At 41.9% G+C, this 144179-nt stretch overlaps 1 non-coding gene and 2 pseudogenes across 1 annotated transcript; 1 reads left to right on the plus strand and 2 right to left on the minus strand.

Annotated features, from left to right (window-relative positions):
* Nucleotides 1–14527: 14527 nt before the first annotated feature.
* LOC140690475 (DNA primase large subunit-like) lies at nt 14528–110485 on the plus strand (annotated as a pseudogene).
* LOC116278509 (U6 spliceosomal RNA) lies at nt 41103–41202 on the minus strand (annotated as a pseudogene).
* TRNAT-AGU (transfer RNA threonine (anticodon AGU)) lies at nt 69430–69502 on the minus strand. Its single transcript has one exon. It is a non-coding gene; the product is annotated as a tRNA-Thr (tRNA).
* Nucleotides 110486–144179: the final 33694 nt, after the last annotated feature.

Consider the following 144179-nt stretch of genomic DNA (forward strand, 5'->3'; position numbering starts at 1 on the left):
TTCAAATGAGTAAGATAAAACTCCCCAAGAACTAAGTGAAATGAAACTAGTCCATCTAGTCGAGAGAGAGTTCACAGTAATGATTACAAAGATGATCAAAGAACTTGGGAGGGGAAAGGATACACAGAGCTAGAGGTTAGAATTTTTTAACAAAGAAAATATAAAGAACAACCAAACAGATGTAGAATACAATAATTGAAATGAAAAATACACTGGAAAGAATCAATAGTAGATCAGTGAGCTGGGAGACTGAGTAGTGGAAGTCACTGCCACTGCACAGAAAAAAGAATGAAAAGAAATGCGGACAGTCTGAGAGAACTCTGGGACAACATTAAGTGCACTAATATTCACATTATAGAGGTGGTGGAGAAGAGAGATAAAAGGACCTGAGGAAATATTTGAAGAGGCGATAGCTGAAACCTTCCCTAATCTGGGAAAGGAAACAGTTACCCAAGTCCAGGAAGCACAGAGTGCCTCATACAAGAGTAACCCAAAGAGGAATATGCCAAGACACACTGTAATCAAAATGACAAAAGTTAAATATAAAGAGAGAATGCTAAAAGCAGCAAGGGAGAAACAACAAGTAACACACAAGGGAACTCGCATAAGACCATTAGCTGATTTTTCAGCAAGAACTCCACAGCCCTTGAGGGAGTGGCATGATGTATGTAAAGTGATGAAAGGGAAAAACCTGCAACCAAGACTACTCCACCCAGTGAGGCTCTTACTCAGATTTGATGGAGAAATCAAAAGCTTTACAGACAAGCAAAAGCCAAAGGAATTCAGCATCACCAAACCAGCTTTACAGTGAATGTTAAAGGTACTTCCCTGGGTGGAAAAGGAAAGGCCACAACTAGAAACAAGAAAATTACAAAATGAAAAACTCACCAGGAAAGGTAAACATACAGTAAAAGTAGGAAAACATCCACACATAAAGCTAGAAGGGAGATTAAAAGACAGAAGTAGTAGAATCATCTGTTTCCACCATAAACAGTTAAGGGCTACACAGAACAACTGGATGTAAAATATGAGATCAAAAACAGTAATCATGAGGGGAGGAGAGTGCACACACAATTTTTAAAATGCAGTTGAAATCAAGAGATCAGCAACTTAAAACAATCATGAGTATATAGACTGCCATACAGAAACCTCAAGGCAAACCAAAAATCTATAATAGATGGACACACAAAAGAGAAAAAGGAATCCAAACAAAACATTAAAGATAGTCACCAAATTACAAGAGAAGAGAACAAAAGAAAAAAGTTGGAAGAGGACCTACAAAAACAAATCCAAAACAGTTAAAGAAATGGCAGTATGAACATACATATTGATAATTACTTTAAGTGTAAATGAACTAAATGCTCCAACCAGAAGACACAGACTTGGCTGAATGTGTATGTGCTGTCTGTAAGAGACCCACCTCAGAGGTAGAGACATACACAGACTGAAACTGAGGGGATGGAAAGAGATACTCCATACAAATGGAAGTCAAAAGAAAGCTGGAGTAACAATACTTGTATCAGAGAAAATAGACTTTCAAATAAAGAATCTGTTAGAAGAGACATAGAAGGACACTACATAATGATCGAGGGATTGATCCAAGATACAGCAATTGTAAATATATATGCACCCAAAATAGGAGCACCTCAATCTATGAGGCAAATATTAACAGATGTAACAGGAGAAACTGACAATGACACAGTAATAGTAGAGGACTTTAACACCCTGCTTACATTGATGGACAGATCTGAGAATGACTGACTGGTTTTACAGCTTTATTTCTAAGGTCCAGATAGTTCTCCCTGGGTGTTTAACTGGCAGTTCAAACTTAACATGACACAACTGAACCCTGACCTTTCCTTCCTGCTTTGCTGTGCCCTGTCCTCGTGAATAGCATCTCTCTCTCTCTCCTGCACATGGGCCGGCACCTCTTTCTTTGACTCCCAGCTAGAATATTGGAAAGTCACAGTTTGCCATTGCAAACAGGTGTCCAGTTCCCTGAATTCCTCTGTTGCCTGGGCTTTTACAATGGGTCTTTAATGAAAAAAGTTTGCGGAGTACTTTTACATAATGTTAACATCACTTAAAAAAAATTTAAACTCAGTGGAGAGTTAAGACAAATATATGTGTTTTTCATTAGTTGATTTTTAAATTTTATCAGCTGTGTGGTGGTTCGTGTGTCAGCACTGCTGAAGCATCTTGTTGGCAGGAGTGATTTCAGTTCATGCTGCCAGTCATTTGCACTTGAGTGAAATGAGCAAACTGAGGGGGAATGTGAGTCAGGCACAAATAGAATAGAACCAAATCCAGCTTTGCATTTGGCGAGCTGTGCTTTGGCCAGGGGGGTGGGTCTTGTGGCTGCGCATTGTATTGGAGAAAGTGAACTAGAACTAAGAAACGTAAGATGCAAATCTCTCCTTCGCTCCAGTTTGAAAACTGTTGATGATTCTTTCATTGTAGGAAAATGCATTTTTACTTAAGGATTGGCTGCTTCAAAATAGTGCTGCTCTAGGCCCTTCTGTGTGTGGTGAGGTCTTTGGGACCGCCATTGCCTATGGGTTTTTGTTCCCTTTCCCTTTTCCTGAGATACGTAGTAAAACATGCAGATGTCAGATATAAAGGATGGCCGTTGCTCAGACTTGTCCTTTGCTTGTCTGGTTATCCATCAAACACTTGCAGCCTGATTGTGCCAGAAAGTATGAAATAATGTCTTTGGAAGGCTATCGGTCAAATGTATGTCAAGGTCTTTTAAAAGTCTCAGCTAGCTCTTCTGATATCAAAGGATGTTTTACAAATGTGATATGCTAAAATGATTACTCTTAGGAAACGTATCTTTAAACATGCTTACATTATCCCTATCTTAATTTCGTTTCTTGGTGCTTTGAGGCAGATTAAGGGGCCCTGTGTCACAGTATGTCACAGCGATCTGGAATCCATGCCCTAGGCAGCTTGCAGGAAGGTATTAACAAGGGTCCATTCTGTCACTCAAGTGCCAGCTCGTAATTTTGGGGCTGTCAGAACAATAGGCAGTTGTTATAATAGCCACATTATTTTTTTTTTTTGAAAACTTCCAGCTAAGCAAGCAGGTCAGGATTCTTCCAGTTTTCAGACAAGCATCTCTTCTTTACCACAGAGTCTAGTTATTGTCTCTGGCTTTACAGAAGAAGGTCATAACCGGGGGCAAAATAAGGAATAAGAAAATTTTTACCTTTCTTAGGAAAATGGAATTTTATATGCAACTTTCATTTACTGGTGATATAAATTAATTATGACCTGCTTTATAGTTTTATATTAATAAATGAAATTCAGGGGTTTGGTTTGGTGTTTTTAAGGGGATTGCATGCTATTTGAAACTTCTCTGAGTTTAGAAATGAGAAGACATCAGGGACCCAAGTTGCTGCCTGCAATAATTCCTAATTTGGGGTGCAAAAAAGGAAGAAAGGAAAGGGAATTTGTGAAATTCTCCTGTGTTGGTTGAAATACTTCACACACACATCTATTTCATTTTCTGTCATACTTCTTCATTTGTATTAAATGAGTTTTGTCTCCAAATTTATGATGAATTAAAGCTTGTTTAAAAATCATCTTCTCTGATGTTGGAGCATTGAGGTGAAGAGTCCAGTTGGCATTCTTTAAGTGTCCTTATCACAAAAAGAGATTATACTTCTGTTTCATTTCATAATTGATGGTGGTTATTGATTTTTGTGTCCTAGTGATGGAAAGTATTTTTTTCTGTTCTGATTTGTTTTAAATATAGTAATCAGAAATTTTGCAGTTAATCACAAGGCTCTAGTCATTGTAGGCAAAACATGCCTCTGTGGGCATAACTGATAGCTGGTCAAATATTTTAAGAAGCTCCTTGCAGAAGGGCTTAAATATAGAACTTCTTAAGTAGAGGAACACAATTATATAATAGTCCTTTTTTTGGTATATATCTATATATTTTATTGAAGTATAGTCAGTTTACAATGTTGTATCAATTTCTGGTGTCATGTGTGAACATACATATATTCATTTTCATATTCTTTTTCACCATAAGTTACTACAAGATGTTGAATAGAGTTTCCTGTGCTATACAGTATAAACTTGTTTTTCACCTATTTTATATATAGTAGTGTCTGCAAATCTCCAACTCCCAATTTATCCCTTCCCACCCTCTTCCCCTCTGATAGCCGTAAGTTCGTTTTCTATGTCTGTGAGTCTCCTTCTATGTCTATGAATCTGTGAGTCTTTTAGATTTCTCATATAGATGATGTCATATGATATTTTCTTTCTCTTTCTGGCTTTCTTTATTTAGAATAGATGATAATCTCCAGGCCCATCCATGTTGCTGCAAATGACATTATTTTATTAGTTTTTATGGCTGAAGAGTATTCCATTGTATAAAGATACCACATCTTTATCCAGTCATTTGTTGATGGACATTTAGGTTGTTTCCATGGCGTGGCTATTGTAAATAGTGTTGCTATGAACATTGGGGTGCAGGTGTCTTTTTTTTTTAACATTTTTTATTGATTTATAATCATTTTACAATGTTGTGTCAAATTCCAGTGTTCAGCACAATTTTTCAGTCATTCATGGACATATACACACTCATTGTCACATTTTTTTCTCTGTGATTTATCATAACATTTTGTGTATATTTCCCTGTGCTATACAGTGTAATCTTGTTTATCTATTCTACAATTTTGAAATCCCAGTCTATCAGGTGTCTTTTTGAATTAAGTTTCCCTCCAGATATATGCCCGGAAGTGGGATTGCTGGGTCATATGGTAAGTCTATTCCTAGTCTTTTGAGGAATCTCCACACTGTTTTCCATAATGGCTACATGAAACTACATTCTCATCAGCAGTGTAGGAGGGTTCCCTGTTCTCCACAGCCCTTCAAGTATTTATCGTTTGTGGACTTTTGAATGATGGCCATTCTGGTGTGAGGTGATACCTCACTGTAGTTTTGATTTGCACTTATCTGGTAATTAGTGATATGAGCATTTTTTCATGTGCCTATTGGCCACTTGTATGTCTTCCTTGGAGAATTGCTTGTTTAGGTCTTCTGCCCATTTTTGAATTGGATTTTTTTTTCTTATTAAGTTCTATGAGCTGCTTATATATTCTGGAAATTATGTCCTTTTTGTCTTACTTATTTTTAAAGGAAAACCATTTCATTTCTCTCATGAATGGAGCAGATAGCTTAAATTTCACCTAAATTGAGTGACTCCAAAAATAGTGCAAAATCTGATTATTTCAGGTTAGAGGAAAAAGCTGCAAATGAGGTACAGAGGCCCGTGGGGCTGTTTTACACTCAACTGTAAACATTTGCTGCAGCTACAAGAGCAAGGTCTCTGCAGGAAGAAGCGAGGGAGCCCAGAGACGGCAGGGAGGCTGAGTCACAAGACAGGGCTGAAGTACTCAGTGACCGAGTGCTCTCTGCAGCATCTGGAAACACAAACACGAGAGGATGTCGTTAGCCATCTGGGGCTGCCATTGCGGAATGAGACGTTTGGATCAGTGATTTAACGTTAAGCTGTGGAGGGAAATGGGGTTGTTTTTGATCACCTCAGGTCCTCCAAGTCTTCAGGTGCCTCCCCAAGGACCGTGTTCCATCACCCAGTGCAGCACTGTCACTGCGGCTCCAGTCACAGTCCTTGTCCACCCCTTCACTCCAGTCCTGCTGGCTCTGTCTCCACTTGCGTGCGTCCGTTAAGACCAGATCAAGGGGAAAAGAGTCCTTGTATAAAGATAAAAGTACCTATGTTTTGCGTATCTCTTCACTTTGGTAGTTAAATATAACTGTGGATCCTTTGACATTAATTTCAGATTATTTAATAAATTAACTTGAGCCTGTAAGTGCAGGACAGGTTGTTTAATTTGGTGATTACTGCATTAGAAGTGGTACACCATTTGGTAGTATTTAGGAAAGAGGTAAGATCGCCAATTTAACAGGCAGCTTATGTCTGACATTTATAGCAGGAAGTAGACTCAGTGGGAAGTTAAAGAATGGTGGACTCGACTATTTAAAGAAGATAAAGCACATGGCTTGGGAAGGTCACTCTTCTGTCTGGGCAGACTTAAGCATTTTCTAGAAGCCCATAGACACATCTGGCAGCTCCAGTGAGTAGAGTAGAATTTATGTGCATATGTAGGAAACTTTATGAGAAACTTCCACATAATAAGGTTCTATTGAAGAGTCATGCTTACAACAAGCAGTAAAGGAATAGTTTTATTCTGTAAAACCCAGAGAAGTATATTTCTTACATTAAATAAGAAATTGACCAGTGTAAATTTCAGTAAAGATGGTAGAGGTGCTTTGGGAGACAAAAATGGTGAACAAAATACGATAATAATGAAGGAGGAATGTTAGAACTTCAGTTATGGCCTCATAAGTTTATGAAATGAATGAGAAACCTAGGAATTTAAATGATGTTTAGAGTCTTTGCATATAAAGATATGTGGCTAAAACAGATGTCAGTCTGGCTCTCTGTAATTGTGATAGGTGTATGAAATGACATGGGACGTGGCCAGTGAAATGTAGCAGGAGCCAGTGTCACCTCAGCCAGCCCCCTATTCCCAGATGTACCACCGGAGATGCTTCCAGGGGGCTGTAAGGGGTGGAAGTGCTGGCATGTGTTTTCCTAAAGCTGCAAGATGGCCAGATATAAGGGACTCAATGTACCAGGGAATATGCAAAGTGTACATAGCAGAACAGTGGTATAATAGTGTTTTACTTAATGGTAAAATAATTAGACATTATTTTTATAGTAAACCCAAGAAGGACATGTTCTAGAATCAAAATGCAAGTTTTGGCTACATGTTTAAGATAAGTACACAAGACTAAAAGTTTAGGGCATAAAGGTCACCTGTTCACTGGTGCCTTGGGCTGAAGGCTGTGAAACCCCGGGGTTCCTTGTGGGTAATCTCACTTTTAGAGTATATTGTGCAGACTGGAGTCTGTGTAGAACTCCTAGTGGGACTTTCTGCGTGTAGTAAAACCATGAGGAATGCTGGCTGTGTCCCTGCCACTCTCATTCCTGCTCCTTCAGAGCAGTCCTTTAAGAGGAGAGGGGAGGGTACAGCTCAAGTGGTAGAGCGTATACTTAGCATGCACAAGGTCCTGGGTTCAATCCCCAGCACCTCCTCTAAAAATAAATTAATAAACCTAATTACCTACACCCCCAAAAACCAAACAAGCAAAACTAAGGGGACAAACAAAAAGGTGACAATTCAGTCTCTTGGGTGCCAATGGGAAAAACAATATATGTTGAATTACACTTGCCAGATCTCTGTTTCACTGGTGAGAAGTCTCACTGTGAAACTCTTTTCTGTAGTAACTTGAAAATTGGGTTCTCAAATTATCAGATATTCTAGAAGTAAAATGATTTTATGGGTGTTTTACTTGAAGGGAGAAAATTCAGCGATCCATGCACGTTTATCACCACGTGTCTCAGAACACCTCTTTTTCTTGCTCGAGCAATTGTGTTCCATGTTTAAATGATGTAGAATCAGGAAGCTGCTTTGGTTAGCCTTTGCATAACAAGCTGCTTTTCACACCATAGGTTTCATGATCAAAATTCAGCACTGGGATATCTGCTTGCACTATTCCTGGATTTACTCTCATTTCTTCATGTCATCCAGACCCCTGAACTGAAAATATCTGGTTAACGCCGCACAGTTTAATATTCTTTGGAAATTAAACTACTTGGGCATGTTTAGATCTCAGATGGAATCTATGCATTTTGCTTGTCAATGTGGTTGGTTGGTTTTTAGAGCCTCTGTATTGAAAGTCGTGTTTGCAGCCAGCTGATAGAGAAATTTCCATGTGCTGAAACATCGTACCGATGAAACCTCTTCTGGGGTGAAGTTCAAGTGAGATGAAGATGATGTGTATGAACCCAAGGAAAATCAGGAAGGACTGTGGGCATCTGAGCTCAAGGCCGTGGACTGGGGATGAGCATCTCAGCCGGCCCAGGGGTGCAGGAACCCCGGGGACAAGTTGGGTTCCAGGACCTGGAGGAATATAATGTGGATCCTCACAGCCTGGGGTTGCAACTGGGATTCGTTGCTATGATGAGAAAATGTATTCAAAATGACTCAGGATTTTCTGTTGTTAAAGTCAATGAAGTTAAAAGTGCAGCTGCCTGTAAAAAAGTTCATTTTACTTGACATCTGCTTTTGTCTCAGGAATAAGGAGATAGTTCTGTTGAACAACCTGTTCTCTCTAGAGATGTTTCTTTTTGTTACTATGAGGTCTCTGTTTAAATTGTTGCCTTTCAGTTTCACAGATGATTTTCTCAACCTATGAATTGCGTGTCTCTTAGAACACACACACCAGCACAGTCCATGTGTCTTCAGTTCTGTAGAAAAGGGTTGCTGGGTGTTGAGTTGCCATTCCTGGGGAGACATGAAGTGCAAGTAGGAGCCATCTCAGCTCTTATGTGAAGTGTGGAGAATGTAAAGACATTTTAGAAAAGCGTTCTCCATTTGTTTTTCATTAAAAAAAAAGCCAAAACACTTATTCGAAATGTGGCATCTGTACAAAAGCCTACACACAGATGTTTGCAGCAGCTTTATTCATAATTGCCAAAAATTTGGAAGCAACCAAGATGCCCCTCACTTGGTGAGCAGAAAAATAAAGCATGGTCCATCCAGATGACAGAGTTCTAAAAGGAAATGAGCTATTGAGCCACAGAAAGACACTGAGCCAAAGAAGTCAATCTAAAAAGGCTACATACTGTGCGATTCCAACTACATGACATTCTGGAAAAGGCAAAACTATGGAGACAGTGAAAAGATACTGGTTACCAGGAATTAGAGGGGAGGAAAGGTTGACTGAGTGGAGCTCAGAGGGGTTTTAGGGCAGTGAGACTATTCTGTATGACACTGCAGTGGTGGGTAAGTGTCATTAAATGTTTGTCTAAACCCACAGAATTAATGTACAGTAGCAAAAGTGAATCCTGTGAAACCTTATTGTAAACTCTGGACGGTGGTGACAATGATGTGTCAGTGGAGGTTCATCAGTTGTAATAAATGTACCACTTTCATGGGGGTAACAGGGCAGGCTATGCATGTGTGGGGCAGGGTGTGTATGGGAAATCATGTGCATTCCTCTCAATTTTGCTGTGAACGTAAAACTACACTAAAAAAAATTCTTTGCAAAAACAAAACAAAACAAAAACAAAAAACCCAAGCCTGGACAAAAACTACCTGCCTTTGGTATTTTGGTTATTTGTAAATCATGCGATGCCGCCACCCTCACACCCCTGGAAGGGTGCTTAGTCTGCTTCTCCGTGTAGAACAAGGTTGTATGGAGGAAAGTTCTACCGTGTGCTAATAACCTAGCTTGGATTTCTTTTAAGGTACAGCTTGGATATTACTGCACATTGTCATTCCTCTGGAGATTGTAAGGAAGCTGGGGTGAGTGGTAGAGGGCCAAATCACCGGAGAACAAAATTGAGCAGTATTTTCCAAGTGAGCATTGTTTTCCTGTCATTTTTATGTGTTTTAATTTAGCCAGTGTTGGGTGAGTAGTTCAGAGAGAAGGGATTTATTATTTTAAAGTAAAGCCACCCTCTTGCTCTTCATTTTCAACTGATTGTCACCTTTGTTTTCCAGATGAGTGTTGAGTCTTGAAAAACCACGTTCTGTGCTCACTTACAGAGTTTAACTCCTTGTCTCTGCTCATTCCCTCCCTTCGTGCCCATCCTCTGAATAAGGAAACCGTGAACTTTTTTTCTTTCCCTAGGCCCTTTTCCGAAATTATTCTCAGGAGTAACTGACCGGCAGTAGTCTGCTCTGGGATTTGCAGAGCAACAATCAGCCTCACTGCTGGCGGCCAAGTGCTTTCACCCCGGGAACATGCCTTTTAGAGGTGTTCCCTGTGTGCAACGAAAGAGTTAAATGCAGGTTAAATCTCTCTTCCTCATCCTTCTCTTGTCTCTGTCTCTGTCTCTCTCACAAATCTGTAATTGCATAAAATCATTACTGTAGGACGTCTATTCTCTCGCTCCCGCTGGGGGAGCACAGACCTGGCGGGTGTCTCTGATTTCCCGTCCGAATCCAGAGCGGAGGTTGTAATCAGTCCTCTCTCCAGGGTGGGCCTTGAACACATGCTCTGACAAACCACTGCCAGTGCATGGCAAGCGGACATCCCTGCTTTACACATGATCCCTAGGACCCCCCAGGTGGTCCATGGCTTCCTTGCTGCTTACCTACTGATAATGCCTGAATCTAAACCTTCATTTAGCTCCATACCCTCCCCCAAGCTTGAGATCCAGGTATCTTCAGTTCCATCTTGGTTATTCAAAAGCACCTCAAAGTCAGCATGCCTGGAACTAGTCATTTTCTTTCCTCTCCCCAGCCTCCTCTTCCTGTCACCACTGTATTGCAGTTACTGAAACAATCTACTCACCCGGATGTCCTCTGTAGCTTCTCCTTCTGTTTTAGGCATGAAGTTATGTAGAGGGTACCACCTTCTTATTTCCTACTTCACGTCTTCCTTTCTGTTGCTGCTGCCTTGTTCTGCCCCTTGGATCCCTGGGTCATCCTCCTCCAACACTCCTCTCACTGTCGAAAATCCATCAGCCCCCCTCACCTCCTCCCCTGAACTACTTCAGACACAAATATACACGAGGTAATACCACATACGCCCATGTACTCACCTCCAGGAACTTGATTCTAAAAATTATTTTCTCCATGCCAGTCTAGTTTAAATGGGACGTCTGAGAATTTGTTTTCCATGTTTGTCTTCCTCTTTTTTTTGAATTGAAGTATAGTCGGTTACAGTGTGTCAGTTTCTGCTGTACAGCATCATGTCCCACTCACGCACATACATGCATAAGTTCGTTTTCATATTCTTTTTCATTAAAGGTTACTACAAGATACTGCATATACTTTCCTGTGCTATACAGAAAAAATTTGTTTTTTAATCTATTTTTATATAGTTAGGTTAAAAGTTTATAGAAGGTTAAACTTTATGGTGTATGCCTTACTCTTGAAAAGATGTGAGAATTCAGCCTGCTCTTTCACCAGGCTTTCCCATCCTGGAGGAGATTCATCTTCTAATTGCTGTTTGGATTTCACTGTTTTTGCAACTATAGATCCTTTTAGGGTAGGAGTATTCTGAGATAAATATTTTGGACTCCTTTTCAAAATAACTTACCTACCAGAAACTGCAACCCATAGTATAGGGAGTAAGCAAAAATATCTCGAAAGGTATTTACCATAGTGCGTTAATTTCAGCATCATTATGTACACGACACAGGATGTTTCTCTACATCTCAGTGAGTCTTGTTGGAGTGGAGTCACGTTTACAACGTCTGTTCCTTGTCAGTAAATTTTTTTTAATAAACTTTTAAAATTATTATTTTTATTTGTTTATTTTGGGGGGTGATGATTAGGTTCATTTATTTTTTTAATGGAGCTACTGGAAATTGAACCCAGGACCCTGTGCATGCTAAGCACACACTCTACCACTGAGCTTTATATACCCTCCCCCTCAGGGAAAATTTTTTTGGTCAGTGTTCACTGTAAAGACTTTGAACTTTGATGTATGTTTTAAATTTTTAGTGATATTGGAAAAATATTTAGTTGATATTTCTGCTTTATTTGTAGCTATTAGTTAATGAAAAGAAACCCCACAAAAAACCCCCAAAAGACATAGAGTAGAAGGAGGGAACTATGACATGATTGCTTTTGCGCAGTGCCTGGTAGAGTGCATTGGCTGCTTGAGTTTTGCTCCGTTAGTTTTGGGCTACTTGTTTCCTTTAACTAGAGACCACAGTTTCCACTCTGTTGAGGGGTGGGGCATTTGCCCCCCTTTAAAGGGAGGACTTGAGATACTCAATTCAGTTAGAAGTGGAAAGATGCATGTGGCCTCGTTGATAGGTCACAGTTACACATGTAAACTTGAGGGATGCAAGACCAAAAGGGCCAGTATCTCAGGCAGACTCTTCTAAACCCATGCTGCTATTGGAAGTATTGAGAGAGGGGAAGCTTTCATTCCCTCTGCAGTATTTATTGAGTGCCTGCTGCATGCCCTACCACATGCTGTTCTAAGCAGTAGGGGGAAGGTGTTGGGCACAGCAGAAAAAGTTCCTGCCCTGATGGAACTTACATTTTCATGGGGAGAGAAAGACAGAACACAAGTGAGTGAACCAGTTACTTAATATGACTTTAGAAAGTGATGAATGTTGAGAGATACCTGTGGGGAGGGGCTGCTCTGCCAGGGGTGGTTAGGGAAGGCCTCTGGGAGGGGGTTACATTTGAGCCAAATCACAAACGATATAAAGGAAGCTTCAGTGCAAAATTTGGGAATTTTCACGCCTGAGCTGAGCCTCTATGCGGCTCACATGCACAGTGTGGGGCGGCGGGGCAGGCGCGCTGTCCCGGGTCCTGACCTCAGCGGCTCACGCGGGCTCTTGGGATGCCAGCCCCTAGTGCTTAGGCCTGGAGGATGCTTTCCTTCGGGCAGAGTGACAAGTTGGACCTGACACCTCCAGACTTGCTGTCATCTCTCTTATGCCTTTGAATCTATGTGGTGTTTATTGTCATTAAAAGGAGAATTACTAGTCGGCAAAGTGCAGTATTAATTTTTGTACCCAAATGTGTGGCAAAATGCAAGATTTACTCAATGATAGTAATCTTTGAAATGAGATTTATTTAAGAATCAGTGGTCTGTAATATTTGCCTAAAAATGGCACAAACCTTGCATTGTTTAATTCAGTGTGCTAGATTAAATTCTTAATAATGAAAAGAGATCTTAACAGGTCACCTTTGGCACGAGAGAGGTATAGCTCAGTGGTAAAGTGTGTGCTTAGCATGCACGAGGTCCTGGGTTCAATCCCCAGTGCCTGTGTTAAAAATAAATAATTATGTTTTTATTTATTTTCTTTTATTTATCTCGCCCCAGAAAAAGAGGTTACCTCTGACCTCTCAGCAATGAGAAGTAAGGTGCGTGCCAGGACAACTTTCATAATGGTTTCCATGAAGCAGCCCTAACTCAGACACCCCACTGAAGTCTTTGCAGATGTGACATATGATAGATCTTCTCTTTCATATTTGTTTATTTATGTGTCAAGGACAGTGTTGTACTTTTTAGCAAAACAAACAACTATGACATATTTGGAAATCAAAGTCTATTTAAACTAGACAAACACTCATTTCAGGTTGTAGAGGAAAGTCTTTAATGCTGAACATTTGCTATGATTGTATATTGCCTTCTTGGAAGACTGACAGTTGTGACTTATTAGTTTTGATTTAGATTCAGTTTTACTCAAAGCAGAAATCTGAAAAGCTTTAAGGATGAAATGTAGCTGTACATATGCTTTTGTTTTCATCAGTTAATGGAATTATGCAGTTGTGAGTTTTTAGATTTGTTGCACATTCAGTAAATTTTTATTAAACATCTGTTATGTTGGGAATGTTAAGGAATGCAGTGCCCCTCCTAGTCCGGTGGATGTAGTACTAGCTCCCTGGGCTCAGAGAAAATTCCAGAAGAAATGATGGAGCCAGCAGTCCCTAAAGTGAAGTTTGCATTCTGTCAGCAAAAGGTTAGCAGATGGCTTTGCCACTTTGCAGAACTTTGAAGTGGCTCGGTTGCCTCATCCCCTTTGCTGTGAAGAGACATGTACTCTTTTTGAAAATGCTATTTGTTTTACAAGTTGAAAGCAGAACCTTTGGAAAACTCCAAATCTTCCTCGAAATAATTATACTCAGAACCTTGACTGTTGTTTTAGGAATTATTCTTCTCAGTTACTCAAACTTGAAAAGAAGTCATCGGGGTGGGGAGGGGTGGGGACAGAATCAAATCGTTGAGTGTAGGTGTACCAGGAACTAAAGCCCTGATCTGCTCCTGTGTGTCTGGTGGGGTTGGCCCAGCTGCCTCTTCAGTTATCCTGTGCTGGATTCCAGCACCCTGGTCCAAGAGAAGTGTTTTTTTTTTTTTTAAATTGAAGTATAGTCAGTTACAGTGTCAATTTCTGGTGTACAGCATCATGTTTAGTCACACATATAAATACATATATTCATTTTCATCTTCTTTTTTATTGTAGGTTACTACAAGATATTGAATGTAGTTCCCTGTGCTATCCAGAAAAAATTTTAAATCTGTTATTATATATAATGATTAACATTGCAAGTCTTCAAACTCCCAAGTTTATCCCTTCCCACCCCCTTTCACCTTGTAACCGTAAGATTGTTTACTATGTTAGTGAGTCTGTTTTGTTTCGTAGAGTTCATTAGTGTCCTCTTTTTTCTTCCTTCCTCCCTTCCTTCCTTCTTCCCTTCTTTCCTGCCTTCCCTCCCTCCCTCCTTTCTTTCTTTTCTTCTTTTTCTTTCTTTCCACATATGAGTGATCTCATATGGTATTTTTCTTTCCAAGAGGAGGATTTTAAGAAGCTGTTAGATGAAAGGATTGGTGGGATAACGTTAGCCTGAGGGAATCTTAAGTGGCTTTAACTAGGGGAGTGGGTAACTTTTATCCTTAAAATCTGACTCTGGTCTTGGTTTAGAGAATAATTAGGGAAGAGGCAGGAATGGAGGTGGACAGTACAGTGACCAGAGATGCTGTGTTTGCAGTTCAGGATGAAGGGAATGAGGGCTGGGTTTGAGAAGGGGGTGTAGTTGAGGATTTCCTGTGTGGGATGAAGAGACGTTGAGAAATATTTTGCTGTCACCGAGGTGTTTTTGTTGGCTTGCTTTCATTTTGAAAACATGGGTTGATGACAAATCACGCCATACAGATTGACAGACGCAGCAGAAAAAGACTAGTTTGTTTGCTCCATCTGTTTTCAGAAAATTGACGTTTGAAATATCTAGATAAATGATTTTAATTTTTTAGAGCATAGCTTTGGTTCTGAGCTATGAAATCTGTTTAACAATGAAAATGAAATTTTGTAAAGGGATTTGAATTAGCAGATATGGGGTTTATTATAGTAATTTGTTTATAAAATCTTGATGACATTTTATATGTCATGAAATACTAAACAACGTTTCTTAGGGATACTGAGAATCTTTTGAGCTAAATTTGCAGCAGACTGTCTCACTTTATTGTACTTTAAGTTAATAACTGTTCATATGTTTTGACTCACAAAATTGAGAATGTTTCTCCATTATTATTTGATATGATTTAATAAAAATGACTTAATATTTGGCATTTTGGTCCATGTTTTTTCATAAATATTACTTTTATTAGATGCTTTAAAAGTGATAGCTTGGCACAATATTGTAAACTGACTAATTCAATAAAAAAAGTGATAGCTTTATTTGCATGATGTTGAAACTTAGGTTTGATGAGTTAATTGATGAATTACTTTTAATTGACAGGATAATTAAAGAGACAGGATACCCTATACAAAAGCAAAGGATATCCTTCAGTTTGCTTTTTGTCTTGAGGAGTTTCTCTTTTGTGAATTGCCAGATGATTTACTAGCAGAATATAAGAACCATATATTTGACACAATTGAAACTAGAAGAAATCTATCATTAACTTTTGGTGTTTTATTTAGGTTACTTCAAACTGTCTAATTACTTGGAATGAATGTTTCTAATTTCTTTGGTTCAAATTCTTATAGTGTAAAAGAGCTTTCTCAGGAAAAGAGAAATATAGAGCTACATATACATATAATTGATATTATTGCAGTAAAGTGTATCAGAGGCTGGCATTTCTCCGATATACTGTCAACCTGACCCACAGTATTTAGGAATAAGACCCTGGTCTAACATTTTGTTTCCTAGACTAGTTGGGGGTCATATTTGAATATTAAATACTTTGAGTTGCCTTGGTGTGTTTATAAGATATTCTTGGTTTCTTATGGTAACTTGGTTGTCAAAATGAGGGAACACACGTCTGTGTGCGTATGTGTGTGTGTGTGTGTGTGTGTGTGTATACACTTATGCCATTTTCACAGTAATTTCATGATAAATGAAAGTCTCTCTCCCCAGTTTCTTCGTCACCCCTGGATTCAGTGCTACAAGATTGGTTGCTATAAACTTAGAAGTTTTTCAATCTTTATTTGCAAAGATAATTATTTTCATGACTAGAAGCTTTTTCATGAGCTCACGTGGATACTCCCCCCTTATTTATTTGTTTTTCATCCTTTTCCCTCTAAACTTAGTGGCATGCTTTACAAACCTTGTCTTAGATTCAAAAAAAAAAAAAAAAAACCAGCATCCTTCCATTTCAGGCACGCCCTCCCCTCCTGCTCGCCCCGTCCCCATTTTATGTAGTATTCACACGTGCTCAAGATTTGACCTTGGCTGTTCTTCCTAACCCTCCTCTCTGCTTTCAGTTAACAGCCAGGTCCTTGCCGGCTGTGCAGTCGGATGAGAGACTCCAGCCGCAGCTCAACCACCTCAGGTAAAACCAAGGCTCAGCCCCGTCATGCTGGTAAACCCCCCTGCATTACAGTGGTTCAGGTAGACTGATGTGCTTATTAAAACTCCTCCAATTTCTAAAAACTTTACAGAGTTTTTCTTTGCTTTAATTCTGTGATTTCAGTTTGAGTTCTTAGTGCGATACGCTTGTTACTCTTGACTTTATGGTACTACAGAAAGCTCTTTCAATTCAATAAAAGTGTGTAGCGCTGGTTGATAAGCTGAAGTTAAAATGAGGAGCAATGGCTGAACACAGAAAGATCTCGAAGGAATGACCTATTTACTTAACCACGAGGCTAAGGCCAACTTTGGGAACCCGCACGTATTTTATTGGTGGTAGTAGAAATAAGTTGTATTTGTTTTCTAAATACAAAAATAATATATCCTTATTATTTAAAAAAGCAAACTTAGAAAATACAGGAAAGGGAGATGGAAAACCTTTCATCCTACTCAGAAATACTTCTTTCCTATGTGCTGTTCTAAAACTCAGTGTTGAAATTATGCTTTTACATAGTTGGCTATCTGTTATTTCAAAATAAACATTATAAGACTTCTGTTATAAAAATCTCTCTAAAAACATAATTTTTAGTGACTACATGGTATTTTCTTATAAGATGTTTTCTTAATATGATATTTTCTTATATGACTATCCTGTGGTGCATTTATCTCCCTTTGGGGAGCATCTAGACCATTTCTTATTCTTTTCACTAGTGTGAAAAATGCTGTATTTTTTATCATTTCCTTAGCAGAGGTTTTCAGAAATGGAATCACTTTGTCAAAGCATATGAACCATTTTTAAAGATTTAAATATTTTTTTTTCCAAAAACGTTACTCTACTCATACTTTCATATTGTACCAGATCCCCCATGTTACTGTACCATGAACAAGACGGGGCAGCCAGAACGTTGCTGATTTGATAGGTTTATCATAGAGATATTGTTGGTGCCATGTACATTGCACTGATTATTATTAAGAATGATTTGAAAACACCTTATTATCCGTTCTTATTTTGTGATGGGATTAGCTATCTGTATTGTTGTCCATTTACTGACAGCATCTCTTGATTTTATTTGATCGTGTATACTTTAGACATAAAGGATAGTAACTCTTGGTTGTATTTGATAGATTTTTCTTTCCTGAAAGGTTTTTGATAATGCTGCATCATCCAGCATACCTCCATTTTCAAGTTTTATGTAGCCAAGCACCATTACTGTTTTCCTTTATGGTTTCTTTTTATTCTTTTAAAACTCTGAATACTACTTCTCATTTGGAAGTCAGGGGAGACCTGAATCTCTCACATCCTCTAGTGGCCTTCGTTCCCCGCCTCCCTGCTCCCTCTTCTCCTCCTCCTCTCCTGTACCCCTCCTTTCCTTCCCAGAGGGGTATTCCCCCCTCAACCCCTCCTGGCCTTGTTTTGTTGGGTAGGAGGCGGGGTCCAGATTAACACTTCCTGAGGGACTGAGTTAACATAAATACTCAACCTACTTGTTGAATTTCTGAGAGCTTCGTATTCATGAGTCCTATACCTGACCTGAGACTCTCTCTCCAGCAGCCTCTTACCTGTGCCTGACTTGCCCTCTCTGAAATTTCTCACTCCCTGCTGGAGCGATTCTCTTATTCCTCAGTTTAAAACCACTCTGCCTTCCCCAGTTTCACCCGGGCTCAAGGAAGAAGCCCGTAGCCTGGCACGTAAGGTCCTTCTGGCAGGAAGGAGCCTGGCCTGCCTGCACCCTGGCGGTGCTTGCCTGGACATCCTCCTGGCCAGCACACCCTGTGCCTCTGCCCTTGCCGGTGCTTCCCTCCCAACCGGCCTGCTCCTCTCCCTGCCTCCACTTCTGTCACTTGACCGAATGTGGCTTGTTCTTCAGAACTGAGTCTGCTGCCTCCTCTGATCTGCCTTACCTGACCCCTTAGTTCTCTGCGGCCCCTACCCGTCTCAGCCTCCTGTTTTGTGCATGTGCTCCTGTAACACCACGTACCTCCCCCACCATATTACAGAGCCGGTGATACTGCCCTCGCTGGTTTCCTTAATTCTGCTTGAGAGCTTACAGAGTCACCTTCATGAGAGGTATGCATTATGTGTTTTGCTGAGTGAAGTGGTGTTTTATACCCATGATATTTTGAGGTTTTTTTTTTCTGCATGAAGTTTCTGTAATTTATAAATCGTATCATGACAGTTCTTTTCCCTATAAAACCACTGATTCACAAGATGTAAACCTAAAGGGCTGACCCTCACCCTTAGTCCACGTTTGGTTCTGGGTGATAGTGATGGATTCTCCTTCCTCCACCTCCACAGTGTGGTAATTGTCAACGAGAATTTAGATGAACTACCGACATGTTTTTGAGTCCTTGGAGCTTGCACAAACTGTGCACTCGCTCAGGGCTTTCACTCTCTGTGCAGGTCACTCGTGGCTGGTTGCTAGGCAACCAGGGATAGACGCTACATGTGATATGCACCAACTGATGTTGCTTTTTTTGTTGTTGTTATTAAACCAAATGGTTTCTCATTTTATTACCGTGTCAAAGACATCTGTATACAGGGTGGCAGGTGATGTTTGACACTTCCCATTGTAAAGTAACCATGTGGAAGCCTTTCAGGCATAATGAATTGCCTCTTTTAGCTGCCTAATTGTAACATGTTTCTTTTGCCTTCCTTTTGCTTAGGCCCAAATAGGAGAGAATAATACTCTTTGGTTTGAAAGATTCAAATGATAATCTTGTTAGGGAGAAATAATCATCACTGATTTGCAGGAACTGTATAGTGTAAATCTTACCTAGAGGGGCCAGACAATAGGAGGCTGAAACTGAAATCATGACTAGTTCTGATTTTGTTTAGTGCCTCTAATGGTCAAAGAGGAATGATGAATGATGAATGACATTTTAATTAAATTTGTCAATAAAGCTAATTTGGGAGAGGATACCAATACCTGTGAGAATTGATGGAGCAATACGGAGAAATCCCCAAGTCATTTTTACAGGACTGAGGCATTCAGAAAGAATTGGTATGACACTTTGCCAACCTAAGAATTTAGGATATTGCTTAACAGTATATAGCATTTGGAGGACGTAGAAGTGATGTGTCCAGGTTTTTTTAGTTGAACCTAGTTCTATAGTTAAAAGTTAAATTAACTGCAAGAAAAGATTTCATCAGTTTCTTACAGGAATGCAAGCTTATTTCTCATCATTAGTAGCATCCATCCACTCATCAGTAACTGAGTGCCTTTTATGTGCTTGGAATAAAAAAAAGACACAATTTCTGTTTTCAAGGAATTTACAGTTTTGATTTCATTTGAGAGATAGGCACTTAAACATGTTACAACATTGGTAAACATTTTGAATGGAATTAAACACAAAGTATATAATTTTATTAATCAAACCGTGTCCCCCACTGAATTATTTGCCTTAAGTAATGGAGCCATGACTTGGTTGTTTTGGATTTCCTGCTCCTTAGCACAGAGGTGGCTCCCGGTGGCTACTCAGATTGGACCGACTTTTAATCTCACTTGGGGCATGACATTGTCATTAACCGGGAAGGAGAATGGAGAAAGACAAGGGGGTTAGGGAGTGAATATAGCTGCTGAGATTGCAGCACGGTGGTTTCAGGTATTTTTAAAGTTGAGATGCCCATGGAGCACGTGGAGGGAATGTTTAGTAAGTGGCTGCATATAGACCTGCAGTTTAAGACTGAGATTTATATTAGAGAGTGACGTTTGCCGGTCACCACTACATAGATGGTGGTGAAAATCAGAGGAATGATTGATATCCCTCAGGGAGAGAGTGTGGAGTGATGAGAAAAGGGGAAATGGCCCTGAAGAGAACCCATAGCACATCGGGGTGTGTGTGCCTGTGATGGGCAGTGATGGAGGTAGAAGATGAGTTAAAAGAGAAACCAGTAAAAGAACCAAGGGAGGACCTTGAATGAAGCAGGAACACAGCAAGGGATTGTGGGGTCAGAGATGCTGAAGCAGAGAGTTCACAAAGGAAGGGTGGACACTGTTCACTGCCGTGGGACAGTTGGGTCAGAACTGCTTAATGTCAGCTGGATTAGGCACACGGGGGCCAATGGTGACCTAGCCTGCACCTTGCCGTGGTGCAGGTGCACGTCTGGTTCCTGAGAGGAGTCAAGGAGGAAGTGAGACACAGCGGGTGTAGGCTGCTCTGGGCAGAGCTGGGAGGGAGACGGGGCTGTACCCATGCGCTGCACGTTTTAAGTGAGTGTGTTATTTTCCCCATGCAACTGGAAAGTTGTGCATGTTTATAGGTTAGGGAGGAAGGAGGTCGTGGGAATGTGAGGAAGTAATTGAAGGGGCAGGTACTTACATAGGAGGAGATGAGACACAGAAACCAAACTGGCGAGTGTACAAAGTGCTTTCCCACCTGGCTTTTGAAAGTTCATACTCAGAACAACCCAGTGAGGACGGCAGATGGTCATTTATCATTCTTCCTATTTTAAAATTTTGGGATGGGGCCTCAGGACGTTCCCATTAAATTCCAAAATGCCAGAGGGAGTTTGTGTAAATCATAATTCCTGCTCTCCTCAAACTGCACATCGTTAGGTATGTCATCCAATGGGTTCACATCTCAGTGTGATGCTGCTGTCATCCTCACACGTCCCTGCGTTTTCTAGGGTGAATTATATAGTGGACTCATTTCCTAACCGGGAGATGTATGGAGGTATTGGGGTACGTTGCTATCGGCGTAGAAGGTTGTTTTAAGTACGTATCTTTGCTACCAGGATGGTGGTTCCTGTAGGGTAATATTTACAGAAATGTACTGGACTACAGCGGGTGTTCATGTTAAAAATGGTTCTTCTTGTTGATTGCATATCCCTTACAAATGTCAGGTGTAAAGAGGTGAGACCAGAGAGGAAAACTTGCAGCCTGCTTCCTACATGTGATGGCTTTAGTTGTGTGAATACGATTTTTTGTCCTTAAAAATAGTGCCTTTCCCCACAGTGTGTGTCTTCCTCTTTGACCTCTCCATCTCAAGATATGCATATTGTTCCCATTTAATGTTTTGCTTTTATTTAAGGAATAATTTCAGGAACATGTGTTTGTTACACTGTTTTCCTCATTTTATTAGCATACTTCAGCACAACAGTAAAATAGAAATCAAAGATGAGACAAGCTAGCAGAGGGAAGTGTTACCTACAGTGAACACTTGGACTGTGTCACATAGATGAACTTGTAATGCACTCCGAGTTTTTAAACAGATGTTTACATTGGCCTTTATTTGAAAATCATTGGGAATAATGAAAGCATCTTCCATCAGTTAGTGCTATTACCAACGATTACTTTGTAATTTTTCCCCCTCTAATGCAGTTCATTTGGTTGACATGTACACGTTTTTGTTTATTCCTCTAAAGAACATAATGTCACTGATTTTATATCAGAAAGGCGGGCTCTGTAAGAAAGCTTTTCCCAGTATCCATGGTGGACAGTTCTCAGTGTTTTCTTTTTGAACTAGTTCTCGCTTTGAAATCAAAAAATCCATGGGCATTCAGGTGGCTCCTGCTGGCAGTCAGCGCTTTCCCATCACCTGTTTGCAGGCTCTGGCATGGCCCTGAGCTGCGCTTACTTCCTTTCCTACACGCAGTGCGTAAGCTTTTAGCTCAGTGGTTATTGTGAAGATGCTTCAGGTGCCCTGTAAGCTGTTAATGCACTAGGACTAATGTATTCTTTTCCATTATGTAATGTCTTTGGCTTATTATTGTTCACATCTGTATTAAAATTGTTTATGCCTCTTTAGAGATGTGCTTGTCAAGAGTCAGCATTTTATTAAAATCAGCCCGTGGTGTTAAGGGTGCTGTAAAGGACACTCTGTGTACAAAGGAGCTGGCTGCTGTGGTGCCTTAAGTCGGGACGCTTCTGTACTGCCGGGGAAAGAAGACCAGTTTATACACACACGTAGCCCCCCACCCCCCGCGGCTCTGCTGGAATGGTTGCTGCAGCTTAATCGAGTGAAGACAGAGGAGGTATCTGTGTGTGGATTATGTTACAAGTTTGGTGTCATTTTAGTGTTTTTTTGATAAAATTTATAGTCACATTATGTAAAATTTGGAAAAATAGAATGAATCCTGCCTCAAGACTGTAACCACTGCTAGGCTTTTGTTGTAATCTCTCTGCATATTTTCATGTAATTATAATTTAAATGGTAGACTTTTAAAACTTTATTTTTCACTAAATCTGAAATTGCATTCCACGGCTCTAATTTTAAGTGACTGTATAGTTTTCAGCTGAGGACAGGCATGTCTGTTTTGACTTACCATTCCCATTTTATTGGGTATTTAAGTTTTTTTGGTTGAATAAACCTGTGACGTGGAATTACAGTGTTAGCAGCTTCTGTTCAGCCAGGTGAGGTGAAGTGGGAAGAGGAGCTGCTGTAATGGCGTCCTTAAGAAGGGATCGTAGCACAGGAGGAGGTAGGAACGCAGAGCAGCAGCAGACTGGGTGGTGTGTAGCTTTGAAGATACAGGAGCATCCGTTACCCATGGTGGGAAAGCAGCAGAGTTCCTAACTTGTGAATAAGTGACTTGAAGGAGATGGAACAGAGGAGCCTGAATTTTAAACCCTCTTAGTGCATCTAGCAATTTTTGTTGTAGCTCTAACAAAGTGCCACTGATTTAATGGATTATAGCAGCATTTCTTTATTATCCTACCACTCGATGCGTTAGAAATCTGACATGGGTCTCACTGGGCCCAAATCAGGTTGACAGCAGGGCTGTGGTTCTTACTGGACACTCTGAGGGAAAGTCTCCTTCTAAGCTTGTTCAGGTTGTTGGCCAGATTTAGTTCCTCGCAGTGGTGGGTCTGAGGTCCCCATTTCCCTGCTGGCTGTCAGCCAAGGGCCCGTCTCTGCCCCTGGAGGTAGCCCACCTGCCCCTGTGCTTTCCGTGAGCCCCCAAGCCTCTCTCTGTTCTTTGCATGTGGGTCCTGTCTCAGAGCCCCCGGCGGTGCCGCAGGCCATTCTGCTTCAAACCGAGCTTCTCCTGCTGCCTCTCTGCCTCCACCCGAGAAAGCTCTCGGCTTTTACAGGCTCATGTGTTTAGACTGGCCCATGTGGACAACAGGCTCACCTCCCCACCTCGAGGTCCTTAACCTTAATTACATCTGCACAATCCTTTTTGCTGCATAACCTGTTTATGGGTTCTAGGGATTAGGGTGTGAGCGTCTTTGGAGGCCATGGATCTGCCTGTTACCGTGAGGGTCTTCTCTCGAGGGGTTGAAAACATCTTTTTACATCACTTTTCATCGGATTTATAAAACCATCACTCTTAATTTGAATAGAATACTAACTTTCCCTGGGTTTTTGTAGTTAGGGTAATTCACTTTGCTAGCTTCACATGTTTTAAAGTTGAAAAAGGGGTTAACAGTGACTTTTACAGAAATATAAGGAAGTACTGATTTTCTTTTTAGCGATACAGAAAGGAGGTAGGAAAGTTTTTGCTGTCTCTTGGACTGGCTTGAGCCAGGGTGAACAGGTACCTCTGTGCCTTTGCAAATAGTGGGCTTTGTAATGAAGTGGTTTGAGTGGCTGTGACTTGTGGAGGGACTCCGGTGTGAGAGCTGTTTGGTAAATACATGGACACAGAACTTTTAGCATCCTAAGAGTTTGTTTTATTTCTTGTTAATTAAACACACATTACAGGAACCCCTAGTCGGTGCCAGACGTGGTGTTAGGTTCAGAGGTACGTGTTTATTTCTGCTCTTACAGGATTCAGTGTTGATCAGTACTGGGAGTCTTAGCTGATGTGACCGCAGCAAGTTATGATGGCCGTTAGCACGGCAGAGGGTCGAGACTCCGTGGGCACACAGCAGTGTGTATCACAGTGTTCTTGCGGCTTGTCCCCAACTAGAAGTTTCAGATTTCTGTTCGCCCTCTGACTCCAGGGTGTCTTAGGGATTTCTGGAATGTGGATGCTATCAGTCTTCCTGAAGAGCAAAGTTTGTGACTTTTACATTTTGCAAGTAGTTTTATTGTTTGCGGTTATTAAATTTCCTATTCTCTACTCATTGGGTTTCTTTAGAACACTGATTGTCCTCTGGTTAAGTAATAAAGAAAGTTAGTTATTTTACACTGTGTTTGGCATAAAGTGCTAACAAAGTACAGAACGGTGATGATGCTTTGGGAAGTAACTTTCTTAAGAAGCCAGAGAAATCCTTGTAGTTAGTGTGATATATTAGCAGCTAAGAAGTCTTTTGTTTGGTCCTGGGCAGTAGCATTTTCTGTGTTGGTGAAAACGTTCTGTACCTGTGCTGTTCAACTCTGTAGCCAGTAGCTACTTAGGGCTGTTAAATGCTTAAATACGGCTAGTGGGGTTGAAGAATTCAGGTGTGTGTTTGTTTCTTAATGGAGGTACTGCGAGTTGAACCCAGGACCTTGTGCAAGCTAAGCACGACCTCTACCACCGAGCTGTACCCTCCCCTAAGGAATTCAGTTTTTACTTTTATTTTAATTAATTTAAATTTAAATAGCCTTTGTAGCTGATGGTTACCAGATTGGACAGACAGCACACTTTTTTGTCTTGTTTGAAATGCATTTAGATAATCATATATTTTGTAAAGCGTAATAATGATTTGAGATTCATGGATTCTGGAGCTCCAAATCTGAGGTGGCCGTGGAAGTTGTTATGAGGGCTTGTGGCCATGCAGGGTTGTGAGGCCCCTGAGCCACGACAGCCCCGCTCTTTCTGGTGTGGCTGTCATCTCCCTGTTCCTGAGCCGTCCACCTATGCAGGTGTTGCAGGAAATCCATGGAAGGGGGCACATGGCATTGCCCAGAGGACATGCTGGGGTTCCTATCCTGGGTCTCTCTGGGCTAACTGGTGCCACGTGTGGCCTGTGGTAATCTTGTGAGTCTAAATATTTACTTATCCTAGGAAGATTCCCTGACATCACAGACACAGTTCGCCTTAGCTCCTTCAGAGGAAGAACAGAACGACATTTGGTAGACTGGGCTGAGAAAAGACTGCCGAGACTCGCTGGAGGGGCAGTGCCCCCTGTAATTTATAACCACTGTTTACAAAGTAGCTCCATGAAAAGATAATACAAGGTGCATAAAAAACCCACTTGTAATTAAGCGGCCGTGGTGCTTGATGTCGGTCATCCCCACGTCTGCGGGAGGCCACCAGGTGGGTCCCCCCAGGCTGGCTCCTGGTCGCCCAGCTCCCTGCCCACCCCCAAGCCCCCAGGCTCTGTGATGCTGCCTTCTCTGTGGTGCTCACAGCGGCACCACTGGCTGCAGCGATCGCTCTTGTACGCTCACTTATTGGCTTGATGTTGGATTGTCTGCAGCGTAAGCTCCATGGGGACGAGGAATTCGCCCGCTTGTTGGTGACTCTTTCTCCATTACTGTGACAATGGCTGGACCTCAGGGACAGTCCCGAGTGAGTGAACGAATGGGAGAAAACACTCTTGGGTTTCAGAACTTTACCTCTCAGTGAGATTCTTCCTAAGTTACTAAATGTTGAGACTGAATGAGATGGTAGTTTGGATGAAGCCTTGGTGGATATTCTGTCACTTTCAAGAAAAAACTCTGGTAGAGAAATGCTCTTTGCTTTCACAGAAGTTCAGCACTTGTTTTGTCTTTTGTCTGGGGGCTGGGGCTCTATCTCCTGGAATCGGAAACTAACTGAGGAGGATGGATGGTACTTCCTGTATCTCAGTGTGACCTCAGGAGGACCCCCTTTTTTCCCTCCCCAATGACCTATTCAAACATTGAAAACATGCATTTAAAAACAAAATGAAACTACAGCTATTATGAACCTTGCTGTTTAGGTCTATGAACGAAAGCCTTAAGCACGATCCGCCATCATTAATGGCAGTAAAGTAGTGTCTAGGAGAGTTATGTAATGTGACCTATGGGCTGTGACTTGGAGTCATAGTCCTTGCTAGTGGTCCCTTCATCTCCTTTTCTCCCCAAACCCCCAAAAGCTGTGTCCCCGGTTCTCTACTGTTACTAGGGAAAAAATGTACGAGGGTAGTTGTAGAGTGCCGTAAACTTGCGATAGCCCATCTCAGAAGCATCCCACTCTGTAAACTGCTCGTGGGGCAGAGAAGACATCCATCCATGTTCCATAGGAACTGCTGGGTGTCAACTTTATTTCACACCCACCTTACCCTCAGTTTTTCCTAGTTCACCTTTCTTTATTGTTATCATTTGAACATCCAGGATCAGAACCAAATCAAAACAGCCTGTACTTAGGGAGTCATTATATTACCAGAATATACTAACAATGTAAAGGAATATAACAAGTGTACTCATGGAAACAGAGGTATTTGTTGGGGTCTTTGAGTGTGTATGGTGGAAATACAGATGTCAGGCTGTAGAGTGAGTATCTTATTGGAATGCATGTGTGTATTGCACTTTTTAAATCAGTTTTATTGAGGTGTAATTTACATACAATGAAATGCAGTCATTTTCAGGGTGCATTTCCTTGACTTTTGAGAATTGCAAGGTACAGATATTTTTGATAGAAAAATGAGATGCAACTTTCAAGTCCCTTGCAGCTCACTGGGTTGTTGCAGCTTAGAAATTGAAATAAGTAGTAAAATACGTACCACGTGGGAAAAGATGAGGCCAACGTAAACAAAGAAGTGTAGCGGTCGTGCCATTTGTAGTTCTTACCTGACTCGGAAACCCATGTAATCCTGATTTTTTATCAGTATCTGAGCCTCTTGGGATCATACAGTTTCTCTCAGTTGTAGAGAAATATAGATCATCATACTGCATGTTGTCCAGTGGTAGTTTTTTGGCGAGAATTTTTCTTATGCAAACTTGAGTAAACTTGATGCTCGTGGAAAAATAATTTACAACAGAATTTTATTGATTGTGTTCTCATTTGGAATAACAGCAGGGCAGATCACCTAGGCCAACGCAAGTTGGATCCCATTTCCTGGGGAGTTAGCTATGAGAAGAAACTCATTTCAATTTCAGTGGTGACAGCTTTGAGTGAATTTTCCTGTGATACCCTTCACAGCAGGAAATGATATATTGTAACTTGGGCTCCCTTGACTTCCTGCACACCCAGCAAGTCCAGACGGCAGGGAGTGTGCTTTCTAAATGTCTGAATAGCCTAGCTTATGGGGACGGAGCATTTCTTTGTAACGTCTGAAGTGGGTTTAAAATTGTGATTGCAAAATTGGTTATATGGATGATACACAAAACTATTGTTTCCTTTTTTGCAATTGGTTTTTCCATTTGTGCTGTGATTATACCTGACTCTACGTTGTATTGGAACTTGGTCTACTTTTATAGACTGATGTGGGAAATTACAGTCATTTTGAAAGCTGTATTTGCTTACTTTTAAATTTAAGCAAATAAATGTTTTCTTGATGCAGAGATCAGCTTTGATTACCTGCGATGCTTTCTTCACTGCTTTTTTATTTTATGCCAGTTTTTGAAATATGGTTAAGTATAGCTGCCAGATAGAAAGAAGAAGCTCGTATTAACCTCTTTTAAGAGTCCTGGGAAATACTGCTAGAGAAAGGAAATGTGTTTTCTATGTTTCTGTTTTATGAACCTCAGAATCTGTCTGTTGGGGGAATGGAAGGCATTGAGATACTCCCAGAGGCTGGGAGGTGGATTCTGTCCAGTCTGGCCCAGGGTCCTGCTCTCATCTGCACTCATGTCCTACCCAGCATGGCTTCTGACAAAGGACAGAAGAATGGACCTTGTAACTCAGTGCTGAGGTGGGCACGCAGCCCCAAAGACTTCCAAATAGAAATGTGTCACAGCTTTATCCATCCCCACTTCCAAAAAAGATTCAAGTTACCTCCAAGCTAGTCAGAATTCAAGACTGCTTCCCAAAGACTTTAAATGGCAAACTGTGGCTCAGGGTTAAAGCCTTGACTCCAGAGTACAGTGCTGAGAAAACAGGCCTACTTGCAGTAGGCTTGGGGCCCTTGCTCTTGGACCCAATGCAGAGTGTTTTCCACTCATGACCAGCAGAGACTGATCCTAGTGTGGTAAACAAGAGTCAGGGGAGGGCAGGTGGCTTTTCTACAGCCATCCCTGGCCCTCAGGAGAGCTGTCGAAGGCCTCACACCCCTGTCCTCACCCATATGGTGAGTGACCTGTGAGAACCCAAAGAGGGGCCACAGGTTTACTTTTCAGTTACTTCAGTGCAATTCATTTTGCTAATATCTTATTTCACTCATCCCAAATATTTCAACATGCAACCAATATGAAAATTTATTAATGAAATGTTTTACATTATTTTTTCATACTAAGTCTTTGAACTCCAGTGCCTGCTCTGTACTTTGTGGACATCTCAGCTCTGATGAAGCTTTATTTCCAGGGCTCAGCAGTCATGGCTGGCTAGTGGCTGCTGTGTGGGATACAGCAGCTCCACAAAGTGGGGCTCCATTGAATCTGCAGGGTTTGAGGCTGTTTGCACCGTGCAAACTTCCTAAGAGTATAAACCTTCCAGATAATAAGGTTATTCAAAGACGTCTAAATTCTACTTCAAGATTCAGTATTTTATGAGATAGTATAAAGAAGATAGGAAAGAAATACAATTCCCCCCTGAAATTCAAGGGGAGATACTAGTACACATTAAGAGTAGAGAGAAACAACCACCAACACGTTCAAGTGTAATAAACTGAGGCTTAGATGGTGATGATGACAATTTGAGTGCAAAATACTGTGGTGGACGCCTACTGGCATCTCCTTCAATTCTCACAGCAGCCCTTTAAGATGGGTGTGTTCATGATCCCTTTTAGGGTCCCTGTGTACCAGGGAGGAAACTGAAAGTAATTAAGAGGTTTTCGCCAAGTTACATGGACAGTGATTGGAAACAGACCCATGACCAGTGGATCCTGAAGCCAGTGCTCTCAGTCACTCTGTTCTGCTTGCTCCTTTCTGCTGTTCTGCCTCTGTGATTGCTTTTGGCCATTTGGACTTGGAAAAATGATGCAAATATGGAGGAATGGCAGCCAGTTCCTAACATGTTGCAACTATTCCACTACTTCCTGTTTACCTCCCTCAATTTTCATCACTGATGGGGACAGGAGAAAATGATTGGAGAGATAATCACACCTGAAGGGCCTTTTGCCCCCGATTTTGTCCGCTGTGCCCTGTGGCGTGGGTGTCCCCATACTGGAGCTGGCAAAGCCACTCAAGTGGAGGTTTGATGGTCTGCTCTATGCTGAGCTCAGTGCCACAGCATGGAAAGACTTCCTCCTCCTTACCCAGCTCATCTGGTCGTGAGACCCACAAGTCCACTTTTGTAGAATTCCTTCTTTTTGTTTTCAGCTCTTCTTTGGCAGCTCTCAAAAACAATTCCCCAATTTTTTTTAAACACCTTTTTTTTGTGGTATGATTCCTGTGAAGTAAACTGTACATATTTCAGATGTACACTTTGGTGAATTTTGATAGATGTACACACACATGAACCCACCACCACAATCAAGATAGCTCACATTTCCATCACTCTCTAAGAGGTGTCATTTTTGAAAGCCCAATTTATCCCTTCCCACCCCCTTTACCCCCGGTAACCATAAGTTTGTTCTCTGCCTATAAGTCTGTTTTAGATAAGTTCATTTGTGTCCTTTTTTCTAGATTCCACATATGGGTAATATGATATGACATTTTTCTTTCTCTTTCTGGCTGACTTCACTTAGAACAACAATCTGCAGTTCCATCCATGTTGCTGCAAATGGCATTATTTTATTCTTTTTTATGGCTGAGTAGTATTCCATTGTGTATGTGTGTGTATGTGTACATCTTCTTTATCCAGTCATCTGTTGATGGACACTTGGGTTGTTTTCACATCTTGGCTATTGTAAATAGTGCTGCTGTGAACATGAGGGTGCATGTATCTTTTTGAATTATATTTTTATCTGAATATATACCCAGGAGTGGGATTACTGAATCATACAGTAAGTCTGCTTTCAGTTTTTTAAGGACCCTCCATACTGCCCTTCATAGTGGCTGCACCAGGTTATATCCCCACCAACAGTGTAGAAGGTTTCAAAAACAATTCCCTGTTGAGACCTCAGTGTTTGCATTGATATTGGTGGTGCATCTAATGGGACTTAAATGTCTCTTGTTTCTATGAAGAGCTTTCATGGTCTGCCTTTCACAGATGAGATGTGTGCAGACGTCTCTGTTTCTGATTTACCTTTTTACATATCCACTGTGTTTGCATTCTGTAAGTTAGATGTCTATGTGGTAAGCTGGTTCCATGAGGGTGTGATTAGTTGTACCTTCCTGTCTCACATATCCCCAGCCCTCCTCCTACCCTGCCGTGGATTGGTGTCATTGGATTGAAAGTAGAATCATGTCAAATTTAGTTACATAGACACGTGTTACAGATAATTTTGAAAGTCTCTTCTCCTTTCAGCTTTTAATTTGTTGAAACTGTTAGCTTTACAGTGTTCTATTTACTGTGACTTTTAGCTGTGTTGGAAAAGTAACTGTTTAATGAGCATGATAATGTGGGAGGAAAAAAGTTCCTCATATGTGACTGAGTTTTAATTAAGTTGCATGCAGGCCTAGTAAACAAATACTACAGTGAGAAAATGCTTGTTATATTTTGTGTACCATTAGTTCTCCTACGGTAGCCTGGATGACTTAGGACCACCGGCTCAAAACAAAACAAAGGAACCAAGGACACACACCCAAGTACCTCTGTGTCAGCAAAGGGTTTGTGACACACAGCTGCAAGCTTCAGTCTTCTTAGAAAATACCGTTATGCACAAGTTGAAGTTTTTAAAGGTTTTAAATTTGACAGAGCCTCACATTTTTATTAAAATGGTGACTCAGCGCTATGTTATTATAGACAGAGATAGGATTTGTTTTTCTTTTTATGGTTTCATGGACCTGCATTTCAGGACCTACATACCCAATTTTAGCTCTTATTTCCCCCTTTGCCTCTGTTTGACTTTTTGGACACCAAACCCAACCTCCTCCTCTAGAAACCGTGAGATTTCCTTGGCTTTGCTTATCTCTTTCTGTCTGTCCATCTGACACGTGCGAGCCCTCTGGATCCTGAGGAAAACAGCTGTTTTATTATCCCCAAAGTCAACTCCTTCTCACACTTGTATTTTTAAACCCCTCCAATAACCTCAGTAAACTCAAATCACATGGTCCTGTGAACCTGGTCAAAACTTAAGGATGTTTTAATGCGTATAAAATTACTCAAGTACAGTTGGTGAAGACATTGGAATAGCCAGGCCTGTGACTTCTCTTTGGTCATCACATCCCACTCCTAAGCCTCCAGACGCAGCCCTTCCTTGACTGTGACCTCCTGCGCTTCCCCTTCCCCACTCCGTCCCTCATCCTCCCTGACCAGTGTCTTCCTGTCTTTCAGCCTTTTGCTGGTCCCATTGGTGTGGAAGGCTTGTCTCCTCAGCCTCAACTTCTAGTGACACCCAGGGCCCTGTGCCCTGTCCCCACATGCTCCCTCTTTGTGACATCTCAGGGCTGCCTGTGGCTCTGTCTTCCCCTTCATGGGCAGGGTGTGCTCCCTGTGGCCTGGCCATGTCACCCAACTCTAGTCCTGCCATGGGGGCCAGATCCGGGCCCCGCCCCATGGTGTGATTCTTCCTTGGTCCCTGAGATGCTTAATGAGTGCATGCAGAGGGGTTGAGGAGCCCCACTCTTGAAAGCTTTCTTCTTTTTAGGGTGATTAGAAAAGGACAACCACTGGGATTTAGGAAAGGTCTGTTATAGAGGGTCTGACAGTCTAATGGCATTTAAAAAAATAAAGTTTTGGGAGGGTGGGAATAGCTCAGTGGTAGACAGAGCATATGATTAGCATGCACAAGGTCATGGGTTCAATCCCTGGTACCTCCATTATTAAAAAAAAATCAGAACCTTTATAAAAAAATTTTTTTCCCTCGGTTTTGTGCATTTGTATAGTCCTGTTTGGGGAGTGAAGGTGTTTATTTTGCTTTTTGGGGGAGGGGGATTAGGTTTATTTATTGATTGATTGATTGAAGTCTGAGGATTGAACCCGACCTTGTGCATGCTCAGCCTGCGCTCTATCGCTGAGCTAGTCCCACCCCTTCTTCTGCTCTTCCAATGCGACGTAGTTGTTTCATTTTGCAAGCACACACTGTATCCCTTCACAGCTCAGTATCTTCAGACAGTCTTGTGTTATGACTGAATACTCATTGAAGCACATCTGTCGTTTTCCCTGCTTTTCTGGCTTTTTGGTAACTTGAGGAAATGATAGCATTTTACCTTTAGTGCCTTTCACCTGCTACTCTGGCAAATAAAGGATGGATTATACAGACAGTATGTGAATAAATCACTGCACTTGCTCTTCCCCGACCACCCAGGTTCACGGGGAGCAATTGACGCTGAGTTGGACTTGCCTTTTTTCTTTTCAACTTGTGGCAAATTAGTGGCTAAACGGAGAATTAGAGAAATTAAATCTCCACTTTTCAGGATTCTCTGATTAATCAAAAATTCCTTTTTATTGTTGGCAAATTTCGTGGCCCATTAAAATGTTTTTTGGGTTGCTGTACTGAAAAAAATCATGGCATTTGTGTTACATCTCAATTTCTTCTTTTATGGAAGTTTAGAAGCGGGAAAGCTTTTATGCCCACTAAATCCCCCTTGTTAAAACTGTACATCAGCGACAATGAGTGTTTCTCCAAATAAAGCTGTGATTATTTAAATAATAATCACATGCTGAGTTTGTGTGTGTGTAACCAATTAGCAACGGTTTTTGCTGTTAAGAATTAATTTTTCTAGGGAGGGAGGATATAGCTCAAGTGGTAGAGTGCATGCTTAGCATACATGAGGTCCTGGGTTCAATCCTCTATGCCTCCATTTAAGAAAAAAAAATTAATTAATTAATTAAACTTAATTACCTCTTCCTTGACCCCCCAAAATTACTTTTTCTATGTTTCCCCAATACAGTGATTAAGAATGTTCGTTCATAACATTGATCTATTTTTTTAATTGTAAAAACAAGACTGTTTCGGCAGTTCACCGTGTCTTTTTGCTCATCGGTGTAGCGGCTGCGCTCACTTGGAAGTGGTCTGATAGCAGCGAACACCAGCTCTGAGTGTGGTAGAGGGTGCCCCCTCCCCTGTCCAGGGCACCGCCATCAAGCTCCTCTGCTAACATCCCTTGGTGCTTCTAAAGGCCAAAGGTCCAGTTTCATGAGCTAATGAGAATTGTTCCAAAGGGTTTCATTCTCTGATGGCAACACTATTTGTTTCTTTCTCCATCTGCTGCGGACTTCTACAAAAACTTCTCTTGCCTGGAATATCACAGTATCTTTCCACCTGATTTCCCATTGTTCCTTTCCCAAGCATAATCCTGATGGTGTGAATTCTTGCCCCAAATCTTTTTGTGGTTCTTTACTGCCCACAGACCATTGGATACAGTGCTTCTCATGGTTTGCCTTTCTTGTGTCTGAAAATTCTCCCCCCACGTTGGCTTAGTCTACCCCTAACTAGCTCAAATATGCATTAAATAGCTGGGCTGTACCAGCTCCTTCAGCCAAGACGTAAGTTAGCCCTTCTGGTCATGGGTGAGAGGCGGAGGAATCATATTCCCAGTTCTCATGCCTGAGCGCTTCATTTCCATCACCTTTCCTCCCAGGGGTTCTGCTCTTGTCCTGACTGGGCTGGCTGGTAGCCATCTTCCTTCTAATAATATTTTTAGAAGTATGGTGTCTGTAGTTACCTTACATCCTCCCTGTAATTATTTATACCCAGTAAATTCTTTATTAATCATTGCTACTCTTCTATTTTTTACTTTTTTTCTTGGAATTTAGCCCTTTTGCACGTTACTGGAGGAGGGTATTGCATGTTTGTTTGCTTTTGAGGGGAAGTAATTCAGTTTATGTATTTATTTTTATGGAAGGATTGAACCCAGGATCTCGTGCATGCTAGGTATGTGCTCTACCACTGAACTGCACCCTCCCTCTCTGTTGCATATTCTGTCAGAGCCTTGAGGAACAACCGTTTATACTGCTGCTCAGGCAAACATGTGTCCTTTTTCTGTATCTTCTCTTTGTACTGAGTCCACTGCAGCTATCTGGGCTGAGAAACCTATATGCTCAGTAACATTAGAATCATGTTTGTACATCATTTTACCATTTATAGAGGACTTCTGTGTTTGTTAATCTTGTCGAGTTGGAAGATGGTGATCAACTTCTGGCCAAAGAGGCCTAAGCTTGTAGGGGCCAGCGCCTCCCAGCTGGGAGAGGACTCCATGCTGCCACCCTTCCCTCCCTGGCCCTCCCCTTCCCCACCCCCTACACTTACTGGTCAAGACTGCAGTCGCTCTGTGTCCCGGAATGTGCTTTGCTGGTTTTAATGACCACTTCGAATGTATTATTTCATTTGGTTTCCCCAGTGTGTCTGCCAGTCAGGCAGGCCTGGCATCACTAGTGCCATTTTACAAATGAGAATAGTGCAAGCTGCCACCATTTGTCAAACTAACGATTTAAAAGACAGAAGCAAGAGCAGGCCTTCAGACTCCTCCCTACGCTGATTTCATCACCTCATGTGTAAGAGATCCCGGCAGCTAAACAGTCGTCTGGTTGTGTCTGACATTAAAATGTAAGATATTAAAGCTAAGCGGCAGCTGTTGGTTTAACATAGTGTCAGCTCTGTGCTGCGGCACTGCCGTGATAAAAGGAGCGGGCAGAGTCCAGGGAGATGCTGCCCCAGGTCTGTGCCCAGAGCAAGAAATAACAGCAGCGTGAGAAGCCGTGCCTGGGCTGGGTCGTCCGTGTCTCTGGCATTCTGCTCATCCTGCTCCCAGTGACTCTGAGGCCCTCTTAGCCTATGGAGTGCGGGCTACAGAGAGGGAAATCTATGCTTGTGACAGCCCCCTGGCCAGCGGCTGCAGCGTCCCAAGGTAGGCCGTGGTTCCGCTTCATAATCCAGGAACCCATTGTTCAGTCAGTGGCTTGACTGACTGGAAACAACAGCCTTTCTACAGAGCATCTTGAGAGCATGTGTTTTTCAGCATAAAGAATCTGTACTTCACATACCGAGCAGGCAGCAAGTGGAGCATCTGGAATTCTGTGCACCTGTAGTGGCACCTTACTCCAGAGCTCCCCTCTCACCGTGGCATCTGCGTGAACCAGGATATGGTCGTGGCCTTCTGTGTGCCACTGCGCCTGCCCTTGTCTGATCCACATCGGTACTGTTGGAGTTGGATGTGGGTGCGGAGTTGTGTCAAGGGGATGAAAATGTGCCCAGGTGGATGTATGCCATGTTTTATTTCTCATTTCTAAAGAATTAAGCAGGAAGTATATCCTCGAGGGAAGAATGGCAGGGGATGGCGAACAAACAGCAAGCTGGGAGTCAGGAAGTTTGAGTCCAGTGTGATTGTAATGTTTGGAAACAAGACACACAGTGGTGAATGGTAAGAGGGGAGAGGCTGAGTTTTTGGAGACCAGAATGAGTGGGTTGCCTTCCTGTTTGAAAAATTATCAAGTACTTGCCATTAATGTATCTAGAAAGAACAGTACGATTGCACTGCTCACCTGCTCTCTGATCTAACAGCTTCCTCATTTCTCAGATGTAAAATAAACATGCTCTCTGGGGTTGTCATGAGGGTGTAATGAGAGGAAATAGATATGGACTCTGCACATGTAAAGGGCTGTTCCAATGTCACATGTTTTAATGAATAGTGATTACTGTATGTCATGTCCTTTAACAAAAAATATTTCGATCCAGACATCCTGTCAGCACCGTGGAGCAGGCACTGTCATCTCCGTCTGACAGGCAGGGAGCCTGGGGTACAGAGATTCAAGGTGACCTACTCAAGGACCTACTGAGCGGTGGCCCCGGGCGTCAGCTCCAGGCTGGTCTCAGCTCGGCCGCCGTGCTGTTAATAAGGGGTCAGTGGAAGAGGCTGGACCTTCAGCACTGGTTTGCATTGTGCTTCAACTGGAACTGGGTTCCAGGAGGCCCAGATGAGTGCTGTATTTTTGTGTCATTAATACTGTATAATATCCCTTTAAAACACTTGGCTGCATTTCTCCTAAGGTTTGTATGTAAAGTGTTCTCTCATTGTGATTTTATATCAGAATGAAACATTTCCTTTGAAGTGATCAAACTATGTTTTATAGATCCTCTTTTAATATTTTGTTCTTTTTATTTTTAGTCATTCCTACACTGGTCAAGATTACGGCACCCAGGGGAATGCCAGGAAGATTTCTTTAGATCAGATTTATTCGGTAAGCACCACATCCTTTTAAACTTAGACCTCTGTTGATGGCGTCAGCACAGATTTTCTTCAATCAAAGATTATTGTGGGTGGGGAGATGGGAGAGAACCTCATTCCATTGCTTGCTGTTCATTTTTAAAGGAAATCTGGTGTGCTACATGTAGGATTTTTTTTAATCATAGGAAAACCAAACAGTGAAAATTATTTGTAGTCTGGTAGAGACAGAATTCAATTATTTTTTCAAAGGGGGATTCTTTTTAGTAATGATAGCTAAATAGTAGCTGTGTGTTTGTATTTAAATACCATATACATTTAGAAAAGGAAGAATGGGAAATACTGGGGCTATCAGCTTGCCAGGGCTGCCGTAACACAGTAACCACAGGCTGGGGGCCTTAAGCAACAGAAACTTACTTTGTCACAGTTCCGGAAGCAAGAGTTCCATGATCCAAGGCCTCTCTCCTTGGCGTCTAGGTGGCCGCCACCTCCTCCCTGCACCGTGTCCTCTGGGGTCTTTCCTCATGCTCCCACCTCCCTGGGTCTCCTCCTCTGCTCAAGGGTGCCAGACTCACTGGACCAGGGCCGCAGCCCCGTGGCCTCACGCAGCCTTCATTTCCTCCTTTCAGGTCAGGCCCCACCTCTGAGCACAGTCACGTTCTGAGGTCGTGGGGTTGGGACTTGGGCACGGAAGCTTGGGAAGGATGCAATTCATTCCGTAACACTAGGTGCAGGCTCCCCGCCTCAGGCTGCTGCTCCATCAGTGGGCGGCGCATTTCAGCATCACTCCATGGTTCTGTAGCAGAAAGAAAGAGCGGCACACTTGACTCTGCTTCTGATTTGTAGAATTTCCCTTCGGTACGTTGTAGAATTTCTGCTTTACTCATCAGAGGGGAACTAAATAAGCCATTAATAATCTTTGTTTAGACATTTACCAAATTATTTACAATAGATTACAAATACACTGACATTAAAAAAAATACACTGAGACTTTAATGTTTGGAAGCAAGACATAACAGTGGTGAGTGAGGAGAGACCATGAGTCTTTGGAGACCGGAATGAATAGGTCACCTTCTTATCTGAATAATTATTAAGTGCTTACTGTTAATGTATCTAGAAATACCTGTAGGATTGCCCACCTTGTACACTTGGTTTGAAATTTGTTCCCGAGAATATCCCACCCTTTACTTTTTTCAAATGGTTGTTTCAGCACTTCCTCCCCACCGTATCATTCATGTTTATATTACCTGATGAATGGTTGGCGGTTGATTCTGTTCCTAGTCTTCCCAGGGTGTTTTCCCATTCACAAGCAGATGGGAATTTGGCTGGATACTGTGGGGAAACATAGAAGAATAATCACTAATTCACTTGATGAGTGTATATTGAGCCCATCAAGTACATACCAGCCACTGTGCTGTGAATGTGGAGGTGAAAAAAACTGAAAATGCCCCTACCTTCGTGAGTCTTACCTGAGGGAGGCTGAAAAGATAGTGAATAGTAAATGAGCAACTTAATTTTAAAGCATGTCAGGTGCAGTGGTGACATCTCCACTCTGCCTGGGACTTTGGGCCACATGACAGACATGTGTCTGTATCTGGATGTCTTCCAAACCGTGTCCTTACTGCGTCATCCTCATGACAGCCTGTCATTAGCACACCCTTCAGCACCCTCAGTTTAGTCTCCAAATGTTCCCTCTAGATTTTTCTTCTAACTGAAATCTGGCTCCTTCAGAGACACTGTCTCCTCTGTGGCCCCTTCAAGAAGTGGCTGCTTTCCCCCCACACCCCGTGTAGTTATGTGGTGAATGTCTTCATCGGTCCACATCACCACTTCCAAACCATCTCTCTGCCTTCCGCTGCCATGCCAGCTCCCGTGAGCCCTGGTGGTCACATCCTACCACCTGGTATGTCTCCGTGGTGCTGGCACCGCCCAACCTGTCTCAGGTCGGGGTCTCTGCGTGGACAATACTCCTGATGTTGTCCCTGGGCCTGGCAATGTCCCTAGGGATAACTGTGGAATGTGACTCAGCAAGACAAAAGGAGCAAGCTGTTGATACCTGCAGCAACCTTGATGAATTTTGTGGGACTGATTCTGAGTAAAAGAGCCAAAGTCAAAACATCACACACTGTGTGATTTTATTTATATAACACTCTTGAAATGACAGAATTATAGAGATGAAGACAGGTTAGTGGTTGCCAAGGGTTAGGGGATGGTGAGAGGTGGTGTGCAGGGTTCAGAAGATCGAGGTTATAAAAGGGAAACACGAGGGGTTCTTGTGATGGTGGATGCATGAAACATTACATACCCAGAAATGGGCACATGAGCAGCTGAGAAAATCTAGGACTAGAGGATTGTGTCAACGTCAGTGTCTTGGTTGTGATAATATACTATGATTGTGCAAGATGTTACCTTTGGGGGAAACTCGGTACATGACATCTCTCTGTAATACTTCTTACAACTGTACAGAAATCTATAGTTATCTCGAAAGAAGAAGTTTAATTAAAAATTAAAAAAAAAGAAATAAGTGAAATGCATTTTAATTATATATTTTATTTAGCCTAATATATCTAAGTGATAATATCTAAAATGCTATCATTTCAACATGTAATCACTATAAAAATATTAAATAGTTCATCTTAAATAACAGAGAGATGATCATACTTCCTTATGTTTTTTTTAATCCAATTAGACTGAATTTACAATTTGCAAATTAAATTGACTTTGCAACAGACTGTGTGGGGGACCTGATAAATCTCCACCTAACAAAGCATGCTTTTTCCCTTGTAGCTTTCTACCAAATCCTTCCCGCCTTGCATGCACCAGCTGCACAAAGCCCTGCGGGAGAATCACCACCTTCATCACGGGGGCCGCATGCAGTACGGCCTCTTCCTGAAGGGCATTGGCTTGACCTTGGAACAGGCTTTGCAGTTCTGGAAGCAAGAATTTGTCAGAGGAAAGATGGATCCGGACAAGGTAATTTTGAAAAATCAGAGCAGTAGCTAAAATTGTAATTTCGTCTGAAAACTAAAAGGTTTCTTTCTGGAATACGCCCCTGAAATGTCTTTGAAGGATCTAAAAGGTAAGTCTGTCTACGATTTCACTGGGGCAAAAAGAAGCTCACATGTGAAGCTAATAGTTGCCACAGAAAAGATTGGAAGGCTAACTTAATTCTCAGGGTAAGATTGAAGCAGTAGCCTAAGATACAAAGTAAAGCTTGAACGAAGTCTTCTCCTCCCATAGTCGTTATAGCGGAATTGCTGTCTGCATTATATTTCTGTAGGAATGTGTGTGTGTGTCTACCTTACTGTCTGTCTGTCTGGCTCCCTGTATTTCTGTCTATATATAATATGTATACACATGTATCCAGACATGCACATATAATGTTATTTTCAGGACTAGGAAATACTGGGAACAAATGAAGTGAAGACAATTCAGGATGCATTCTGTTGTGTCATGCAGAACCTTTCACAGAGTGTTTTTAGACAGACATTTATCACTGTAAACCTGAGAGCTGTTTCTTGATCTGTTCGTCGTTCTCAGATTCCCACTCCTATTCCTTGTCTCTCTTTAAGAGTACTAGCTGATCACCTTTTATTTTGGAAATAAGGATCTCTTGTCCCTTCTATGCCATGGCACTGTGGTATGAAGTCAGTTTTTTATTGTCTATTTCTTGGTTTGCTTCTTTCCTGGGAGAAATGAATGATAGGACAGAGGATATTTACCGAGTGATCTTTATAATGACACTTTGTTATGTCTTGTATCAGTTTGCTAGGGCTGCATAACAAAGTACACGGACTGCTTATCTGAACAGCAGGACTGTGTTCCCCAGCTGTGGAGGCAGAAGTGCAGGTCCAGCTGTGGGCAGATTCAGTGTCCCCCCAGCCTCTTTCCTTCTGGGCTGTGTCCTCATGTGGCCTTTTCTCTATGTCCACTTCTCTGGTGTTTCTTCCTCTTCATTAGAAGGACATCAGTCCTGCCCACTGTTACGACCTCATTTAACTTTAAGTACCTCTCTAAAGGGCCCAATACATAGAGTTAGGGCCTCAAGATATGAATTTTAGGATGCAGTTCAGTCCATAACACAACTCTAGCTTTATACTTTTTAAAAAATAATTCAGCCTCTTTTATTTATAATATATTATAAAAAGGCTTACAGATTTTTATGGATTTGTTTTAAAACCTGTCTTCATTGATAATTAAGCCCTGTCCTCTGGGCATTGACTGCCTGATCAGTGACTGTCTCTTTCTCCCATGTCCCTTTGCTTGGTCTGTTGCAGGCTTTTATTTAGTTGTCTTTTTTTTAATATTTTGAATACTTTTCTGTCTAAGTTTATGCTTGATGTTGGAAGGGAACTTGTCTGTATTATAAAATTATCTAAAACTGTATGTGTTCATTTTTTTCACTGTCATCCAGAGTATAAATATTACGGTAGCATGTCCCTAGATATCTTTTATTAAGGAGAAGCAATTTTTGTATTACAGTCTACAAATTCTTGTGTTCTCTGATAGCCATTTTTTAAAAGTTTGTATAGTCAGTTACAGTTTGTCAGTTTCTGGTGCACAGCATCATGTTTCAGTCATCCGTGTACATACAAAAGTATGGAGCGCTTCATGAGTTTGCCTGTCACCCTTGCACAAGGGCCATGCTAATCTCTGTATTGTCTCAGCTTTAGTATCTGTGCTGCTGAAGCGAGGGCTCTGGTAGTCATTCTGGACTGGTAGTAATGTGACTGTGGAAGCAGCTGAAGTTTCTGATGCACATGTTGAGTTATTTTTTATTAGGATTTCGATGTACTAAGTCCCTCTGTGTATGTGAAAAGTAGTCATCTGTCTACAGAATGCTTCTTCAGGGCTGTTAGTTTGGATTGGTTATTTTTCTTTTCTTTCAAAACTATTTTCAGACTAGCATACAGACTCCAGGAGATGGTATTAATGATACATAGAGGTACCGCCTTGTATGGCTCCTGGTTACTTGTTCACAGAGTATGCTCTTACAACTTTCGGCACTTAACCATATTTATTGTTTGGTTATGTATTTATTTATTACCTGTCACCTACAATTAGAATAAAACTATAGAGAAGCAGATAGCTTATCTTTCTTGTTCACTGCTGTGTGTGCAGGCACCTGGAACATAAACTCATAGTAGGAAATTAATAAATGTTTATTGAATGAGCTAGATCATAAGTCCCCATAAGTACACAGAAAACTAGAAAATTTGGTCAACTTTTCCCAAATTCCTTCATGAATCAGAGCACGGTACTATACGATTATTTGTTAACGTGCTGTCATTCAATTTATAGTGAACTTGAAGCTGAATTAAACCAAGAATTTTAGTATAGCTTGAAATTTGCAGAAGTTGTTGATTTCATAATTTGAAGGGGTTTCTCATCATTGACTTGCCCTGGGGCCCACGATGTAAAAGGCGGTCCTAGCAGAGGACAGGGCTTCTAGTGTGCTGTCTTATGCATGGTCCACTGTTCAGAAATTGCAGGTCTTGTTTACCCTGCTGTATTAGGAATAGAATATACCCTGTATTGATCTACCCTTATTGAACTTGGCACATCATCTATATCACTGTTACCAGCTTGTAGTATTTTTGTTGGCATGTGTGACTTAAGAGTGACTTTTGAGCTACTTGAATGCAGGGACTAGGATTTTTCCACTGTGGGTCCCGGGGGCTTAGCACCAGACCTGGCAGTGACTAGGTGTTTGCTGGGTATGTGGTGACTCCTGCCAAAGTTTAAACAGTGGCTTTCAGTATGAGAAAATAAATTCTTTTTTTTTCTCCTTTTTAAATAGAAGTACATTTTTGACAAACTCTAAAAATTAGTAGTTATTTTAGCAGCTGGCCAGATCTGTTGTCTTTCATGTACTTTTCTAAATCAGAATATAGGTTGGAAGAATACACAAACATGTAAGAAATGGTAACCAATTATCATCATTATTATTTAGTGAAATACAGTATTTACTTAGTTTCTAATATTTAAATAATGTATTAGTCAAATTATGATTCTTATTAAAAGTGCAGAGAAGTATGGGCACGTGTGTGTGTGTGTGTGTGTACACGTACGTGCATATTCCATCAGTCAACACACTGCCCTGACTAGAGATACTGCAATAAAAGCCCAGCCCTTATTTATGAGAACTTCACAGTCTCCTGGGAAAAAACAGGTGACTAGAAATACGCAAGGTCAGTGTGATAATTGCTAGGGGAGAGGTGGTCATGGATTCTGGCAGAGCAGAGGAGGGGCTGATAAGACTAGCTGCGGAGTATGTCCCTGAGTGAGGAGGACCCACTTGTCAGGTGAACTTAGGGAGTTTGCCGGGGAGACAAGGGGATTCCACATGGAGGGGGGTGGCGTTCTGCAGGGGCCTCAGATGAGAGAGTGTGGCCCATCTTGGAGCTGGCGGGAATCTGTGTAATTACATGATTACCAAAGGCAGATGGATTAGATGAGTGGGCCAGAAGGAAGTGGTCTTGCTGAACAGATGACTGCCAGCCAGGGTCAGTGGTGGAGGCTCATTGATAACTTCAGAGATACACAGTTTCATAACCCTGAACATTTACTAGGATTGCATAGTGAATCTGGGATGTTACGGGAGTTAACTGACAGAAAGAAAGTAGTATGAACAAGATTTCCACTTACTCCATTTAAAATAGTTCAAATGAACTCAGCATGTTTAAATATAGATTTTTAATTATATGGACCAACATTAAGTTTTTAAAAGTATTTTTAACCAAATAGATTAAAATCTGTTAAAATAATAGGGTGAATTGAGAGATAGAAGTAACTCGAAAACAGTTTACACAACAGGATGAAAAGGAGAGGTTTGGTGGGTGCCGTGGTGTCAGGATGTTGTTAGAGGGTTGTGTTAGAGGAGGTGTGCTGACTGTCAGTCTGGGATCAGGACTCGGAGGAAGTGAGGCTGTGGATTAGCAGAGAGAAGGGATGACAGCACAGGGACAGGGAGCCATGGGAAGGCAGGCAGAGCACGCCTACGCGTGATTTTATCCTCTTTCCATGACTTCTTGTGCGCACTCACCACATCTGTATTTTTGTCAGCTGGTGTGGGGGTTGTGATCATCAGTGGTTGTCATTTTTAAGTCTCTGCTTTCAGAATTCTCTGTGGACTTGACCTCATCACTATATTCAAATACCAATTTTATTTGGATACACATTGTGCTAGAGGATAAGGGATTTTAGTATTAAAATGTCAACCATTTCTGGAGAACGTTCTGTTGTTATGAATGATCTTGTAGCAGACTAATTGCTTTAGGGTATACCTTACTCCCAAAATACTAGTTTCATAATAGAGGCTTTTTATTCCTAGACTTAATTGTATCAAGTATAAATATTTATGATATATTAAAAATGTAACAGTAAAGTTTTATCGGTTAACTTTTGTCAGTGAGGGTTGGGGACATTTGAAAATTGCACTTAAGTGTCGGATAGGATTCTTTGGATTTGTTACTGATTCTATAAGAGGAATTCAAAGCTTTGAATGTCTAATTTCCTAAATAATTTCTGAGATTTCTGAAATAAATGCATCTTTGCTTTATGCAAACAAAATATATTTAATTAATCATAGTGCAATTTTATGCACGTTTTTCTTAGTTGAAGTTATTTACATGCCGGTCTACCCGAGAAAAAGCCTCACCCTGTGTACAAGAGATAAAATTAATCAAACCTCTATGGAAAGCAAGAAAAAACTTACTACTAAAGTATTCTTTCACTTGGAACTTGGATATTTAATCACTTCAGCCACGAGCTTTGTTAAGAATTAAATTGAACCAGATAATTCTTCTAATAAATTCAAAGCAATGTGTCCTCTTAGTCAGATTGCTTGTAGCATTGTTGTCCTGAATTTGTTTTGACCTGGCCCTATTAGATGTGAAACACACCACAGATCAAGTCCGTGTTGTGTAGTTGGACTTCCTGTCCCTGGTGAGAATGTACCTGAGGCCTGCTACGTGCTCATATAATTGGGTCAAGTGGCATTTAGCGCTGTGCAAAAAGCGTATCTTTTGTCCCAGAATCCAGCCAGCTAGGACCTGCATCAGTATAAATTGGCTGCCTGAGGATTGCATATTTGGCTGGTGGGCTGTGCATATACGAAGCACATTTGTCACTGGGGCTTTCTTTTAAAGACCAGCGTTTCTCCCAGGATCCAGACCAGCCATATCAGCTTCAGCATGACCTGGGAATTTGTCAGAAATGCTAACTCTCTGAATCAGGCTCCAGAGGCGGGTGGTTTCACAAGCCTTCCAAGTGAAGGTGAAACTGACTTCCACTGAAGACTGAGAGCCCGTCTTTGAGTTATTGCCCTGACAGAAATCAGCGTGGTTATTGGCATATCAAAATAACCATGGAGCATCTTCAGCTGTTTGTTCTGTCCATTTCTGTTGGTGATTTAAGTATGCTGTTGTCCTTTATCCATAAACCCCCCCCCCACACACATTTGAATCCCCGCAGCATGTCAGGTACTGGCCCATAGTAAATGGATACGTACAGCACAGTCCCTCTGCCGATTCACTGCTGAAGACTCCCTGTGCTCCCGGACGTCAATCCCAGGTACCCTCGAGGAAGCGAGGCTGGGCCGGGGGTTCTCCAATTAGCTGTCTTCAACTCTGAGTAGCTTCCTCCATTTCTTCTAGAGTGCCTTACAAATATCATTTCCTATGTGCTTAGTGACATGAAAAAGGTTGTAAAGAACTAATACAGAGTACAGACTTCGAGTCAGACTGAGTTCCCATGTGGTTCCTGTGTGTGCAGGCCTTGGCATAGCGCTTGCTCCGTGTGCTCACAGAGGAGGAGCAGCTTCCTGGCGTGCACGGAGGAGTTCACATGTGATCAATACGAAGGAGGAAAAGCTGTGGAACGATTACAGTTTGACCATCTCCTACCCGCCTAGCACATGCCGGACACTGTAGTTCATCCTTTACATATACCATCTTGTGGAATCCTTAAAATAGTCCTGGGACAGGTATTATTTACTATTTATGTCTCGTTTACTGCTGAGAGAAGCTGTGTTAGACCATAAATTTGTAATCGGCTAGGTCAGCACTGTTCTCTTGCTTCCTCCAGCAATCCTTGTGGCCTTAGAACAGAAGTGGAGAGGACATAAGGTAAAATTTATCCAGGTTTAGGAACCAGCCAAGCAGATGTGCTGTTATTCAGTCCTTTCTGTGTTCCTTATTCCATTTACTCTCACAACAACCCTGTGAGATAGATACCCTCCGTTTGTAGAGTTTCATGACTTCTACGGGCAGCAGGGGTAGTTCCTGATCAGACCTGAGTCAGAACCCAGATGTGTTTTGTTCCAGACCATTTGCTGTCCCCAGCGCTCCCAAGGGGAGAACAGACAGGCATGCTGTTTAGAAGATGGGCGTGTGTGACCGGCCAGATACACCCAGGTGGGAACAGTTTAGAGTGGAGGTTTTCGGTTCCGTGTTCCATCACCAGGGCTTCCATCATATTGTCATTAAGAAGGGAACAACAGTAATGCTGACTAAAACTTTGCAAAGAAATAAGAATATACATGAAATGCTATGTAATTTGTGAAGTGCTGAACCAATGGTAGTTAATACATTTTAAAACATTGATAAATGAGTCTATAATCATTTGCATGTTTTCTCGGTATATTTGTAAACCTGTTAACTTATAGATACAAACCTTAATTAGTTTAATTGGTTACATTTTTGGCTTTTCTTTAGAAGAAAACTTGGTTTTGCCTGAATGTTCACATTAGCTGTATCCTAGGAAAGTAACTGAATGTAGCAAAAGTAGTTTCTTGTAAAAGAAGTCTAATTTTCATCCCTGTTGTTCTTGAGTTGCAGTTTTAAAGGTAGCCTTAGCTGTTACCATGTCTCTAGAATGAGTTTTTTAAAGTTTTATGCTATGACATTTCTGTTACATTCTCTCTTTTAAGTACTTTAATGTGCAATAAAGGTGTGAAGGGCCCCCCTCGTCTCTCCGTGCCTTGCATCACATTTGGGAGACAAAGTCTAGGGAGCACAGTGAAGGATTAATATTTAAACCCAGGCTTGAGCAGGATGCACTTGCTTCATGAATCGTCAGGGGGCTAGCTGGTCAGATTTTCAGTTCAGTTATGTATTGTGTTAAGTCGATCATCAGAATAAAACAGGTGACGTCAGCCCTCCCTTCCAACATGATTCTGGTAAAAGTAGCTTTAGTAATAATTGCTTTTCAAGCCTCAAATTATGAAAATGAGGTAAAAGGTAGAAGACTTCCACTTGAATTTTTCATTTAGATCTGTTGTCTTATCCGCAACACCTTATGGATTATGTTGCATTAAACTGACATTGTAACCAACATTTTACAAGGCAGGCTGAATTTTTGTTGTTAGTCCGTGCAGTGCTCTCAGGAGAGAGTGACGATAAGGAGGTCCGAGATGAAGGTTCCAGGGTATACCCTGGTAGTACATTTCTCCAGATAAGTTGGGTGTATAAGCTCCAGGATGGGTCAGACTTCTGACGTGAGGGGATGTTCCCTCTGGAAGATTTATTAAACTGAAGAATCTCGAGGGGTCACAAGTGGTTTTCTTCCATGACCCACTGTGTCTTTATCACTCATTATGTTCTTGTAAATCTGTCTTGATTAATTTTTTCTTGTTTTTGCTTAAAAAATATTACTTGGCACCTTCTTTCCAGTTACTTTACTTCTTGTCAAGTGGGTTTTCATTTTATTAAAAAAAAATAACCAAATAGCTATTTCGCACCTGTCCATGTGCATTTCTCTTTATAGTAAGAGACTGTAAGTTCCCACAGCTGTGGGGACCCAGAGAGTGGCTGTGTTTTAATAGTGCAATTTTGTGCTGCTCAGTCAGGAGAGGAGGAATCCTAACCAGATAAGGAACTGGAGGGATGTTTACTCAAGGGGGGGTCTCCATGATTAATGTTTTGGACCGGCAAGACTGCCAGCTTTCAAGAGGGAGCAAGGCTTTTAAGTGAGGATACAGGTTCAGAGGAAAATGAGGCGTCACTGTTTGGGTGAAAAGGTGGTGAGGGCCACATTGATGCGACCCCTGAGAGGTAGATTGCTTTTGACTTGGGAGCCTTAGAAGAGTCTTGTCCTTTTCCTTGGTGCTCTCCAGATCTGCCCAAGCCACCCGTCTTTGCCTCAGCGGCTGTGTAAGACTGTGTTTTATTTATCCATTTCACAAGTGTTCATAGAGCATCTGCTGTATCCCAGAACCTCTTCTAGATGCTAGAGGCACAGCAGTGAGCAAACAGACAGAAGTGCCAGCCCCTCTGGAGTTCATATTCTGGTGGGGGAGATACAGTAAACAAGTATATATTAGTCGATGATAAATGCTAAGGAGAAAATTTTGCAGGGAAAAGTTAGGGAGTGTAGTTTTGACTAGGGTAGTTGGGGAAGGTGACCAACAGGTGACATTTTGCCCATGACTTGCATTTTGCATGACAGTTCTGGGTTTGGCATTGTTGGCAACCGAGAACTCTCAGGCAAAACTGGTGAGATTTATCACGTCTTAGTGGGTACAGAGGAGCAAATGTCAGTCCTTGCCATTTCAGGATGAGGAAAACTGGACGCAAGGAAAGCTGTCCAGGTTTACCCAGAAGTTGCAGACACTGGATCTTCAAGCCCTTGGCTGCGGTGACAAGGCTCTCAGTAAGCTGAGCTGCAGTGTAACCAGATCCTGCCAAAAGTTGGGGATGGAGGGAGGGCCAGGTGGAGACAGCAGAGCACAGGAAATTCAGGCAGGAAGCAGGGCTGGGAGGCCAGGCAGATGTCCTGCCCGCACCAGGCCCATGGCACTTCGGGTTTCAGCCAGGGAGGCCATGCTGGACCCTTTGTTTTGGGGGGTGATGGTTTAAAGGAGGTACCGGGCTTTGAGGTCACTCTATGACTGACTGGGGCAGACTCTCTTGCCCTCAGACCTCTGATCCATTCAGCCTAGAGGGATGAGCACAGTAAGGCTCAGCCACCCCTCCACACGAGGGTCCTGTGATTTAGTCAAGGTCCTAAGTGAGAGGGAGAAAAGTGATGTTCCTACTAAATTTCCTAAATCTCAAAAAAATTCCTGCCTTTCCACCCTCACTGGAAAGATACCCAAAAGAGAAATGCTTGATGCCTACAGGATGGGCTATGGCTCTTGGGCTAAATTAATCCTTTAGCTACAGTGTCCTTTATTTTTCCTTCACACCTTTGCAGCTAAAGAGGCCCTTTATATCAACTTTCTGTTTCTCTTTCTTCTTTGCTTCAGCCCCTTATACTTTCACCATTCTGCAGGTAGGTCCCTGAGTTCTAATCTCACCGTGCAGTGGGAAACAAAGCACTGGTCAGAAAGAGTGAATGTTAGGAAGTAATACAATACAGCATCATCATTAGCTGGTGGTGGCGAACACTGTTGTCCAGTTGATGCATGTGTCAAGGTAAAGTCAGAATAGTGAAGACTGACTTTTCTCTGGAAACTTGGAGATTAAAGACATGCTTAGGGTTATAAATATGATAATTTAGATATGACTGTACTTTTAAACCCACTTGAAGATGAATTTTGCTTTCCACTTTGATGTTTTTAAATTTTATCATAGATGTGATGTTTCTTTATCAACAGAGGGAAAGAATGCATGTGGATTAATTCTCTTAGATGCAAGTTTTATCACAATTATACTTCTATCTCTACTTTTGGTTTTAAATCATTAAAAAATTCCTCTTAAAAAACTATATTTAAAAAAATATAAATTTAGGACATGGTCATTTTATCAGTATATTGGAATATATTATTTGCTACTGAAAATGATTTCATTCAAGTTAATTCAAGAGATCATAAGGTATTTTTCCTGTTTTCTTACTTTTCCAGGAAGTGTCGCATTCTTTATTCTTTGGAGGTGGGCGTGGTTTCTTTCTTCCTAGTGCTGTGGGGGCTTCGGTGGGCCCTTGCTTCCCGCTTCCTGCTGTGCCTGGTGTTAGCTCACCAGCAAAGCCTTGGCTCTCCCACTTGCTTGGGGGTCTGGATCTCCCCATCCTTCAGTGACACTGTGACAGCAGAAACACTTAGCTTGATTCTTGGAATTTCAAGGATGTCCTAACACTTAAGGCTACTTCTGGTCCCCTCTTCCTGCTTCTGTTTCCCTTTCCCAGTGTTTCCTTGGCCGCACAGAAGTTCAGGCAGATGCTTCTGCAGTTTCCAAGTTCTTACTGCAAAGGACCAGAGCCAAGAGGATTCCTGAAAAGTACCTGACATAAGGCGTTCTCCATCTCTTACTGTTTTTTTTTTCAATTTATGGGCCTTCTGAAATAGCACCAAAAAAAATCTGTCTTAATAATGGGCTCTTTCTGATAAGTCAACATTTAAACATTACTTTAGCACAATTATATGGTCTTTGTTGTCTGCTTTAATTATTAACGTATTGATTGTACCTTGAGGCCTTTCATACAAAGGACACAATTTGAATAATGCTGTGGTAATGCCATTTAATTCCTGTTTACAGCCATATTATGTTTCATTTCAGCCAGTAACAATAACTCCTTTTAGTGGAGCCCATGACATGTATGGTTTATAAACGTTGTTTTCAAAGCTATATTTTTGTTACATTTAGATGTTCACATTCAAGGTCATTCCTAGAACTTAATTTAGATAGAATTTAAAGATAATTTTAGTCCATCTCTAGGTTGGATAAATTGATTGCCTGGAGAAAAGGGGGAGGCTGTACTCTCTGATGGGAGAGGTAATTCTGAAGGATCTGTGGGCAGCCGGCTAGAATTAATTTCAGTACTACTGAGGAGGAATTAGATTTGGTTTGAGCCACTGTTGGTCAGAGCCAGAGAAGCCTTCCTGTCTATATAAAAAGGCCCAGCCTCCACCCCCCCATGTTGGTTTTCTCCTAAATGTCTGAGCCAGCAGTGACCACGCCCCTCAGCACCCCTTTTAAGAATGCCAACCAGATTTTAAGTGTCCAAGTAGCAGGGACTCTACCTTACAGCGTTTATCCTCTCCCTGCCCTCATTGCAGGGACAGAAAGCTGTGTTCCCAGTCTTTCCATGATATGTATTCATTGGTTAAAAATGGTGCTTGTGTGTCAAGCTGTTCATTTCCCTCAGTAAGAGTTGCAGGCTGTGCTACTCCCCACCCCCTTCGTATTTGAACTTATCTGTAGTAATAAAGACATAGGTTTCATGTAAAGGTACAGCTGATCAGGAGCGTGTGGTCGCTGTGTTAGGGAAGCCCTCTTGTGGGTAAATTGCCCTCCTGACCTCTGCTTATCCTTAGACAAGCGGACCCTGAGTGCCAGACTGAATGGCGTGTACTGTTTTCTCTTCATGCAGATAAACCTAACCCGAAAAGAGAACATTTCCTTTACTGTCTGTAAGGTTTATCAGCAGTGAGGGGGAAAAACAGCTACCAATAAGGGATATGACATTGGAGGTTGTTGACAGAGGCATATGAAGTAAAAAAAAAAAAAGTTACTTCTTTTCTTAGGAACATGTTTAGTGCTTTAAATGGCTCTTAGAGAAGAGGACAGATGTGGTGTAAACCCGCTGTCCCCGGCATGGATCAGCTGTTTGCAGGAATTTGTTAAAGTGAGGGTTGCTACTAGCATTTAATGAGCCCTGCCATGTGCCTGGCACTTTATGTAAATGTTCTTATTTAGTCATCAGGAATTCACATGAGAGTGGGCATTGTGATTATCTGAATCTTTCAAAGAGGCACCCTGAAGCTCGGGGAATTTCCTAGTGAGTGGAAGGTCCAGGGTTCATGGGGCCCTCCTGTCTCCCGGATAGGCCGTTCTGTCAAAACTTGGAATGCTCTGATGGAGTTGTCCTCTTCATTTAGAAAGATGAAAAATAAAAAACAAATTGTATGAAACAGGAGTAGGCATTGCTGAACACCTAGGTAACTTCACTGCCCTAAATTTAGCTGAGGGGGGAGGAAGACCCCATGACCCTCATTTTTGGAATGAAATCTAATTTTATTAGTATTTAAACTCTCTGTGTATCAAAGCTTTAAAGACTGTGAGTGAAAAAATATGCCTAATACATGACTCAAGGGATACAGTCCAGACCAGACTGATACAACTTCTTTCTTATTATAACACAACCACTGGATCACCTTCTCATTAATTGTGAGTTTTATGAGGTGGGGAGACCATTTATTTTTCAGGTTTACACTCAAGAAGCATTTATTGGATACCTGGAAATCTTTCCCATACCTTAATAAATAAAACTCTAGAATCTTGAGCAGAGTAGGTCAGGAAGGGGAGGAAATGTGGTACGAGAGGGAAAACCTAGACTTTGGAGTCAGACCAGAGCTTGGACCCCATCTGCTGATGATTAGTTGTGTGGCCTGGAAAAGTGGGCATCTCTCAGCTTTGGTTTTCTCATCCATCAAATAAGGATCATGATGGAATTACGCTTGACGATACTCTTTGCCTACTGCTTATTAGCCCAGTGTCTAGTGTATAGATGATGATCAATAAAACACCCCCTTTAGTCCTCATTTAATGTGAGGCACACAGTGATAAGTACAGTGTGAGGGCAGAGTCACAAGAGAGACATTACATCCCCCAGGTGCTCAGAGAGGGCTTCATGGGAAATGGGTATTTGAATTGAACCTTGAACGGTGTGGGATTTGAGCATGTGGAGTTGGGACTTGCATTTCACAGACCATGTAGGATTTGTGTAAAGGCTGTTGCTGACCTAGTGGAGGACCTTTCCTACCACCATCTAATCTGGCTGCAGACTCAGCTTCATTTCTCAAGTGGATCAGTCTGATACCGAACCATTGTAAAAGCTGACTGAGTGCATGGTGTTATTCAGTATCAGTGAAAGTATTCTCACTTGACCCTGAGAAGTTACAGGCCAGTTTCATTGCTGTGTGGTGATCTATTAAGATCAGGGAGAGATTAGAAGATCTGAGCAAGGGGTTCCTTGATACATGACTTTGGATTCTCCTGTAGAATGTCAGATGTCCAAAGAACGTTGGTGGTGAGCGCTGAGATGAGATCTTTTCAGAGCTCAATGTTTCTAATGAGTGCTGAAATGCTAACTTTTAGGTAGTCACTTAAAATCTACCTTTTAGGCCTTGAGGTGATCCACAGATGATTGAGATCAGTGCCTCTCAGATTTTTCGTGTTTCTCATACAGGTTCGGATACTTGACTTAGGGGGGCACGCAGAGAGGATTTGGGTTGACCATGGAAGTTTTCGTGGCAGAGAGCACTTGGGTCTCCCATCAGCCTGTGTCGTCATCTCAGTAGAGCTGTTACCACCTGACTCCATGTGTCACCTCTTGTATGGAATTCAGCCTCCTTCCTCGGCCTTGCCCATGCCTCTGCTTTCAGCAATTTGTGCCTTTCCCAGAATCGTATCTGAAGTGGGAGGGTACAGCTCAGAGGTAGAACACCATGCCTAGCATGCACGAGGTCCTGGGTTCCATCCCCAGTCCCTCCATTCAATAAATAAATAAACCTAATTACCTGCCCCATCAAAAAAAAATTTGTATCCAAGGAGCTACTCAGCGCACGGCCCCATCTGGTTGATGTCACAGTAACTATCTTTCTTCTGTTGCAGCAAAGACGAATTTACCCTTTGATCAGAATTTGAAGGACTGGTTCGGAAGAGTTCGTGGGGTACTTGAAGGGCTCGATCACCGTAGACAGTCAGCGTCTCCGTGGCGGTGTTCTTCTTTTTCAGTAGTTCTGTGCCCTGGGACACAGCATAGTCTTTTTCTTTCTATCTTTTTTAAAATCTATACTGACTCCCTAGATGAACTCATCCTTTTTGAAGGCTTCTAGTGTATCTCCCCAGGCTGTCCTTCTCCGTGAAGTCCACGTGCCTCCTTATGATGTAGATTCTAGATCATACAAATGCAATAATATTTGAATCAAAGTCTCCAGAAGTGAGCTCCTGGTCCACCAGCGTGCCCAAACCAACTGTAGCCCTTGCCACCTCAGGTGACCGCGGTTCCATTCTCCCAGTTGCTCAGATCAGAAACCTCATTGACCCTTGTTTTCTCTCGTGCCTAAGCTCTCAGCGAGTCCTTTTGTCTCAACCTTGAAAGTCTCCCATCTCACCGTCCCAGCTGCCGCAGTGCTGGTCCACACCCTCACCACCGCTCATTTGGGTTATTGCAGTGGCTTCCCAATTGCTTTTCCAGCTCTTATCTCAGAAGATTTGATCTGTGTCAATAGAGTAGGGGGAAGAAGGGCCACTGTTCAGGCCAGTATTTTCTCTAAAAGCAATTTAAAATTCCTTCAAGCCCTTAGAAGGATTTCTATTAGTGCCCCATAGAGATTCATGCCCCAGATTTTAAGAGTGATTTTCCCCCCTGTGAGTTACTGACCTTAATGTAAGAGCTTCTCAGTATGGCCCCTGTGCGTGCCTGATTTTGACTTGAACAGCGTCTTGGTTGGCCGTTGCCCCGTATACGTTAAATATACGACTAATCTTAAAATAATGAGAATATTATGAAGTGTGCTCACTACCAGAAATTCACTGAACATGCTCTCATCTCCTGTTTAATGAGTTAAGATGAACTTCAGGATTTGGACCTGCTGCAGGCTGAGCGTTACAGACATCACTTGTCATCACATAGTAAAGACAGTGTGGGTTAGGAGGGGCGTCCAGTTGAGTTAGTGCCAGAGAAAGCAGCCTTTTCTCTGTGATACTAAACATAGTTTATTGAATCTTTCTGGTTACTTTTTTCCCCGGGAAGTTGGGGCATAAGACCACCTACGGTATTACGGTAGTATATTTTGTTGTGGATGCGCTAACAGTGATGGGTGACTGGTGGATTTTGTGTATCACCTAAAAAAGGAAAGTTCACTAGTTGAATCGTGCAGGTATTTTGTTCAACTTGTATATGTCTTCACTTTGTAATTTTATATTTATTTCCCAGCCGTGTAGACCTGAGGCCCTTTCTGGTTTAGTGGCAGAGTGAAAGACACTAATGAGAATGTCTTTGGGACATAATTATGTAGATTTAAAGGAGTGATGTCGTTTTAATTATGCCCCTTAGCTAGTGCACTTGCATGTTAAACCCATTCCCCTCTCAGTGTATTTCCCTCTGAAACTGCTTTTCTCAGGCCTTAAATTACTAATCAGCTCATGGGTGTACCCAAAGGTTATGTAAGCTAAGTTGAAGACTGCCAAAGAATGTGTTTAAACTGTTAATCCAAAATACACAGGAGTTTACAGTTAGAAAAAGTGGCCCTTGGGCTTATAGTGCTCTTTGCTGATTCACAAGGAGAAATTCCAGCATCTTATGTGAGTGTGACTTTCCTCTTTCTTCCCTCCCTAAGTGAACAGACCCCTTCGGTTGTAATGTGTCAAAACAGGTAATATATCATTTCCCTTGGGTTGTTTTATTAAACCCAGTGAACTTGAAGTCAAATAATAATAATATTAATAATAATAATAATAATAATAATAATAATAATTAATAATTTATTATTTTTTCTGTAAGTTTTTATTATAATTATTTTTTACACCTTGGTTTTTTTGGCTTGTTTGCTTTCATTATAAACTTCTAGATTTAGCAGGAAAATAACTGCCTTAAAGCTATGAAATGACTTATTCACTCATGGAACAGAAGTGTGAGGCTAGCTAAGCCCTACTTTGTGAGCAGTTTTGTTTTTATTTGTCAGAAGCTAACTTAGGGAAAATCCTGGGTAAATTTTCAGGAGAAAGGCCCCCCAAAAATCGTTCAAGGCTAAATTTCCTTTCAAAGAGATGGTGAAAATATAGAATTTAGCATAGGGGTAAGTAAACTTTGTTTACAGGGAGCGATGGTAGATATTTTTGGCTTTGTGGTGCATGTCTTTCCATTACACTTACTCTGATGTTGCGTGTAGCCTGCAAACACCCACAGACAACAGCCAAACCAATGGGTGAGATGATGTTATTATGACAAAAACAGGTGATTGTCTGGATGTGACCTGTGGTCCTGGCATAGTTTGCAGGTGCTGAAGTTAGAACATAGATTCTTTAATTTTTTTTTCTTTATTCATTTTCCAAACTCACATTCATCAGATACCTGATGGGTGTTTTAGCTACTTTGCATACTTTTAATCAATGATCATCACAGGGGCTTCTGAAACAGGTGGAGGAAGTACTTCTTAAAATTTTCACATTATGGAAAACTTCAAACATGTACAAATGCAAATCTGCACCTGCCAGGGTGCAGCCAACAAACCTGGGACCTGGCCATAGAGAGGAGGCTGTGACCAGAGCTGGAGGGGGTCTGGCCGGGGGTAAAAGCTCTGCTCCCACCTGACCAGGAAAACCAGCCGGTTTGGGGTCTCCATCTTTGCCTCTAAGTCCCGAGGGGACTTTCCCTGCAGTGTTGCTAATTAAAGAGAAAAATTTTAAGCACATAGTTTCTTGATGTGTCTCCATATTTGTCTTATTTATCCCTTTTCATTTTTTGTATTTTAGCTGGAGTATTTTAAGGCAAGTTCTAGACAGTGTCATGTGATACCTATACTTCAGTTTGTATCTCGAGAATATATGGACGTTTCTCTCACATAATTGTAGCACCATTATCTTACCACTTGGCAAAAGTAACAGCAATTTTTTTGGGATAACATCTAATATCTAGGGCACGTTCAAATTTGCCTAAAAATACATCTTTTTCACATCTGATTTATTTGAACCAGGATCTACACATGTTACACTTGGCTGTTGTCTCATTAATCTCTTCTAGTGATCCATCATTTACCTCCCCTTTTCTTTCTTTTTTCTTTCCTTTTTCTTTGTTTTATCAGTCTATAGCTTTTTGAAGAAATGAACCAGTTATTCTATAGAATGTTTCACATTCTGGATTTATTTGTTTGCTTCCTGTGGCATCATTTAATTTGTTACCATTTTTCCTGTAAATTGAAGTTTGCTGTAAAGACTTTCGTAAATTGTAGGTTCAACCTTTGTGGCAAGAATCCTTCATAAGCGGTACTTTGTTTTGAATCTTGTGTCTCGTTAGGAGGTGTATCGGTAGCCTGAACCTTCTTTGTAAAGTTCCTGTAACTTCCCATCTAGTGGTTTTATCCGTTGACTGTCTATTGATTTCCCAGATTAGCTGTCTTAGTTTCACTTCTACATTTATGAGCTGGAATTCTTCTGTGAAAAATGTTCCTTCTCTGTCTTGGGTATTTGCTTTATCATGAAGGCAGTATTTTTGAATCACAATTTATAGTTTGGGATCAAATCTCAAAAAAGTTGAATGAATTGCCTAAAGTCACAAACCTACTAATGTGCATAGCTCAGAATTAGACCAAAGACCACTTCTAGTTATCTCGGACGCACCGCTAATGGGAGCCAGTGGGCCTACAGCGTAACAAGTTCTTCTTGCTTCAGAAGTTCTAGAGTGAGATTTAGGGCGACTTAGGGTAATTCCTCTTTCCTCTCTTTGTTTCCCCACCCCCTAAATAAATTTAGGAAAGAGTTAGTCTTTTTACCTGATAAACTACAGAGGTATTTTCCCAGAGCAGTTGAGTGCTTGGAAATCAGATTGCTTGGATTCATATTTCTGCTGTAGATCTGTCCACTTAGCAGCTGTAACCTGATTTTTGGCAGATTTCTTAAACTTTCCACAATCTAATATCCTTGTCTGTAAAATGAGGATCCTAATAGTGTCCACCTTAAAGGACTGTTGTAGTGATTAAATGAAGTTGATGCAAAGAAAGGGCTGAGAACCGTGCCTTGCATATAATCAACACTCAGTAGCTGTCAGTTAGCTTTTTAGAGATGAAGCTGTCCCACACTTGCATTTTGAATTCTACCAGCCACCCAAACCAGATATTCAAAAACTGTAGTAACTGTTAGGAAAACAATATTATCTTGTGCTGTTGATGCTTAAAAGCAATGGTACGTCAGAATTGAGGTGGTCTCAATTATTTTGCAGACCTAAGAAATATCAACCTGAAAAATGGAAACTCTGGCTGCTGCATGTCTAGAGCAGTTGTAACTGCAGAGAAACATTGTTTTAAACTCTTACTTGCGTTAGTAGGATTATTTAGTGAATTTGTAGATAGTGGTTGAAGAGATGTATGTTATCTGAATGGTGTGCATTTTAGATATTTTATGTTTGAATTTCTTAATGTAAAGAATATTTCTTTCTGGAGTCTGAAAGCTTTTCTCTGAGCACAGTAGGAAAAGCTGTCACTTGTCATATTTTGAACAGGATGGAAAAAGCAAAATGTACACCCCCTGCTTCCATTTCCTCCTTTCTACTTTTTGGAGTTGTGGACAGCCTCACTGTGTTTAAGTTGTGTTTATAATCATATCTTAGTTGTTTGGGAGGAATTTTAAAGACTAATTTTAGAAGATCCTTTTAGCAGAGTATTTTAAATCATTTTCTCAGGCAATGGAAATCACTCTGTTTTTCAAGATGTACTGCAGTGATATCTGCTTATAACTTTATCATTGTGCATTATTTTCTTGTGATTGGTATTTTTAAGACTGGGCTGAAAGTATGTGCATGCATTTGATTTGATCATAGACTACTCCTGTTTGTTCTTAGCCATTTCTTCTGTGATTTTTTGCACAATATTATGAAAGGTTTTTCACTGTTCATTTCTTGAGTTGTCAGGTGTCTTTTGAGCCATATTGAAAAGGGACAGTTAGACTATAAGGATGTTCTCTACCTCATTCAGAGTTTCTCAGAGTACTTGAAAGTGCTTCCTGTTTGGCCACGGAGTGCAGATGGGTGCCAGGGTTCAGTTTTCTAGATGTCTGTGTAGAGATGTTTGTCCGTGACCAGTATAGTGGTTTGTTATGATGTGACAGAAATGCAGTGAGTAACTTGGTTTCATTCCTATGAAGATCCAACTGTCTTTATTGCTCTTTCCCTCATTATTTGTGTGAGCTCACATCACTCAGCCTGAAGTGGGAAGAGATAGCATGCCCAGAGCTGCAGGTCTGCAGGCCTGGGTTCATATTCTGTGAAAGAAAATGCTGTTTATCCCTGAAGCCATCTTTTCAGGACTGTCTGTTTACTTCCTGCCCCAGGATGTCTATATTTGTGAGTGAAAAACCATTATGGGAAGTTCTGAGTGAGCAGAATACAGTGGGGAGCAGCATTCATAGCTTTTTAATTTTAACAGTTTTGATTTTCAAATAAAGGAAAATATATATATAAAGTTCTATTCTTGCGAAGACACTAGGGAAATAATAGTAAAGATGGTGAGCAAGGTGTGAGGCAATGTGCAGATCAGAGAGCTCTCAGTCCTCCTGGGGCTGCTCCAGCCCCCCGTCTCTGGTGCTGACACCCCTCTCATCCACCCCCGGCCAGGCATGGGCGCCGGGAGGGACGCTGGGCTGAAGGCTGAAGGTCGCACAGCCAGCCCTTGCCTCCGCCTGGGGAGCTCTGCACCTCTGTTTTTCTCTTCTACAAAAAGAAGGACAAGAATACCTGCTGTTTTGGTGAGGATCAAAGGTTAAGTAAGCGTCTTGCAGCACAAACTCTGAAGTACAGTTGCACAGGGTCGGATTTGGGGTGAGCTGCACCAGGTGTGGGCGAGTGCGGTGATGGCTCATTGGGTTGATGAAGGTTGGCTTGGGCCGTCTCACCATCTTGCTCAAGAGAGACACCTTCCCCAAGGCTGGTCTCGTGTGTGGGGTCTGTGACCCCTAGCTTGCGTCGGCTCTGGTGAGGAGCAGCGAAGGTGTCTGCCAGGTGACCCGCACACGGCCGGCACCCGCAGGTGCTCTGAGCAGAGTGGATAAATACTCATTTTGTGCACGTCAGTCTGAAGGTAACGGAACCCTTTTGGTAGAAAGAGGATGTTGTAAATATTAACTAACACGTGGCACTGGGGGAGAGTGTCAGCTTCTAATCACTTTGTTTTTTAAGTGAATAACATTAATGAAAAATCAGTGTTGCCAAACTAAGTGAACACTATTGACTTTTCTTGCAACCAAAACATTGACGATGAAACTAAGCAAGGAAGTTCGAAGGTTAGGTTTCACTTATACTGAAAGTCTTTCCTTTCTCCCTGAATGATACCATCTGCTGTGTTCATTACTCAGACTTCTTCAAGAAAATAGAATTTGAACATAAGGTTGTAGAAGTAAAAGTATAATTGAATGAGAGAAACTTGTATGTTCAAGTTCAGTTTCTGCTTTGAGCTGTAAGGTGAATTCACAGACCTCCAGCTTTCCTGTGGTTCTCGCTCTTTGGTGGACTCCATTACATTTTAATTCTCTTTTGTGTGGATTTGTAGTATAAGCCAAATGCCTTTCTTTGATCCCTTATCAGTATTGTGGAGTGGGAGATGATTTCTTACCATTTCTGTTGTGATCACTTAATTAACAAACGTCTTTAACTTCGTCTTAGGACCCGTGAACTTGAGCACATTTCCCTACTCGCTGTCAGCAATCTTGTCCATCACAGTTCCCTGCATTCTCGGCTTTCTCCCGGGACCCGTAGACAACCTTGTTTTTCTAGCAGTGAGATAATTTTTCAGATTGTGAGTGTTCTAAAATACTTGAGTTGATTCCTTCCTGGGGATTTGCATGAAAAGGTATGAAGCAGCTTTCCAGGATGGCCTAGATAAGCAGCAAAGATTGCCTCAGCCTTTTGCCTATAAAACTGCAGTTTAGTTAGGAGGGAAATAAACCATGGTGTTTAACATATTTTCAGTAATTGGCTTAATTGCATGGTTGGAATTAAAGCATTGGAATTGTTGTTCAAAAGATAAAAATCCCTTGTCCTACATGGAAGGTCGGAGCTCGGTGCACCAATGTGATGCTTCATGTGCTGTGATTCACAGCAGCCACTTATCCTTTCAAACATCATATCTCAGGGTAGTTTGGGAGAATGTTGTGAAAATATTGTGGACATATCTGCTAGCAAAACTGATTTGCCTTTTTATTTACATAAAGCAGGTCTAATCTTACAACTAAAAAATACCTTTTGGTGTAGTTATTACTACATATATATGTATGAACAGTATGATTTAGAAAAAAATAATTGACTATGATGTCTGCTTTTCAATCTGGTGAAATAGGAGGAATAATCTAATACCTTGAAAACATTGTTACATGCCACTTAATTTTTTTGTTTTTGTTTTTAATTGAAATCTATTTGATGTACAATATTATTTAACTTACAGGTGTTTTTGTACATCATGATTCATAATTTTTATATTCATTTATAGTTATTATCAACCATTGCATATATTCCCCGCATTGTGTAATAAATAGACCCTTGCAACCCATTTCATGCCTAATTGTTTGTACCTCTTAACCCCCTCCCCCCTCCTCTACTGGTAGCCACTGCTTTGTTCTCTACATCTGTGAGTCTGTTTCTTTTTTGTTATATTTACTAGTTTGCTTTATTTTTCAGATTCCACAAATAAGTTATATCATATGTGCTGGTTAAATTTTGTATTCCAGGTTTGAAACACATTTAATTTGATTAAAAAAAAAAAAAACACTTTCAAAGCAAATGCTCTTGAGTTAGTCAGACCTGAATTCAGATCTGAGTTCCACCATGGACCAGCTGTGCAGTCTTTGTGAAGCAAGCTGCTTTATTTCTCTAAACCTCAGTCCCCTTATCTGTAAAATGGGACTGAAGCCTTTATCTTAGCATTGTTAGGACTTAAGCAAAATAAAATATGTGGGGAAAAAAAGTACCTAGACTGGAGTGAGTGCTCAATATGAGATAGCTCTTACTGTGGTTAGAAAATAACTTTTCTTTGCCAGAAAGTAAAGCACAAATGTTGGAATATGAATTCAAGATTATTGTTTGATTTGAGTTTTGGAATCACTGTTTCACGAGCGATGAGAAGATTTAGTTCACACTACATACTTAGTGAGAGAGTTTTTAGTGAGAGACTACGAGAGTGTGTAATGTTTCTTAACATTCAGGTTATAAAACTGAAGAGTAATTTTAATCAAAACTACTATCAAGCTGGCATCATTCCTGTAATTATTTTGCCCCCAAGATGTTTACATTGATAATTTACATGGAGAACTTTTATTGGAAAAGAAAATCTCTTTGATTTCCATAATGATAAAGCAGTAAAGAATGCTGGTCTAGTTCTCGTGTATTGAGGTATCAAAAACCCAGATCAAAGACACATGAAAAGCATTTTCTTTTCTTCTTCTTCTTCTTCTTCTTTTTTTTTTTTTTACCTTTTAGTCATTTCCCTTTAGAACACCTGTCTTCCTGTCAGAAGATTTTGCATAAACTTAGACTGTTATTGTATTATTGAGTTTTAAGGTGGCAAGATTAGAAGTGACATATCTTTTTTTTTTTAATTGAAGTATAGTCAGTTATAATGTGTCAGTTTCTGGTGCACAGCATCATGTCCCAGGCATGCATATACATACATACATACATTCGTTTTCATATTTCTTCCTTAAATTATTATCGAAGTGATAGTTCCTCCATATCAATTAGGTAATAAATAAGAGTTATGGATCCTCCCCACCCCCATGATCTCCTTACCCTATTATTAGACAGAGCAAACAGCAGTGAATACATTCTTTTCTTAAGTGAGAAACACAATGAAAGTCAGCTCACAAAACCAAAAATTGTTTGTGAGATATCTGGCAAGTTTGGCAAATCCCACTTGTGATTAACTGGGGTCATAGTTCCTAAAGGCCTACAATTGTAACCCTGCCTCCTTAGGGGAGGGTGACAGTGGGTCAGGCAGGTCACCTCTGTGAGTCGCAGAGCCCTCTGGAGTTCACAAGTCACCTGTGTGCTTAACCTCCAGCCACCGCGGCCCCTCCCTCTGGCCCCTCCTGCCTGTGTGACCTTCCTGGCTCACCCTGTATCTGCTGACACCTCTCTGGGTGTGTCTTATCATGGATGCATATGCATCTCTAACTAGAATTTTTAAAATCCAGATTTTCTTTTGCCTTTTGTTTCCTGCCTTCTTCCTCCAGTGTCCAGTATAGGACGCTCCAGTCTATTTCTTTAAGGAAAAAAGTTTAATTAATGAACAGGATGCTGTCAGTGTGGTATAGCAAAATGCAGAGAAAAGACAGGTTAAAGCTGCTCTTAACTTCTCTCTGTTCAATCCCCAGTTGGGTGGAATTGTGCTGAGCAGCAGGCAAAGCTGTGGCAGTGGAAATTACTTGTTTCAATATTGAATGAATGCTCAGCTGAGAGAGACAAGTTTTAGGGCTGTTTATTTCCCTTTGTGGAATTAAGGTGGCTTTCCTTTGCACAGTGTGTCTCCTCAATTTAGGAGCCAAACAGCCTGTGCCTGTTGGTCAGGTCCGCTTAATTCTGCAGCCTTGGCAGATGTGATGTTTTCATAACAGAAGGGAAGGGTAGGCAGCAATCCTCAGAGCCTTTAAGGAATTCAGATTTGACCATTTGTTACCCAATTATATGCGATTTTGTGTGCAGACCTATGGAATTTAATTTGTAACTTTTGAAGGCCCTCACTCTGCAGGATAGTGGGTGAAAAGTGGAGAGATGGAAAGAAGCAGAAGCCCCTGCCATCACAATTCACCATCTGCATTGGATTTGATGCAGCTAAGGAAGGGAAACCTAAACCATGTGATGGGGTATGTGTGTAGCCCAGCACAGACCAGCATGTGTTGTGAAACATGAGCCATTTAGTCTTAGAAGACAAAGCACATGCTGTTTTCCACCATGGCTGATCCAAACTGCATTCCCACCAGCAGTGTAGGAGGGTTCCCTTTTCTCCACAGCCTCTCCAGCATTTGTCATTTGTGGACTTTTGAATGATGGATGTTCTGACTGGTGTGAGGTGATACCTCACTGTGGTTTTGATTTGCATTTCTCTGATAATTAGTGATACTGAGCATTTTTCATGTGCCTATTGATCATTTGTATTTCTTCCTTGGAGAATTGCTTGTTTAGGTCTTCCAGCCATTTTTGAATTGGGTTGTTTGCTTTTTTTCTTATTAAGTTGTGTGAGCTGCTTATATATTCTGGAGATCAAGCCTTTAAAAGACTAGGAATAGACTTACCATATGACCCAATAATCCCGTTCCTGGGCATATATCCAGACCCTACTTCAAAAAGACACCTGCACCCTAATGTTCATAGCAGCACTAGTTACAATAGCCAAGATATGAAAACAGCCTAAATGTCCATCGACAGATGACTGGATAAAGAAGATGTGGTATATTTATACAATGGAATACTACTCAGCCATAAAAAATGACTGCATAACGCCATTTGCAGCAACATGGATGTTCCTGGAGAATGTCATTCTAAGTGAAGTGAGCCAGAAAGAGAAAGAAAAATACCATATGACATCACTCATACCATGATATGGGAATCTAAAAAAAAAGAAAGGAAGGAAGGAAGAAAGAAAAAGATAAATGAACATAAATGCAAAACAGAAACAGACTCATAGATGTAGAATATAAGCTTGTGGTTACTGAGGGGGAGGGGGATGGGAAGGGACAGACTGAGAGTTTGAAATTTTACTGACAGGCATATGTAGAATAGATAAACAAGATTATATTGTATAGCACAGGGAAGTGTATATAAGACCTTGTGGTAGCTCACAGTGAAAAAGAATGCGACAATGAACATATGTATGTTCATGTACAACTGAAAAACTGTGCTCTACACTGGAAATTGACACAACATTGTAAATTGACTATAACTTAAAAAAAAAACCACATTCTTCTGCATTGATATCACTCATCTGATGTTGCAGCTGCTTGGTGACAGCTTTCTCATTATCAGCTATTTAAATTTCAGAAGTGATACTGTGCCTTTATTTCTTTAGAAACAAATTAAGTGCACCAACCTGATTTGGGGATTATTAGCATTCAGCAAATCACTCCTTAGAGCCATGCATCAAAATATTATTATTCCTGTAATTTTACATGTGTTAACCCTCCTCATTACTGTTCTGCTCATTTGCGTGCTGCATATATAGAACCCTAGGAGCAGTTTTCGGATTTTAAAGAAAATTGATCTGTGTAGTATGTGGCTAGCAGACTTGGGATCCTAACAGTTGTCACATCAGAGCACCAGGCTTCAATGTTCACAGCTGTCTACAGCTTAATTTTTTTGGTTATTACTCTTGTTATTTAAATCATCAAGTCTGGATTAATGTTTGCTAAGAGTTCTTAGTTCAGGGATTGCTTTTCTTTATAAAGCAGAAATGGAAATAATTTCCAGTAAATGTTGAATTTATGACACGAGAAACTGAGAAAGATAGCTATGCAAGAAATTTTTTTATAGCAGTATGCTAATTTAAGGCATTATTTGTATATATATTTTAAAGATCATAAATGGAAGTGAGTGTGTGTGAGTGTGTGTGTGTGTGTGTGTGCACGCGCGTGTGTGTGTGTGTGTATTTCAAGAGGAAAATGTTTCACATGATAACCTACGTAGGTAAATATCCAGGCAAAAGCAATGCAGTTTTTTTTTCCCTCAAAGTTTCTAAATGTGACATAGCATAGAAAAAAAGTTAAGAGAGGAAGATCCCTTAATAATTAATTGCCTGAGGGGCATGCCTGTCTATCTACATGTTTAATATTTCTGTATGGTTGGTGACAGAGACAGGTTGTAATGAAGTGAACAGAAAAGTGAACATGGCCACTTCGATTTTATTTCTGTACTCTTGCTCTGGTTTTGGAGAATTAATCCTCTTGTTAGTTCTTTTACTATAAAATAGTGATTATGGTACTGAGAAGGACATTGCAAATTATTCAAAGCCAACTGCTTATAGAACTTACAAGTGGCTGTCTTTGAACTTTCTAGTAATTACTTATAGGAAATACCAGGGAAAGGTTATTAGTGATATCAATAAATGTTTACTCAGGGCCTTTAAGGCACCAGGCAGGAGCAGGGAGCCCAAGATCCTAGAGGTCTGCAGGTCAGCAGGGACAGCCTCGGCTCCCCCACCATGCTGTCTGCCACCCTTTTTCTAGAAAGATGGCGATTTTCCTAGCTCACGCCCAGAAGAGAGACTGAAGTGAAAAGTCATTCATTTGATAAGTATTAGATGGAACAATAAGGCCAGAGGATCGTGAAGGTGTGACCTCGCCCGATGGCTCTCTCCCTCTCCGTTTGTGTCTGTCAAGATAGCAGAGCCAGTCAGTGACAGTCAGTTCTCTAGCCCCAGATGGTGATTTTTATCTGTTGAGATTTAACGTGTGCCCAGTCATGACAGTGGAGCCTGGGAGACCACTGAACACCGCTGGGATGCACTTGCCCTTCCTGCTGCTTGGGGACAGGCGGTTCTGGGTCCGGCGCTACACAGGGCAGGCAGCTGAGATGTGTTGGGTCTGGCAAGTGGGCCCAGGAGAGGGGGCCACAGCCAGACCGCAGTTTCAGACGTGCTGCCGGGGAAGTCCTTACTTGGGGTCCGTCATGGAATACAGTGAGTTAAGTGCTTCTATGTACTTCAGTAATACAGTGGAAATACATGAACTGGTAATCACCAAGTGGCTTGAAAATTCACTCTTGATAGGTGAGAATTGTATGTAAGATACAGATACAGTAGTTTTCATATTCACAGTTTGACATAAGCTGCCTGCCTTCTGGTTTGGCTTTTTTCTTCCTTGATTAAGGTACTGTGGGCTTCACAATCTTATTTTGAACAAAGCTCAAAACATTCTGTTTTGGAATGTGGCAAGCTACCCAAGTTCACCTCGGCTCAGCAGGCCGGGGCCTCCCAGCTGCCCTGCGGACGGGACCGCGTGTGCTGCGAGGCCTCACTCACACGTGCATCTCCAAGTTCTGGTCCCGTGAGTGGATGTGTGAGATTGCTGGGCTATTTAAAGCATCTTCTAACACTTGAAAATATGTGCTTTAAAAAGTTGATGGAATTGGGGAAAAATGATGTATTTTCCTGTTTTGTCTTGGCCTTTTCTGTTAGCACGTCCCTGGTGAGTAGTTCATTGGAAAGAACAGCACAGCAAAATAAATTCAGTTTCTTAATGAGATAGCACATCTGAGTTAGAAGCAAACAGATAACCTGAAGCCATGCAGTAAGTTTACACAGCCTTCCCTTGGCAGGGCCATCTTCCTGCATTGCTGAAAACACAATCCATCAATAATTCAGTGGAGTTACATTTGGTTATAAGAAGGCAGCCAGTTGGGTTTGAGACTTTCATTCCGATCCTTTGTAATAATTCACAGGATGGAGTAACCTATCATTACCGTGGCTTGTGTCACACGTCAGTAAAGGGCCAAGAGGGACGTATTTCTCGTCCGCGGTGAACGTTTTATTATTTCTCTGACACTTCCCTTGACTTGGATATGCTGCTGCTTTGTCTTAAATAACACTTGTATGTTGCTTGTGTACGTAAACAGTGTAATGGGACCAGGGTAAAAACCCACTAAAATAAATACGAAAATTCACTTGAGTTTTCTGAGCTAGAGACCTTTTAATTGTTTAAGAAAACGCCTGTGCCTGTTAGAGGTGAATGACCCTCCTTTCTGGTACTTGGGGCTGGGAGGCGTACGGTTCTGTATAGTAATCTGTAGGGTTCTGCAAGGTTTGCTAGACGTTACAGTAAATTAAAAGGGCTTTACTTATTAGTAACACGGTCGAAACCCTTTTTTGTTTCCCTAATACCACATACTTTAAGGAAATTGAAAATTAACGCTAAGTTCTAAGAAGAGCTTCAGCTGTTGTCGACACTTAAAATTTTTTCTCTAGTTTCCGAAGAGGTCACTGTGCTTCTTGGGGGGATAAATGCATTTTCGTGTGTTTATCATAAAGTGATAGAAAGAACACGGACGTTGAGCAAGTGATAAAGTGGCTTCAGTCCCGACACAACATTGTACTGTGTGCGTTTGTACGTTCCACTTAATCGTTCCAGGCCTCAACTTTCCAGGCTGTAAGATAGAGATAACCACACCAGTTCTGCAGGGTTGTTGTGAGAATCAAATGTGACAGCCTGTTTTCACCTAGTCCTTTGCCTGATATATAGACTTTTTATTTTGAAGAAATGTTAGACTTAACAGAAGAATTGTAAAAATGGTACCAGGAGTTCCCTGTGGCACTCAGCCTCCCCAATAATTACTACACAGGTATCAAAATCAGCACATTAATGCTGGTGCAGTACCATTGATGGAGACTTGATCCAGATGTCACTGGTTTCTCACAGTTGTCCCTCTGCTGTTCGAGGTTCCACCCAGCGTTGCATCTGGGACAGTTTCTGTCTTTCCTTGTCTTTCATGACCTTAGTACTTTTGAAAGGAACTGGTCAGCTTTTCATAGATTGTCTCTCACTTTGGGTTTATTCACTGCTTTCTCAGGATTAGATGGAGGTTGTCTGTTTTTGGCAGGAACACCCTCCTGACCGCATCGTGTCAAGGGGTGTGTGATGCCCACGTAACTTACCACTGGTGGTGTCAGCCATGACCGCTGTGTTCAGGTGCTGTCTGTGGGGCCTCTCCCCTGCGGGGTTCCCCTTTTCCTCTCAGAGTGTCTTGGGGGAGGCATTTTAGACTGTGCACGTATCCTGTGCCCCCACTGATTTTAGCATCCCTGGTGGACTTTGCCTGCAACTATTATTTTATGATGCTCTGATGGTTATTTTCTTTTTCTCTGTCCTCCATTTATCAGTTTCAATTTTTCTTTAAGGAAAAGCTGCCCTTTCTTCCCCTGTTTACTTATTTATTCAGTAATTTGTAACACTGTGTGCCCATGGCTACTCGATGAATTATACATTTCATTCTGTGGGTTATAATTCAGTGCTGTTGCTGTTAGTTTTATTGCTCAAGTGGTCCAGCTCTGGCCATTGGGAGACCCCTCAGGCCGGTTCCCAGGCCCTCGCCAGGACTGCATCCTCTTTCTGAGTACATCCTCTCTAGCACCACAGGATGCTCTGGGCACCTGTCGTGTTTTTCCCTGCCTTGGTCCTGGAATCACCCAGTTCCCCAAAAGGCCTTGTAAACTCCCTTGAAAAATAAATTAGCCATCTGTCACTCAAAATACATTATTCTAACCCTTGATGTGATATTTTGCGTATTTCTCTTTTGGTCTCCGAATGCAGTCTTAGGGAATTGAGTCTCGGCCAGTGGGAATGACTGCTTCCCAGCCTCTAGAAGAGAAACAGAACACCTGCCTGCAACAGGCACCTACTTTTTGTCCCCAAAATTGTCAGGGAACAGTCTGGCTAGTCACTGGAAATTAAAACTTGATCGTATACCCTTTGTTCTTTCAGGGCTCAATGCATTCTGTCATTCATTGCTACCTTTTAAAGTCTAGTGTGGTTTCCTTTCATTCATCTGTTTTGTAGCCACACTTAGATGACTAGAAAATGATGTACTGTCTACTAAGTGAAATATCTACTTCTGTTATTATGACTCTGGGAAAATCAAGTTCTCCTTTTAGCCGTTACTTTGTAAAGTTCTTTTGGAGCTAATTATGATGGAAGTGAGAGTGTACTAGAGATCTTGTCTGTTTTGTAGAGTCTGGCTCATTTTGGACATTGATAGGAAAATATATATTTTAATATGCTGTGAGTCACCACTAGGGGGGCTCCTGGGTAGCCAGTTACCCACTTGCTCTTTATTCTGGATTTCCTGAGGCGGAAGGATTGAAAGCAAAGGTGGAGAGAGGAAAGCCAGCAAGTGGGATCAAAAAGAAAACTGGAGTGGCCATGTTAATATTGTACAAAATGGAGTGCAAGAAAAAAGGAACTTAACAGGAAAAACAGTTAAATTTGTATATGTTGATAAACTACACCTTTTATCTACCAGGAATATATGACAATTCTGGACCTTTGTGTACTCAGAAAGATATCACATAACTATTATTAATATATATGTAAATGTTTAAGGGTTTATTATGAGAAATAATTAGCTAGTTCCTAACATTTGTAAGATTTGGAAGATATATTTTTCCAATAATCCTGGTAACTCTTCGAAACCTTAGATTTATTGCACATTATATACACACACACATACACACACTAGATTATGAGTAGATTTTTTTTTTGGCAGGGGCAAGTAATCAGGTTTATTTATTTTTTAGAGGAGGCACTGGGGATTGAACCCAGGCCCTCATGCATACTAAGCACGTGCTCTACCACTGAGCTATACCTTCCCCCCAAGTGAGTAGTATCTTGAGACATCTTTTTAATGATAAAGCTAGAGCTTTAAAATTCCATAACAGAAGTTCAGTTCTAGGAAATATGAATACTGTGGATGAAAATACTCAGATGAGGTAATCAAGAAAAGCAGAATATAAAAAAAATTGGCAAAAACCAAATGTAGGAAGTGAGTGAACAGGATGAAACAAATCTAGCAGAAGTTGAATTAATGTACATTTATTGCTACTTCAAAAAGTTGGTAAGAATCAGCACTCTGCCTGGGGAGACGAAGGAGCCCTGCCCTGGGGGGTGCAGCCCCATATCAGCTCGCACCCTGCGTGCCGGCCCGGGTGGTATTTGAGGCCTTTTCTCTGTGCCCGGGGTGGAAAACCCAGCACAGCCCCTGCTAGAAGGCCCGACGGCAGGCTGCCTCCTCTGCTTCTCAGGGTGTCAGGCCTGGCCTTTAGCTACAGTGAGATGGAGATAAATGGGCCGCCTTTGAAGGGCTACTAAGTTTAGTCTTTTGGGCTCTGAGTCCGTGATTCAGGAAGTGCTTTTGTTTCAGAGAAGGAAGGGTTGCCTGTGGTTCCTGCCTTTGAACGTGTGATCTGAACACATCTCCCATCACTGCTGTGGCAGCCGCGTGCATAGCAGTGAGCAGTGCAGACTTTCTGGAGCCAGTGTTCTGGGCAGGATGCTGAGATTCCATCCGAGCCTGTCCCGTCTGAGTGCCGGGCACACCAGCTGAACAGAGGGCCAAGTGACCCACTGCACAGCTCCCCCCGCCTGGCCGGTGTCTTCTTGGGGTTGGCTCGTGGAGGCCTCTGTTTAAATCGTGTGAGGCTCACCCTGGCTCCAGCTCCAAAATTCTGACTGATCAGGAAGGTACACTTGCTCAAGCTCCTGACCAAGTTGCCAGGGAGGGGCGCCCCCTCTCCTCTTCCCTGGGCTTGCCCTCCAGTTCCCCAGCATGCCCCAGATAGGGTGTCAGAGGGGAGGCCTGTCAAGAGTGCCCGGTAATTTGAAAACAGATGAAACACTATTTAGTGTTTTTTCATTTCTGATGTTTAACTTCAAATTTACCATTGTTAGTGGTTCTAAAATTCTGGCAAATTAGGAAGTAAATGAATGCTCCTTGAGTGTCTTGATGGAGTTACCATTTCTTTGAGAGGAGACAGTTTTCCCCGCTATTCAAGACATCTTTTTTCACCCGGACTCAGTGTGACTGTCAGATGTCGCTGTGCAGTTGAGTGACAGTGGGGAAGCAGCCTGCAGGGGAATGTCTGCTGTGGATAACTGACATCTCCTGCATTTTTTTTTTATTCCCTCCACTTATAATTTTGTAGTAGTTTCCTGAAAGTAGAAGATTAAGAATTTTAACTCTATCTCTTTTCCACCAAGTAATCCAAATAACTATTCACTTGCCCTCTTGAAACCTTAGTTTGCACGGTTACGACATAGGGGTACCTAACTTCCATACCTTACAAGTAGTGAAGAGACTAAGAAGAACCACTGTGTCACTGCTGGGGACCTGTGGAAAGGAAGCCTTTATTACTGAAATGTCATCAAGCATTGCTTTGGTTTCTATTGCTAATAACAGGGCACAGTTGTCCTAAATTGCCTGTTAGGAATTTAGAAATGATGTTCTTCATTTCATAGCTGCAGATAGAATGATGGAGACATCCCCGGGGCACAGAAGACCCTCAAGTCTTGTTTTCTGAGTCTGTTTAGGGGCAGTCCCTATAGCAGAGCATGAGGAAGATGAACCCAGTAGCACCGCACCTCCAGCATCCTCGGGGGACTCGGGCAGGGTTCTGACAGAGCCACCGCTAATCTTTCTTTTTTGCTCTCTTGGCTTCCCTGAAAGTGGTCTACTTGATCAACTACCTTATAAAACTACATGGGATCATTTCATTTCATACTATTTTCTGTGGATTTCTAGCATTTCACTGTTTTTCCATTTTCTAAGAAAGCAGTGACTCAGAATTTTCACTTGACCCCGCCTCAAGGAGGAATTCGAAGGAAGGACGCTCTGCCTGTCCTGGGGTCTAGAACTGAAAATGTTCTCCGTGGCTTCAGGGGAAGGGATCAGGCTGTGAAGATGGAGAATTCACGTCCTGCTTTCCCAGATGAAACCATAGGCGAGGAATGGAACCTCCAGGGAGACTGGCCAAAGACAGACTAAAACGAACAGAGGTTCACTGACTCTTTCATCACCCATACACCCGGGATGCCCAGGGATGAGTAAGCAAAGGGGTGGTTTCAGTTTGGGCTCAGATGCTAAATAAAGGAAAAGGAGTCTGGGGCTTCTGGGCCTGGGGAGGCAAGTGTGGGAAACTGACAAGGAAAAGCATAGTAAACCTGGGTTATTTAGGGAGGTTCATCAAGAAGATTAAAGCCCACTTTCTCCATTTCTTAAGAGTTGTTGAGAGTCCTCCTTTTTCAGGAGGGAGACACCTTGGAAAACTTGTTGGCTGTTTTTAGAGTTTTTCCTACAACAGTTTCTCAGTGGCCTTTAACTCAAAATAACCCATCTGCCCAGAAGGCTTACTTTGGTGCGGTGTGCCATGGTCCCCCTAGACTCTTCTGGTGGGTGATCCACACTCTTTCAAGTGAACTCCCAGGAGTACTTAGAGATATACTTGAATAAAACGTGGAACTTACTTTTAAAATTTCACCTTTCAAACACGGCACAAACTAGTGTATGCAAGTTTTATACAAATACTTGTAGCAAATAATCATAATATATACTTAGCATTTTACAGTTTACAAAGTGCTTTTGCACAAGAGTGAAGGACAGGGCTCATGATTACAGTATGAAAAAGGGAAAAAAGAGACCGAGGTAATTTGTAATTGTCTAACGTTCCTCCAGTCGGTGGCAGGGCTAGAACCAAAGCCTGAGTTCTCTCTCTAACACCTTTGCCGCCTCACCACCTGCTGAGTTCTCACCAATGAGAAGTGAACAAACTTACAGAGCAGAAGAAATATTTAGCACACCCTAGGAGGTAGTTTACTGAATTAAAGTAACAGCAACAGTACCTTCCAGCTGCGTTACAAACATCAGCTTGCTTAGCCGATTTAAGGCCCTCTAAGAGTTAGAGGGAGTAACTAGACTTCAGGTTTTTCTGATGAGGAAGTTGGAGGCAAAATGCAGATGTAATTTAAGGAATATTAAACAATGCGCCGGGGCTGACCCACTAGTTACTAGTGCTGGCTACAAACCGTCGCCCACCATCTGCTCCTACAACCAGGAAGTCGCAGTGCCGGAGGGTCCCCTTTCTCCATACCCTCTCCAGTGTTTATTACTTGTAGACCTTTTGATGATGACCATTCTGGCTGGTGTGAGGTGATACCTCCTTGTAGTTCTGATTTGCACGTCTCTGCTAATCAGCGATGCTGAGCATCTTTTCATGTGCTTGTTGGCCATCTGGATGGCTTCTTTGGGGAAATGTCTATTTAGGTCTTCTGGCCATTTTTGGATTGGGTTATTTGCCTTTTTGGTATTGGTAACTCTGAAGTATATTCGATTCAAAGCTTATTCGGTGCTTGATGCTGTGCCCAGTGCTTTGTGAAGATGAGCTCTTGGCTTACCCCCACACCAACCCCACGTGTTAGGCATCACTCCTTTGTACGTGCTGTATAAGGGAACTGTTATAGAGAGGTTGAGTCACCTGTCCAAAGTCACACAGCCAGCATGTGGTAGCGACAAGATTGAAACTCAGGTATCTGACTTAAAGCCCTTGTCTTAACTATTAGCCTTGGTCTCTAGGCTCCTTCAGTGTGTTATTTGCTTAGAATATGTGTGATATTTCAGTGACCTCACTGAGTTAAACTGTGGTTAAAGTTAAGAGTTAAAGTATTTGGAATCTGTAGGTGACTGATGGCAAAATTCATTTTACAGATCATAGTTAGTTGAGTAGTTTAGAAAGTAAGCATTTAAAAATGGGCTACTATGTATTCAGTGCCTATACCATGCCTTCTGGTTGTCAGCATTGTTAAGTAAAACTTTAGGGAAGTCGCACAAGAAGGGACAGTCTAAAGCTGAAGGACAGTCAGCAAGAATGGGTGTCGGCAGAGGTCGTGGGGTGATTGCACAGCCTCTCCCCATCCAGGTCCCTTTACCTGTGTGGGCCTGCTGCTGAGCTGTGAGTTCCTGTGGGCATTTATGATGATGAAACTTCTTGGATTCCGGGCATTGAAGGAGGTCCCCTGGACTTGGCAGACCCTCCCTCCGGGTGTTTTTAAATGTGTAAGTTTGGGTTCTGAATCCGTGTTAGGAAACAGCTCACCAAAAAGGGATAGAAAATGTCTTTGTCAAAACCTGTCGTATCTTTACCCTGTTCTCTGTCCCTGTGTACGTGGCTGCTTGGCTGGTGTAGGTCAAGGAGAGTTTCCTTTTTGGAATTCAGTCTCTGAAGGGTACCTGGTGGTCACCATCCTCACACTGCCATGCAAGCTGAGCCTGGCTGATGACTGGTGGTGTTTGTTGTTTTGACAGTAGGACTGATGTTTGGTCTTGGGGCCCTTCGTGGCAGGAAAGACTTTCTTCTGAGGAAGACCAGGCACTGCTCTTGGCAGTTAGAGGCTTACAGCATGGTCTCTGAGTCCATGTACTCGTGGTTTCTGAGTAGATTAGGTATAAACACTTCTCAGCATGTGACAGGATGAGATCCCTAGGCCATGGGTGGGACTAGGATGGAAGGCAGGGGCATCAGAGGGACTCTGAATGAGACGGGGCAGGGGCACAGTGAAGCTGTGCTGCCGCATCATTTAACTTGAGTTCCAGGGAAACATGGCCCAGCAAAGAATTTGCTGGTGTCTTTGGCAGTAAAACGGATTGCAGTGCCACAGCTGGGCTGTCAGGACCAACTTGGGAGGGTGCCAGCTTGCACTCCTCCACCTTCAGACCATTTCCCATCCCCGGGTGGAGTGGGATGGAGGCTCCAAGATGGAAGAGTGTGTTTTCCATTTGGTTCTCACCACCTCTTCCCATGTCAACACTTAGAGGTGTTCCTCTGAGTGGTGGATGGGGGCGCCTAAATGTTCTCTAAACGACATCACCCAGTCAAGTTACCTCTGCACAGTATTTCAAGATTTTGCCAGTCTGAAAACTAGAGAAGATAACCTGTATGATAAATATGTGAGTAGTCAGAGAGCTTGGTGAGGTCCAAAGTTTAGATATACGTAGACACGGGTGGTAAATACATTGGAAAAGAAAGCAAGGAGGAAGATGCAAATTTTAGCTTTTCTTCCTTTAGCGAGTGTAGCTTTCCATGACCTTAACAGAATGACTGATCAGAAGGCTCTTTCAGTATTTTCTGATGAACACACAGAAACCTTGTATCTAATTCAATTCAATTCATACCTAAAAGTTTGCACAAAGAGATTGATTATGGTTACTGTAACAAACAGAAGCTGTTTATAAAAGCTGTTTGCTAAACTTTTAACATTCTTGTTTTCATCAATGAAATTTAATGATATTTGGAAATCTGGGTGGGGGAAGTTTTCTTTTGTTGAAATTCCATTTGTTTTCCTGCTTGTAGAGGTAGTTAAGAAACCATAAGCTACTGATTACTGAAAATTCCAGCAGTCTTTTTTTTTTTAGTAGAAATTCTGAAATGTATGTGGCAATAAATGCAAAGACATAGAATAGCCAAAATCATATTGAAAAAAAACACAGCAGGAGGACTTGACATTATCTGAATTTGAGACTTAATGCTAAAGATTTTATAACCAAGACAGTGAGGCATTGGCAAAATGGGAGACAGACCTAGAGAGCAGTGGTCTAACCCAGCATCCGAAAGTAGACCACTCGTGCATGGTCAAACTTAACAAGGGTGCCAAAGTGATTTATTTAATAAGGAAAGGAAAATACCTTCAATAAATGGTGTTGGAAAAAGTGTTACACAGTTCACGTTGGGTGAAGGGTACTGGAATATGCCATCCCAGAATATCCCTCTTTGTTGACTGAAAAAATAGTACACAACATGAGAATCGTGATTTAAGTTTTATCTGGGGTAAAATGAGGACTATAGCTCGGGAGACAGCCTCTCAGACAGCTCTGAGGAACTGCTCTGAAGAGGTGGGGACGTCAGTATTGATGTGATTTTGGTGATGGGGACACGTGCAGTCACACGTTTTGACTGAAGGCTGCAGCCAGTCAGGAGGAGCAGGTGTCTCCATGAATGATTTCTGTGCTTCTCTAGTTGGGAGAAGATGCGAGAATTGGGGCTCGTAAAATCTTCTCTTGAAAATACCTGACCATCTGAAGGCCTGTTCAGCCAGTTTTCCCAGAGCACAGAGTGCCTCACACCTGATCTCCACCCTGAACTCCTTTCGGGGTGTGTCGAAGGTCAGAGACTGCAGTGGCTTGTGACCTTATCCTTGTAGAGACAGATGGCGAGTGACATTATGCGCTTGGCAGGAAGAGGATTATTTTGAACTAAAGAAGACAGAGAACCAGCAGATGCAGGAAAATCTCTCTACCTCCCCTAACTGCCTTAAAATACAGTGTAAATGCCCCATTTTATAAAGGAAATTAACATTTGTGATGATATCTCCATTTCAGGAAGAAGGCTACTCCAGGTGAGTCTTATCCCCCAAGACTCTCATCCATGGGACAAGACAACCCTATTTACCGTGTATTTCCCCCTCACCTTCTCATAACTTGCCTCCCCAATTCGAGATTCCCAAGCCGCTTTTCCTTTAACTCAGCCTAAGACGGTCCATAAGCCTCCTTGAAACTTACCTCTTTGTTAGACTGCCAAGCGTGTCCTTAGGTACACGTGTAATTAAGCTGTTTTTTCCTTGTTAATCTCTTTTATTTTTCTGTGCATTTCACTCAGTGTAAGTTATAACCATGAATGTAAAAATCTTACCCAAATAACCCACAGATTTTTTGCATTTCTTATTCTGATCCTCTGTCCTGCTTTCCTTAAAGTATCAGACAGCTTAGACCCACCAGACTGGGCCTTTCCGTAAGTGTGAGTTCCTTCTTTTCCCCTCACCCTGCCTAGTTTAAATTCTGCCGTCATCTTGCTTTACGGACATGGAGTCAGGAATCCCAGGTAGGAGGCAGTCACAGTAGCTCATTTGCTCCTCAGGCGTTTGCTGACTACTTGCTCTGTACGGTGAATGTGCAGAGGAAGGGCTTGCTTGCATTGAGAGGCTGTGCAGGAATGGAACAGGTTGGACGGGGGAACTCAGGGAAGACCCAGATAAGGGATGGACAAAATGATTTACATCCAGTGTAATCTTTGGAATCAAACCAGGAAATGGGCAAATCGATTATTCTTCTCAGGAAAGGATTATCCTCATCTTTAAACACATAAACTTAAATTTTAGCTCTCTTCATCTGAGAAATTTGTTCCTTTCAAGTTTTGCACCTTTAAAAAAGTTATTTGTGTAAAGGACCCAAGTGTCGTACATGATATAAATATACACCTGCCCACAAATGCTGAGTATATTTTAGAAAATATCCCTTTGTACCTTTGATCCCAGCTGGTGGGACCATGCTGGCTCACCTTGCCTTTTCTTCTTTTCCCTCCCATCAGTTTGATAAAGGCTACTCTTACAACATCCGTCACAGCTTCGGGAAGGAAGGCAAGAGGACAGACTGTACACCTTAGAGCTGCATGAAGATTATCCTGACCAACCCCCCAGGCCAGGGGGACTACCACGGTAAGCATCTCAGCTGGGAGTGTCGTGAGGTCTAGAAACCAGAGCTCTGTGGGAACCGCTGCAATGGTGGAATGGTCTTTGCGTTCCCGACAGGAGTGGGTTAGTAGATTGTGTCCATCATCAGGGTCAAGCCAGAGCCCCATTAGCTTCTAGCAACTTGTCTTGTTACTAAGCTGGGTCAGGCGAGAGGAAGTGGTTCGGCTGGGCTGCACTTGGCTGGACCCATCTCTTAGTCCTCTGCTCCCCCTTCACCACTGTTCTCTTCCACTGTTCTGCAGGTGTCTTAGAAGGCTGATGTGAGTTCTTCAAAGCTTTTGATGATTGAGTGCCTCGAATTTTAGGCTAGTAGATTCCTCAATTTTCAAAAACTATGGAGGAAAAGTTTTTTGTTCTCATTACTGTTTTCTGACTAACAGACAAAGATGAAGTGACAGATTTAACAAGTCATGGTGTCAAACATCTACCAATTTACCTAAGTCGTAGGTTAAAAAATCTATTTTCTGTAGATTTCTAAGTTTAAAAGCTTTTTTCTAAGATAGTTCTCTGAGCATACCTTGAAAAGCTCCCCATCTGTCTGGTACACCAGAGAATGGCTTAATAGTCAACATAAGTAAATTTTCAATATTACCAAAGCTCACTGTCAAGTATATCAGTGTTTTTTTGTTTGTTTGTTTTAGCATTAGCATCTTGAAACTCTTTTTCAAATGATCACACACTTTCAGGCTCCTAAAGATCAGATAATCCCAAGTGAAATTTTATGCTTTGTGTGTCCAGGGCATTCGTGCTTAATACAGAAGGGTGCCCAGGGCTGGAGCACACGGTGCATGGGTCTCACCACTCCTTTAGACATGCAGACTCCTAGGCTCCACTCTCAGGTGGATAAAATCAGGTGGACTTGCAAGTTCCCTGGATGATTTTTATGGCTTCTAAATTTTGTAAACAACTGACAGATACTTGTGTTGAGAAAGCCTGTTGCCACTTAATCTAGTTGATTTTTATTAGCTTAAAGGCAGGATTTTGCATTTTAATTCTTGGTGTATCTTATTTATTCCAGTCTATTCTGTTTGTTTTATTTTGTTTTCAATTTAAACTCCATCCATTAGAAAATAACACACAGCTGCCTCCTGAACAGCACAGCTTTGAACTGTGTAAGTCTGTCTTACACATGGGTGTTTTCCCCAGGGAATACGTGCAGGCCTGAGAGATCCCAGGCTGGCGGAACCTGAGGATGCGGGATTAGGATACAAGGCCCATGTCCAAGGTTCCCCATCCTCAGGTTTGGCGTCCCCGGCAGGTCCTGACCCAGCCCCTGCAGACGCTGAGGGCAGCGGTACTTAGCAAACACACAGTGAGCTCCTGCTATTTATTGGACACGTGGATCTATCCTTTTTTAAAATGAATAAGCTTTACCTTTTTGAGCAGTGTTAGGTCCGCAGCAGTGCTGAGCCCGAGCCTAGAGCCCCCACGCACCCCCTGCCCCAGACTTGCACAGCCTTCCCCAGCCTTCCCCACTGTAGGCGCCACCTGCAGCGGTGCCCTCTCCACATCGCAGGGAGGGACGCGCCGCTGGCCGCGGTCGGGTCGTGGACTCCAGTTCTGCCCTTGATTGGTGGTGCTCGTGAGTTCACCTGTATCGTTGCTGGTCCTCGGCCTGCTGGGTACCCAGCTCTGAGGAGGCTGTGGAAGCCCCAGCAGAGAGTTCAGCAAGGCTCCTTGACACTCTGCCAGGTTTGCTGCGTGTGCTTTGGTGCTCTGCTGCCTTGTGCAGATGCAGCACTGGTGGTGATCCCCTTGGGGTATTCACCATTGTGTCACTGTGTGATGCCCCCTTTTTATCTTGGATAAACTTCCTTGTTCTGAAGTCGGCTCTGTCTGAAACTAATGTAGCTGCTCCCACTTCTTTGATTTGTGTTTCTCTGTATCTTTAATTTCAATCCATATGTCTCTGTATTTTAAGTGGCTCTCTCATATACAACATAGAGCTGGGTCTGGTCCTTCGATCCACTCTGACAATCTTTATTTTTAATAGGTGTTTTTAACTGGTGACCACTGACATTTCAAGTAGTCATGGATATAGTTGGGTTAACATCTAACATATTTGTGGCTGTTTTCTATTTGTTGACCATATTCTTCTATTTTTTGTCTTCCACACTTTTTCTGTCTTGTGGTTTTTAATTGAGCATTTTTTGATTCCATTTTTTCTCCTTTCATAGCATATCCATTATGATTCTTTTTGTCACTTTTTAAAAATTGGTTTTACTTTTAAAGAGACTAATCCCAAGTCTTTTTTCAAATTGCCGCATTAGGTACTGTGAGTAACTTAAAATAGCGAATATTTCTAATTCCATTTTATCATTCTGTCATTCATTTCAGTTACATATGAGAATACGTAAACACACAGATGTGTATGTAAACATACATAATAGAATACATTGTTCCCATTATTTTGAACAAACTTATTTGTTAGATCAATTAGGAATGAGAAAAATAGAAGTTTTTATATTACTTTTCCTTATCATTCTCTGACATTGAGATTTTCTTTAGGTAAATCTGAGGTTCTGGTTCATATCATTTTACTTCTCTTTGAAGAACTTTTATCATGTACTGCCCTGCAGGTCTGGCAACAGATTACCTCAGTTTTTGTTTGTCTGAGAAAGTCCTGATTTCTGGTTTTTTGAAGGAGAATTTTGCAGGGTATGGATTTCTAGGTTTGTGCGATTTTTTTTTTCAGCCCACTGTCTTCTTACTTGCATAATTTCTGAGGATAAGTTAGATGTAATTGTTTTCTTTGCTCCTCCATAGGTAAGATGTCTTCCTCTCTGGCTTCTTTCAAGACTTCTTTACTTTTGATCTTCTGACGTGTGCATATGTATGCCTAGCTGTCCTGCTGAGTGTTCTGTGCACTTCCTGGATCTGCAGTTTGGTGTCTGACAGTTATTAGGGGGAGAGTCTTTGTCATTACTGCCTCTCCTCCTTTTTCTCTCTCCTCCTTCTCATATTCCTGTTCTCATATCTAACACCATAGTTGTGCATAGTTCTTGAATATTCTGTTCTTGTTTTTCTTCAGTGGTTTTTCTTTCTGTTTTCTTGATTTTGGAAGTTTCTGCTGACATATCTTCAAGCTCAGGGTTTCTTTCCTCAGCCGTGCCTGTAATAAGCCCATCAAAGGCATCCTCCATTTCTGTTACAGAGTGTGATGCCTGGCGTCTCTTTTTGATTCTTCCTTAGAATTCCCAATCCTCTTACATCACCCATCTGTTCTTGCATGTTGTCTGCTTTTTCCAGGAGAGCCCTCAGCATGTTGATCATAGTAAATTTAAATTCTGTCTGAAAGTTCCAACAGCCCTGCCATGTCTGGCTCTAGTTCAGATACTCGTTCAGTCTCTTCACACTGTATTTTTTTCCTTTTCATATGCTTTGTAATTTTTTTTTAAAGGAAGACGTGATATCCAGGGTGTGAAGAACACCAGGAAACAGGCCCTCAGGAGTGCGATGGGAAGTGGGGGGTGTGTTCGCTAGTCCTGTGATAGGTCTTGGTTTTCCAGTGAGTCTGTAGCTGTGGGCTGTGACCTCAACAGTGATTCTCAGTCTCCCCTGTTGGGTGGGACAGGATGGCTGGAAGAGGCCGTGGCTGGGTGTTTCCCTTCCCCAGGTGGGTTAGGCTCTGGTAAAAGCCCAGCAGTTTAGATGGTGGTAAAATAATTTCTCCTTTGGGCAGCCTGGCTGAGAACAGACGGCTGTAGGGTATTCAAAAATGGTAACTTTTTGTATCCCCAGGCCAGAAGCAAGAGGGGCTTTCTGTGTCACTAACTGTGAGCGCCTGGTAGAGCTCCTGGAGGTTAAGCTTACAAAGTCTGGGGCCCCTGCTATTACTGGGCCTCCCTGGAGTTTTTAGCTCACAGGCATGACCATGATGAGACTAGAAATTTATCAATTACAGGTTAGGTTTTTCCTGCCCCAGCACTGATCCCATGGAGATTGCTGCCCCGGGATGTCTTGATTCTCTGTATCTGCTTCTCTCTCAGATTTGGGGGGGTAGTAGTTTGCCCTGTGACCCCATTTCTCTGACAGAGTCTGAGAAAAGTTGTTGATTCTTCAGCCTGTTGAGCTATTTACTTGTCAGGATGGAACGACAGCCTCTAAGCTCTTTATGTGCCAGACTGGAAACCAGAAGCCTCTATCCTTTTGGGTTCATGTAATTTGCAAAACCTACATAATCCCAGAGGTTGACGTTGTTTCATTAACCAGCAATACCTGGAGTAACCAGTCCTGAGTCCGTGTGGGTTTATCTGTGTTCCAGGCTGTGGTCATCCTTCTCTTCCACAAGCATGTGCTGGGAGGGTCTGTTACATGCTTGGTGGAATCAGTGTTAGCTCTGTCTGTGTTCACTTCGCTTTCAGTTACCTTGTGAGTTCAACCCTTCCCAGGTTCAAAGATCATGCTCTTTGATGTAGAGGACAGAAACCAAGTAGGAGTTGTTTTCCCCTTGTTGTGAGCACAGCTTTGAAAGATTTTTTGTCATCTTTGGTTTGTTGGTCAGTCTTCAGTTTCTTCTTGGCTTTGCCCTTTCTGACCCTTTTCACCCATGTATAGCCATTAGTTCAGATGTAATTTGGCCAATTCAATTAGTCTGTCTCTTTTCTGGTGTCCTTTAATCATTCTGGGCTTCACCAAGCCTCATTTCTCTCTCATTGGAATCCTTTGCGATTCCCTTGTCAGGCTTTTTTTAGCATCAAAATGTTAGCTAGCACATGTTCAGGGCTTAATGTGTGCCAGGAGCGGATAAGAGCTCTTCCATTCACGGGGCTGTGTGAGTGATTATCCTACATTTCCCGGGTGAGGCTAAGTCAACAGCCAGGCACAGGCTCTGCCCCAGGTCTCCCCATACTCAGTGGGGAGCTGGGTCCAGGCTGAGGTGGTACAGTTCCCAGCTCCCAGCTATGCACTACACAGCTTCTTGCCACGCTTCCTCGCACTGAAAAGTAGTACAGTTTTCATCTTAATAAACTGTGCTCTGTGACTTTTGTAATTTGTAGGAATCCAGTGTTATCATGGGTGGTTTTATTCATTGTCAAGACTTTCAGTAAGATGTTTATTTAGCAACAAGGCTCTTTTCTATTATTTTTTCTGCAAACAATTTTCCATTTTTTTTAAATTGAAGTATGGTCAATCACAATGTGTCAATTTCTGGTGTGCAGCACAATGTCCCAGTCTTGCATATAGATACATATATTCATTTTCATATTTTTTCCATTAAAGGTTATTACAAGATATTGAGCATAGTTCCCTGTGCTGTACAAAAGAAACTTTTTTTAAAAATCTATTTTTATATATAGTGGCTAACATTTGTAAACTGACTATAACTCAATAAAAAAAGTGTTAAAAAAAGAGAAAAAGAATTTGGAGTACTCTGAACTCTGTTTTTCATTTTCCAGTAATTTCTATTGTCCATTCACAGCAAAACAGACAAATCACATGTCTATGTGAATCATCATCAAGTCAGTTTAGTAAAAGTCTAACTATGTATAAAATGAAAAACTACAAGGATATATTGTATGGAAAAGGGTATATAACCAGTATTTTATAATAACTCTAAATGGAATATAACCTTTAAAAATTGTAAGTCACTATGTTGTACACCTGAAACTTATACAATATTGTAAATCAACTCTACCTCAATAAAAAAATTAGTAAAATTAAAAAAAGTTTATAAATATCAAACTCCCAAATTTATCCCCTCCCACCTCCTTTCCCCGGTAACCATAAGATTGTGTACTATGTCTGTGAGTCTGTTTCTGTTTTGTAGATGAGTTCATAGTGTCTTTTTTTTTTAAGATTCTACATGTGAATGATACCATATTGATTTTCCATTGATATATACTGCACAATTGTTTCTAATTAACTTACAGGGTCATCATTTTATGACTAAAAAATGATCTAACTTCCTGTATTAAATTTTAAAATAAGTATTTTTGACTTATTGCAGTTTCTTATTAAAATATCTAGAATTTTCTAGATTTTGGCCTAATATAGTTTTTACATTTCAATTCTTCTGTGTTCTTGTTTATGCAAATATTTTTAGTAGTCCATCTTTCCTTCTCTCATGAAATAATACAGAGATGACATGCACAGGCTATGAGTTGTTTTTCTATGAAAGTGTTTCCTGTTTGTTCATCTCATTCCCATCCATGATTCCTCTAAATTTACATGGATTCTGCTCTGTGGGAAATAGGCATAAAGTTAACATCTGCAAGTGAAGTGATGTGAGATTTTTATATTTCTTAGAGTTTGCACGATTTTCTTTTTGTTTACTTCCTTCTCCCGTATGCCTTTCTGTGGTTTTGCTTTTTAAGCTAGAAAACAATGTGAGATTATATAAATAAAGTTTTCAGAGAACCCGTTCCGTAGCCACTCCGTGATTATCTCTGCTTGGTAGCAAGTAGCGTGATTAAAACTGGTTCCTCCTCGCGGTCAAGGGCACCTCAGCCTGAGAACGTGCTGGCCCTTTATGGAGCTCTTGAACCTGTGTTCCCCGACAGCCGTGCAGCCAAGTCGTCATTTAGGTAAAACAAGAGAGGAAAGCGGTTGCACCCACGGGCAATTGACTTTTTTTTTATTAAGCTGTTAGACGGTGCAGGGGAGCCGAGGCAGCCTCTCGGGGGTGGTACCGCGCCAAGTCCTGTGAAGTAACCTCGTGTGAGCCTTGTTTTCCGTCGTCAGGGTGCCCGTTCTGACACAGCGACCCGGAGCTGCTGAGGCAGAAGCTGGAGTCGTACAGAGTCTCTCCCGCGGGGATGGACCAGGTAGGCCAGCCCGCCCTGCCCGCGGGCCCCCGGTGGCCGCGGCCGCCCTCCGTTCCGCTTGCTGGTCTCTGCGCGGCACCGGCCGCTCCTTGTCGGGCCTCACGCCAGGCAGCCTATCTTCCCGGTGAATTAAGCTAACGCTTTGGCTTTTAGAAAATTCTACTTCTGCTTGCTAGGCTGCATTTTTATTTTTCTTAGTAATAAGGGAACCAGAAAACCTTTAAAAAATTTTTTTCTCTCTCTCTCAATTTGTTTTATTATCTCAATTGAGGACATTTAACAAATTTTTGGAGGACTGCATTGAACCTTATCAGTGAAGCTGAAAGGTAATGACATCGTGTTTCCTTTTGGAAAGTCGCTTTCTGTGCCACGTGCGGGTTAATAAGGGAGGCAGCGCCGCTTGTGTCGCTCAGGGTCCCAGCATCGCCCATGGCTCTGTCAGATCTGCACTCTGACGCTAGTTCATTCGGTCCAGCAGTTTGTCAGGATGCTTTGTCTTGTAAACAACTTGGATAGAAAAAGAAATACTCAAATGTAAAACCACATATTTAAGAGCCTATCTTTTTATAAATAAAAAGCTCATGACCTCGCAAAGATGCCATCTCCAGTGTGCTCTGCGAATTGGCTTGGATGTTGAAGGGGTTTAAGAGGAACTTTTACTTCCTTAGCTTAAGAATATCTGTTTTAGAGCCAGAACAGCTAAGTCGGTATGTTTCCTTATTTTTTTCTTGAAGAAAATAATTACTCTAGGAAACTCTGCTGCTTCTACTGTATCCAGAGTTTAGATTGCGTTTAGTTAACTCAGTTCAAATCTTATGGTTGTTCGGTCCTCTGGGTAAGGCAGTGTCAAGATGCTGTTTGCAGAGGCAGAGAAGGATCAGGCATATACCCAACTCCTACAGAACCGGAGTCTGGAGGGAAACATGCCAAGGAAGTGTCATGAGAGAGGACATACAGGATGTGCTGGTTCTTCAGAAGGTGGGGGTGGTAGTCAAATGGGAAGGCCAAAGAGCACTTTCTGGAAGAGACGCTTTTTGAATTAGTGTGAATCAAGGGTGGAAAGGTTATTAGGAAGAGAGAAAGCATGAATAAAAGGCTGCAAGTGCATAGGATTATTAGATTTCAAGTTTAAAATATTGGTGGCACTAGTACATAAACATGAGTAGGCGGCTTAAAAGAAGTTGTTGGTTTGAGAGATTGGGTTTAGAGCTGGGACATTTAAATGGCACACAGAATGAGGATTTGTAGTGCACTAGTGACGTTACAACTGGAAATTTAATATTCTTTCAGTTTAGGATTGTAGATTTGTTAGTTTAGAAGGAACGGGAGAGGGTGCAGCTCAGTGGTAGAGCATGTGCTTAGCGTGCATGAGGTCCTGTGTTCAATCCCCATTACCTCCTCCAAGAATAAATAAATAAATAAATAAATAAATAAATAAATAAATAAATAAACCTAATCACTTCCCCTACCAAAAAAAAAAAAAAGGGAACATTAGAAAGCTCTTCACTTTTATGGAGTTGTAGGGTGTTACCTGCCCACGGGTGCACAGCTATTAAGTCAGTGGAACCAGAGACTAAAGCCAGGCCTTCTGGCTGGATTTTTCTCTCAAGTCCAGTCTCTGTTAGTGCTATCTTGAGTTTTCTGTGGGAGAAGGGGGAGCACCTACCAGGGAGGCAGTGCAGGGAGTCAAAGCCACAACTCAAAACGGAGTCTTGGCTCATCCTCCCCTTTTTCAGGCAGTGGAAGGAAGTGGAATCCATGCAGACTGGACAGGAGAGGGAGGAGGTCCATTAGGAAATTGGAGTGTTAGCAAAACTGAAGAGAGAATTTTGAGAAGAGGGTGTGGTCCACAGGGTCCCCGTTGCAGAGAGGCTGGAGATCAAGACTGAGAAGAGGTGGTGAGTGGGCTGTAGGGTTTCGCCCCTTCCACCTGGTGAGAGGAGTCAGCATATTGCTGGCAGCCAGAGCACGGTCACCATCACTTACCAGGCGAACGAAGAAAAGACAGTGGATTGGGTTTGCAGACACCGAGCATGTTTCAAAAACCGTGCTGGTGAAGGGGTGGCAGTGATACTAGCTTAAGCCCGTGGAGTGGTTTATTTGTGTGTTTTAGGCTAGAGGAGGCCTCGGCCCGTTTGTAGGAAGAGAAGAGAAGAACCCATCATTGAGGGTGGGCTTCATAAAGATATAAAAAAAGATAATCCATCTCTAACCAAGCAGAATTAAGATCTCTTTCCATTACAACACAACTGTAGAGATAAGTGAACACCCATCTCATATAGATAAGAAATTTTAAAAATCAAATGGTAGTGACATTTGTACATTCTTAGCTTTTGAGTCCATTGCATTTCTCCACTTACTACGCTCAGTCCACAAGTAGATCCCTCACTTAGCGGGAGCTGGATGGTAATTCCCACATCATCCTTTGGCCTTGCATTGTAACCTTTCATCCAAGATGGACACAGATGTATAGTGCATGTGGGCAAGCTGGAAGGAATGTTTTGCTTTCATTTAATGTCTTTATTGAGTGGATCTCAGTAGAGTGAAGCAGCTGGGGGACTATGTTCTAAAGGGCAGAAAGTTGATGAATGAAAAGTCCATGTAAAACAGTTTGATAAATGCTTGATTGCAGGTTGGCATAAGTGCAAAGTAGATCTTAAAAACTCCATGCGCATGTTAAATGTTGAAAGAAAGTCAAGAAAAATATCATTTAAATGCATGTAAGGTAAAACTCAGTGGAGCTACTTTTATTTCAGAGAAAAACCACTTCAAAAAGGTACTTTCAACATTAAGAAATCCTTAGATCTTAATAAGCAGAATTTTGATGGTCAAAAGAGCGATCATTGTGACTTAACTGGCATTACCTACTTTTTTAAAAAAATACATATTTATGGGATCACATTTCATCATTCTTTTTTGAATGAGCTTGGTTTCCAGCTTAGGAAGACTGGAACTGAACAACAGAATAAAGCCAGAGAGAATGGGCAGCCCTGCGTTCGTTCCTCATCCCTCCCCCAAAAGAGAGAGACATGGAGGTCAGGCCACCAGCAAGACACCAAAATCCTGGATGTCTGTACCCCAACAACGTAGCTTAAAATACATGAAGTAGAAACAGAGAGGTCGAGACACACCCACAGTCACACTGCAGACGTCAGCAGTTCCTTTCCTCTTTGAGTAATTGCTGGAACACGGAGACAGAGAGTCAGTAGGGACTGAGAAGACTTGGGCAACACTGTCAACCATTTTGACCTATGACGTCCATAAAACTTACTGCCCAACAACAGGGGATACACATTTATCTTTCATGTTTACATAAAACATTAACCCAGGTAGATCACATCTACTCTGCCTGTGCTCTATACACAGAACAGTCAATATATATATACAGGGGTACAACCGTTTCTGTTTCACATTGATAGACAGCTGTCCCAGCACCATTTACTGAAAAGACCATCGTAATGAATGGTTTGACACCCTTGTCACAACTTAGTTGGACGGAGGCATATGGGTTTATTTCTGGACTCTTGATTCTACCATGTTGGGTCAATATGTCTATCTTTTTGCCAATATGACACTTTTTGGATTACTTTAGCATTGGAGTAGGTTTTGAAATCAGAAAGCTTGACTTCTCTGACTTTGTTCTCCTTTTTCAATATTGTTTTGGCCATTTGGAGTCCCTTCCAATTTCCATATGACCTTGAGGATTGACTTTGCCATCTGCAGAAAAAGCCATGGGAACTTTCATAGTAATTGCATTGGGTAGTGTTGCTTTGGGTGATGCTGATAATCTGCACAATATGATCATTCAATCTGTGAACAAGGGATTCCTTGCTGTTTGTTTAGGCCTTTAATTCAAAAGCATTTTGCAGTTTTCAGCATACATGTCTTTCACCTCCTGAGCTAAATTTACTCTTAGGTATGTTATTTTTTTGAATGCTGTTGTAAATGGAACATTTTCCTCATTTCCTTTTCTGATTGCTAGTTTTAGAACTGGGGGTGATTTCTGTTTTGTTCTTGTATCCAGCAACTTTGGTGAGTTCGTTTTTAGTTTTAATAGTTTTTTAAATGGATTCATTAGGATTTGTGTGCTTGTCAGACCCCCATCATCACCCCCATCATCTGGGAGTAGGTTTAGTTTTGCCTTTTTGTTTCTGTTTGGGTGCATTTCTGTCTTGCCTGATTGCTCTGACTAGGACTTCCCTACATTGTGGAACAGCAGTGGTGAAAGCGGGCGTCCTCGTCTTGCTCCTGATCGCAGGGGGAAGACTTTCAGTCTTTCACCATGAGTATGGTGTTGGCTATGGGTTGTTTGTAAATGCCCTGTTGTGTTAAGGAAGTTTCCTTCTATTCTGTGTGTGCGTTTAGTCATGAAAGTGTGTTGGATGTTTTCAGATTTTTTTTGGCTGTAATGGTCCTGTGGCTTTTGTCCTTCATTCTATTAATGTGGTGTATTACATTGATTCATATTCATATGTTGACCACCCTGGCATCACTGGGATAAATCCCACTTTGTCATGGTTTGTGATACTTTTAATGTGCTGCTGGATTTGTTTTGCCAGAATTTTGCTGAGAATCTTTTCCACTCTATATTCATAAGGGATATTGGTCCGTAATTTTCTTTGGCTTTGCTGTCAAGGTAATGCTGACCTCACAGAATGAGTTAGGAAATGTTGACTCTTTTTTTTTGAGGAATTTGATAAGCATTTGCACTAATTTTTCAAGTGTTTGGTGGCCGTCTATCCTGGGCTCTTCCTTGTTGGGAGCTTTAAAATATTCTCTCATTCTCTTTGCCTGTAACAGGTTTGTTCAGATTTTCTATGTCTTCTCTTTTTTTATGTCTTCTTTTTTCTATGTCAGTTTTGGTAATTTACATGTTTTTAGGAATTTGTCCATTTCATCGAGGTTGTTGGTGTGAAGTTGCTCACAGTATTCCCTTTATAATCCCTTTCATTTCAGTGAAGTCCTTAGTAATGTCTCTACTTCCATTTCTGATTTTAGACATTTGAGTCTTCTCTCATTGTTTTTCTTAGTTAATGTTTACCAGTTTTGTTGATTCTTTCAAAAAATCAACCTTACATTTTTTTTTCTCTATTGTATTTCCCTTCTCTATTTTGTTTATCTCGACTCTGAACTTTTTTCCTTTGGCTTTGGGTTTAGTTTGCTCTCCTTTTTCTAATTACTAAAGTATAAAGTGAGGTTATTGATGAGAGATCTTTTTCTTTTTTACTGTAGTATTTACAACTAGAAATGTCCCCATGAGCACTGCTTACTCTATATTCTATAAGGTTTGGTGTCTTTTATTTTTGTATTCGCTTGTCTCAGAGAATTTCCCAATTTCCATTTTGGTTTTCTTCTCCTTGACCCATTGGTTGTTTATGAATGAGTTGTTTAATTGTTACATATTTTTTAATTTTCCAATTTTCTTTTTGTAATTTCTTATTTTATCCCATTGGGGTCAGAGAAGATGTCTTCTAGAATTTCAGTGTTTTTAAATATATTAAGACTCACTTTGTCACCTAGCATACGGTCCATCCTGGAGAATGTTCCCTGTGCACTGGAGAAGAATGCGTATTTGTCTGTTTAGTTGGCTGTAGTGTTGTTCCTTGTAGCTTGTCTGTCTAGTTGTTCTGCCTGTTTACTGAAGTGGGGAATACAGTTTCCAGCTGTGACTATAGAACTGTTACCACCTTCAGCTCTTTCAGTTTTTGGTCCTACATTCTGGGTCTCTGTTTTTCAGCATGCTTGAGTTTATAATTGTTACATCTTTCCCCCATTGACCCTTTTATCAGTGCATAGTGTCCTTTTTTGTCTCTTGCAACATTTTTTGACTTAAAACCTGTATGGCCTGATGTTAGTACAGCCATCCCAGCTCTCTTTCGATTACTGTTTTCATGGAACATCTTTCCATTCTTTCACTTTCAACCTGTTTTTGTCTTTGGGTCTAAAGTGAGTCTCTTGCAGAGAGCAGAGAGTTTTGTTATGTAACTTTGTCCATTTTTTCCACTCTCTGAGATGGGAGAGTTTAATCTATTTACACTTAAAATAATTACTGATAAAAAAGGATTTGCTTTTTTTCCCCTGTATGTCTTATATCATTTTTGTCCCTCAATTCCTCCATTCCTGCCTTCTTTTGCATTTGATATTTTTGCAGTGTACTTTTTGATTCTCTTCATTTCATTTTCTAAATATATATGTATATATGTTGTTTTCTTAATGATTAACCTGGGGATTGCAATTAACCTGTTAAATTTACGATGATTAATATGAACCTAACCTCTGTAAGATACAAAAACCCTGCTTCTATATAGTTCTTTCCCTCCCCTTTTGTGTTGTTGTCACAGATTACAGCTTTATACATTGTGTGCTCATTAACATCACTTTATAATTATTGTTTTATGCATTTGTCTTTTAAATCTTATTGGAAGAAAAAGAGGACTTACATATCAAAAATGCAATAATGCTAGCTCTTATATATCCCTGTGTAGTTACGTGTACCAGTGTTCTTTATTTTCATCTGGCTTTGAGTACCTGTGACCTTTCACCTCTGCCTGAAAGACTCTCCCTTGCATTTCTTGTAGGGCAGGTCTACTAGCAACCAGCTCCCTTCAGCTCTTGTTTATCTGGGAATATGGTAATTTCTCCTTCATTATTGAAGGATGGTTTTGTCAGACATACAAATCTTGGTTGACAGTTTTGCTCTGTGAGTGGAATATGTTACCCCACTGCTCTGCGGCCTCCGTGGGTTCTGCTGAGAGGTCAGCTGTCACTCCTGCTCTCGTGTGTGTGACGAGCAGTTCCTCTTGCTCCTGCCAGAATTCTCTTTTGTCTTTGTCTCTCCGTGGTTTTTTTTTTTATAATGTGTTTCTGTGTGGTTCTGTTCATGTTGGTCCTTCTAGGAGTTTGTTGAGCTACTTGGAAACGTAGGTGTACATCTTGTATCAAGTGTGGGAGATGTCCAGCTGTTTTTTCTTCAGCTATTCTCTGTACCCCTTTCTGTCTCTATTCCTTCTCAGTGTCCCACGTGAAGTTGTTGGTGTACCAGATGGTGTCCCACGTGTCTCTTTGGCTCTATTCATGTTTCTTTATCCTTTATTCTTTCTAGTCTTCAGACTGGATCTCAACAGTCCTACTTCCAAGTTTGCTGATCCTTTTTCTGCCTGCTGAAATTGGCTGTCTTTCTTTCATCTTAGTTACAAGTTTCAGCTCCAGAATTTCTCTCTGGTTCTTTTTTTTTTTTTCCATAGTCTTATTCTATTTATTGCTATTTTCTGTTTGTTAAGACAGCATTATTCCAGTTTCCTTTAGCTTTTGGTCTGTAATTTCATTTAGCTTTTTGAGGATATTTAAGAAAACTGATTTAAAGTCTTTGTCTGGTAAGTCCAGTGCCTGTGCTTCTCTGGGGACAGTTTGTATTAATTTCCTCTATAAATGGACCCTACTTTCTTGTTTCTTTCCATGCTTTGTGATAATTTCTAGAAAACTGGACATTTCAAATACAACAAGTTGCCAGTTCTGGAAGTCTGACTCTCTCTGTATGCCTGGTCTGCACTGTCCAGTGCAGAAGCCACCAGCTACATGTAGTGACTGTTTAGCACATGAAGTGTGGGTGGTCCACACTGAGATGTGCTGAAAACAGTGGTGTATTGGTTAACAAGCACTCTGGGGAAAAAAGCCCTGATATATGTCATTTGCTGATACCTGTTATGTAAGTGCTCCTACTATGACTGATGTCAAACTACCAGTGTGACGTTACAGACCCTGCCTTGGGAAGAGATGTGCACAGTCAACTCTCACAAGCTGGTTGGAGTCAGCTCCAGCACACTGCCTGCTTTAAGTGTAAAACATGCCAGTTTGAAAGGAATTAGTATGAAAATGCATTGTAAAAGTTCTTAGTGATGACATTTTTATATTGATTACACATTGAAGTGGTAATAAACAATATTTAAATAAGATGGATTATTAAAATTAATGTCATGTTTCTTTTTACCTTTTTAATTATAACTGTAGAAATTTTTAAATTACAGATGTTACCCATTGTAAATCCATTGGAGTGTATTGCTCTAAAAGGTTGAGACTATTGAGTGTTCAAGTTATTAGGTTCTATTTCCGTATCATATTTTAATATTTGCTTCTAGCATCCAGTTGTATTTGACCTGTTACAGCGAATATTTGCTTTTATATGTTCACCAATAAATGAGTATGAATAAGGGTACTCATTTTTCAAGTTTTTTGGTTGAAATGATGCATTATTTACAAAGGTATTTCTGTACTAATATTGTTTAAACTGTCTTTTTTATTTCTCATTTTAGTGTTTTTTTTTAAAGAGAGGAAGAAGACATGTTTAAGAGTTTTTCTCAGCATAACCATTAATGATCATTTTAACATCAAATCTAATTGGTGCTTCCAAGAAAATTAATTGTGATATTAAAACCTTGAAATATGGAAAAATGTATGCTCACTATACTTTTCGAGAGTTTGGTTAATCTCTCTTTTTCGCAGTCCTGAAATTCTCAAGAAGTTAGTGACCATATTAAATCTAAAACTGGCAAATGCCTTTTAATGAAGAAATTTTTCAAAATGGACAGTTTAAAAGACTTAAAAGTAACACTGTGTCAAGACGATTTTATGGCAAAGATAAATCTCAATGACTCCTTACTCAGTGTTCATATAAATCTGAACTCCCCAGAATGCCTGTGGTTTTTCGATAAGGAGTGTTCATCATAGGTGATGGTATCAGCCTGTCCATTATTTGTGAACAGTCACTGCTTTCAAGAGCAGCTTTTCTGACCATTCCACCTCCACGAGCATCTCTTCTGATTTAGGGGAATTGCTGCACTTAGCTTTGCTTTCTCCGTTTGTAGTTGAAAATGTGTACATTGTTCTCGGTAAATCTTAGAAGTGCATTAAGGAAAAGATGGAAAGTCGAGTATTAGAATTGGTGTCAGGAGGATGTGGTTCTATTATTGGCTTTATCATAAAAATCACTGAACATCTAACTCGATCAAACATCATTTAATAGGCTGAAGATAAGTGGTCATTCAGAGATTATTTAATATTATTCAAGGTGGTTCAGAGAAGAATCACTTTGAAAGTCAAATAACGGATGTCATTTGTTAGCCAAAGCAATTCAAGTTTGCTTTCATTAAAGTTGCATTAAAGTGGAAAACATAGTCTTTAATAAAAGAAATACTCTGTTTACAGTTAAGTGTCTTTCTATAATTATTTTATTATTTATTCATTACCTGAGAAATGGCTGGTATCTATAGAGGAATTTCCTTCAGTAACATGTGGTACTGTCACTTATGATATAATAAAATCCAGCCTGCCCACCTCAGGATATAAAACATTCTCCTACTACCTTAGTTCTTTTTCATGATCAGTTTTATAGAGTATTCTCCCAGAGACCACCCTGCCCCCATTTTTGGAGAAGGATACTTAAAGTATCCAGAAAATTAAGTAGTTAATCTTTTTTCATAAAGCTAGTGTTTCATATTCTTAGTCTGCTTCGCATTAAGCCATTTCAGACTTCTTGGAAGTGGTTAGCATCAATTTACAATGTATTTCTTGTTAGACAAAGTTTCTGTTTCTAAATATATATAAAAAATCTATTAGTATGTAAAGCTATGTATCTATTTATATGTAAACATATATGTATATGTAATTATTTCTCTCTTGATTGTCTATTCCTTGGAAAAAAAACCTTTAAATGACAGATTTTAAGTTTAGTTTATTGAAGTTCAAGTTTCTGTTTCAATAGCGTGCCTGATATGATGCATCTTTTTTTATAAGTAAGATTTTTGAAAATAATTATTAAACTAGAATAAATCTTTTTCATCATTTCCATAAAGATCATAGGACATAGTGATTCTGAAGTGGTTTGCTTTTATATTAGGCAAAAAACAAAACAAAGCAAAACCAAAAACAGGACACTGGAAGCAGTTATGATCAATGACTAACCGTGGGGAGAGGTCTGGCCATATCCTTCTATTTCTCCAGGTGGATGGAAGTAAGGAAAGATGTTTATTTTATGGCTTGGTAAACATTTCCTGAGCACTCTACATGCTACTGAATTTCCAGTGTGTTCGAATCTGGGAACAGAAAAATGACTACCAAACTGTGTTAGAGCTCTTAGTCTGGCAGAGTTCAAAGGTGTAATTAACCATAATACAATGTAGTTAACCATAATACAATGTAATTAACCATAATACAGCGTGGTAAGTGTCTAAAAATTCATTCTGAGTGCTAGTTGTAGTCAGAGGGGAAGGATCTGCTTAGGAGAGGGAGGTGTGACTCCAGGGAGCTCTTCACGTGTGATGTGACATTTGAGCTGGGTTGGAAAGTGGGGTAGGATTCCCCATCGCAGGGACATCAGACTCATCAGGAAGAGGAATGGCTCCACCCAAGATCAGTACATCATAGTCGAGTGAGGACTGTCTTCCAGTTAATGTGACCCTAGAGACAAACTAAAGTGACAAGACCTGCACAGAATGAGATTCGAAGAAGGTGGCAGGGATGAACACGTTTGGATAAGGTGGTGGTGGTGGTGTTTTGTGGAACCCTGGTCCTGGGAGGGCCCTGCAGACAGGTTCTGCAGACAAACTAGTTGAGAAACACCACCCAGATAAGTCCTGCCCTAAAGAAACGTAGGTAATTCTGGACTAAACCCAGTTAAATAATGCATCAGACAGGAGAAACCTCTGAGTCATTACTCAGGTTTTGTGAGCTAAAATTCCAAAGACCCCTGCTGTGGGAGAAGCTGGAGTAGAGAGTGAGGACCCCAGTGGCCAGGTGGGGTAGGAGGATGTCCTGAGAGAGATACTGTGGCCTGATGGTCATGGCCTTTGGAACCAGCCGGGGTTAGACTTGGACTTGAGAAAAGTTACAAGGGTGGCAATTTGGAAGTTGTCTTAAGTGAGGAAGGGATAAATCAAGAGACTTTGCAATAAAAGGAGAGTGATGAGGACCTGAGCAATGGAGAAGGAAAAAAAAACGGTTTTAAAGACTTTCAGAGGTAGAATCAATTCAATCGGATAACTGTGTTTATAGACAGTGAAGAGTGAGTCAGAAACATCCTTGGCATATAATGTTTAAACAAATGCAAGTACATCTTCAAGACGGGGAACTTGCCCTGACCCACCAGTAGGTGAATGTCATAGCAGGGTGGTCAGGAGGCAGCCACTAAGCTCTGCTGAGTGTGGGAGAAACAGAAACAAAGTAATAAGATCAAAAGTGTTCCAGACTCAGGGGAAGGTATAGCTCAAGTGGTACAGTGTGTGCTTAGTATGCACGAGGTCCTGGGTTCAATCTCCAGTGCCTCCATCAGAGGGAAAAAAAATTTAAATAAGTAAACCTAATTACCTCCCCACCCCTGCAAAAAAAAAAAAAAAAGGAAGTGAAAGTGTTCCGGACATCATCTCCACTGCATCTTCTCTCCCCTTTGAAATGAAGGAGGGGCTAGAAATGGAGCTGAAAAATACCAGCAGATTTCTACCCTTGAAAGGTTGAGCTTTCTGAAGAAGAAATAAGCTTGTTGTTACTGTGAAATAAAACCAAATGTTAGAGACAGATGAGCCGCGTGTCTGGTTGGCGAGTGCAGCAGCCCTAGCTGCTCTGCTCTGCTCACTGCGGCCAAGGTCGGGCAGGTGGGTGTGTTCCACTGCCAGGCAGTCATCTGGGCCTCACCGGCAGGCAGCGAAACAAAGGCAGATGACAGGGAGCATGAGCACTGGGGAGGGAGAGGGCAGTGTGGCTCAAAGTTATAAAATGTTGCCTGTATTTCTATCGTACGTAGGTGTATATGTGTATCCATATAAATACAGCGTTGCTTATCAGTGCTGTGTATCACATACGTTTGTCAGCTGGCTCTGATCAGTCATCAGTGAAACAGGAAAAATATGGCCTTATTTGCTCCCTGTGCAGCCCCCCCACCCCACGTAAGGATATTGTGGTTAGCCACTTGATTAGGATTCAAGCAAAACAGTAATTTGCCTTAAGGGTGAAATAGTAGATGAAGTGTAATGAAGGTTTTCACCCAGCTCAGCAAACACAAATCTGACGAATGTTTTCTGGTAAAGATGACAAGCTGCATTGCTTTAAAAAAAAAATCTGATGTTCTTCTTGGTGGACTTTGGTCAGCTGATAAAGTAGTTTAAAATTTAGAGAGAAAAAAGTTAAAGACTATAGGTTAAGAAAATATAAGTGTTTGATATCACTCCTCTGCTTGATTTTCTTAGCCTCTTGGCTATAGATGTATTACATTAGAACGATAAATGGATTGTTACGCTTGACATTCTGTACTTCTGTCTGGAAATATTGGCATTAAAAACCAAACTCAGATTGCCACTTGAGCAATATTCTTAGATCATCATAGGAATTTTCACTTTAAATAGTAAGCTTGTGTTTTCAAATAAGCCTTTATTTGCTGCGATGTTCAAATTGTTTGTCTTTCTCTAAAGCAGAATTAGGATGCTTGTAGCCATGCGCCAGAACTGGCAGTTGAGTTGGTTTTCCCCTGAAGGAACTGTTCTTTAGGCATTGATGCTGCATCCAGGAGGAAGCAGTGGTGTGCTCTGGTTCTTCCAGAACAGGACGCGGACACTGGAGGACAGGTTTCAGGCTGGTGACGCGCAGTGGTGAGCTGTGGGCGCACGCTGACTGTCACAGGCCGTGGGCTGCATCTCACTGACCACGCTTCTCTGGGTTCCTGGTTTCCTCCCACCTAGCTCTTGGCTCTTCCTACTTATCTTCTCTTGTCTCCTTACATCCCTCCCAGCTCTGTGTAGGCTGTGTTTCCAGCCCTCACCCTGGCCAGTCCTGCCCACAAGCCCCCCGCTGGGGAACCGGCCCCCCTCAAAGCTCGACTCTGAATGCACTGTCCAGAAAACACTGTTGCCTGACCACACCTTAACCCTGGCTTCTCCACAGAATTGTTTTTCTTTGAAAAAAATTTTGATATCATATTTGCCATATGACTAACACACACAAAATATATAAATATAAACAAGCACGTTATGAACTAACTGGCTAGACTCCCCCCACTCCTAAAAGCATATTAAAAAAAAACAGGTTAGGTAGGTGAGTTCAGAATTAACACACTGCAAAATCCGCATCCAGTATCTCTTCATTCTTGAGATAACATAAAAGAAGAATTTCTGTTTCAAAGACAAGTGCACTGCTTCTGCTGGAACGTGATCTCTCTCTCAATCAAGTTCACAATGTCTAATTCAGGCATATCTGTCCACAGCCCAGGGACGTGGACTCTTCTATTAAAACTTAGTACTTTAAAAAAGGTTACCTGAATGATGCCTACACAAAAAATTTAAAATCTAAGGGAGACCAACTATTCCCAAGACCCTGACTTCAGTGAGGATGGCTGAGGCAGTCATCACGGGCACCTGCATTTCAGTCCTTACTGGAGAACCATCCCTGTACAGCCTTACAGTCAGCAGTCATCCTTCTCAGCGCCCCGGCATTTTAGCATCTTCCTCAGACCTCAATTCTCCTTCTTTTCCTTTGATTTTTAGCTTTGTGTTTCCCAATGGGAGTCATCCTGCCCATCAGCAAATTGCACCAGCAGCATCCTCAATGGAAACAGACCTGCAGGATGTCTTAGTACAGTGTTTGCCAGGGATGTTTAGATCAGAACATTCAAGAAGGCACAGAGATGGTGTCCAGTTGTGCCCTACAGACAAACAGTAGGGCAGGAGAGTCACTTGTGAAAACTGTGACATCTGCAAAGAGCAGGGCACCTGCACCTTGAGGTGGCCCCCTCGTGTGTTCTGCATGAAGAACGTCTGTTAGTCATATCACTTAGTGACTAGTAAGTGGTTCTTGTGGTATTTTGCATATATTTTATATGATGAGTCATATACATTGGCATTTTACTGAGTTTCACAATTAGTTTTATTTAGGAAATCAGTAGGGGCGGGGGTAAGAGGAGTGGGTGGTAGGTGATGCTTTACTCCAGAGCACCGGGGAGCAGGCTCTGGTTGAGTACGTTCATGTACAACAGGTGTTTTTCAAGAACAGTTCATGGCCATTAGGTGGGAAATGCTTCTGTCTCGTCTGCCCACTTCTCACCAGCAGGCCTGTCAGCTCCTGGTCCAGGCCTCCCTCCTCTGTTCCCTGGGGTCTGGGGATGGGCTCACGCTTCCCACCCCACCCCTGGTCTGCTGCCAGCACCGCAGAGTGTCCGGCTGAAGATGACAGTCACCCCGTTACAGAACACAGCAGGGCCGCCCCGCCCACTCGGAGAGAAGCCACGCTTCCACGAGACCCTTCTCTTTTCTTTTTGCCTTTTCCTGTATTTCTGTAATGTCGATCATAAGGTGAAATTAAAGTATATATTTTTATTAGTTGTTGGATTTTTTAAAAAGTAATGTTTCACATTTTTTAACTTACTTTAAAATGTGTCTTTTTTTAAGGAGAAAATCTCTCTCTTAAGGACAAAATCATTGCGTCACATATGAGCTTTCAATTTTTGATCCTTTCCACAGTTCAGTGGTCCTCTCTTGACAGACCCTCCCCCCATTTTAAGAGGATGTGTGTCTTCATCTCTGAAGGGACCCCGTGTCCTCAGAGCAGTCCCGCTGCACCGCCTCCCCTGCTGGCTCGCTCCCTGTCTCCCTGGTCCTTTAGCTGCTGTCCGGGGCCTTCCTGCTTCTCCTTAGGCCTGAGTTTCTCTCTCTCTCTGAATAGCTTTTCCAGACAGTGAAAAATACCTTATTGCCTTTTCCCCCCATTATGCCTTTACGTATGTGCTGTGTGACATGATCGGTAAACTTGCTTATGGATAGATGGGCAAATGATTTATTTATGGATTTGCAAGGAAGCTTCAACTAAAAATTCTTTCTAGAAAGATGAAGTTAAAAGTCAGAGGAAAAGTAAGTGATTTGCGGTAAGTGCCTCATCTGTGGAATGGAGTGGGGATTGTTGTGTGATGCAGCTAAATTTAATTTTTGATGGAATCTAAAATTTCAAGATATATCAGCTTTTCTCACATTCTGTGGCTTATATGTCAATTTCCCATAATTTAAAAAATATGTGTATGTCACCCAAATAGGTATTTTTATTAATACCTTTCCTGTAAGTGTTTCTTTATAGCATGTTTCCCAAATATATATGTATATTAGGTTTTATGTATATAAAATACATATTTACTTTGCAAGGAAGATACTTAAATGTATCATATATATAAACAAGAAATTTATATACATAGAATAAGATGTTAGATTTATTATTTTGTTTTTACATAAAGGGAATTTATTATATATCACACAGTTGAGATATTTGCTTTTCTGTGACTTTATTTTCTCTTCAGGTAGTTTATGGCATCATTTAAATTTAAGTTTATTATTTACAAAGCAAACAGACTCAGACAGAAAACTAACTACGGTCACTAAAGGGGAAAGTGGGGGGATAAAAAATTAGGAGTTTGGGATTTAACAGATACACACTACTGTATATAAAACAGATAAACAACAAAGACCTTCTGTGTAGTACAGGGGATATATTCAATACCTTGTAATATATTCGATATATATTCAATACCTTGTAATAACCTGTAATTAAAAAGAATATACATATGTATATGTATAATTGAATCACCATGCTGTGCACCAAAAACTGATGCAACATTGTAAATCAAATATATTTCAATTAAAAAAATAGATTAACTACACAGATAAATTTATGTTTGAAGTCTTTGCATCTCCAGAATTGTCATTCACAGATTTCATGTATTGGTATCATTGCTGTTTGCCAGTAAGTAATTGCAAGTTCATCTCAACACAGATTGAATTATCTGTGTGTAAAATCATTGGCGAATATGAGCTCAGAATGCTAGAATTACTTGAAAAACTTTGTGTCTTCCTTTGTTTTAAACATTTATAGTCATTCATTTAAAATTGGTTTATTTCTCATTTTTGCTCTAATAATTCAAGAAAAGTGGATGGGCCAAGTAGGCAGACAGGTGGGATCCTGGGTGCTGTGAATGGCTGGCAGCTGCATCGGTCTTTCATGTGTAGGATTGAAAAAAAAGTGACCTGAAATTTAGAAATATAATCTAGAAGACAATCAGAAAGTTCTTGTAAGCATAAACTTGCCAAGTTACGTGGCGCCGGTTCTGCACTGCTGCGCTGTGGCTTGCGTGTGCATCTGTCAGATGGCGCGAGCTGTATCCAGCAGTGAGAGTGGCAGGGGTTCATGTACATTTCTTCTTGTCGTAGGAAGGTCGGTCTTTTGAAACGGGCTAGAAATGAACATTTCTCCAGAATTACATTTTCCTTCATTTCAGGCTCTCTCTTCATGCCAGCATTTTACTTCGTTTTATAAATAGGCCAAATACACATTTTATTTATTTGTCAAGAGAGGTGATGAAACCTTACAAATTTCAACTGGATTTGCACTCTGCTGATAAGAACAGGAGTCTGCAGCGCTCTGAAGAGATTACACGGAGTAGAAATGAAAAGCAAATTGTATTTACGAAAGATAGGATGGTGTTCCTAACAGGGCTTCAGAATAGACCATTCACCCTCATATTCTGCTGAGCTTAACTAGAAATAACTTGCAAAGAAAGGGAAAATCTGATTGGAGGCAGAAGTGTCCCCTCTCCACAGATTCTCATCTGGAGGGTTTACTCTGAGTCGCCCTGATGGGCGCACAGCTGTATTTCGTGCTCTATCTGTATAAACTACTAATGTGGAAAATAAAAATCTGAATAGTATCCTTGATTGCTTCACATGACAACCATTTAGATTACGAGATTTATATCTACAATTTTGGAAGAGACATTGCAGTGTGATACCCTGACAGTAACTGTCAAAGTCATAGTACTGGGATCTGTTCTCATCTTGTTGTCAAGGTCAGGTTATTGAAATTCACAGTTGGTGGGTCAGAAACATCTCTTACTATCTCTTGTCATCTGTGGTTTAATGCTGACCTAAACAGCTCCTGTATAATGTCAAAATTATCACAGCGTCCAGACTGCAGCGGCACCACATGCTCCATGATTTAATGCGTTTCCTGTCTGGAATGAAGATTATGAGGAGACCAGCAACCAGGAGCTACGGTGGTTTTGAAGAACCTTAATTTCTAACTTTTCTTTCTCTTTTTTTCCCCTTCATTGTAGATTTTGGATTTAGTGAAAGGGACATAATACCAGGTAGCCTGTCAGAAGTACTTCGAGGTGACACATAATGTAAGTACCTTTTTGAGCTTTGTCACCCAAATTCTTCGTCTTTTGTTACACTGTGTTTCACTTAGGGTTTTCAGCTGCAGCATCAGAAACCACTCCAGCTGCTTTGAGTAAAAAGGGATTTATTATATGGGATTCGGTAGCTTAGAAAATGGATGGAAGGGCTAGGGAATTAGGCTTGGAGGCTGCAGAACCAGGAATATTGTAACTGGGAGGCCCCCCGTCCTTACTGTCCTGCAACTGCACCCAGCACCCTGCTTCCAGGGGTGAGGTCGGGCGCAGCAGCCTCTTTCCGTAAAGGGCCAGATCCTGAAAGTCTTAGCTCTGTGGTCCACGTGGCCTCTGTCATAGCTGCTCCCCACTGCAGTTGCCGCACCCAGCAGCCCCAGACAGTACGAAAGGAGCGGGTGTGCTTGTGCCCCCATATCCCTTTATTTACAAAAGAAATTCTGCACCAGGCTGGACCCACAGGCCTTAGGTAGCCCATCCCCAGAGTAGGACCTGAACACTGGCTGCCGCTGTTCAGCAGAACCAACGGCTCTTGCCACCTTCCATGCAGAACATCTGGTGCTCTTACTTATGCCTGCCACCTCCTGATCCCCTAATCTCTCTGTCAAGTCTCGTGGTCGTGTTTACCTGCATGGCGGAACCTGGGTACCCTGGCGGACTCCTAGCGGCAGGGGGGTCAGGGAAATGAGTCTGGTTGTTATCTTTTCAGCCTCCTTAGCACAAAAGGCCTGCCAGTAGGTTCTGAGAGCTGTAAGCATAGGTCACAAAGTCAAAGTCCTGCGGGGGTCAGGCATATAACCCAAAAAATAATGCTGGCTGACATGAACACCGGACAAAACTCATGCTATTAGAGGCATTCATGCTGACAAGTTTTAGGACCCTGGGCAGGGCATCAGGACACATCTGCAGGAGGCTTTAGCCCACAGACTCCTAGTTTGCAACCACTGATCTGGACCATGGCTTGCTTATGTAGGACAGATGTCCAGGAATGAACTCAGAGGTCCATGCACCTCTCGAAACATTTTTCCTGTAAGTACACATGTGCCTTTTCTGGAGTCTGGTATTAGTCAGGCTTCAAAGGGATCTGTGACCCTCCCAAAAAACGTGTTTCATTTATTGAACTCATTGTCAGCTACCATGCTGTGCTAAGTTAGTCATTTTTAATTTTACTGGTTTTCATGAAATATTTCTTTTTTAAAAATAAATTTTTTGTAGACGGTGTTTTTCAGGAGGAGGTAATTAGATGTATTTATCTCCAGAGACAGTACTGGGGATTGCACCCTAGACCTCAGGCATGCTAGGCATGCGCTCTACCACTGAGCTGTACATCCTCCCCACTTCTGCTGTGGTTATATAATTGTGGAATTTCATACTTGGTATTTCATAGAAAAAATATATCCTAGAACATCACTGATCGTAATGGGAGTAATTATGGTAACATCAGCCAGATCTACAGAACCCATAACGCATTCCTGGCACAGGAGTTGGTGCTCCAGCCACGCTGGCCCTTTGGGTCCACACTACAGCACCGCGGCTCAGACAGGCGGGCACGGCCTGCTCCTGCGCATGCGGCGCGGAGCCTGGATCTGGACCGGGCTGCCAGGGAGCTCGTCTGAAGCTTGTGAACTGAACCGTGACTGCCCCTCTGTAGGACCTGACTGTGTCTGTAAAAACAAGTGTGGACTCATTAGCACTTTCATTCTAGACTCATGATCCAACCTTTATAGTTTACTTAAAAACAAAACAAAACAAAACAAAACAAAAACCAGGCTTAGCATTCTGCCTGACTTGCCCCGAGTTCCCCCAGCTGGCAGTGGGAGACAGAGACAGACCCTTGTCTGCTGGGGCCATGGGTCTAGTTCTCTTCCTGTTACACCTAACTGTTGAAAACAGCCTTCTTTTTGAAAAACATAAAAATGGTATTTTTTTTACAAAATGTAAAGGACTAACCCTCAGTAAAGCCGCAAACAACAGATTCTCATCAGTTTTATCAGAATAGGCATCTGCCCAGATGACCCACGTCTGTTTGGTATTTTCAGCTCCAGCTTTGCACTCCTCTTTCCCTTGTCGGCTGTGTCCCTTGATTTGCTTGCTCAGCTTGAAAGTTTTAATTTAATATATGTTTTTAATTGTCTGCTGACCCTTTTAATTAAGAAGCCTCTACTTTCACAAATTGAGGCTTAGTATTCAACCTCTTTCTTTTAAAATTAAAAAAATTAAAAAAATTTTAAATCCCCCCTTTTAAAATAAGATACAAAAATTAGATGTAAATACTGAATTTGTGACATAATCACTAGCAAGTAAGAAGTGTTTTTTCTCAAATTTGTTTTGTGGCATCTCTCCCATTGCTCATTCCTACATGAATATTACTAGTATTGTCAACTTTTAAAACTTGCCTTAGATTTAAAGAAGATATTAAACACACATGCATCCAAATCGTCCCACATACAGAAGTAGTCCACCTTAAACCACATATAAATTGATGGAATAAAAAGGCTGTTTGCATTCACTGGAAGGCACACTATAGATTTTTCATTGTGAATATCTCTCTTTGTGTATTATTTTTCTGATTTAATTTAAAAGCAGAATCTATTTTTATTGTCAGGTTGCTGCCATCCCGCCTGCCACCCCCGCCCAAAAAAAAAAACCAAAAAAAAAAAACCCTGTGTTTATTTTCTTGAGGCCTCTGTGATCAAACTTACTTTAATGAGAGCTTTGAAAATGAACCAGTTAGCTGATAGCATTTACAGCAGCACAATGATAGTTCCATATGGCTTTTTCGGTAATGCCAGCTGCCGCATTATAAGCTGTCATTGCAAAACCTCTTGATTAAAACCCAAACATCCCATAGGTAAAACAATATTGCTTCAGTCTCTCAAAATCCACATTTTGAGTGGCAGAAATAGGAGACCTACGCTTGTGTGAAGGTCACTGTGTGCAAAACGTGTTGATACCAAGCAAATGTTTGGGAGAGATTCACTTAATAGGTGTCAAAAGCTGGCCTGCTTGAAATCTGTTCTCTTCAATGTTTTTAGGGAGCAGTGTTTTATATTGTAATTTTTGTTGTTGTTTTGGCATACTCCATGTGTAAATGAAAACACTAGGCCTTGTGTGGATTAATCTCTGGATTTTAATTGAAAATAGCTGCTTCAGAAATACACCTCTTTAGGCACTGTGTCATTCTGGTACTTATTTTCCAAATAGCTCAGTGTAATTTTCTTCCGCTATAGGAATCTCTACAAAAATCTTGTTAAAATCTATCACACATTTTCCTCCAGTCTTAAACAGGATATACCAACTACAGTTAAGCTTTTTTATAACTACTCAGGATCATTATGGATGTCAGTTACAGCGCTGGGCTGGAAGCCACCAGCATCTCTCACTTGGACCAGGGCGGGAGCTGCCTGACTCACTTCCCAGTGTCTACGGCTCATTCCAGTTCTTTCTCCTCCACGCAGCTGCTGGGAGGTTCTTGAGAACAGAGAAATCTGGTCATCTCAGTCACCTGCTTTTTTTTTAAACACCTTTTTTGTGGTATGACTCCTGTACAGTAAACTACACATATTTCAGGCGTTCACTGGATGAATTGTGATAGATGTATACGCCCATGAAACCACCACCACAATCAAGACAGCTGACATTTCCATCACTCCCCAAGAGGTGCAATTTTCGAATTCCCAGTTTATCCCTTCATACCCTCTTCCCCCTCTGGTAACTGTAAGTTTGTTTTCTATGTGAGTCTTTCTGTTTTGTAGATAATTTCCTCTGTGTTCTCCAGATGTCCTTGTGGTCCCCTCCTCCCAGTGCCATCCTGGGCTGGGGAGCCTGACTTGGGGCCCAGAACTCTCGCTCCTGAGGGAGGGCCTCTGCAATGTAATTTTTCTTCAGCGTGTGGGTTGCCCCTAGCGGGTATGAGGCCCGATTATATCTCGAACACGCCCCTCCTGCCGTCCTGCTGTGGCTCCCTCTTTGTGTGTCCAGTTGAAGATCTTCCTTGTAGGTTCCAGTCTTATTTTCCTCAATGGTTGTTTAGCAGTCAGTTGTGGTTTTGTTGTGGTGGTGAGAGATCTGAGCCCGTGGTCCTACTACTCCACCATCCTGACCGGAAATCCCAAAAGATATATTCTCTCAGTAACCTGCTTTTAAAAAAATTGTAAAAGGCATTCCCATCACTCTTAAGATGAAATCCAAAATTTATAGTGTAGACTAGGAAGGCCTCCAACCCACCTCTTCCTTCTAGACTCCAGATCTGCTGGCCTTGCTGTAGAGGCCTTACCGTACTTTGGAACTTCCAAGGGAATGTGACCAAATACAGATGCATCACAGAATTCCCTTCTTCCAGTAGTTAACAAAATGTACAAAACATTAGAGAAATAAAATCATCAACTACAAAGGAACACATCACCAATAGCAATTAATGAAGGAAAAAAAGCAAGGAAAGAAACAGAAGATTCACCACAGATAAAATTGTGACAACTCTCATTTAATATCTCCAAATCCAGAATGAAGCAAACTGTGTTCCTTTTTTTTTTTTTTTAATGAGTAAAGGAAACAGCTGCCTGACTCTTAAGCAGAAATAAGTGAAATGAGATATTTGAATGTGGACAAATCTCTTTCCTACTCTTTTTACTAATTTGATTTTAAAGTAAATCTATTTTCATTCTATTTGGTTTATGCTTCTCCCCTTCCTCCCTAAAAGTCCCCAGTTTTACTTTCCTGAGCAAGATGAAAGGAAACTGAATGACAACAATAGACCATTCCTGCCAAAAATAAAAGTGAAAGGAAGAAAATATTGAAAAGACAAAGGCCCCACCTAGAAGAAATACAATCCAGGAAACAGAGGGAAATGTCATAATTTCATCACACTACCAGGCCTCTTAACAAATGTTCAGTAAAATGAGCTTATTTAACAAAATGAGATAAGAAAGGGCGATTGTAGGCCTGAGAGAGAAAGTTGGGAAACAACATCACACGGAACCATGGCACAGGCCCTCAGTTCAAGACTGTCAACGCTGTTTTAGTTGGTGAATAAAAATATTAATTAAAACAGGAATTTATAAAAAAATGTATTCTTTATACATTCCATTTTAAAGTGAGGGAAAACACTGAAATGTCATATATTTGCTAATCTTTTTGATCTAAAGGCAAGGCCTTTTATTTGAATATAGTTTTTGGATTGGAATTTGATTTCATCTTTTTTCACAAACCATACACATAATACACCATCCCCAATTTCTAGTTTGGGTTTCTTTCAAGTGGAAAAGGAACTTAATGATAATACAAAGCAATATGGTTTTTCTCCATAGCTTTTTGGGAATTCAAGTTTTTTTTTTTTAAGTAACTTGCTTGTTTTGAATATTTCCAAAAGCATTTAATTTAGATTTCATGGAACCAACAACTCTTTCTTTTTGGTTTTCCTCATAGTAACCCTATGACAGCCAGCATTATTATCTCCATTTCATCAGTGAGGAAACTGAGGCTTATTATAAAGATGACTGTATTTTATTTGATCCACACTGAAGTCTAATCATTCAGTTTAATCCAGAGAGTTATATTCTGTGAGAACAGATATACTGAAAATTTTAACAACTTGAAGCAAGGTATAGAAAATACCCAATGTGTAATTAATATTCACACAAGGTGCTAGGTTCTCTTTGCAAGAAATGACACCACTAAGTTCTCATAATCATTATAGTCAAGTTAAGCTCTAGAAGCAATATTCATAATGATTATAAGTTTACTTGACTGGGCGTAAAACCTCTTAAAATCATATATATGTATAACTGAATCACTGTGCTGTACAGTTGAAACACAACATTGTAAATCAACCATATTTCAATTCAGAAAATAAGCATTTCAGAGTAACTAAGTGGTCCAGTTAAAAGGCCCGAATTCTAATTCAGACACAACTGGTTACTACTTCTGTGACTTTGCATAAACTGTGTAATGTCTTTGGGCCCCAGTTTCCTAGTCTGAACATGGAGGAGATTCAATTTAGAGGAGTCCCTAGGTCTTTCCTATCTCTGATATTCTCTGTTTATAAAAAAAAAAAAGGTAAAATAAAGCCCTCTGATTGAAATGTGCTAGACAAAAAATTTACTTTTCATGGAACCCTTTGTAAAATGCGAACTTCATATTGGATCTCCCAGTTCTTAATAAATTAGGTAAAAAACCCAATATAATAATAGATGAAAAATATGTAATATAATAATATATGAATGTAATAAAGAAGTTCACAAATGACTCCAATATTAATAAAAATTATATCAAACATTTTGAAATTAAGCAGCAAAGTAGTAGGCAAAAGTTTGTTCTTAACTTAAATCAGCCTTACTCAATCACTTTGCTGTACACTGAATATTATAAAATTACTGGTCCAACACGTATCAACCACTGACCAAGAGAATCAGAAACTCCAGAACATCTAGAGTCAGTGTTACCAGAAAGGACCTTGTGTCTGTTTATTGGCCCACCTGTGAGGAAGGTTCATTCTACACCATGATAGCAGCTTCTAACCTGTTGCTCACCCATTTTACTCCACCTTAAGATTATCCATAGCTTTCATCCCTTCACCTCCCTCTTAAGAAATTTTAATGATTCCCTGATGCCAGCAAAATTAGGCCCAGGCTACTTAGCCGGCTTTTCAAGGCTCTCCCATGTCTGGTTCCATCCTGTGTTTCCCACCTCACTTCCAGTGCCCATCAGGCCAGGCCCTCCGCACTGCTCCCAAGCCAGCTCTCTTTGCCTCCGCCTCCACCTCCTTCTCTAACATGGGGAGTAATACGCCTTCTCCCAGGACCCTTGCCACTTCGCTCTTCTTGTTTTTGGTTTTTGAATTCTTTCTTTTTTGACTTTTTTTTTTAATTTCACATTTTAATTTATTTTTTATTTAGGGGGTGGTAATTAGGTTTTTATTTACTTATTTTAGTGGAGGTACTGGGGACCTTGTGCATGCTAAGCACACGCTCTACCACTGAGCTGTACCCTCCCCCCTTCACCCTTGATGGAGGTTTTTAAGTACCTGACTTACTAGGCTAGAGGTTTCTTTAGAGTTAGTCTCAGTCCAGTGCATTTGTATGCTGGAAAATTACTGCCTCGTAACATGGCCTCGTGCATAGTGAGTCTTCAGTTAATATGTGAAAGTACAGGACTGGTACACATTGGTTAGTTCTGGCCTCAATTCACCAAATATTTATTAGATACATACTGTGTACAAGTCACTTCAGGACAGAGAGCGAGATATAAAAGCAGAGGACCAAAACAATTGTAATGGTGTCTCAGTTTAGTAAAAATATGAAGTGAAAATGCTCCATAACCAAAAACCCACAGTAACTAACTGAAGCGAAATGGTAATGGTCTGGTGGTCGACTCCAGCTGCAGAGTCAGCGAGGACAGGGGTTTGAGTCCAGCTGAGCAGAAGCGAGTCACGCAGGAGGCGCACAGTATCAAACTCCCTTGTAAGTGTTACCTTGCTCCTGGGTCGTGCCCCAGTAGAAAACATAACTAATGAACTCATCTACAGAACAGAAACAGACTCCCAGACATAGTCAACAATCTTATGGTTATGGGGGAAAGAGGGTGAGAAAGGGATAAATTTGGGAGTTCGAAATTTGCAAATGTTAACCACTATATGTAAAATCAGATAAAAAACAAATTTCTTCTGTATAGCACATAGAACTATATTCAATATCATGTAATAACCTTTAATGAAAATGAATATATGTATGTGTGTACATGACTGGGACGTTGTGCTGTACATCTCAAACTGGCACATTGTAACTGACTGTACTTCAGTTAAAAAAAAGAAAAGGGTAGTGAGTTCCGTGTTTTAAGGAGTGAATACAAGGTGAAGTTGCTGCTCTTGGTACAAGCATGCAGCAGCAGAAAGTCCTGGTCGGACTCCGCCAACTCTCGTCCCAGCTCCAGCCCTGCCGGTGTGTGGTGGTGGGCAAGTCGCTGAACCTCTTTCATTCTCAGATGCCTCAGCCGAAAAGCCGGGAAAATAACTGCTAACCTGCCTCCAGAAGGCCCTCCTGGGAGTTAACTGAGTGTGTACATGTGCGTGAATGAGTGTGTGTGTGTGTGCCACTTGGAATAACACAAGCCTGGCACACAGCAGGCACTAAATAAGTGCTTGCTCCTGTTAAGGAATATATTTTTCTTCACCATTAGTACATCTTTAGAACCAAAATGTAGAAAAAGGAGTGCTTGCTGAATCTTCAAATACAAAAAGTATTAGTACTTTAAAGGCTCATTGAGTATTAAAGGCAGAGTAATGCATAATTTGAAATGATAGTCAGATTTTAATTTAAAGTTTAGTGATAGTATTTGAAAAAAGAAATAGCATAAAACCCGGACCCTGGTCATGTTTGCGTTAAGCCACAATGAAAATTACAAAAAGAAAAAGACTGTATATAAAAAGTAAGACCAGAAAAGCCCAAGATTGGAATGAAGAAATCTCATTAAATGAGGCTGCTTTTTCAGAGTTTGCATTAAACTCCATGGGATTAAATATGGCAGACTTATAAACAGGCTGTAAAATACGGGTGGCATCGGGGAGCAGTGTCAGAGTGGCGCCTGTGTTTATATCCATTCCCCGTGATTCTGGAATGTTTAAAGATCCAACCCCTCTCCCCCTTTTTCCTTTTTTTTTTTCTTTAAACAAATGGTCATTAACTGACTGCACGCCAGGCAGTTTGCTTGGAGCTGCCTTTGAGCTGTCTGAGCTGTTGAGGGGGCGTCGATGGGGAAGTGGTTCCTGGCCCTATATAGTATTAACTCGATGCGCATTTACTCCCCCGGGCAGGTGGACGATTGTGGCTTTTTCTTGAGTCATCCAAATCAGTTCTTCTTTGAGAGCCAATGGATTCTCAGTGGTGGTAAAGACCTCAAGAAGGAATCCAGCCAGCCAGACACTCCCCAGGCCAAGCCGGGTGTCCAGAAAACCAAGGACACGTCGTCCACTCTGGCCTCGATGAACTCCTCTCTGGAGGTGGACTTGGAGGAGCTCGAGGAACTACTTCAGTGAACGATGCTCGGGCCGTGGGCTTTTATTTCCTGCTTTTGTGATTTTGCCTTTTTCTGTCTCCCTTCTCCCTCCCCCCGACCCCAGCTTAATCCCCTCAAGTGTGCCCGCATTTCTCAGGAGAGCAGGCCTGCACGTAAAAACAAGGACATCCTCCCTGTTTTGCTTTGGCAAAAGAGAAGAATTTGTTTTGAAATTCAGCACTTGACGGTGTCAGTTCAGTCCTGTTTTAAGAGCTAACAGCTTTCTATGGTGACAGCTGGTTACAATCTTCTTGAAACAGTACCCCCGGGGCACAGCTTTTAACCCTCCTCACTGTCATTTTGACCCAGTCCTTCTCTGGACTATCTTTGTTAATAAAATAATGAAATGTTTAATGAGTGTGTCTTTGTAAATGGCAGGAGTCACGTCGTAACACGCTAGGCATCACCTCAGGGTTTAAAGTGATATTTTGGCATATCCAACACTCTTGCCAAATCACCAGTGAAGGTTTTGAACTGCTTTTCTCTTTTTTCTTTTTTCTCTCGAGTTGGTTGTTTGTGGCTCTCCCACATCAGCCGGGAGAACTTTTGCCCCTTTGACTGGTAACAGCTCTCCTGAAATGAGTCATGACTTGGGAATCAGAGAAACCGAGGGTGGACAGTCAGTTACATGACGTGAGGTGATGGCCTCACCCGCTGTCATCTGCGTCCGCTCTGGGGAGGACACTCTGAAGTGTTTTTTCATCCCCCACTCTGGCGTCCCTGCCTTCTTGCTTCTGGGGTTGCTGTGAATTGCCAAGTTGGTTTGGTAAATTTGTTAACTTCATTTTTAAATATTTTTAAATTTTTTATTTATTTTTATTTTATTTTTTAAGTTAAAACAATTTTTTTCCATTAACTTCAGTAACATGTTCTGATGTTTATGGTCAGGCCTCTTTTCAGCGCTGGCAGTGGGGGTTGGTGAACGCTGTGGATGGTTTCGGATGCACTCAGTGAGCACCTCCCTCTGACACACACGTGTGCACTGTGGGACTTGGGGAGGCCCTGGTCTGACATATTTCCTCCCCGTGGTCTTTGCTCGAGGGTCAGGCTCTTAGCAGGGAGACCCAGGTTGAAACATACCCCTGCCTCACCAATGACCTTGGTTTACGTAAAAACATGTTTCTATTTCAGTCCTCTTTTCCTGGGCCAGAGGGCACTTCCCCTGTACCCTCCTGAATCACACCAGATACCAACTACACTGAAAAGATGGCACGGCATTCGGAAAGCTGGACTGTTAGAAGCCACTCCTTCCACGTCCTGTGGGTGCAGCCCTGTGGGAGGGGTTTCAACAGGATCGGATCATCAGAACCTAAAAATCTCAGCCACTCAACTTTCTCTTTGAGGCTGCTGAGCAAAGATTTCTTGGAATATTTAGTAATGTACAATTAAATGAGATACTCTCTGAACCGTTACTTGTCTTGGAGAATTATTATTACCTCGTTGAGAAAAACAGCTTTATTCCACCACTCGTGACCTCCAGCAGTCTGTCCTTTCTGACACCATCCACTATTCCTTTTGTCATTCAGTTCCCAGCAGGAGTTGGATGGCTGCTGACAGCTTCATCCATGAACTGCAAACCCCCCCTTTTTTTAATGTTAAGAACAAGTGTTAGTGTGGCCCTTTTAACCACAGGATGAAGTAAGCGACAGAAAGCCAGGCACAGATGAGTCAGTCTCTGCTGTATTAAAAGAAGGCAAACTGACTGCAGTGGTTCAGCAAGAAATCTTAGGACGAGATACTTCATGTCCTGCATCATTTGCATGACTTTTAATTTTGTTTTTTAATTTTTAAAAACTTAATTTTTTTTTAATTTTTGAAGGGAAAGTAATTAGGTTTATTTATTTATTTTATTTATTTTTGGGAGGAAGGCAAATGAGGCTTATTTATTTATCAATTTCATTTTTTTTTTAATGGAGGTCCTGGGAATTGAACCCAGGACCTTGTGTATGCTAAGCATGTCCTCTACCACTGAGCTGTATACATACCCTCCGCCTTGCACAACTAGCTTTTCCCACTGCCTCCTGTTCCCCCTGAGGCTGGTGCCCACTGGCAGACAGACCAGATGCCATCCACAGCACAGCTCATGTGTCTCAGTTGACTATCTTATCCTGGCAGACTCAAGAATTTGAATGTTTTATGGGAGTCTAGTCAAACTCCAAAATCATACTTGTTTATATATTAGCTGTATTACCAGTTCAGTTTCTTTGCCATAAGTCTCGTTCCCCTGTTGTGCATTATCCAGAGGAATATAAATATTTTGTGAAGTGTGTACATTAGAAGATGGGGGTAGAGGTTTATAGAAGATCGACATGAATGCCTTTCTGGTGCCTTTTTGGAGTTGGAAAAAGCAATTTATTTTTCATGCTTCACAGGTCTTGACAATTTTGATTTGTTTTCTCTGAAAGACCTGTTGGAATTGGATGATGTAGGAAAAACCCCGGAAGAAAAAAAATCAAAAGCCAACAGCCTCTTTTCAAAAGAAGATGAGTCTTTCAGATCTTTTAGCTTCTGGTCTTTTATTACCTCTTCAAGGAGGAGAAGCTGTATGATGTTCAGACAGGAGAAGAGACAACAGAAGCCAGAGACCAGGCTGGAAATTTGCCGCTGGAGGAAGTACCAGCCTTGTTCGTGGAGGTTCTGTGCTGTTCTTTCATCCTGTTTCTCCGTAATGTTGCTCACTCCGCACAGACAGTATGAAACTCTTAACTGCAATGTACACAGAAGAGAAGATTTAAAGTAAACTTTTTTAGGACTGCTTATAAAATTATAGTCATGACAGTGAATCGTTCTAGACTTTGAATGAGAGGGAGCAAAATCAAGCCACGTGAAATGCTTTATTGTGAATTAAAGACCTTTACTTCCCATGGAATTTTAAGGTGAGGAATTTAATCTCTCACTCAAAGCATCCAGACCGTTTTGCTTGTTACCCTTTGCTGCCTCGCTGATGCTCAGGGTCTTTGCAAACCAACTCCTGTAATTCTCTGCAAAGAAGAAAACTTCTGGGATTTTAGCTGGAAAGGCGAAATGAGACAACTCTGAAATTCTGGTTCACGGAGAGACTGTTTGCAAATTTAATCAAGGTCTTCCAAGAGGTGTCAGCTTGACATGAAATTTAAGTGCCTATTAAAGTGAGAGCTGACAGCAGCTCCACACAGGATGCTCAGCCAGAGGACATCTTTACGGCTGGAAGGGAAAGAAAGTTAAGAAGCCTCAAACCACCGTGCAAATTAGATCCATTTGTTACCTTCTTTTCTAATGCTGGCAAAGGAGGGGGAGAGAAGGATGGCGGGGAGGTGGGGGGCTGAAGTCGGGAAGCGGTCCGGTGCCCCCTGTAGAAATTGGGCAGACAACACGGCGGTCGTCCCCCTCTGACAAACGGCTCTGTCTTGAGTCTCTTTCAACGCACAGATGGAGCCACCGTGTCTGAAAGCTGCATTTGAAACAGGTGTGCCTGTGGGTTGTCAGGCCCTGGGGAAGCTACACAGCCTTACCTGGGGGTGGGCTTCCCAGATATGTGAGTCAGGGTTGCTCACAAGGGTCTCTTGACTTACACCCAAGTAATCACTTATTTACCCAAAGCATCTGGCCTTCTTTTCAATACTGACTTCCTCTTGGACAGGTAGCTGTTGGCCTTGTCCTAGGCTTTTCACCACAATTGGCATTATAGGCAATTAGCTTTGTGACTCTATGGAAGTCTTGTCACCTGGAGGATAGTAACTTCCCGCTTCTTCTCCCCTTCCTGCCAAAAGTATCCTGTTTCCTATTTATGGATTTGCTTTCTACTCCATAAGTGATTTTTATCCATTGCTTCATAACATTTTATTTTCTCCCAGAATTACCACTGTAGAACCTTAAAGCTAAAGAATCCGTCTGTACCTCGAGCTTCTGTATTTCCCCTGAGCCCCCAGTTGCCGGCCTGTTTCTGGATGTGGATGACAAGGTAGGGAAGCAGCACTGCCAATAAATGCATGATGGGGTCTCCAGTTCCGCCCCATGTGTCTAGGTCCTCATGCACCATCACAGAACCATGGCACTATTTAAAGGGTTTGGGGTTTTTGAATTTTAGCACTGAAAGCATGGAGGGGAAATAAATTCAGCAAATAATGCATTTAGTTTAGGAATCTATAATAAAACTAAGCTTCTCTTGAAAAATTTTCCTGATCTCACCCTTCTTTTATATATAAAAATTTTTTGTTGAGTTATAGTCATTTTATAGTGTATCAAATTCCAGTGTAGAGCACATTTTTTCAGTTATACATGAACATACATACATTCATTGCCACATTCTCTTTTGCTGTGAGCCACCACAAGATCCCGTATATATTTCCCTGTGCTACACAGTACAATCTTGTTTATCTATTCTACATTTTGAAATCCCAGTCCCTTCCCACCCCCCTGTCCCCCTGGCAACCGCAAGTTTGTATTCTATGTCTGAGTCTGTTTCTGTTTTGCTTTTTTTTTTTTTTAAGATTCCACATATGAGCAATCTCATATGGTATTTTTCTTTCTGTTTCTGGCTTACTTCACTTAGAATGACATTCTCCAGGAACATCCATGTTGCTGCAAATGGCATTATGTGGTCAGTTTTTATGGCTGAATAGTATTCCATTGTATAAATATACCATTTCTTCTTTTTCCAGTCATCTGTTGATGGACATTTAGGCTGTTTCCATGTCTTGGCTATTGTAAATAGTGCTGCTATGAACATTGGGGTGCAGGTGTCATCCTGAAGTAGGGTTCCTTCTGGATATAAGCCCAGGAGTGGGATTCCTGGGTCATACGGTAAGTCTATTCCTAGTCTTTTGAGGAATCTCCATACTGTTTTCCACAGTGGCTGCACCAAACTGCATTCCCACCAGCAGTGAAGGAGGGTTCCCTTTTCCCCACAGCCTCTCCAGCATTTGTCATTCATGGACTTTTGAATGACAGCCATTCTGACTGGTGTGAGTTGATACTTCATTGTTGTTTTGATTTGCATTTCTCTGATAATTGGTGATATTGAGCATTTTCTCATGTGGCTATTGATCACTTGTATTTCTTCCTAGGAGAATTGCTTGTTTAGGTCTTCTGCCTATTTTTGGATTTGTTTGTTTTTTTCTTATTAAGTCATGTGAGCTGCTTATATATTCTGGAGATCAAGCCTTTGTTGGTTTCATTTGCAAAAATTTTCTCCCATTTCATAGATTGTCATTTTGTTTTACTTATAACCATAATTTATAAGTTTGCTGTGCAGAAGCTTGTACGTTTCATTAGGTCCCATTTGTTTATTATTGCTTTTATTTCTTTTGCTTAGGTAGACTGCCCTAGGAGAGCATTTTTGAGATATATGTCAGATAATGTTTTGCCTATATTTTCCTCTAGGAGGTTTATTATATCTTGTCTTATGTTTAAGTCTTTGATCTGTTTTGAATTTATTTTTGTGTATGGTTTAAGGGAATGCTCTAGCTTTACTGATTTATGTGCTGTTGTCCAGTTTTCCCAGCATCAACTTTTTTTTTTTTTTAATTATAGCTTCCACTTGGGTCGTAGAAGAGAGCAAGATCTTCATTAATGATTAAAAAAAAAAGATCACGGTGCTATGTGCTTCTCTTTTCAATAAATTTTATTTTTTTATTATTCTTGATAAGGGGAGGTAATTAGGTTTATTTACTTATTTATTTAACTCGGGCTCTGGGGATTGAACCCAGGGCCTTGTGTGTGCTAGGCATGAGCTTTACCACTGAGCTGTACCCTCCCCACCATGTGCCTCATTCATCTTCCTTTTCAGTGTAGAAAATCAGTGACTTAATCCTCCTCCACCACCCTTAGCACTTGGTTCTCTCCGTAGTTCTAGCCTATCCTCTTCTCACTCATGAATCTCCTGAGATCTCAGCCATCTCTACGAAGATGACCCCCAAATCTGCATCTCCAGCTGAGATCCCCCTCTGAGCCCAGACCCATCCATCCAGTCGCCGCTGGGGCCTCTCTGTGCAGATGTCCCAAAAGCACCTCTGACGAGTCCCCACTGAGCCTGTTCTTTCTCCCCGGGAGTTTGTCGCTGTAGAAGTTCTGACGTTCACCTTGACTGTTCTCTCACTTTTTGCACACGTCCAAGTCCAGTTGATTCTGTTTTAATACCATCATTATCTGAACCAGTGGATTTCAAGTGGGGGCCACTGTGCCCATGGAAGACATTTGATAATGTCTGGAGACATTTCTGGTTGTCACGGCTAGAGGGGTCCTGCTGCTGGCATCTAGTGAGACAGGCCCCTCCCTACTCATGGGACAGCCCCACACCCACCCCGACACAATGCACAGGTTCTACAAGAAAGAAATGTCTGGCTCAGGACATCACTGGTGCCGAGTCAGGGAGCCTCAGCAGACCCTGTCCCGTCTCCTGCCCCACACGGCAGGGCACCCAGTTCCCTCCCCACGGGTGTCATCACCTCAATGGTCTTATTCCCCTGGTCACCACTTTCTACATCCTTCGAAATGTAACCCGAGTACTTTTCCCCTAAAGTGTTTATCTCCTTAGTCATGGCTCCCCCTTCCTGACCCAGAGGCCCTGGTGGCGGGACCCCGCCCTCCGGCCCAGCCCTCCAGCGGCCTCTGCAGCATCCTCTCATCCAGCCCCGCCGGGCGGCGCCGCACGCGTGCACCCTGCTGACTCCTCCCAGGTCCTGTGCGCTTCCCGCCGGGGACACCGCCCACTCCCGGCCCTGCAGACCCACTTCCCCGCTTGGGTGAGGTCAGGTGCACGCCGTGCATCCTGCGCTGGTGACCCCAGCCTGGATCTGCGGCCTCTGCTAGGCCGGTGAACGGATTCCTGCCGCAGGCTCACTGCGGTTTATAACCATCCATTTACTTAGCTCCACTTCACTGGACGGTAAGGTCCTTTCGGGCCGGGACTGTATCACTTCCGTATTTGAACCCCCATTTTTTCTTTTTAGTGTCTATAAGTATTTTTCATACAAGGTGCCACTGTAGGTAACCGTCAGAGGACATGCTGTTTTCGCATGTGCAAAACCGAACAGAAGCATTTCAGCGTGCCGCCCGACGGGACGGAGAAAGCCGGTGAGCATCCCTGGAGGCCAAGACTAGGAGCTAACCAGGGGGGCGCCCCGTGGCAAGGGGTGTATGAACCACTCAGCAGTCCGCAGAGGCTTCTACCCGTCGCTCGGGCAGCCTCGGGGCCATTCTGAAGTGCAGGTGTCGCGACGTTACAACAGGCAAGCAAGAGACAAGTCCCATTCCAAAGGGAGACAGGTTTGGAGCCTGGCTTGGCGCAGTTTAAGAGCTAATACGGGGGGACGGTATAGCTCAGTGGTCGGGAGCGTGTGTAGTGTGCCATTTTAATAGCTTCAGATCGAGTTTCCCTCGCCACCTAAGCTGGCAATCAGCATAACTGAGAGTTTCTGAGCTGCATAGTTGTAGTGCTGTCTGTAGAACACAGTTGCTGTTTAACTCCTTTGTCAGGTTCTCACCAGTTGTCCTGCAGAAACCTCCCATGGGCTGAATCACCAACCACCTGATGATGTTGGCGCTGGGACTCTGGCCCATGTCACTTCCTACCCCATTTCTGGTTTTCAAAGGGGCGGAGGGTCCGGGACCAGCCTCCGTGGTTGAGCAGCCCAGATTAGCACCCCAGATGGACCAGCTCTTGTCCATTGTCTTTGGCGAGTTTACTAACCCTCCTGCTTCAATTTCCTCCTCTGTAAGTTTGGGATAGTCATATCACCTGCCTGCGTTTCAGGGTCAGTGTGAGATCAAATGAGATAACTTCTAATGAAATGCTTTGCAAGTGGTCTGACACGTGGTGAACATTAAACACGTGTTAGCTGTTTTTATATAGGGGTCCTATTCAGTTTTATTTGAAGAACGTGTTTACCCAAACTAAAATTTTGCAACTACAATACTAGAATATTTTTTGTATTAAAGGAGAATTCTAATTTTGCTCTACAGAATAAAAATTCCATATTTATTCCTTAGTTCTTCAGATAGAATCAAACCACAGACTCCCAACATTATAAGAAGTTTATACTACCAGGATAAGCTATGGCTTTTCAAACTCTGGTTTCTTTGAGATCATAGAATTATCTAGAAAAAGTAGGACCAGAAAATCATGAAAGGTTTTATAAGCCTTGTGTTGTCTGTTGGCTTCTCAAAGCAGAGTTAACAAACCACCTTGTGCCTTGGTTGGAGGACTGCACCTTAATGCCTTTGTCTCAGCCACGGCATCGTCCCGGCCATCTCCATCCAGACACCCTTCCCAAAGCATTAAAGGAATGAGAGAGAAACTTTGGGTTTTTCTCTTTTGATATCCCGTCTGGGCCCCAGGGTTATGATGACAGATGTCCCCCAACAGTACCATTAAGAAGCCGGAAGCTTTGGGGCACACCCAACTTCTTGGTACTAATAACACCACTTAAATCTGTGCATAACTTAATAACTGGATGTGTACAACAAAATAAAATCAGCGCCAGAGTCACAGCTTCCCTCTAGACTCAACTTGCAGGTGCAAAAAGCACCAAGGTGACAGGGGGTCCATCCCGCCTCCGTGTGGCCCTGCCCTCATGTTAGGAAAAACAGCCTGTCTGTGAAGGTGTTGTTTGTTATTTAGAAAAACAAGCAGATTCCTGACACTTAGGCTGGGGGATACAGCCACCCCAAGTCTGGGTGTTTTGTCCTTTGAAGCCTGCCTAAGAGCAGGCTTAGTAGAGGTGCCCTAATTCAACCTCTAACTCGATCTAGTAAATGTTTTCCTCTCGTGGGTCCTGTGGTCTCTGTTGCAACTACTCCACTGCAAAAGCCACCGAAGGCAACATAGGAATAAACAGTTGTTGCTGGACTTGCCTGAAGCCTGCTCCAGGCTGCAGCTCCAGGACCAGTGAGCAGGCCAAGTTCACAGGAGTCCTGGGGTAGGGCACTTCTGTCTGCTCTCTGCACTGTGCTTGGGGTGGTAGCCGACCAAAATTTGTCACTTAGATGGTTTTAGTCCCAAGGAACCCAGGACACCCCAAGGGCATCCCTGGATGGCAGCCAAAAACCTGGACCCCCAAAGGGAAAAACCAGGTCACCAAAGGCATGGACAGCCTTCCCTCCCAGAAATACCAGAGCTCTGGAGATGGCAGGGGGAGCGTAAAATTAGCCCTGCCCTCTGATTGGAAGAATTCATATTGTTAAGATGTTTGTACTACCCAAAGCAATGTCCAGAGTCAATGTTATCCCTATAAAATCCCAAGGCATTTTTCACAGAAACAGGACATTCTTAACATTTGTATGGAGCCACCAAATTCCCCAAACAGCCAAAGCAACCTTGATGAGGAATAAAGCTGAAGGCATTGTGTTGCTTGATTTCAAATCATATTACAAAGCTATCCTACTCAAACGGGTGTGGCATTGGCAGAAAAACACACAGATCAATGGAACAGAACAGGGAGTCCAGAAATAAACCCACACAATTAACTTATGACAAAGAAGCCAAGAACAGTGAGGAAAGGACAGTCCCTTTAATAAATGGTGGTAGGAAAACTGGAAGGCCATGTGCAAAAGAATGAAACTGGACAACTAACATGATACGCAAAAACTGTCTCAGAACAGAGTAAAGGCTTGAATGGAAGTCCTGAAACCACAGCACTCCTAGAAGCAAACATCAGTGGTAAGACCTTTGACATTGGTCTTGGCAGTGATTTTTAGATTTCACAGCAAAAAACAAAGGCAACAAAAAAAAATTTAAGACATGGGATGACATCAAACCAGAGAGCTTCTGTACAGCAAAGAAAACCATCCACAAAAATGGAAAGGCAGCCTACTGAATGATAGAAAGCAGTTGCAAATCATATATCTGATAAGGGGTTAATATTCAATATATATAAAGAACTCATACAACTCAACAGCAAAAAAAAAAGAGAGATCTGATTAAAAAAATGGGCAGAGGTTCTGAACAGATATTTTTCTAAAGAAGACACACGGATGGCCAACAGGCACATGGAAAGGTGCTCAGCATCACTGCTCGTCAGAGAAATGCCAATCAGGACCACAGTGAGCGGTCGCCTCGCACCTGTCAGAATGGTTAACGTCTGAAGACAAGCCGACCAAGAAGCAGTCCTTCAAGGGCTCCGCGCACAGACTCACCCACCTCAGGGCCCAGCGCAGAGGCGGCCCGGGACAAGCTCCCACACCCTCTGTGAAAGAGGCTTACCTGTTGATCTCAAAGTGTCAGCCCGAGGGCCAGGCCCCTGATTTCATGCACACCTAGGAACCCACGGAAACGCTCTCCAGGGACAGCCTGCCGGCTTCTCCTGGGAAGGGACTTGGGTGCTCACCTCACACCCTGAGCTCTGCGGCTGCTCCCCTGGGACCCCCCACATCCCCTGGGTCTGGTGGTCAGCGGGGCTTCCACTCAGGCCTCCCCAGGCCTGTAACGGGGAAAGGTTCCCAACTGGCCACCAGCCCAGGGCACAGTCTCTGTGTGAAAGGCCTGTCCTGTGTCTGGGGCCCTGGTTTCTGTGGCTGCTGCCCAGGTGACAACCATCCATCACCTCCTCCCGTGGCCAGTGGAGCCGGCATCCATGGGTCCCCGGGATGGTGACAAACAGGCCATTCTCAGGCACAGTGTAGACAGGCCACACTGGCCACAGGCCACTGGTGCTACTGAACGCACACTGGGCTTCTAAAATCCCTGCTCCTTAAGTTACAGGGCAGGAGATGGACTCCTGAGTGGACCTCCCGGCTGCCAGAGGCACTGACAGCTTTAAACACTGGGCCGCGTGGCCACCGCCCTCCTCCCAACCCCTGGGCTTGCCGCCCCGCTGCCTGTGATCCTTGTCAGGGGCAGCCTGGCACCTTCGTCTTAGGGGATGATATTATTTACACTTCCCCTGACAGTTCTGAGTTCCCTTACAGATTTTTTTTATAAACTCTAATCCTATATTTATTTCTATTTTTATTTTTTGTTTTGTTTATTTGTGGGGTTTTTTTTTGCTGTGTGTGTGGGGGTAACTAGGTTTATTTTTTTATTTAAGTGGAGGTAGTGGGGCTTGAACCCAGGACCTCATGCGTGCTAAGCACAAGCTTCACCATTGGGCTCTACCCCCCGGCCCCTTACAGCCATCTCGCCTTGGCTGCCTGAGCCGGGAAGGGTGGGTGGTGAGCTATGATCACCGGCCACAGATAGCCCTGGCTCTTTGGAGGAACACGGACCCACCAAGAGGCCACTGGACCTTCCCTTACCTGCTTGATATGAAAATTCCTGCTGAAATTCCAAAGTGTAGGAGGTCCTGGGTTCCATCCCCAGTGCCTCCATCCATCCATCCCGAAATCAATCAATCAATCAATGCATCAATCACCCAGACCCACCCAGGGAGCAGTGTGGGTCCGCAGGGTGGAAGGAGGCCATCAGCTTGGTTGGTACCGGCAACAGTGGACAATGACACTGTGGTGACAGGCTCCCCCCACTTGGCCCCACCCCGCTTGGAGGTGGCCACCAGGGAGCTGCTGACTCCTGGGTCATCAGTGGTGGGGGGGTGAGAATCTATGAAATGCAGGTGCTTTTCTCTGTGCCTTTGTGGCTTCTGGGTCAGGGGGCTTCTCCTCCACCTCAGAGAGGCGGCTCTAGGAAGATGTTGGAATCACACAGCACACCCTGGGGGTGCAGGGGGAGGCGTGGGTTGCAAGTCAGCCCAAGGGAGGCTGCACCCACAGCGCCACCAGGCTGGGTGACTGCAGCCCTCAATCTTAAATGAGACAAATGACACAAGTGCTAAAGGCCGCCAGCCCTACCCGAGCAGTGTCTGACACCCCAGGCTCCGGGCACGGGCCAGGATGCCCTCATTCAGCCCTAATGGATGGAGAGCTTTATGCAGTTCAGACCCACCTCTGGTAACACAGGACCAAAGCAAACATTAGCCTGTCAGGGTTGTGTGACTGCATCTACTTTAAACCAAGGCTACACACGTGCCTCCAACCTTTGCTGTTTATGTTTGGGGACCTCATGCCTCTACCACTGAGCTACACCTTCCCCACCTTTCCTATGTCTTTAACCAAATATCCACCTTAACCCTGCCCAAGGGCTTTGACTTGTTTCTTGGCTGGAAACCAGCAAACAGAAGGGATGGTTACAGACAGGACTTTAGAATATCGTTTGTCTTCTGGTGTTGCTGATTGGCATTTTGTTTTTGCTCAGATGTTTCATACACTGGATGACAAAACCTTGCCAGTAGTTTTAAAAATCTCCACCATCCAGACAGTGCACATGATTTTTCCTAAACACTAAAGACTAGTCATCTTGGGGTCAGTGGTGACGAGAAAACAGCAATTCCGAGTGGGCACCTAGGCATTTGCCATGTGAAAGCCCAGCTCACACCCGGAGTCTGGACATTGAGATAAGAACCTGTGCTTAGAATTCCTGCCACAATTTCCTGTTTTGCTTTTCCTGAGGCACATTTGAAAATAACCACTTAGAACTGAGCTCACAAAAATTCAGTGACTGCTGCCCCAACCGCATTGTAAAGGGGTTACACCCCTTTTGCTGAATCTTGCTTGCTCGTGACCTGGAATGGAGGACCGCCCGTCCCCCAGCTCATCGTGCCCCTTCCCACAGCTTGGGATCTGGAGGTAATACATCTTGTGAATTCACTCCTTAGCATGAGTGTCTTGGCATTGTGCCTTCAATCAAAATGGTGCTGGGATCTTCACATCCCCAAAGTGGGGGCAGGGATGCAGAGGGGGCTCTCTGCTGCCCCCTGTGGGTGGCTTGTACCTCCTCAGTCAGCAGGTCAAATCTACATAATTTTAACTTGGTACACTGGCCACCGGTCTCCCAACACAATCCAAGCACTGACTCCCAAAAAACTCTATGCATGCTCTTCTTCATTGCAGCATTCTTCACAATGGCCAAGACATGGAAGCAACCTGTGTCCATTGATGAATGAAAGGAGATATATATATACACACACACTCACACACACACACATATATATATAACATGTTATATTATAGGTGTAGTTCTATATATAACTACTCAAGATAATTAGTAAAAATGTGAGGAAATGACTGCTAATTCAAATATGGAAACAGCAATGGAAAACTCCAAGGAATATGAAGACTTAAAGAAACATGTCATGACCAAAAGACAATGATAATCCTCTAGTAACCAAATTCAGTGACATGGAATTTAGTGATCTAGCTGATGAAGAGTTCAAAGTAGTGATTTTGATGAAATTCAGTGAGCTATAAGAAAACACAGAGAGACAATTCAACAAAATCATGAAAACAATACATGAACCAAATGAAAAGATTAACAAAGAGAAATCATTAAAAAAAAACAACAGATATTCTGGAGCTAAATAATTCAATGAATGAAATGAAAAATGCAGTAGAGAGCATTTATAGCAGAATACAACAAATGAAAGAGTCAGTGAGCTGAAGTTAGGTATTTGGAAATAACTCAAAGGAGAACAAACAAACAAAAAAGGAATGAGAAAAAGCAAAGAAAGCTTACATGATCTATAGGGAACCATCAAATATGCAAAATTAGAATAATAAATGTTGGAGAAGGTGTGGAGAAAAGGGAACCCTCCTACGCTGTTAATGGGAATGTAGTTTGGTGTTTTCCCATTAGGGAAAACAGTATGGAGTTTCTTCAAAAGACTGAAAATAGACTTACCATATGATCGAGCAATTCCACACCTGGGCATATTTCTGGAGGGAATTCTCATTTGAATAGATACACGTACCCCAATGTTCATAGCAGCACCTTATACAATAGTCAAGACATGCAAACAACCAAAATGTCCATCAACAGATGACTGGATAAGCAAGATGTGGTATATTTATACAATGGAATACCACTCAGCAATAAAAAAGAATAAAATCATGCCATTTGCAGCAACATGGATGGACTTGGAGATCGTCATTCTAAGTGAAGTAAGCTAGAAAGAGAAAGAAAAATACCATATGATACCACTTATATGTGGAATCTAAAAAAAGAAAAAAGAAGACACTAATGAACTCATCTACAAAACAGAAACAGATTCATAAACATAGTAAACAATCTTATAGTTACCAGGGAAAGGGGGTGGGGAGGGATAGAGTTGGGAGTTTGAGATTTGCAAATATTAACTACCATACATAAAAATAGTTAAAAAACAAATTTCTTCTGTAGAGCACAGACAATCATATTCAATATTTTGTAATAACTTTTAATGAAAAAGAACATGAAAATGAATATATGTGTGTGTATATATGTATACACATACATATATATATATATATATATATATATATATATATGTATGACTGGGATATGATGCTGCACACCAGAAACTGACACGTTGTAACTGACTATATTTCAATAAAAGAGTAGATGAACTAGAAAAAGTATACAAATCACCACAATGTACACTTTAAATATCTTGTAATTTTGTTTATCAATTATACCTCAATGAAGTAGAAAAAAATAATAAAATATAAGAGAAACCAGGGCAGGGCAAGGCTAGGTCTTTGTGACAATTGGCCTTTTTTGTTTTATTTATCCTTAACAATAAATAACAAGATATGACTTCTAAAATATAATTTTGGGATACTTCTTTCGGTAAGTTGGAGAGTATTTTATCCATAGATTGGGGGTACAGGGATCTGACTGTGGGCAAAACACTTTTTCAAATTGAAGTACAGTCAGTTACAATGTGTCAATTTCTGGTGTATAGCACAATGTCCCGGTCATGCACATACATGCATATACTCGCAAAACACATTATAAAAGTGCTTAGGAAGCCAGATTAAGAAAGCAGGACATATAAAGATGATTATATAACCATAACACTACTAGCCGGCATTTACTGGGTGAACCAAAATTCTTGGATCCATTCAGTTCTGTTCTTCCTCTCACATCCTACACTCAATCACTCTGGATGCTCCTAGAGAATGTCATTCTAAGTGAAGTAAGCCAGAAAGAGAAAGAAAAATACCATATGAGATTGCTCATATGTGGAATCTAAAAAACAAAAACAAACAAACAAACAAAAACAAAGCATAAATACAGGACAGAAATAAACTCATGGACAGAGAATACAGACTTGTGGTTACGGGGCGGGTAGAGGGTGGGAAGGGTTAGACTGGGATTTCAAAATTGTAGAACAGATAAACAAGATTACACTGTATAGCACAGGGAAATATATACAAAATGTTATGATAAATCACAGAGAAAAAAATGTGACAATGAGTGGGTATATGTCCAAAAAAAAAATCACTCTGCAAATCCTGTGTCTATGTGTATATATATCACCAAAACATTCCCATAATGTGACCATTTCCCACCACCTCTACTGTCCCCACCCTGTTTGAAGGTCTTATCAATTCTAACCTGAATTATTGCAATGACCATTAACTGCTATAAATTAAATTGTTATTCCTAAATTTGTTGAACATTTAGTTACAGTTTGAGAAAAGACTATTTTTTAAACTTGCTTATGAACGGCAAGTTGAGTAAAATTAACAGCTGTTTTTCTAAGCTTTTACATGGTGAAGGGGAAAGCTATTGGGGGCAGAGATAAGGAAAGGCAAATGATGGTCAGCCAGGTGAAACCTTGCTGCGTGTTTTTGTAAATAAATTTTATTGGCACACAACGACGCCCACTCGGTGCATAGTGTATATATGGCTGTCCACCCTTCAATGGCCGGGTCGAGCCGTGCAAACAGAGACCACGTTATCTGCAAGGCTTAAAATATTTACCATTTGAAATAAAACCACACCAAACTCATAGAAAAAGAGATCAGATATGTGGCTACGAGAGACAGGGTGTGCAGGGACGAGGTATTGGGGGAAAGTGGTCCAAAGGCACAAACTTCCGGTTATGAGAATAAATAGCCCTTAGGATGTAATGTACAACATGATGACACAGTCACCCCTGCGTTAACGATGTGGCAAATAGGGACGTTGTTAAGAGAGTAAAAGCGACGAGCTCTCATCACAAGGACAGGTTTTCTTCTTGTCTTTTTTGTTTTTTTTTTTTTTGATGTCTATATGAAATGACGGATGTTAACTCAATCTACCGTGGTCACCCTAAGAAGCATCATGAGAGCAGCATAATCCTTCTTCCCAAACCAGCCTCCAGCCCTGGTGGTCTTCACTTTCCCTTCAGAGTCTCCTTGGCTGGTAAGAGCCCTCGGAGGTAAGGCACGGATGAGAATCTCCACCTGCGTGAGCTCCCTGGTGCCCGACATTGTCCTCTGAGCTCATCCACAGTCCCCGGCGCTCGTCCACTCACTCAGCAGAGTGACCCAGAATCATTTGCGTTTTGCGTTGACAGACGGGTCATTAACATAAAGCCACTGCGTGACTTTCCAAAGGAGGGATGGGGATGTTCACGGGCAGCTGAACTGTGAATTTCATAGAGAATTTAAATTATTCAAAGTTAAACTTCTGGGTCTCGTATCGTGCCCCTTGTTTTAACTGTGAAAATCCAGTTGGACAAGCGAGCCCCGTTAAATGACTCAGTTTCAAAACTGCCAGAGAAGGGAACCCAGATTTTTCAGGTAGGGAGTTACTTACTGAGGCTGAACCTCCGGTGAGGCAGCCTGAGGAAATGCAATCCACTGGGAGACATTTGTTCATGTGTTTTATTCTTTATTCTTTCATCAAGTGTTTCTTTAGGAACTACAAACTGCAGGGAATATTCTGGATACTGTGTACACAGAAGCGAACAAGATGGATGAAGTCTGTCCTGTTATGAGGCTTGCATTGGGTGATCATTTCATAATATATGTGTATTTAATCAAACCATCATGCTGCACACCTTCAACTTATAAGGTGATATACGTCGATTATTTCTCAATAAAAATGGAAAAAAACCTGTTTGGCATTTAATGGAAATGCTTGCCAGTCCTTGAGCTGTATCATCTCTCTCATGTTCTTGGAAAACCACAATGAAAGGGCTTGCTGTGTCCACTTTTCTTAAGTCTAGCCAGTACATTTCTAGATATACTATTCTCAAATTTCCAGAACATTTCTGTAAAGACATTTTGTTAAAAAATCAAGTCCAGAAAAATTTGCCTTCCCTAACGCAACCCTAGATGTGTTTTCAAGAAGTATAAAGCTCGGCTCCAGTGAGCTGGAGCCCAGTATTCTGTCAATTGAAGTAATTAAAATCCTCAGGCCACCACAATTTAAAATTAGTGCTGTGGCCAAACGGCAACAAATGCTCTCCGTGGTTGCATTTATGAGTTGGATTCAACTGTTTTTCAGTAGAGCAGACCAGTTTTTGGAAGAAATCATTCCGTTCAGGAAGCTTCTTGTGATGTTCATTTATTGTGTGATACGGGATGCTCTTGGGGAGCTATCTATGTCACTCCCACATTGTGTCATCCAGACCCAAGGCTTTAAATATCCAATATAAACTCTATGTTCTTGTGGTTCTCCAGTCACACTGCTGCCTTCAGCTTACCCCGTCTTACATTTGTTTATAAACTCTCCATGTCAACCCCTCTCCCCCACAAAGCCATTTCGCTTCAGTCCCCAACTAGCCTCAGTAACTCCATCCTTCCAGCGACTCAGGCTGGGACTCCTCCTCCGCCCTCTCACTTCCGTATGCTAGATCTGCACTGACAGATAATCTCATCAGCTTCACACTATACCCAGAATCTCGTTACTTCTCATCATCTCCCTGGTACCACTGCAGTCCCATCTCCCCTTTGATGAATTGGTATCCTTCCAGCTGGTCTCCAAACGCAGCAGCCAGAGTGATTCCACCAACCTCGAGTCTGATCAGGCCTCTCCCCTGCTCCAGACCCTCTCATGAAAGTCAGCTCGGAAGTCCCTGCAGCGGCCGAGAGGTCTAGGTCCCTGTGGCCTCCCTGGCCCCATCTCCTTACCTGCTCTGCCCGTCCTGCTGTGGCTACAAGGACCTCTTCCTTAACTGGGGACATGCCAAGCACACCCCGCTTTGTGCTGGCTCTTCTCTCCTGCTGGATCATCCACGTAGCTCCCTTCCTCCCGCACTTCTCGTCTCTGCTCGGGTGTCCCTTTGTCCCTGACCGCTCTCTTCCCCACCGTCACTCTCCTAGAATATCCGCACCTTGATTATATCCCCACCACCTGCCTTGTGCTTTTCACTTTTAGGGTCTCAGACTAGGGGCTTTGTTCATGGCCATAGACCCAGTACCTGGTGTAGGGCCTGACATATGAGAGGTTTTTAATTCGTATTTTTGAATGAATGAATCGGCGCTCGACTCTGTTCCAGGTTCTGTGTTAAATATTTTACATACACTTTCTTACCGAATCCTCAAGGCAAAAGATGAACCCACGTTGTCCCAGCCTTCTGATGCTGGTGAGGGATTTTTCCCAAAGTCACACAGACAGTAAGTACACCAAGATGTGTTGGCTTCAAATCGCTAACCATTATCATCACTTCTACTGCTTCTTAGGAGATGCTCACGAGAAACTTACAAACAGATCACCAATGTTCTTAGATGCGAAAATTGAACCACGGGTAATTCTCGGACTCAGAGCAGATTTGTGTTAGCAGTGAGAGGAGTTCAGTTTCCACCTCCCATTCTAAACTCCGCAACACCTGCAAATCTGATGAATAAAAACTAGTTTCCTGACCGTTAGCCATGCTTTCACAGTGAGGTAGTAAAAGGGTTCGATCAGCCAAGGAATTGGAGGAGAGGAGGGGTTTCTTCAGAGAGACTTAGTATCTGCCATCGTAGGGGTGGAGAGATTTTCCTGCTAGCTAATGTGAAAGTTTAATAAAGGACTGTGAACCAAGGTGCAGGAAGGATGCTTGGAAACCACCAGGTGTACTGCAGAAGCCCAGCAGTGGAGAACAGAGCTGGGGGCTTGAAAGGAGAATCCAGCACAGTAGAGAAAGCTGAAGCTTGGGTTTTCCAAACATTCGGGTAGATTCTTTAAGACCTAGTGGCTATGGTATATATACTTCTATATTATTCAACACTATACACAAAGCCAAGACATGGAAACAACTTAAATGTCCATCAAAAGATGACTGGATAAAGAAGATGTGGTATATTAAACACAATGGAATACTACTGAGCCATAAAAAGAATAAAACAATGCTATTTGCAGCAACATGGATGAACCTGGAGACCGTCATTCTAAGTGAAGGAAGCCAGAAAGAAAAAGAAAAATACCATATGATATCACTCATATGTGGAATCTAAAAAAAAGAAGAAGAAAAAGAAGAAACTAATGAACTCATCTACAAAACAGAAGGAGACTCACAGATAGGGTAAACAATCTTATGGTTACCAGGGGTAAGCGATATGGGAAGGGATAAATTTGGGAGTTTGAGATTTGCAAATGTCAACCACTATATATAAAAATAGATAAAAAACAAATTTCTTCAGTACAGCACAGGGAACTATGTTCAATATCTTGTAATAACTTTTAATGAAAAATAATATGAAAACAAATATATGTATGTATGTGCATGACTGGGACATGATGCTGTACACCAGAAATTGCCACACTGTAACTGACTATACTCCAACAACAACAACAACAAAAAGACCTAGTGGCAGCCACTCTGAACTCTGGCCTCAGGAAGAAGCGTGGACACTTACAGAACAGGCTGAAAGTGTCAGCAGAAGGGACACCCCAGAACCACCCTGAACCAGGGGCAGACGTGAGTTGGTGACAGCCATCCAGGCTCCCTTTGTCCCTAGCAGGATGGCTCCCAGTCCCCGGCAGGTAGAGCCCGGTGGCCTCCAGCAGTGACTCGCTCATCAGAGCACCATCTAGTGGCATCTCTCCCTTTCCTGCCCCCTCCCTCAGTCTCCCACTGGTGTTTCTTGGGATCACATCCCAAATAAACTGCCAGCCCTCAAATCCTAGTCTCAAGATTGACTTCTGGGAACCTAACCTAAAGGAAATGTCAAAAATCTACGATCTGTGATGGGCTGGAGTTCAGAAAGAGTTGACACTGGTGTCCAAATGGAATCATGCCATTAGGCCACTGGTATAATTCTGAAACCAATAAAGAAAGGGTACATTTTCTTGCTGACTGGCTCACCTTCCCCAAAAATTTGGGGAGCAAAGTGGAGAGGGAGCCTTACAACCATAGGCTCCATGTCCCTAGGGCCTCTGAGTGACACAGGGGAGGGGGTGGGAGGATGCAGAAGGAGTGCTCCCAGCCCTGGGTTCACCAGGGGCAGAGTCAGCGGGCATCTGAGGGAAGGACAGGCAGGCCCCGCCCGGCCCCTGTGTTCTCACTCACCAGGCGGAGGGCAGGACCGGAGGAGTGAGGAGCTGCACTGTGCCAGAGCAGAGTCCCTTCATGTGGTCCGCGATCACTGATCGGCCATGAGGAGATGCCAGGTAGATGCTGACAAGGATGTGAGTGGTACCCACTAACACACCTTAGAAGGTGACCACAGGAGAACTCGGTCCAAACGTGACAAGACTAGAAAGTGACCCCACTCAACCACCTGTCATCTAGGACCCTTCCGAACGACACGGTTCAGAGGAACTGCAGGCTCTAAGGCCATTCTGCACATTGAAGATGAAAACAATTTTATGATTCCTTAGAGATGGTATAAATGGATACTATTTTAAGAAGTTAAAATTTCTCCTTATTCAAATTCTATCAGTCTGCAAAGTGATTTTGTAAGGGCCAGAAATCTCTCTCTATATGACACTTTTACTTAGAGTTCACTTGTCAGATATCTCTTGGTCTCTGTTAGTCATGTGTTCATCTTCCTACCTTATTTTCTGGTTAAAAAAACAACCCAAAAAACCTTCAGCCTGGTTCTTAAAATTCTAAACCATCTTTCTTTTCCAACCTTAGCATTCACGGTTCAATAATACATTGTACCTAACCTAGTACAGACATTTCATGTGCAGACGACTGATTCTTAAGAACACGTTAACATCCCCTCTTAGATTTCCCATTGTAAGCACTCTGCCTCATTTGAAGAAATTAGCATTCTTCTCCACCATGCATTTCTTTACTCCCTGAGCAACCTACCTACCATTTTTCAATATATTTCTCTTATTTTGGAAAAACATCTTAGGGGTAGGGTACAGCTCAAGTGGTGGAGCGCGTGCTTAGCATGCATGAAGTCCTGGGTTCAATCCCCAGCACCTCCTCTAAAAATAAATAAATCTGATTACCTATCCCCTGCCAAAATAAAATAAACAATACAATAAAATAAAAAATAAATGGAAATACATTTTAAAGCACATTTTCCATAATGATGTAATTTAAATAATCTGTTAAAATATACACATACATTTTTCCTCATAGAGGGTCAGTCCACTACTATGGCATTAAAGCTTTTGTATATTAAATACCATGAGGTACAGTATTGAGTCTCACGCTAGATCTTCAGTGGGTTTACTGATACATAACCATCCTATTTTGCCTCTTAAATCTCATTGCTTTACATATATGTATGAAATATATATATTTATAAATACATACACATAGTATATATTATATACTTACGTCAAAGTATTATGAAATATGTAAATATATGTTATATATAAATATAAATACCATATTAATATGTGTACTATAGATTTTATACACATATATATTTATCTCACATAACGCATATAATGTACACATATATGTCATATATATTACATGTCTGTTTTACACCCACATCTGTGAATTCAGTTTCAGCTGTTTCACTTTCTCTCTCTCTTGTTCATTCCTTAAAAGTCCTCTCCTTCCTCACCTCACCTCCGTCTTGGGGGCAGGAGCACTTTACTTTGGGGTTTGACCCCTTCAGTGACATTTGCAGGGCCGCTGTGACGTGGAATGTGTTATCCTAGTCCATTTAGAGAGTAATCAGGTCCCATCCATCCGGGGAGGCTGACTGGTCCTCGGGGGGCAGATGTGGGTCACCTGGGAGAGGCAGCAGCCTCTACCGTGCTCATTCCCATCCTGGAATATGGTTCACTCTGGGTTTTAGCTAAGTTACTTCAACTTTGCTTGAACGTACAGAGCTGCTTGATAGTAGCTGAGGGCACATAACTGAGTTTCTAGTTTTTGCCCCTGGAACTGACCTTGGGCAGGCAGCTGAAAACATCTACTTTGTGTTGTCAGTGTGAGAAACGAGAACAATAATGCTGCCCACTTTACAAGGGGCGCCTTAATGAGCTTTAATTTCACGGAGCGTTACGTGAGCCTGAGGAACGGGGTGCTGGAGGGGCCGCCTGCGGTGGAAATCGACCAGTGCCTGTCATTTGGTATTTCAGAGGGACCCTCCCAGGGTTACAGCAGTGTCACGCCATCGGGTTTTTGAGTTATTGTTAAGAGTAAGAAGTGGAATCTCATAGGAAAAAATTGGAATCTTGAGTTAAATGTTCATATTTGCTCCAGACTTGTGTTTTTTTGTGTGTAACTATGTGATTTTATGAAATTAATTAGCTTGGAGAGTCCCTGTAAAAATGAAAACAAAAACGAAGCCTGGAAATATCCATCACAAGCCTCCACACCCAGATGTCCACAGTCGAGGCAAGGCCAGCAGTGAGGGAAGAGGGTGACGTTGGTGCAATGAGCATCCATTCTAGGAGCCGCCCTCTTGGATGTGGGTGGTGACAGGGACAGCAGCATCCTATGAATCTCTGCAGTAAACTGTATCATAAGAAATAGGATGGTCTTATTTCTGTAGTGAGACTGTCACTCTTGGTCTAGAGATTTGGTGTATTCTCACTGTGACTTCAAGAAAGTCTTTCTGCTCCTCTGTTTCTGCAGCTGATTGTACCAGATGGATGTGCAAATACATTTTAGACTCCGTGTTGCAAATGGCAAGTGGTGTGAGCAAGAGCAGCTGGTCCTCTGCTCTGCCAGAGCCCCCTCCATGGTCTCCCTCCCACCAGCCCATCCTCATCCCCTCCACGCTTGCTGCCATCTTCCTCCTCCAAACAAATCCAAGCCTCCCTACCTCCTGCTTGAAACCCTCCCCCACAACAACCGGGCTGTTGCCTAAACCTATAGTCTAGCTTTAGTACATTTTCCTGCATTTCTTAAACAAATATATGTATATACATGCATGACAGGGACATGATGCTGTACACCAGAAATCGACACATTGTAACTGATTATACTTCAGCGAAAAACAAAATGAAACAAAAAAGCAGCGCCCTTCAATCTGCCTTTCTCCAAACGGTTCCTTTTGCTGGAAAACGCTCTTTGCTCATTACTATCCTACAAACGCTCCTGCCTCGAAGGCTGCACAGCCTTCCCGGAAAGCTCTCCCCACCTGCAGGGAGCGCACCCCTCCGCCTGCCTCCTCAGCCCTGCCTGGCATCCCCTCTGCCGCTCCCAGGGCACACGCCGTCGCTGCCATCTAGAGGTAAGGGCCACACCTTTCATGTTCAGGTCCCCAGCTCCAGCGGGAGCCTGGCATCAGGTCTGCAATACAGAGGCGTGTTGTTAAGCCTTGTGGGAGATGCAGCGTCCTCTGCCGAGCTCGGGTTGATCTTGTTTTAGGCGACAGCTTTAGATGAAACACTGGGCTCCCCCGAGGTCCCCCTGCTACACTCAGGCAAGGTCCCACAGGAAGGAAGTGCCCCGGATCCCCCCCAGGGCCGTCTCTGTTCAGCAAGGCTCGGGTCAGGCGAGGAGCAACACGTGTAACCGCAGGTGTTCCAGCTGGAGGGGGTCGTATTGGGTTCACTTGTTTCATCCCAAGGAAACTGAGGCCAGGAAGGTTGGGCAGAGCTCCAACAAGCTTGTATCAAGACCTGAATTTGGAGCCCGGAATCCCCCGCCCCCACTGCGGGCGACTCATTGCTTTCCCATCCGGCCCTGGCCCCTCCCAGGCACTTTCTCTGCTTCTCAGCAATTATGGGGAGTGGGCGTGGGGGGGCGTGCAGGCAGAGGGGTCGGTGTTCAAATTCTCTTCCTTCAGAGGACAGCAACTGGACCTGGAAGGCAATTGGGCGATTTTTTTAAAACTGGGGGTCTGTCTAGCAGCGACTCCTGCTTCTCCTCGTGGCCAGTCCCCTGTACATCTTCTCAGGCGGAGGGTGGGGGTGGGGCCGGGAGGACACGGGGCTGGGCTCTGCCTCTGCCCCTCCTCCAGTGACCCTGCACCCCCAGATCCCACCCGTGCCTTCTATGGTTTTGCCTTGTCCCCATTCCACAGCCCTCGGTGCTCCTTGGCATGCAAGTCTCTCAGAATCAAATATTTGATGTGCTTTTTCTAATGTTGACTCAAGAAAGGTCATTGCCTTAGAGATTTAAGGAGGAAAGACACAAAGGAAATCACATCATGTGTAATGAGCACATCCCGTGTAACTTTCTAAGTGGATGTTCCTGCACAAACGTTTGTACGCGTGGGAAGTTTCAAATAGAGGCGTCCGTCCACGCCAGTAAATGAGGCAAATAAAACTAGGAAGGGGACACTGCTGAACGAGACGACGTCTAAAGATATTTCCAGGGAAAACCTCTGTGATTCTTTCAAGTGATGGAATCCAGCGAGGAAGAAGCCTGAAAGCTTCTACTCGAGCTGTTTGCTTCTTCTCATGAGCAAATAGGAAATAAAATCTAAGCCAAACCCATTTAACCTTCCTTTGATGTCCGTCAGGTCGTGCCCGCCGGGCTCGCTCAGGTCGCTTGTACGTGCACCCTACGGTCATTCGTTAGATGTTATAAATGCCTTTGGGTGAGGAGCTCACCCTCCGGTCCTGCGACGGAGAGGCCCCTGCAGATCCTCACATGGTGGGAACACACGTCACATCCCCTGTGGTCCTAGCTTCTCTGCCTTGCGCCTCATCAGGACCCACATGATGGGCGAGTGAACACATTTCAGAGGGCGGATTTCAACGTTCAAAAGCAGTGTCCTACTGAATTTACTTTGGTGATAAGATCAAATGGTACAGTATATATAATAACGGATTAGAATTGAATGTATATAATCTGTCCAAACAAACTGGCTAATAAGTGTTTAAAGGGTTCAAAAGGAAACTAGAAAGGAATTCAACTATAAGGTCATTATAAAAGAGTCCCATAATTTACATAAGATTACAAATTTGATAAACACAGAAATTAGAAATATCCTTTGAATATTGAAAATATTTTTTTAAAGGTTTCATATTAGCTCTAGGAAAGAACTTACATGGGAAATGGTAAAATTTTTCTTACAGTTCCAGGGGAGGATGTAGCTCAGGGGTAGAGTGGGTGCTTAGCATGCAGACATCCTGGGTTCAATCCCCAATACCGCAGTTAAAATAAATAAACTTACTTATCCTCCCAGCAAAAAGCCTAAAAAGAAGAATTTAAGAGGAAAAAATGTTAAGAATAATTCTGTCTTAGGTCACTAAGTTTGTGGTAATATCTTATACACATAAATAGAGAAATATTTACACAGTAAATAGAAACTAATATAGTGGTCTTCAAATATTTTTGCCCACATAACTCTCAAATAAATTTTTAAAAACTAGGTATCTCATCACATATTTTCATGCAAATATCTAAAAATTTTCATCATAAGTTTAAATAGTTGAAAAGGATGTAATTTCTGCTGCACATAAATATCTCATCTAAATGTTACATCAATTCATATAAACAAGGAAATCTGAATTTCATAATGATTTGATATTCACCATTATCTATTAAAAATGCATATATGAGCTCTTCTTTTACAGATGAAACATTTCCATTAATATCTTTTCTCCTTGAAATATTTTCATCCCGATTTCCCCATAGAATTGTATCATAATATAATTTTATGCTTAAATTATTAGGTATCATTCTATCCAACCTCTCTGCAATAAAAATATGTATATAAATGGAAATTTTAATATTTTTCTCAGAGACAAGGCTGTGTGTCTTAGCATGAGTTATAATGATTTTACATACATGATTAACAAATCAATATAGGCATTAAAGATCATGATGATTATTTAATCTAGAAAGTAAAATTTTATGGGAACTGCATTGCTTTGTGAGCTGAATAGTTTTTTTTCTCTAATTAAGTATCCATAAATGAGTACGACTTATTGCTAGAATGGGACAGGATTCAGCATTAATTATATTCCAATTTCTTGTGTGTTAAATTAGAAATATTTTTTACATGCTAAATAGAAGAAAATTGAGTAATTTTTTTTATAACATCACTCAATTCTTAGGAATTCACTATATACTCAGATTCATGGTGATGTAGCAAAAATAATATTTTATAATCTAGCCTTTGACTACTGTTATACCTACTTTTAATTTTGTTGAAGGCAAAAAATAGAAAAGTGCTGACTTTGTCAAAGTGTTTTCTACTTAGCTTTTACAATTATTAACTATCTCATTTCATGAGAAATACACCCAGAGGTCTTCATCAAGGCTTATCAAATGCCCCTTAATTATGCCTTTTTTCTTTCATTTAGAGACTCCTGTGTATGGAGCTAAGTAAGACTAGATGATGACTGAGTAAATACCAAACCCGCAAACTAGAAAGTGTATATTTTAAGATTTTTTCCCATTGGCTGTGAAAGGAGACCTGTATATTCATCTAAATTTTAATTTTCTATGTCATCTCAAACTGCCTCAAAAATACATGGAGATCAGAGAGAGTCACACGGTTCAGTGTCATACATACATAGGTTGGCAATTTTATTTCAAGTTGAAGATAATTATCTTTACACAATGAGAGAATTAAACAGTGTCTCTGTTTCAGAGAAGGATAAATTAATATTAATTAGAATAGTTTTTCTAAATTTTGGGAGCTTTGCATCCTAGACTGATTTGGGAAACGTTTTATCCCATTTCCATTCACCAGGAATTACCTTGCTTTACAGGTGCAGATTAACCTGGTTTGTGGAAATTTATAGCAGAGAGAAAAGAAGATATTGGGCCAGTGGTTAATGTGGGGCTTGTCAGAGATCAATGAATGATTAATAACATTATTTACAGTGAAATCAATAACATATTTCTCTTAAGTTAATCTAAATTTAATATATGCATACTAGCAATGAATAAATGAGCAGACGAGTGATTGACAAGGGGCAGCAAACAGGAGGCTGGCATCTAAGAAAAAAATGCATAAGAATTCAGTAATATTTTAGTCCAAGTTAATGCAATTGTTTCTCCTACACATCCGGATAAACGGTGAAGATGCTACAAGATGATAACTCACCTACACGAATGTTCTTTCACCTGAAGCTGTAACAATGACTGGCTGGGGAACTTTTTCATTTCCTCCTCCAGATGGTGAAGGCACACATCTGAATCTCACCAAATGCTGTTCATGGAAACGTGCAGAGATGGTAAGCCCGAGGCTGGCTGGATTTCCCTGTGTGCCTTCCTGCAGCTCAGATACTCTCAGTCAGACAGAAGGAAGGACAGACAGAAGGGTCGGAGCATTGCGTTGAGTCTGTCACCTGGCAAGACAAGGCACTGAGGCTGGTGTGCTTTTCCCTGTTCTGTTATCTCCTTCAGGGGATGGGCCTTTTGGTAATTGTCCATGGATGGAAGACAGGAAGTTGTCAAATGTCAAAAGTGAAGGAGTCAGAAAGAGAAAGAAAAATACCATAGGGTATCACTTATATGTGGAATCTTAAAAAAAAAGACACAAATAAACTTATTTACAAAACAGAAACAGACTCACAGACATAGAAAGCAAACTGATGAGGGGAAAGGGGTGGGAAGGGATAAATTGTGAGTTCGAGATTTGCAGATACCCTACTATACATAAAATAGATAAACAAAAAGGCCCTGCTTTACAGCACGGGGAGCTACATTTGATATCTTGTAATGGCCTATAATGCAAAAGAACATGAAAAGAAATATATATATACGTGTGTGTGTGTGTATAACTGAATCACTATGCTGTACACCAGAAACTAACGCAACATTGCCAATCAACTAGACTTCAATTTAAAATAATTATTTTAAAAAAGTGGATTTGAAGATAAGGTCAGATGAAATTTTCTCCACCCTTCTTCTCCACCTGACAAAATATCTGAATTCAGAACATCCCAACTGGGTTCCTGGGTTCCCCCCACCATGGGGCCTGACACAAAGGCTTGCCTGCTGGGACCAGTGCATCGGGAGGAGGGAGGCCAATACGGGGGCTTCAGCAGGCGGCCACGGCTCCAGAAGCCTGGCTGCTGTAAAGTGTATGTCAGGGCCACCTCTCTGTGAATATGAGTGGGGCAACCTTTATCTGCCTGTGTCACGGCTCCAGGGTCGCTCAGAGGGTCACCTCCCTTATCTGTGGAGTTTCACTCTGTGTGAGTTCCCCCCACCCCCCAGAGAAGCTGGGGCCAGGAGTTTCTAGGCTGTCCCTGCAGCAAGCTGGTCAAAGCCTATGTGGAACGGAGCATGGTGATGCGAGGGCGGATGGAGAAGACTGGAAGTGGTCACAAAAGTGGATGCAGAACCCAGGGTGCTAGAGCCACGCTGAGCTCCTCCCAGAAATAGGCAGGCTGGGTGAACACACGGCCCAACTGATTCAAGAAGGTGTTGTTGAGACTAAATTCTTCTGTTGTCTCTTTGGCTCTTTGGAGGTTTTTATACCCTATGGAAATGTACCCAAGTACAATTAAGAATGGGTGAGGAGAATGCCTTTCTTTCTTTCTTTTTTTAAAAAATTGAAGTTTAGTCATTTACAAGGTGTCAATTTCTGATGTAAGCACAATGTTCCAGTCATGCACATGCATACAGATATCCATCCTCATATTCTTTCTCATAGGTTACTATGAGATATTGAATATAGTTCCCTGTGCTATACAGTATAAACATGTTGTTTATCTATTTCATACATAGTAGTTAGGATCTGCAAATCTTGAGCTCCCAGTTTATCCCTTCCCAACCCTTTCCCCTCAGTAACCACAGGTTTGTATTCTATGTCTGTGAGTCTGTTTCTGTTTTATAAATAAGTTCATTTGTGTTCCTTTTTTTAGAGTCCACATATAAGTGATATCATATGGTATTTTTCTTTCTCTTTCTGGCTGACTTCACTTAGAATGACCATCCCCAGGTCCACCCATTTTGTTGCAAATGGCATTATTTTATTCTCTTTTATGGATGAGTAGTATTCCGTTATATGCATATGTATGTGTGTACATGTATATATGTGTGTGGTATATATACATATACATACATACACACACACATATACATATACATATACATATACATATACATATACATATACATATACATATACATATACATATACATATATATATATATACCACAGCTTCTTTATCCATTCATCTGTCAATGGACATTTAGGTTGCTTCCATGTCTTGGCTATTGTAAGCAGTGCTGCTATGAACATTGGGGTGCATGTGTCTTTGGAATTAGAGTTCCTTCCAGATATGCCCAGGAGTGGAATTGCTGGATCACATGGTAAGTCTATTTTTAGTTTTTTAAGGAATCTCCACACCGTTTTCCATAATGGCTGCGCCAAATTGCCTTCCCACCAGCAGTGTAGGAGGGTTCCCTTTTCTCCACAGCCTCTCCCATGAAAGTGTTCACTGACTTTTGAATAGTGGCCATCCTGACTGGTGGGAGGTGATAACTCATTGTAGTTTTGATTTGCATTTCTCTGATAATTAGTGATATTGAGCATTTTTATCATGTGCCTACTGAGAATGCCTTTCTTTTGTGAAGAGGAAAGAAAATAACTGTGGATGGGTAAATGGGAAAGTATTTGTCTAATGCCAAATTATATTCCTAGGCAGGTCATGAAGAGGGGTCACATGGAATTTGAGGATCTGGAAATTGACCCCCTTAAGACTTTTCTTGACAACGTATCTAATGTTTTTCATGGGTTTTCATATCTACTTTTTAAAATAATTTTTAAAATTGAAGTAGAGTTGCTTTACAATGCTGTGTTAGTTTCTGGTGTACAGCATAGTGATTCAATTATACATATATATGTATATGTATATCTATGCTTTCTCATTATAGGTTATTACTAGATGTTGAATGTAGTTCCCTGTGCCATACAGTGGGATCTTGTTGTTTATCTATTTTATACATAGTAGTGTGCATCTGCTAATCCCAAACTCCCAGTTTATCCCTTCCCACCCTCTTTCCCCTTTGGTCACCATGAATTTGTTTTCTATGTCTGTGAGTCTGTTTCTGTTTTATAAATGAGTTCGTTTGTCATTTTTTCTAAGACTCCACATATGAGTGATATCATATGGTATTTTTCTTTCTCTTTCTGGCTGACTTCACTTAGTGCACACACGCTTTTAAGTCACCCAAAGCCCAGGTGGAGAAATTCATTTTCAAAAGGAGGAGCTGGGTCTCAGCCACTCAGATGCCAGATAGGGAGGGCTTATGCTGACCATTCCAGCTCTCAGGCTTCGTGGCATGCAGTTTCCTTCCATGATCACTGGATTCTTCCTGCACACTCCCACCCATTTCTCCTCAGTCTTCTCCACGGGATCCTCTTTGGCATTTCCCTTCCAGCGCATGATCTCAGAGTTCCTTCATTCTCGTCTCTCCTTAATCTCTAGTCTCCATCTTCTCCAGACAGCTCTCACTGCTTCCATGGATGGACACTAAATATTTGTCTTTAGCTCTGAATATTCTCCCAGAGCTGCAGACCCGGTGATACACCTGTTTCCTGGACATCCTCCCCAGTGATGTCTCACCGATGGCTGGAATTCAACATGGATGAAGCCCTGGTCTCCCCCGTTGCTCCCAAATCTGCACTTACCACGAGCTCACTGTGCTAGTGGTTGCAATCATCACCCATGCATTCCAGCAAGCCGGAAACTTGTAAGGCACCCTGGACGTGTCCTCCTGCACTGTGTCCATCAGAGTCCTGTTGACTTAATTTCCCAAATACTTTACCATTTTTCTGCTTTCCACCATCCCCATGCGATTCACAGTCCATGACTGCCTTCTCTGTCACCTGGATCATTGTAAAAACCTCCAAACTGGTCTAATCACCTCCAGTCACTTCACTCCTCCTTTCACTCCCCCAAATTTCTCCCCAAGAGTGAGCTCACTAAAGTGTAAATCAAATCATTTTACTCCCTGGCTTAAAATTCAATGACCTTCTGTTAGGGGAACGGCATAGCTCAGTGGTAGGGCACATGCTTAGTGTGCATGAGGTCCTGGGTTCAATCCTCAGTACCTCCATTTAAAAAATAAGTAAATAAACTTAATTACTGTCCCCTCAAATAAAAAAAAGTCAAAATTCAATGACCTTCTGTTGCCAACAGAATAAAATTCTAATTGCTTAACATGACTTAAAAGAAATTCCTTGCTGATTTAATTGTGACGACTCATGTTACCCCAGATAAGCAATTATGCAAACACAATTTTCTCCACCTAGAATGCCCTTGTAAATAAAATCAAGCTTCATGGACACCACCCTGGGTTAAGGGGGCCGTTGATCTGGTTTTTGCTACTTTGGGGAACAAAATTCTTTCTATTAGGAAATATTTCAAGCACATAGGGGAGCAGGGATAAATAATGAAAAACAGTCCCAGGCACTGGAGCATCTTAAAAGCGTGACACATTTCCTTCAGAAATCTTTCCTTTGTGAAGAAGTTGCTGCAGGTACAGTTAAGACCTTCGTCTCCCTCCTCCCATCCCACCCCATCCAGAGGTAGCCCCCTTCCTGAATTTGGTGTTTGTCATTTTATACTTTTACCCTGCTGTTTTTGTCTCCATAAATTCTCTCTTGTATTGTGTCACACGATTTTCAGCCTTATAAAGTGAAGGGTGTTCCATGGTATGTCTCCCGCAACTTGCTCGTTTGCTTAACATTGCTTTTGAGATTTCTCCAAGTGGATGAATAAGGCTGTAACTCTGAAGGCTACTTAGTAACCTGCAGCATGAAAATCCCGCTGTCTATACGTCCGTTCTCCTAAATATGGTGGCTATTTAGTTTGTTTCCAATTTCCCTCTACTACAAAAATGCTGCAGTAAACACTTTGCATTCACTTCTCCTTGTAAACACATGGTACACTAGGCTATATGCCTACTGTAGGAATCTAGGTTATATGCGTAGAATGGAATTCCAGGTGGAAAGGCATATACATCTTAAATTTGAGTACCTATTTTTCTCCAAAAATTCTTCAAGAAACGTTCATATCAATTTTTCTCCAGAGGCAGTAGAAACTTGAGTTTACTATTCTGATAATGTCCAAGCATGCATCTGGTCCAAGTGCAAAATATAAGAACACGTAAGACGAGATCCTGAAACTAGCAGCTTTATAAAGTTTATCAGGGGACCTTATAAATGACTGCAGCTGTATTCAGTTATGAGAATTCCAGTACCTACTGTGTGTGTGTTTTGTCTGTAGAAGTAAGAAAGGAATTGTGTCTCCAACTCTTCTGTGTCTTCTCTCTGGAGGAACTGGTATGGATGGTGTTCTGAAAAGCTGGCTTTTTTCTGAGTGTGCAGGTCTAAGAACTATTTCTGTTTATTCACGTAGTCATTTCAATAATACACTTTTACTGGATTCCCACTATACAGCTTGTACCATTCTGAGAGCTGGGGGTACACCAGTGAACACAAGAGACAAAGCTTTGGCCCTCACAGAACTTATATTCTGGTGGAGGTAGACAGGGCAATAAATACACACAATAACATATACTATGTTATCTGGTAATAAATGCAATTTAGGAAAAGCAGGGAGGAGGAGAGGAGATGCTGGAGTAAGGGGGTGGAGTTGCTCTCTTACACAAAGTGGTTGTGGAAGACCTTGCTGCAAAGGTGGTATTTAAGTAGGTTCTAAAGAAAGCAGGAACGTGAGTCATGTGATTCTGGGAAGGAAGAGCTTTAGAAGCAGAGGGGAGAGTCAGTACAAAGGCTCCGAAGCGGGAGGATGCTCTGTGTGCTTGAGGACCAGCGAGGCAACCTGAGTGGCTGAGATGGAGCCATCAGGGAGCAGGTGGAAGCAACGGGGGCAAGGCGAGGGCAGCAGTGTTAGGAGGAAAGGGCCCACTTCACTCTGACTTGGGTGGGAAGCTACTGGAGGGACTGGAGCAGGGAACACCATGATCTGATTAAAGCTTTTGAACAATCATTCTGATCACAAGCACAGAAGCAGGGAGGGCCATTGTGGATGGCATTACAATATTCCCAGTGAGGGGTGATTTGGGCTTGGACCACGATTTGAGCAATGGAGGTGCTGAGAAGAGATCAGACTCTGGATGAATTTTGAGAGATTTTTTTGTTGCCTTGGATGTGGGATGTAAGAGAAAGAAAAGAATCATGGGTGATACCAAGATTTCTGCCACGAACAAAGGAAGAATGGAGATACTAGTAACTAAAATGGGTGAGATCGGAGCAGTGACAGGTCGGGGGAGGAGTAAGAGGCTTCTTTTGGGCTGAGGTAAGGCTGAGTTTTCTATGAGGTTCCCATGAGAAGTGTAAATGTTTACTAGGCAGTGAGTTATTTGAACTTGGAGTCCATGGTGGAGGTCTAGGCTGGAGGTAGAGACGTGGGCATCATCAGCGTTGCTTTTGAAAAGTGTGAGACCGAGTGAGCTATCCTGGGAATCTAGTTTGACTAGAGCCAAGAGGTCTGAGGGTGAGTTCCGGGGCTCTCCGACACTTAGAGTGCAGGGAAATGAGAAAGGAGCCACCAAGGAGATGGAGAACAGGTCTCTGAGGTTGGAGGGGAGTTGAAGGACTCGTTTCCCAGAAGCCATAGGAAGAAAGTGTTTCCAGAAAGAAGATGTGGTAATTCTATTAAATGCTGTTGGTAGATCAAACTTTTAAGGGTTGGAAAGTGACTATGGCTTCAGCAACATGAAGATGACTGGTGACCTTGGCAAGAGCTATTTTAGTAGAGCGGTGGAGCCCAGTGCCTCTTTGGAAAAGGTTCAAGGGAAAATGAAGAAAGGAATGAGAGGGGGTGGAGAGGGTATAGTTTAAGTGGTAGAGCACATGTTTAGCTTGCATGAGGTCCTGGGTTCAATTCCCAGTACCTCCACTGAAAAACCAAAGAAATAGTTAAACTTAATTACCTCCTCCCTGGAAATAAAAAAAGGAATAAAAAAAAAAGAAAATGGTAACTCTTTCAAGGGAAGATTTT

This window comes from Vicugna pacos, chromosome 30 (assembly GCF_048564905.1).
Source record: "Vicugna pacos chromosome 30, VicPac4, whole genome shotgun sequence".
In the NCBI taxonomy this organism is placed as follows: Eukaryota; Metazoa; Chordata; class Mammalia; order Artiodactyla; family Camelidae; genus Vicugna; species Vicugna pacos.